This window comes from Gadus morhua, chromosome 12 (genome assembly GCF_902167405.1).
Source record: "Gadus morhua chromosome 12, gadMor3.0, whole genome shotgun sequence".
Taxonomy (NCBI): Eukaryota; Metazoa; Chordata; class Actinopteri; order Gadiformes; family Gadidae; genus Gadus; species Gadus morhua.
Window position 1 is genome coordinate 21,316,178 of NC_044059.1, and position 144,179 is coordinate 21,460,356.

A 144,179-nucleotide genomic window follows, 5' to 3' on the forward strand; every position below is an offset into this window, starting at 1 on the left:
TGTTTTGGTGTTGAAAGGCGTCCAATCTCTGCTCTGGATGACACACAGAGTGCCAGACATTACTTAGATGTGCTTTGGAAAAAAAATATATAGTGCATATATAGTCGAAAATATTTGACTCATATGCCCGTCATCCTCCTCAATCTGTCTCTTTTGTATTAGAAAGGTGTCCAGGAATAGATGGTTGTGTTACTTTCACTGTGAAATAACAATACACAAGAGCTCACAAGGGCTCACAAGGGCGATTTTTAAAATTTGTTTCCAAAGTTGGAAAGCCGACAAGCTCAGATCTGGGTGAATGGGGCGCTTCTGGGGAGGCGTGTATGATTGTTACTTTAAAAAAGGAACAACAATTAACAACACAATGAAGGAATATATATATATATATTTTCCTTTATTTAAAAGATCTCTGTTTTGTGTTCCAGAGATATTTGCTGGAGTAAGCTTCTAACCCAGGTTGTACCAGCCCGTAGCAACTCATAATACAACTTTAACCTCAGGAGGCGAGTGCCGTCGCTGCAACGTCAGCTCTGCCCCGCAGTCCAATATCGGAGGCTGAAGAAGTAGCACTGCCCAGAGAGATATGTAGTGACAGCTTATAAAGCGGGGTAATCTTACACTTTACACCTTAAGCACGTAATTGGCGAACACAAACTTTGCCAGCAGTCGTAAACCTGTAAAATGTGTCTGTGAAGATTTAAAATCAACACTGCGTGGATTGGCCGCTGGAGAAATACACTTAAAAATCCCCTTCTGAAGGCTTCATCCACTTGTGTGAATTTGTTTTTTAAGTAGAATATCACAGCTAAAACAGAAACCAAGGCCTAATTCCAGGCCAGGCTCGTTGGGGTCTCCCCCCAGAAGTTATGCTGTTACATAGTTTGACTGCTGGATCCAAGATTACATCATTCATAATCCTGACATGGCTTACTATTATATCTTCATCATGCACCACAAATCTAAATTGGTGTGCCTTGAATTTCTGATTGGGATCGGGGTGTGCCTTAGCCTCAAAACCTTTGTGCAAGTGGTGTGCAGAGAACAGGGGTTTAAGGCCAACTAGGAACTAGGGAAGACCACCTTGTCTACCATGGTATGAGGGAAATGGATTGACCAAAGTACACACACGAAAACCACCTGCTATTAATGTTGTTTTGCTATCAAGCCCCTACATGGGATCAATAGGCCTGATAAGAGCCCCATGCCAGCTGGAAGGGGATAATGCATTGGGAGGCGGAAAGCCTTTTCTCTGTGAGGTTGCAGAGGAACGGTCTGTGAGATGGGACAGTCTGAGAGATGAGACAGTAAGCAAGCAGCACCAAGAATGATAGTCTAAATTAAATGTTTTTTTACTAGTTGCACGTTAAATTCCCTTCCTGGGTTGACGAAGCAAAAAGTATTAATGTTTTCTTTCGGGAAAGCCTGAGCACTACCTCTGTAAAGAAATAAACAACACACCTGTTGTAAACAACAGACAATGTAGACGAGGAAGGCTTTTCTCCTTGACATTTTAAGCAACTAATTAATTCAAAGCGGCATCATTGATTTGGCCCTCCTATTGATCTGGTCTATTGTACACAGTGATTAGGGATTGAAGGTGTTGCTATAATTGAAACAGAGGGCAGCCTGTGTTCACCAGAAATACCTGTTATTAAAACAGGAGAAAAAACCGTCATGCACTTTTAGAGATTAGTGCGTGAAAAGCCTGTGTTCCTCAGGGGCTACAGTCATGTATCTATGCTCACAGCAACAAAGTTCCAGTGCTTGGACTGAAAAGCCATGGCATCGGATTTGGGTAACAAATGTGACCTCCTTTATCATGAAGAAGACATACGATGGGATATGAAGGGGTACCGGCTCATTTATTTGTACTCATCTCAGTACTTCACGCATGTTGCCCACCACACCTAGAAAAACACAGTCTGAATAACACAAATCGTGTCTTTACGCTCCACAGTCCTCCTTGATTACCACCTTTTTCATTGTAACGGTTTCATTCTTATTTTTACCCTTTTGGCATTCAAGCCCACTCATCTCCATTCACCGTATTCTTTCTGCCTGAGCTGAATTGTACTAATCCCCTTCTCCTCTTTTCTTCATCCACCATCTGTGTGTGTGTGTGTGTGTGTGTGTGTGTGTGTGTGTGTGTGTGTGTACTGTGTGTGTGTGTGTGTGTGCACGCGAGCGCAGGTGAAAAGAGGAGGGGGAGATGAGGACCTACTAATAAATTAAATATATGTTAATAATTCAGCTCATGAATGTGCTCCCACTCAGAGCGGCCATTAGTTTGTATGAAATCACAATAGGGATAATTATTCCTATCCCTGTCATTCTCAAGCCAGGGCGTCTCAGTGGCAAATTTGGCACACCGGTGACGATCACGGAGGGCAGACCCTGACCGGCGGGCTCAATTCCCAGATCAATGGGTACATTCTGTGAATACAAAATACTGTGAATGCACTTATATCCGGCACATTCCATTTAGCACTGAAGCCACAACTTAATGCATTGCCCTGGAATGAAGTTTGCATACAAAGTATGTTGCATTCTGGCGACGACTACAAGGGCTACTGGTTTGAAGGGCTGCCAATGAGACCAGACATTTGGTAGGTTGCCTCCAGACAAATTATCTCACTTCTTTTATCTCACTGCCATTTGTTTGCCAATTGTAAAGTGTCTTTAAAGCCACCCACAGTGCATTGACACACAGCCCTTTATTAGGGCATTCACGAGTCCCAGGGAATCAGCCGTCACATTGCACACACTGGCCTACTTTTAACGGGCGTAGAGCCCTTGACGCTTTAGAAGCAGGACATGAATTTAAACCCCCTAATGCAGTCCGCAACGTAATGCATACAAGGAATCCATCGTTTGTCAAGCTTTCCTCGGTTTTTCTTCTGTGATTTTCTAAAGTTCTTCTTTGACCATTTAACGGCTTACAGTTTTTTTTGGGGGGGGGGGGGAGCAATTATACTGTGTGAACCTGTGAAGCATTTTTGGAATGTAATGGTGACAAACTGGGACTGTATATATAAATCTGTTGCTGGAAATATTCAATTTGTTTGCCAAACCTGTGTGCCCGAGTTGAATGTGTCTTTTAGTGTTGATTTGAAGGAATTGGGTAAACAAGCATATCCGTCACACGGCTGTATTCAGCTGAGCTGCCATACCAGTCTGTTTGCTCACTGTGCCAACAAAACCTCACTGCCTCACGGAGATACATACTGTTGGTTTGGTTGAATGTTCAACAATCGGGAGCAGGAAGATACGCTACCATGGCTGGAAGGGACAGGAAATGAGAAACATTAGGAGAATTAGGGAAGCAAGCCAGGAAAGCATCATCGCATTGTCAGTGGTCAACCAATCAAAAAAGTCACGTAGCACACAGAATAAGGTGTAAAGATTCATTCATTATTTTTTGATATGTTTACAGCAGTTAATACAAACCCATTGAGCAAATCAGCATCAAGGAGATACTATATAAAAAAATACAATAACATCTGAATTGGACAAATACTTAAAATACATGTATCCCCATTCATTCAGCATTAGGTCTATTAGCTTTCAGAAAATCACTTTTCAGTAAAATATATATATTTTGCATTGAATTTGATAATCTAAAATTCTTATTGAATAATCACAGAAATGTCCAGTGTTTGTGTTTACAAGCTGGTGAGAAGCAATTCACTACATTCATTAATCAAATCTAATAAAATGTGATGATCCATTAACAAACAATAAAAAGCACAAAATATAATAAATCATATAAGTCAAATCCTCAAGTTAAAGATTTGATGGAAGTTAAACAGATAACGTGGAAACTATTCTACAAACATATAAATTCAAATTAAATCAAATTCCTTCATTTGTTAGAAAATATTTTTCTATTCACAAAATAACAAACAGTATAAAATATATTCGATGAAAAATGTACACCCTTCATATGATCAGATGTTAAAATACTGTAGTTCACTCATACAAGTATCTCTATTGATTCAGTAAAAAGTTAGTCATGCTCTTCCAAATGAATTGCTACCATACAAATATATGTCACATTGGTCCAAACATACAGATTCCTCGAGACAAAAGAAAATTGTATAAATTTTACTTCCAGAGTCAAAGTGTACGTGCATTTCGTTGGGTGTTCGTACGTCAACTGATAAAAACACTCAACACTTTCTTTAGTTAAAGATGAATGATGTTCACGTCAAAATCTCTCCATCCAGATATATGTCTGTATTGACAGCCATATCCTGGGGCATGTACCCCAAACATCCAATATTAAATAACAAGAAGATTTTGGCAGTTTCTTTTGTGTTTCTCATCTTGTATTGGCTTTGTGTTAGCCGTTTTTGTCTCGCAAAACATGAACAATAAATGAAAATAAGGTGAAAATACTCAAGGCTCAAAAGCAACCAAGTACTCAATGAAGAAAACACCTTGATTGTGAATGCCCTTTAGACCGGCTCATTCTTTCTCTCTCAATACCCTTTAATTTCCTTGAATTCACTTCTCTCCACCACGAAAACAAGCATTTCCTTGTGTACTATTACAGAAATAAGCAAATATTTACTGGCACACAAGGGCATGGGACAAAACGCTTGAATTTCCCCTCACCAACGTAGACGCTGCCCAAAACAACAGCTAGCAGCCAGGTACGAAAAACATGCTTCCACTAAAACCTCACAAGGATCCAGTTTTAGTGATCTTGAGATTATATAATAACAAGACCACACTTAATCCACACTTCCAACAGAATACATTATAATATTTACAAATGCATACAAATTTATAAACGATTATTAAAAAGAGTGTTAACTTTGGTACTTTGGCATTATATTTCATTATAAGCAATGTTTGAAAAGAGTGTGTGCCCATATAAAAGATTCAGTTGAATATATAGTCAAATTCATATGATCTATAATGCTTCTTTTTCCATAAAGATTGCTTATTAAAAATCCCCCCCCCCCCAAAAAAAAACTTTCCCATCTATGAAATTACCCTTTAATTTTTTTTTTGCTTTGGTCTTGTCATTCCCTACGCCCAAAATGAAACCCTACCTCCTTGGTATCTCTCCCCGTCTCCTGCTCGTCAACTCTCGTCCCCCCTCCCGTATACTACTAGCAATTTCAAGGCCAGTCCATTCCAGTAAACACTGTGTTCTCCGGCACTCTGGAAGCAAGCGGGAGATGTAATCCGGAAGATAGAGTCACATGAATGTATTGATTGCATTGTGCCTTGATTTGATTGCTAGCCAATGACCCACTGGTCCCCCCCCCCCCCCCCCCCCCCCCCCCCCCGAAGACCGGGCCTGTTGGTGGGGTGTGAGACGCCACTTCAGACAAGGGCGGCCGCCACGTACAAATCAGTGAATAATCACATCTCAGTGGCAGCGTGGCTCTTCAGGCCGGGGGGAGCAAAAGCTGTGTCCCTCACTACACCTGCGGGCTGACCCCATGATAAACATATCCACATGTTCTCTACTTCACGCACATCTTCTGCAGGCCTAGAAATACCAAGTTAAAACAATGTAATGTGCTTGTTAGATTGACAGCGAGTGCCTTATCAATAATGAAACAGCGGAAAACTTGGACATCTCGGGAATGAGGGCTGCATGGTTGAGACATAATATGATGAGAGAGAGGAGAGAGGAGAGAGAGAGAGAGAGAGAGAGAGAGAGAGAGAGAGAGAGAGAGAGAGAGAGAGAGAGAGAGAGAGAGAGAGAGAGAGAGAGAGAGAGAGAGAGAGAGAGAGAGAGAGAGAGCGAGAGAGAGAGAGAGAGAGAGAGAGAGAGAGAGAGAGAGAGAGAACGGATGGCAGGTCTCAACCATTCCCGCCTCCGCTCCGGAGGGCAAATTACATATTCAAGGATTATAAATATTTCAGTAACCTCGGGGTGGGTTGACTGCTCCTTAAAGCCGCTTAAGTGTAATAAAAACATAATAGTATCATCAGATATATATATAAAAAAACACAGCTAGCCCCAATCCTTTGTGCCGTTGTCCCCCCCCCCCCCCCCCCCCCCCTCTGGGGTCCCACTCCAGCTACTCAAAGGACAGCAGGTCCGGGTGGCGCTCTGCCTCGTCCGCGTTCCTCTCCACGCTCCTGCAGGGGGCGCCGCCCGCGCTCCCGTTCTCAAGCAGCAGCAGCTCCTCCCCCGTGCCGATCCGGTAGTGCCCTTTCCCGGGGCAGGGAGCGGACGCCTGCCTGGCCTCCTCCTGGGACCCACACGGGGGGTCCTTGTGGATGAGGTCCGGAACTGAGTGCTGAAGCTGGGTCGGCGTCGGAGGCCCCTGGTGCTTCTGGGCTTCGAGCCGGCCCTCCGACTCCAGGATGTCCTCCCAGTTGTTCTCCTGCCCCCTGCTGGTCAACCAGTTCACCTTCTGGTTCTGGTCGCTCCTCTCTGCCTCCCCCTCCCCCTCCCCCCCCCTCCTCCTCCTGATCACCCTGTCCCGGCCTCGGGCCCCCCCCCTCCTCCACCTCGGCCTCCTGACTGAGCAGGGGCGTCCGGTCGGGGGCGGTCAGGGGGGAGGAGGGGGACGGGGAAGGGTCCGGGTCCGGGGCATCGGGCGCTGGGACCACCGGGTCGGAAGAGATCATCATGTCCCGGGTGGTCTTGAGGGCACGCGGGAGTCGCTTCCTGCCGGTGGGCGGCGGGGGGTCTAGCCGGGGGAAGGCGTCGAAGGCCCGGGAAGAGGAGGAGTCGTGGCTGTGGCGGGAAGAGGGAGGGCGGGAAAGGGGGGGGGAAGAAGGGGTGAACCAAGGGAGAAAGGGCAGGGGAGACGGAGGGAGTGAGGAAGTGACAGCACGAGACGGTACCAGAGAGGGGAGATGAAGGGAGATCTTAGGTTGTCGCATCCTTTGCGTGGAGCACCGTCTTGAACCGCAGTTGCAAGCTAAAAGACAAATGTTCCTCTTCCACCAGCCCCCAGGAGGAACAGTGTTATTTCCATGGTGACTTTGTTCGCATCGCCCTAGCGATAGGGAACAACTTCTTGTTACCTCAGCAGGATCTGTCCCGTGAGCTGACGGATATAATGATGTAATCATCACTGGCTAACAAAACCGACATCTAGGCTAGCCAAACATGTCTGATGTTTGATGCAAGCACAGTTTTCCTTTTGGTGTTTTCCCTTCTATGACAGAAAAGCTTCCAGCCTGGGAAAAACTTCTCCTCACAGCTTATTTAAATATATATTTGAGATAGAGGACAGAAGATAAGGGTATACCCTGCAAAACAGATGATACTTAGAAATACAATTTCCCTTTTCATTGTGGTTTAAAGGTTAGGGTACACAATAAGAAACACGTTGACTTATGGTAATGCCTTTTGCTTTAAGGAGTTACTATGTCACTTTGCACAATCTGGGTCCAGAGCAAACACCGTAGAGCATTGGCTGACACAAAGAGACCTTAAAAACAAGCAAAGAAGCAATTATGTCTTTAAGCCAGGTAATAATGAGACAGGATTTTTTATTTTTTTATTTTATATTATGTTTGTTAATGTTTATGTCTAAGTTGTTTTTGCGACTGATTAAACAAAAAACGAATAGGTTTTCCATCTGACTAAATATTCGTTTTGACTTCAGGTCCTCCCTTTGTGATTTTGTCGGCATTGGTCTGCACAGAACTGACTGAATTAGAGAGCATGGTTCCATGATTCTATCAAGCTGTGAATGAATTGTTTCATTCTATAAACATTTGGTGACTCTCATTAATTTTCAACAAAAGCAAGAAGCTGCAGTGAAAAATAACCTAGCATTAAGCTTAGGTCAGACTAGACCCCATCTGCTTGCAAAATAATCACAAGTTAACGTTCTAAAAAGGAGCCTGTCATTGGGGTGCATATGTGGATATTGCAGCGGCTGAGACAGCTGGGGGCACTTACACTGACTTATGCCAGGCGTTGGCAGCTGGCAAGGCACCGGCTCATCGGAAAAAAAAAACGGAGAGAAAAAACTACAGGGAATGTATTTCACTCTGCGATTTGACACGGTGAATCTCTTGAGACACCGTGCAACAGCTTCAGATGCTCTGCAAGGAACCATTAGGCACCACCGCAGCTTTCTCTGAAGCCTTCTAAAACCATTACGTCTCGTCCACCGCCACGAATCTGTGATCGGAACGGGGCTTTAAGTAACAACAAATTGAGCAGCCCTGCAGCTGTGTATCGGGTTATATTGTAATGCAGTGGCCAGCTGCCTGCGGGACTGAATGGATTCCGCCATTCGATCTGGATTGGGTTGCTTCCCGTACCTGTTGACAGCCGACTGGTTGACCTGGTCCAAGCAGCTCCACACAGCTCCTACGTTCTTGTTGACCTCCGTGACGCCGATATCTCCCAGGTGGCTCTGCTCCTTCCTCCTCAGGAGGTCGTTCACCTGCGGTCAGGGACGGGAGAACAGCACGTCACGCGTCTGTGAGACGGAAGACTGGACTGGGCGGTGTTAGAGCAACCGCTTTACTGTGTGTACGCAGGCTTAACGTAGGCTCGCTGCTGGAGCGTCCTTGGAGACTGCTTCCATGACCGTCGTCAAGTCTGTGGTGCGGTGCTGTACCTTTGCCCCGACCGCCTTGCCCAAATTGATGGCGTTCTTCAGCCTCTGCTGGCCGCCGGAGGGCGACGAGTCCAAGTTGGGCTGCGGAGGGCCTGTGGCGCGGCGGGCCGAGGGCTGGCCCAGCCTGGGGCTCTGGGTAATCTGATGCTGGGCAACCGAGTTCTCAAACATGCTCTGATCAACTGCAGGGGAGAGAGGGTGGAGATGAAGAGATTGAGAGAGAGAGAGATTGGAGGACAGATGGAACAAGGAAGGGAGGAAGAGAGAAATTGGAGAGACAGAGGTTAGCACAAACATTTTGTCGACAGGGGAAATTGCCATATCATTGCATCAACATATCATCATAGAAACATTAAGGGAAAGGCAAACGGATCATTATCAAAAACGGTATGTGGAAATGAAAATGGATTAAAACTGGATAATGAAACAAACCCATATCATCTCCTCCATACATTAGAAAGGCATTGGTGCAGTGTTGACTACTATATTATAGGATGGTTCAATTGGAATTGATCACCATGGATTGGCAATATGGTACCAGATGGAGAGAGTAGGTTGGTGACTCTGTATTGAGCTCATACAAAGGGATATGTTTGCAGACAAAATGCAAACAAAACGAAAAAAATTACTCAACAAAGGCAGACAAACATAAAGTTGGCCACCAAATAATGTAGTGTTCAGAAATTGGACGAGGGGGAAAGGGATTTTGGACAAAAAGCAAGAAAACCATATCCAAATAATAAGAGGAGATACACACAATGAATGGAGCGGGTTCAGCAGAGGACAAGGAACATCAAGCCTTACCTTGCTGAAAGAAACGTCTCTCGGAAAGCGTTTGAGTAAAACACAAAATTGGCTTCAGTTTTGGTTAAAGTTAGGTGGAACTGAAGCAACAGACACCACTCACACCCGACACAAAGGAAAGGGACATGTCAATCTGTTGTTGGAGAACGACGACAATCTAAAAGTAGACGTCTATGAAGCACATATTCCTGATAAAACAAAACAATACCCGATCAGATGTCTTGCGGCGGTTCCATAATGGCTTTTTGTTTAAATGTCCCTAAAGCCAGAGGAGATAACCATAACACTGGGACGTTTCTACAACGCAGTGGAGTCTGTCAGACACAGATTAGTGTAGAGAAGGTAACCTTGGCCAGGGCCCATATGTGATCAACGAAGCAAAGTTATTATTCCAGCCGCCTCCCTGCTGTTAAGCCTTTGAAAATACATGAGCTGAGGAGGATTCTGGTTACATGGTGATCACTATGATTAGATAGAGGTTATTTAGAGGAGGACATGTTATTAGAGGAAACACAGAGTGATCGGTAAGAGATCGGATATAAGAGAGACAGAGATCGGATATGAGAGAGTGAGAGAGCGAGAGCGAGAGCGAGAGTGAGATTGAGAGAGAGAGAGAGAAAGTGAGAGTAAAAAAAAGGGAAAGGGATGGCTGGAACGAGAAAGGAATCCGAGAGGCAGAGATGAGCATATATCGTGTGTTGACCGGGGAACTTGGCAAGGGAGAGCGAAGATGGTAAAATTGAAATTGAATGAGTGAAAGTAAAAAGTGAATGAGACAGGGACAGGATGAGTGTACGCCTGCACTTTACCATATAAATACATATACAGTTCTCCGTGCAAAAAGCCACCAGACCTCAATGTTAATAACTGTCAGGGAAGAACCGCAGATCACAAAGCACCGCCAGGACATGCAGTGCATGGCATTATAGAGTCAATAACATTGCATGCTTGTGTGTGTGAGTGTGAGGGCTCGGAGTGAGACGTGCGGTATGGAGATGAGTCTATGTTTGGGGGCTTCGAGATAAAGACCCCGATGGCGGCATCCATTCAGGCCCTTCCAGACATGCCCCCCACTCCGCTGTCCCCCACGCCACCAGCTCATCTGCACTGATGTTTGCGAAACATAATGATGGCATCAATCATGGCTGAAGGACATTGAATATGAAATCCCTCAAGATCAATTCAGCTTTAATGAGCACGCTGTGAACTATTCCTATCGATTTGGTTCTGACAAAGGGGGTAACATTTTAACCCCGCAATTTGTCCTTTCTATAATACATATATATATATAAAATTTTATAATACATATTTACCCTAAAGACGTGATGGTTCTACTGATTACACACATCACCTCCATTAGTCCTGCTCTCATACAACCACACACTGATGTGATCCACCACCACCATTACTCACAACCCCAGTCCTACCTACCAAGAACAGCTTCCCGGACCCCTCAGAATGCGTGCGCGCACACGCACACGCACACACCCACACACACACACACACTTACTTCTCGGAAGGGCAGTGGACGGAGAATTTGATGTACCAATCCACCTGGCTCTATAAATGTTGACATTATAAACAACAAAATAAAGAACAAAAAGAAGAGAAACACCTGGCTCCTATCGGCATAGAATGTGTGTTCATTTAAAAAAAACAATGTTATATTGTACAGTGGCATAGCATGGATTGTAAAGCATAGCTTCGAAAAAATAGCGCTTTCATGTCTATCAACGATGAAGAAATAAACCTGGTTTCAAATCTGTCAATTCAAGTTGTAAATATGAACATTTTATGCAGCCAAATGTAGCATAAATCTGGGTGTGTGCAAGAGTGCATTCATTTGCGCGTGTGTGTGTATGTGTGTGTTACATACTTTCTCTTAATTACAAGAGTGCTTCAGGGATTCCATCTGTAATAATATGGGTTCATTAAAAAATAATTACATTTAATTCTCTCTCTGCCACAAAAAGTGTCAGAAAGTGGTCTTTACAAGTGAGCTGTTTCAAAGGGCAAAAACTGTGATATTTGACTCCGACCATTATACCATTATTAATATCCACTTCATGTACAATGACAATTTCTGAACCAGATGCCGAAATACGCCAAGGCTCCAACCTAACGGAAGCTGAACTTTCTTGATTCCTTGCTGTCCCCACCGGAAGTGTATTAAACCGCTTTCACACATGCGGTCTTACCCTGCAAAGGAACATGTCCTGCATGGGGTTCTGTATACATGGTAACAAGTATCTGCACTGTCAATTTGGCTGCTCAAGACCTAGTGACAGTCGGGCAGCAATGGGTCAGGAGGTAGAGCGGATTGGCTGGTAACCATGCAAGGTTGCAAGTTAGAGTGTCAAGGTTTCCCTGAGCAAGGCACCTACCCATTAGTGCTCCCGACGGGCTGGCTGTCACCTTGCAGGGCTGACGTAAGACACTTCACACATCTCCACCAGAACCTGCAGATGGTTTTGAATACACTACAGTTTCCCTTAATATGCCGATGCTTCTTCAGTTGATTCGATAATATCAACAGAGCTTAATTTGCTTACGATCAAGTATCCTTCTGTGAAGACTAGCTGTAAACTGGACTGATCCTGAAATAAGCAAGCTCCTCTCAGTCCGTGACTTTAATGGCGTCGAGCATCCATAACTGTCATGCAATGTGTGAAAGGACGCAAGACGGCAATGTTCCAGCACGTAGCCGCATGTGTGAATAGTAAAAATACGTTGTGGTGACTGAAAGGTTATCTCAGTAAGTACTCATTTATTGACATGGGAGCTGAACAAAAGTGGATGTGCATGACGCTTGTGTGCTTGTGCTATAGGCTTCGGTGTGTTTCAGCAATGTCAAAGTGTAATAGCACCAAAATGTAAGAATTTGTACTTTTCTGGTTGGATGCCCCTACAATTTGAGTGCAGTACAGTTTTACACCGCCCCTTTCATTTACATTTACATTTAGCAGACACTTTTATCCAAAGGGACTTACAATAAGTTAATTTGTCATAAGAAGTGAAACAATATATTGCTGTCAGTACAGTAAAGATGTTCATAGAACCAAGTGCAAGTACTAACAATTGCTAGGCTAAGCCATTCCCTTTGTACAGCAGTGATAGCAGCTACTGCAGATGCTACACAATTAAGTGCTATAAATAAGTGCGCACAATAAGTGCGTACATTAAGTGCCAGGACGTACAACATACAATGGTGGCCAGAAGGGGCTGGGTGGCTATGCAGAGTCGAGGTGAACCATACAGGTGAGTTTTGAGTCTTTTGCGGAAGCTGGTGAGCGACTCTGCGATCCTGACATCAGCAGGGAGCTCGTTCCACCACTGAGCTCCCAAAACAGAGAAAAGTTGTGACTTTGCTGACCGACCTTTGCTTGCTCTTAGCGATGGCGGTACCAGACATCCAGCTGAGGTAGTTAAGCGGGGGGATCGAGTTTGGTTGTGTGGCTTGACCAAAACTTGGAGGTAGGCAGGGGCAGTTCCATTGACTGCCTTGTATGCCAGTACCATCATCTTGAATCTGATGTGAGCTGATACAGGGAGCCAGTGGAGGTCCCGGAAGAGGGGGGTCACATGGGAGAACTAAGGTAGGTTGAACACGAGGCGCGCTGCCGCATTCTGGATGCTCTGCAAGGTTTAATCGCAGTGGCAGGGAGTCCAGCCAGGAGCGAGATGCAGTAGTCGAGGCGGGAGATGACCAGTGATTGGACTAGAAGCTGAGCTGCTTCCCTTGTGAGGAAGGGCCGGATCCTGCAGATGTTGTAAAGTGCAAATCTGCAGGATCGGGCCACCGCGGTGATGTTTGCGGTGCAGCATAACTGATTGTCCAGTACCACACCGAGGTTTCTAGCAGTTAAAGGAGATACAGTGATGTTCTCAACAGTGACCAGAAAGTCCATGTGTGGGAAATCTTTCCCTGACATTAGGAGGAGCACAGTCTTGTTGAGGTTAAGCCTCAGGTGATGGGCAGTTGTCATTCAGATATGCGTGTTGCAATCAGGGCTTTGTCAGGTGAGGGGAAAGAGAGAAATAGCTGAGTGTCATCAGCGTAGCAGTGATAGGAAAAGCTGTTTGATGTAATTACAGAACCCAGAGATATGGTATAGAGGGAGAACAGAAGAGGCCCCAGTACAGAGCCATGAGGGACACCAGTTTCAAGCGTGCAAGGTTTGGACAAGGAGCCATTTCATACTGTTATAGCCAGCTGTACCTGTGCATAAGGGAAAGCTCTTTTCCTCTTTGTACATTTTGCCTTCGCCGTGATATCTGTCCTAGGGATGCAAGAAATAACCAGAAACTTTGATCAAATACGCAGTATAAATGCCCCCATCTCCTCGACCGCTGGACACACCAGAATTTAGTTCCTTGCGTCGGATGTAATTCAGAGCTTGAATATCTTATGAATGTCCATTCATGCTACGAAAATCTAGCCTCACATTGGGAACAAAGGAACTAACCGTGATCATGTACGATACCTGGAACAAAAAGGGCATTTTGTCAAGCTTGTTAAGCTCCGAAAAACAAATTGGGAGAGAAGCTAACTGTACAACCGTTCAGAGCACGAGAGAAACTAGACCATGTTCCAAATTGCTGACAGATTCATTAATGCTTTATTGCTATACAAGTTTTTCAACCTTTTCACTGCCGCCATCACTTTTGTCAGAACCTATTTGTAACTCTTTCAGTGAAGTGATTATTTGTGTTTATTAAAAAGAAAAATATATATATATTATTTTTTTTTTTGTTTGAAACATGAACGCCACATTGAGAACATTTCCATCGATTTCTTCTCAAGATTTACAAGTAGCCTTGCCGTTTCCCTTTGCTTTTAAAATCTCCTCACATTTGAGAGAGAGCCTTGTTATCTGTACATCCTTTGGAACCGTACACAATTAGTCACTGACGATCACAGCTTCATATTTAATGTGGATCTCCCCACACTGCAATCCTGGTGCAGTTTGCTGCAATAAAGATCTGACTGACGAAGTGGCTGGAAGTGAGAGGATTAGTCTTTAACATCAGATCTGCTGTCACAGAGCCAAGCAGAGTGCCAGAAGCACCAGCCTCTTCTGGCTGTTAGTGGCTTATCCAAAGCCGTTTAGTATGCAGGCATGGCATGGCTTGCCGAGCACGAGCACACGTGCACACACACATGACCAAACACACGACCAAACGCATTGTTTGCTTACTGCTGCGATATCTTTTATTGATCATCTCCTCCTCTCATCTTTGTCTGTCTTCCACCGCATCTCCTTTGCACGCGCACACACACACACACACACACACACACACACTCCTGTCAGTTGTTTGAAATGAGAGCTAGGGCTTGAATTGTTCTTAATTTTTTACACATATGACCAGACAGGCGGGCAAACACAGCCATGCACAGTCAGAGAATGACAGCACAGACACAGAAACATGTCATCCAATGTTTAAACAGGAGCTCATTACTTTATGAATGAAGGAAAGAGGTGGGATTGAGATGGGGCCGAACGTGTGTGTGTATGTGTTTGTGTGTGAGCTGATGGACAGGCTGTCGTTTGAGTGACGGCAGACTATCCTTACTCCCTCGGTCTGAATCAAAACATTATTGACTCATCACATCAGTGGCAATGAGTGATTGACATTGACAGAGAGAGCGAAAATGAGACAGAGACAAAGACCAATAGAGAGACAGAGCAGAGAGAGAGTGTGTGTGTGTGTGTGTATCGGTGTCTTTGTGTGTGTGTGTGTGTATCGGTGTCTTTGTCTGTGTCTGTGTTTGTCTGCGTGCGTGCGCATGTCTGTCTCCATGCAAGGGTATGCAATGTGTTTTCTCTTAATTACAAGCGGGCCTCAAGAACAACATCTTTATGTTTGTCTTCAAGAATCAAAGAGGAGGTTCATGTGTCTTCTTGAAGGTAACCATAAATCACCCTCCTCCCTCCATCATGCCCTTCCTCTAGTTCCGCTGATGCTTACAACTATTCCCAGGCAGATTTGCTTTCAAACTTCATATTGATGCATGCTCTCTAAAAGTCAAACTAATAGCTACGCTTATTCGGCAAAGCCCTGCGGACATACTTATCAGTACGGACATTGCACTCATGAAAATCACAGGACAGACGTGGAATACAAGACATTTGAAAGATTCAGACAGCCAGTCTTTTCAACATTTAGTTATATTCTCATCTCAAACTGAAAGGACAGTTTGGGCATTCATCCCCCTTCTGAAAAACGTCCGTCACACACATAGGCAGGGGTGTCTTTGGGGATGTTAAAGAACAGCAGAGACGCAGGCACAGAAAGTATGGCAGCAAAAGCAGATGTAGAGGACGGATTGAGAAAACCACATTGAAGGACAGAGAGAGAGAGGAAGCGGCAAAGGAAAAATGAAGATACAAAATCCATATATTCACAGAAGGATGGGGGTGACAGAGGGAAAAGAAGCGGCCGCAGGTCAGGTATTTCATCTGTGTCTTCATTCATATCCTCATCAAAGGCCATGCCATGAAATGGTTATTCCATGAATAGTTTTTTTTTGCCGCATTGTGGTCCCATTCCACCACCAGTGACCTACAGTGGGACGCTGTGGTGATGGAATGTTGTTTTTTCCTGTTTTAATCATTTCAACTGTGTCTGTACTGTACGGGAAATGTGAAGCCCTGTGTATAACAGATAAAAAGTTGTACAATGTGATGGTGCAACAACTGCGAGTGACACCAGAAGAAAGGGGATTCAGGAAACCCAAGTCTCTGGAGTTTTTCTCCTTTAAGCAGGGGGAGAAGGTCGGGGTTCAGTGGCTGACCTATCAGTACACCAACCGACAGCAGGTCACGGACATGCGCACACACACATACACACACCAATAGTTATGGCTTAGTCAGCCGTGTGCAATCCGGTACTTGGTCGTCCAAGACACGATTCGCTCTCCTCATTTGGCCTAGCGCTTGGTTTTCAAAGGCGACTCCCCCCCCCCACCCCCAGGTCATCAATTTCCACATCAAAGTTTATTTTTGTGTGCATGTGTGATAACCTCCCACTCCTGAACTCATGAACTACACAGCCTCTGACAACCTCTACCCAGAGGCGCTGCATCCCATTAGGCATACCAGGCCATACCGGGCCCCGCAATTGCTTGGGGCCCCGGGCCACTACTAGGGGGCCCCCTAGAGCCAAAAATCGTTCCATACCCCCCCCCCCCCCCCCCCCCCCCCCCCCCCCCCCCGTCAACAATCGCTCCATACCCCCCCCCCCCCCCCCCCCCGTCAACAATCCTCTGCCTAGGGCCCCCACACTCCCTAGAATCGCCCCTGCCTCTACCCTCCTGAGAGGAGGTTCTGTGAATAGCTATGCATCTGTGGATGTTTTGACCATATTTAAAGTTTAAAATGGTATAACTCATTTTAGCTACCTCAGAAATCACTGTGTCAAACAGTGACACAGTGATTGCATCCATCGTAAGCAACCAGTTCAGTAAACTATCGATGCAGGGAGAACCATCTAATTTCCAAACCTTCCATAACCTGTATTACACATTTTGAATAAACCCATGATTGGTTTGAAAGGACTCAGAGCTACTTTGATTTACACTTTTTGCTTCACTCTGTAGGAGTAGTACCACAAGGTATATTGATACATATTTCAAGTGCGCACCATTCCACTCGGGTTGGCAGCCTGAACTCTTCCCCAGCCCAATCGATTGCTGCCTCTGCAGTCCAAACAGTTAACCCTTGGTCGCAGAGCTTCTGAGGGGTGACTAGTAAGGGGGGCCAGGGGATGGACGATCAATAGCAAGTGCCTAGTGGCGCCGTCAAAACACTGACCGTAGGAATGATGGGCCCCAGACAGCCCTCTTATGCAATTAATTGACTCTGGGAATTGAAAAAAAAAAATATATTCAATATATAAGAGAGAAAAAGAAAGAAAGAAAAGAAAGAAAGAAAGAAAAGAAAGAAAGAAAGAAAGAAAGAAAGAAAGAAAGAAAGAAAGAAAGAAAGAAAGAAAGAAAGAAAGAAAGAAAGAAAGAAAGAAAGAAAGAAAGAAAGAAAGAAAGAAAGAAAGAAAGAAAGAAACAAAGAAAGAAAGAAACAAAGAAAGAAAGAAACAAAGAGAGAGAGAGAGAGAGTCCTCTAAGCAGTGTTGCTTAGAGGATTATTAAATAAATAACATATCACAGCATTGATACGTATTCTACTCTGCTAATTTGCAACTCAATAGAAATGGGCCTGTCCCGAGGTTTGGGAAGGCTAGTCTAGATATATCAGTCTGGACAAGGTTAGATCATTAGATGTGAGAAGAGGCTATCCAGATATACAATTATTTGTACCGCTCCTTTACTTATAAAGGCTAGAACCCTTGCTGTGGACACAGGGTTCAGGCTTTCAAAGTCTGCCCCGTCTCAGGGGGTGAACTGTGGTACGGATCGGCTGCATCCAGTCATTGGAGAAGTCATGGTTTTGACTTTTGCAAAGTTCAAGGTTTGTTCAGATTTTTGAACATCACATTTTTGGTTGGAGATATTGGTCGATAACTAGAGTAATAGTTGAATCATTTTAGCTCCAAAACACATACCCTACCCTGGTAGAACCCTGCTATGTTTGTGTATCTCTGTCTAGCAGCCAACTGTCTAGGGTCAAGAGGGTTTGGGCTAGATGGGGCATTGCAAGTACAGGTAGAGCATGGGCTACCCAAAGCTCCATCTTCAAACTCATGCACTTTCCACTTATTTGATCCAACACTGGCAATCAAAGACATAGTGCCCTATATCCAGACTTGGATACACGACTACATTGGATCATCGATGTTCTTTTAAAAAAAAAAATAAAAAAAAATATATATATATATATATATATATATATATATATATAAAATATATATAAATATATAAAATATATATATAAAATAAATATATGCCTCTTTGCACCCATCAAGTATTGGGAGCCACTCTTATAGGATTTCCCCAAGCATAAAAATGGAAACTAACAACATGATTGAAGACTGAGGTGGTTGAGCCCATCAGCCCATTCATTCTCGGTCCATCCTGGCGAAACAAATCAAATTAATTTCAACAACACTGTGCTTTCTGCCCACGGAGACGACTGGGTGTATTTGTGTTTCCTCAAATCGCAGAGGACGCTGCTCCTCCCTGACTCTTGCTAGGAGTGAGTTTGTTTTATTAACTCGGCTGAATGAAAATATCCAAACAACTGTTTCAATAGGATGCATAGCCGACACATCTCCGGCTTAACATAAATTATCAGACCGTCTCTCTCTCACATACACACACACACACACAAAACACACACTCGCTTGTAACAAAAAATTCAGACGGGGACAACAGACAAGAGAGAGGAAAGAGGCTGCAGATAAAAGTGTACTTTGATGGGGAGTGGGGGGGATAAACAAAGCCACGTCGGCCTTGCAGAAAGGTGCACCGAAGCATTGCTGTGTTTGTGGTTGGATTGATATAGTGGTACGTGAGCATCGTGTCACTCCCCAAAAGAGTCCTTCGTTAATTTAAAATGTGAATTCTCTTGTAAAGAAACGCAGTCATAGACCTAGACAGGTTTTCTCTCTTTTATATATAAAAGATAGAAGAAACTTACAGTTTAACCATACAGGAAACATTAATCTACATCATTATGTACAAGTGTGTTTAGATAATCCTGTTTTTAAATGGGGAGCAAAATTCAGGTTGACAAAGGGTAAGATGAACACAGTAAACGGCTTCAGGAGAACTGTAAATACATGTAAGGAAAAAGTCTTGGATGAGTAAAGCCTGTGATAAAAAACACTGAGACAGAAATATAAGACAGTAAACCCCAATATACCGCCCTCCTCCCATACAGTTTGGAAAAGTGGGCGGAGTTATGACATCACATGCAAGGTCTATTGTTAGGCTGTAGGCTAGTGCATGCACACGCCAGTCAATTCAAAGAGACTTAACAGACAGAAAGGTAGTTGATTTAGCTTTTTTTCATACTACATAAAAGATGCACATATTTGATGTGGTATGGGGTAAAGAATAATTCCTTGAGTGAGGAGGAAAACAAATCCTAGCAGCATTGTTAGCATGAGCAGTTCAAGCGAATACAATGGCATGACAACTCTACGTTAATTAGGAATTCAAACAATGCTTACCCTCTGAATTGGGCGAGCTGAAAAAGCTCATCTAAAATGTGTTAAATGGTATACTGGTAAAGCAGAGTGACAGTTTTGTTCAGAAGAAAGTCTTGGGGAAAACAAGCGAAACAAATCGTTCATCACGATATCTCCAGTGTTCGCTTTTTCAAAATAATATTTGTGCATGCGTGGGCACAGTTGTACAGAACAGAATGAAAAGTCAACTATGTAAAAAGGAAGGAAGAAAAGAAAAACACCAGAAAGCTAGTCTGTATGTAGTAATTCCAAAAGATGCTGAAAGAAGCTGAAATTGTTCTCCTGAGAAACGTTCTCATGGTGAACGAACGTGTTTTTTATTCTTCTTCGTCCTAGTAGCTTAAACAGTGAGACAAAGACAAACAAATAGCTATCCGTGCTAAAATGCAGTGCTAAATGACAACCCAAGATTGCAGTCATTTGCACACCTGACCAAAAAAGTTGGCCAGACTATGGAAAACTCAATAGAGAACTTATGGCCAAATACTACATAAAATGCCGAAACTGCCTCATTGACCTGGATATTTGTAATTTGGAGTCGATAATAATACGTGACTAAAATAAATAAAGGCCATTAAATCAATTGCTAATATGCTCATCATTTCATGTCCTATGACAGCCGCCGTTTACGTTCTTGCTACAAGTCACTGATAGATAGTGGATAGAAAGCTAATAATGACTTCACCATGTGCTATATTCATTTTCTTGGCAATACATAAAAGGTTGAGGACATTGAGTTACGGAAAACCAACATACTACATCTATGTTTTTCCTGTGAGCGAAAATATTGATGGATCCGGTTGTGATGCAAACGTGATCAAGTGACAACAAGTGGGTGGTCTGTGTGTGTGTGTGTGTGTGTGTGTGTGTGTGTGTGTGTGTATGTGTATGTGTGTGTGTGTGTATGTGTGTGTGTGTGTGCGTGTTTGTGTGTGCGTGTGTATTATACGGCTATCTCTTCTCCCAGGCAGTCGGGGACGGCCTGCCTGTTGAGAACGTTCAGCAGCCTCAGTGTCTCCACGTCCGTGCCCCAACCGTAGACCTCCATCCCCTCCCCCCTCTCCTCCAACCCACCCCCCTCCCCCTCCTCCTCCTCCTGCTCCTCCTCCTCCTCCTCCTCCTCCTCACTGTCGTCCGTGTTCGAATCCTCGCACTCGGAGGCGATGCCCGACTCGCGGAAGCGGGCGACGTCCGGGTCGTCCCGGGACGTCGTGCGGGGGGCAGCCGGGGACTCGCCCCTGCCCTGTCGCGGAGGAGGGAGGGGCGGGGAGAAGAAGCCGCGCCACTCTTCACCTACCGCCCCGTTGAGCCAGGGCGGGGGGCTCAGGGGCGGCGGCCGGGGGGGCGGCGTGGGGCCCCCCGGGGGGCCCGGGAAAAAGCGAAAGCGCTCCAGCTTGAGGAGACGGGACGGGTCCCTACCTATGGGGCTCCCGAGAGCGGCGGCCGGCGGGGAGAAGACGTCGGGGCGGAGGGCCTCTCCGTTGGCGCGGCCCTCCGGCTTGGGCGTGGTGGGGTCGCAGAGCACCGGGACCCCGCTGGAGCGGAAGGTGATCTCCAATAGGCTGTCCTGGGACCCCACTGATGGGGGGACGGGGGTAGAGAGAGAGAGAGAAAGAGAGAAAGAGAGAGAGAAAGAGAAAGAAAGGAATGGACAGAAAAAAAGAAAATACATTGAGAGTATGAAAGAGAGAAAGAAATAAAGAGCAAGATGGACGGAAAGAAAGGACTGTCAGCATTATATATTCATATTACAGTGAAATGAAAATGGAAAAGGAATACCAAGTATACCAGGAGTATATTGGCATTCATAATATAATATAGACTGCTGAATATGAAAATGAACATATTGCCAGTTTCACCGTTGTAAGGTAAAGTGGATCAGAGCCAGAGAATACATAATGTATTGGACTACTTTAAAGTAATATGATGAAGTGAAAAATCTCTGGAAGCAAACCACCAGAGAGAAACACCTCCAACTAAATGCATGGGGGCAGGTGATACCCTACTCCTGACATTTACACTGTTCCTCCCCGGGTTGCTGATATAATGAGCTATTATTCAGCTTGTCACACCGCTTCTGTTGGGGACAACAAGTCCCGATGTGTTGATGTCAGCACCATCCGCGTGCACACACAGCATACAACGGTTTATGGTCAAACGGTGCTGTAAAAGTCACTGGGAGGAAAGCCTTTTCTTTTTTTCTCGCGTCATTTAACTTTAACTTGTTTATAATGCGGTGAACAAGATCGCCGACTGTCCATGAGTCAAATGAAGCAAGACCAGTCAATCGTGGCAGTCAGGCCGATCTAATTAAATGATCAGCATTTTTAATTAAGCTCTACCGGTTATCGATCAGAGCCTAATGCTGCTGCTGCATCCATTGACTGGAGATACAAGACCCTCAATCCCCATTCAGCCTTCTCTCTACAACTAATGGTCCTGACGGCGTAATGGCCTGTTATACCGCTGTACATTGAGAGAAAACACCAGCAGATTACACATTCAGTGATCATTCCGGAGGCACATCTTGTATTCCTTTTTAACTTTGTTGACTTTCTGCAACTTTGAAAGATATGGACAAAAAACAAATAATAACAGTGTTTGTCTCCAATAGCATCATTATATATCACCTTTTCAGCAACAGAGGGTCATCCTGTAACAACCTTGGCACTAATAAACCATCGTAAGGGCTGGCGTTACGAAATAAATATCTGTGTATTTAATTAAAACAGAGGTGGAAATCAGAGAGCATTGGGACGAGCACTCACTGCAGTGGGTTCCTGTGAAGTTGGCCTCCAGCTCCTGGATCTGCTTGACCAGCAGGGAGATGTGCTGCAGCAGGTCCTTGTTCTGGAGCAGCAGCTGGTGGACCCGGGCCTGGGCCTCCAGCCGCGCCGTGGCCTCTGCACTCAGCTGATCTTTCAGCAGGTGAACCTGGACAAGCAGGACGAGGAGGAGGAGGAGGAGGAGGTGGAGGGGGAGGACGAGCGGGAGGAGGAGGAGGAGGAGGAGGAGGAGGAGGAGGGGGTGGAGGAGGAGGAGCGGGAGGAGGAGCGGGAGGAGGAGCGGGAGGAGGAGCGGGAGGAGGAGCAGTAGGAGGAGGAGGAGAAGATGGAGGAGGAGGAGAAGGTGGAGGAGGAGGAGGAGCAGGAGCAGTAGGAGGAGGAGGAGCAGTAGATGAAGCAGTAGGGGAAGGAGGAGCAGAAGGAGGAGGAGTAACAGAAGGTAGAGGAGCAGAAGGAGGAGGAGCAGAAGCAGGAGGAGGAGAAGGAGCAGGAGGAGGAAGAGGAAGGGAAAAGAAGGGAGATAAGTGGTGTTTCACGTTATTACCATTGCATTCGCTTCCTGACTCAGTGTGGGACATACGGAACAAGTAAAGCTACATTTTTGTGTCACTGCACAGCTACAACGAAATCAGATCTCTGCATTGAACCCGTCAACAGCAGCACTAGAGCGGTGGGCAGTGACAGTTCAGTGCCTGGCGACTAACCCCGGGTCTACTGCCATAGGCAGTGACAAATCTTTGAGTCTAGTGTCTGTAAGAGAGATTGAACCAGACAAATAGACACAGAGAGGGAGGCAGAGGGGGAGTGAGAGAGAGTGAGAGAGCTCAGAGCGTGAAGAAGACAGGTAGGGCTGAGAAGACAACACAAGAGAGGGGGAACAGAGGCAGAGATAATAACTTAAGATGACAGCGGGAGACAATAGAGAGAAATGGGATGACAGAAGCAGTTTCTTCCCCAAAGCGTGTTGGTACCAATCTCTTATCTTAACCTCAATGCTGACTATAACTCTAGGCTAGGGGGCCGGGGGGATCAACATTGTTCACTTCTAAGTAAAAACAAGGATGAATGTCATGTCATGTCTATCACCTACCACAGGGGTGTTCATGATTAGAAATCTAGAAGGTTTCAGTGTGTGTGTGTGTGTGTGTGTGTGTGTGTGTGTGTGTGTGTGTGTGTGTGTGTGTGTGTGTGTGTGTGTGAATGAAACATGTGTAGGAGGAACAAAACTATACACACTCACAAAGACACGCACACACACAGACACAACTTTGTCACAAAAACACACGTAGCCAAATCGAATGCCGACACAAGCATAAATACGGTTTGCTCAAAACCAGACACAAGCGGATACACACACACACACACACACACACACACACACACTAGCATCAACACCATGTTACGTACAACCTCAGTGGAGGGGAATGTTTGTTTTATATCCTCCACCACCTTTAATTAACAGCGTGAGCGCGACCGTGCGTCTCACCCTGGTCCTCGTATAACGACGTGACCTACTGCTGTCTCAAGATTGAAGCTCAGCAGCGACGTGCCACTTAGCTTCAGCTCCTAGCCTATTCAACCCGGGGCGAGAGACACGCGCGCACGCGTTTCCCTGGTCGTCCCCGGCGACCCATGCAGCCATTCCATCTCAATCAGAGCGCATAACCCATCTACCATCTCATCATCAACGACAAGGAGGGCTTGAGAACTGAACACAATGACAAGGCAAACCTGTGTGTGTGTGTGTGTGCGCGCGTGCGTGCATTGAAAAGCTCCGGCGTCCAGTTCGACAGCCGAGGCCCAAAGATAAGGTCGGTAAGCGGGGAAAAAATAGTTACCCTGCTAACAAGATATTCTGGTACTTTGCCCTTCTCAGTCAGTCGATGTACTCTCTTGAACTTCTTCTGCTGGAGAGAAACCAGACCGAGTGCAGGGCAGGCTGATATTAGCCATGCACATTGAAGCGTAATGTATCAGGGTATTATAAGGGGATATCCAACCCGGTAATGAGCCCCAGGGTCCCCGGCTTCTCTCCTCATCCTCTGTTTTACGAAACCCCGTTTCCATGGCAGCCCGGAGGCCATTTGCTGGCCAAGTCAGTGAAGACGAAGATTAAAAAAAATGCTACGGTGCGAATACTAAAGCCTTTTCAACTGGTGGTTGCGATAAAACAGAAATATAGTTAATTCTAATAGTTCTGTCTTTTCTTCTTTTACACTATATTTGATACAGGGGCCTTTTTGTGGTCGAGCCTTAAATTAAATAAATAGAAAGCCACCAAATCAGCTTACATTCGACGAAGCCTTCTCTCGAAGCTCGTCACTTATCCACCTCTCGTTTTTGTTTTCCGCAGCATTACCGCCAAATGAGCAGGAGGCCGTGGGTTACGGCCCGATGCTTTTTGGCTGGAAGGAGTGAAGCTTCTCGGGAAACCTGATTCTCCCTGTGGGGCGTTGTGACGGAGCACAGACACACACTATGATCAAAAAGTTGTTTTGCGGGCTCCCCGATGGCTCACCAGGTAGATCGCGTACCATTAAGGCTCAGTCCTGAAATCAGCGACCCGGGTTTGATTCCTGCCCGCGGTCCTTTGCTGCATGTCCTCCCATCTATCTCCCATACTTTTCTATCTATCTCACTCTATTATAAAGCATAACAAATGGCAGTGTCAGGGCCTATAGGACTCACCCAGGTTTACATTTACGGCTCCCTCACACGGGAACAAGCTTCACATTGATTTTAGATGAAGGAATTTACGTCATTTGAATTAGACAAAAAGGAAGGAGGAACTTTTATGCTATAGAACTATGTTCTTATCTTCCAGTTCCTGTTATGTGTTATGTATAACCATTTGAAATTTGTATGCTTCGGCCTTGGCCAGGTCTCTCTCGCAAAATTGTTGCATCTGCATGAGACGTTTAAGAAAACCTGGTTAAAGAAAAGTTGGATTCGGGCGACCTCATGCTTTATAAATGAGATAGGACATTCTCACTACACCAGTCTGAACTGTACACAGTGTCTGTGAAGATAACGCTTAAACCAGCTCATGTAGATAAAAACACATCTGCTCGGCCACCAGTACCTGGTCGAGGCCAATACTAAGTGTGGTTGTTTTTTAAGTAAAGTATCAGTTTGATTGCTGCAGAGGAGCGAAAAAAATACATAGATAAGGAGAAATGTTTGTGACAGTTCTCTATGGAAAGCACTGGAATGTGAGGGAGGCTGTCTTAAGCAAGGTCATGGTTGGACAGTTTATACAATATTGAAACATTCACAATGCTACGTTCCCTCGAGATCGTCTCGGCGGTTCTATATTAAAGAAATGCAGGCTCAGCAACACCTCAGCCTAGAAAACATTCCCAACAAAAGTTGCCTCTGTCCAACTGTCAGAATGTCAACAGCCACCATCTCTATAAGTGGGGTAGGAGGAGGGACCGTGTGACAGAACACTAGGCAGCTTCAGGTCAGCAGACACAGCCCTGTCAGACACAGTCACAATGGATTAAATAGGAGGGTTGATACAAATGTGCCACAGCACTGTTGCCTGATGTTGATATATATGGTAGAACAAGCTTGGATGTAGTAGGCACCATTAAAGGCTATGAAACAATATGGAGAAATTACACCAAAAGTGTGAAGTGAGCTAAGAATGGCCATGATGGACGGCAATGCACCAGCAAGAAACAAACCCTTTCCATTTGTAAATCACCTCTAGCATAAAAATAATGAATCTTCTCCCAAAATATTTCTAACTCTCTGTTCTCATTGTTCATTTATTGTCTCTTTATTCAATAACTGTCTGGCCTTAACGATTAGAACTTAAATAAATCCATAGATACCTATATACATGTTCATCAGAGAGTAGAGACATATCTATGGAAGTAAATCTGTGCAATCGGATTTTGAAAATAAAAAGCCATACAATTCTATGCACTGAATATTTATGCATTGAAATAACGTGTCTGGATTTTTTGCCTCTGAATATAACTCTTTACATTTCTCAACAAATCATTTTCACCTTTATTTTTTTTAACGTTAAAAAACTCAAAATCAAATATTCAACGTTTAAAATAAAAATCAACTTAAATAATTTCAACGTCCCCAAATTCAACAAGCCAAAGTCACTTTCAAAATTGAATGTATGAAATTCAATGTTAACATCCGGGGACCCAAGGAAGAGCAATCCATCCTAGATGCTAGAACTCGGTCAAGCAAGAAGAATGGGAACAAGAGCGTCACTCGCTGGTTCTTCCTTTCTTGACACAAACGTTAATTCTAAACATCATTTTACACAGTAGCCTATAATAGGGAATGCTCCAAGGTAAATCAACGTCATTGAACACTGACTGTAGCTTTTTATGGGGAGAGAATCAACGGTGGTGGACCTTAGCCTACGCTGTATCGGTCTGTAAAATGCTAATCAAATAAAATACAATTTATTTATTAAGCACATTTAATATCAAGGTGAGGGGGGGGGGGGGGGAGATTATGTTTATTTTTTGTTATAATGCACACCGTTGTTTTTCTTTTTACTGCAGTATGAAATAAACAATGAACGAATAATGCCTGAATCATGTGAAGTGTGTGTGTGATTGCAGTGACTTGGCTGAATTTACATGCAGGTTAAGGGTAATTGTACTGGGTTAAGGAGCCCAATTTATTAGGGCACCAATTTGGGTGCCCTAATTACACCTACGTTTGGTGTGATGCTGGGGCATTCTGAAGCCCGCTGCCCACTGTGGAACGAGCGCAGAGCCGACGGTATTTGGCAACTGAAGCGCCAGCAGCTTGTAGTTCCAGTTGAAGCACGGCGTGCCTCGGGAAGAAGCGCCCGACAGCCACCTGCTTTTAATTTGTCATCCTCATATCTGTATCATGTCACTCGGTGCGGAATAGTGTTGGCTCCATGCTTGACCGCGATCTAGCATCTAGGATCGATTGCTCTTCCTTGGGTCCCCCGATGTTAATGGTGAATTTCACACATTGAATTTTGCAGCTGACTTTGGCATGTTGAATTTGGGGACGTTGAAAATATTTAAGTTGAAATTTTTAACGTTGAAAAATAAAGGTGAAAATGATTTATTGAAAATTGTAAGAGTTAAATTCAGAGGCAAAAAATTCAGATAATAGTGCTTGGAATTCAATGGCTTTTTATTTTCAAAATCCGATGGCACAGATTTACTTCCATACATATCGTACACATAGATTTGGTGATTTTAATTTTAGTGTTTGTAGGTCAACCTAGTATAGAAAACATACAAATGTGTCACTTATAATATCTATAATTAGTATTTATAGATTTCCCCTCATACTTACTGCAAAGCTCTCTTCCACCACATTTAAAAAGGCAATTATGTAATAAACTGCAATAGCATATATTAAACAGCCATTTAGCTTCAGACTGCACAGCCACTATAAAAAGATATCCACCACTCAATAATGCCAATTGCAATCCGTAACAATGCCAAAAAGCCACACAACAAATCTGAGACTTCAGTATACGCGCACATTATTTACTGGTAGTTGTTATTTGAATCTGCATGACAAAATCTTGCATATTCTATATGGATTTTTCATGACAACACGTATTGGGAATTTATTGAGGCACCATAAAATTTGTCAGTTTTCTGTAAGTCTCCACACACACACGCACACACACACACACGTTGATTAACTAGATATCCAGCATTGAAACTCACAAGCTTTTGTCCAAGTTTCCTGTATGCCTTCTCACACACACACACACACACACACACACACACACACACACACACACACACACACACACACACACACACACACACACACACACACACACACACACACAATACTGTATTTTCATTGATGCCCTGTAATATTTTTTTGCTGATGACATACCCCACCCTCCGTCATGCGGGCCTGCACTAGCCCATACCAGAGCTGTTACCAGGAGAGTTGCCAGCTCTTGTATCAGTAGGGAGCAGGGAAGATTGTGTACTGTGACTCAACAGATTGAGGTGTCCTTCCTCCCCGCCCCCCCCCCCTCCCTCCCATAGGATTACTGGAATCACTCACTCACACTTTAAACATCAGGGCTCTTTGAAGTACCACACACACACACACACACACACACACACACACACACACACACACACACACACACACACACACACACACACACACACACACACACACACACACACACACACACACCATAATTTCCTTCTCTCCTCCGAGTTCTGTTTTTTAAAACAGGAACAGGGAAAATTCCCCCTTCACAGATAATGGTGTGTGTCAGTGTGCGTGTGTGTGTGTGTGTGTGTGTCTGTGTTCAACCTATTGTTCATGTGCGAGATTGAGTGTGTAAAAAATGCTAATTGTAAATGTGAGTTGGCTTATGGAAGCAAGTGGGGGATAAAGAGGTGTGACAGAGAGCCAGAGAAAGAGAGAGAGAAACAAACGTCCATTATATCCTCCGATAGTCACCATTTTCTTTTTTATAGCTGTTTCTGTAGTAAACAAACATACACTGACTTATCCATTCCTTTAGCCTACAACCACAAACTAAACACATATTGTTTCCTTTTTCACAGTGTATCTGAGTATTACTTTTCTCTTCTTTCCAACCTTCCCTGCTGGCAGAAGCATCCCCTTTATATTCGAACGCATGTCAAAAGGAAACAATGCCTGCATGTTTCCGCAAAATGTGAAACTGCTGAATCTTTTCCAACTATCATCGAAAGATGCCTATTATTGATAAAACATTCATGACCATGGACAACTGCCGCCATAGAATCAATCCTCATATACCACAAAACATTTCAAACCTAAACCAGCCATTTGTTTTCAATATATTATATGCTGCATATTTAGTAAATAAACTATAATAAAAATAGCAATTCTACTATGTAGGCGACGTGTAACCTCGTTGGCAGCATAAATGTCCCAAACCACCTCCAATTAGTTTTAGGAAAGATCTGGCAGCAGCCCTACATTGGCAGCTTGGCTCCGAACAAAACATCCTCAGCCAATCAGCCAACCCCAGCCAGTGATTTGTAGATTTAGTAGATGATGATGACCTGGGAATGCCGTTTTGGACATTTACAACATTCTACAATGGATTAATTGCTATAGTAATATCCTTGCTGCATTGGAATTATTTGAATGCAAGTCGTTTTATCTTCAATTAAAATCCGCTAATGGTGTTTACTTTGAAAATACGGCACTCGCGATCCAACATGCTGAAACTCATCCAATCGGCTGCCGAGAACGGTTGATTCACGGGACCCGTAAACGCACATTGCCGACGGCAGACTTCCAAGACCTAATGAGCGGGAAGGGAATACGGTCTGGCTGTGCGCGGTTGGCTTGTTGTGTACACAGCTTGATAATGACGGCAGTACATCTGGTATAGCCAACCGCTTTCCCAGGCGAAGCACTCTGAGATGTCACCAGCCTCTCCAACCGCTTCGTCAACCGACGATGGTCCGCCCCCTTCAAAATCTAGTAACCGCAGCAACCCCGCAGGTTTGCGCAGCATCAACGAGATTTACAATAATTCAGTCGGTTATCATTATCTACTAATTTTCCATCTTAATCAGCAAAGACTTTGAGCTGATTGGAGACTGCAGTGTTAGCTGTAAGTGGCGAAGAGAGTGGGTGGATGCAAGACGATTAAGCGATTCAACTTTGCTGCAATCCTTGATTGGTATCGCCTGTGCGCATGCTTTAAATGGATTAAAGTCTCTGCATACAAGATTAATCAAATTAGCAGGTAGAAAACAAGAACATGTAATCCTTTGGAAACGGAGGAAAGAGATATTCTTGGAGTAGCAAAATATAGTTTTTAAAGCAGGATAAGGATGACAGCAATAGCGATAGACAGCAAAACATTTTCGCAAGAATGTATTGCTATATTTTATTAGCAGGTTGTACATGTTTACGTACATGTACATTTATGTGATCAAAACATGTTTGTCCAGTCAGCAAACTTTGTTTTTTTTGTGGAACATAGGAAGTTGGAACTGCCAATTCAAACCAAAAAAAAAAATGGTTTGAATAGAATAGAATTGTACCTTGAGTATCGTTGACATGAACGCATTTGTGTACGCAACGAAAATGTGGAGAGAGCGTCCTACCTGCGCTACGGCCACCTGCGTCTGCTGCTGCTGCTGCGCCAGCTGCTGCTGGAGAAGCTGGATCTGGTGGTGGATAGACAGGGGGGTGGTCGGCGACAGCGTGCCCGCCTCCGGGAGCAGCATCCTTGGGCTGGCCATCAGCAGAGAGCCCTCCTCTGGAGACTGTCACAGGGGGGGGGGGGGGGGGGGGGGGGGAGAAGACAAAGACACTTTAAGGGGGGATAGTGAGGACGGTGGGCGGGTCTTTCAGGTGAATGCCAAACAACGGTGGTCTTCAGCACGTTGCCATGGGGACCGGTTTTGTTTTCTTGACTTGCTTGTCAGAGACACACTGAAACTAAAAGCAAAAAACATCACTGCACTGACTACCAGGTGGGATTTTCAAATGTCTATATTTTTTTGTGTTGTGCTCTAAAAGTGTTTGCTGCCAAACTTCTCTCCATTCCTTCCTTCACTCATTTTGCTTCCTCTTGCCGTCCCTCCCTCGCTCTCTCCTCTTCCTCGGGGAGATGAGCGGAACGTGGCAGTGGTACACAATAGAATACAGAGGGAGTGGGAAGTGAGTCTTGACAGCTGTCCAAATAAAATAAAAAAAAAGGGAATGGAAAAGAGGAAAAAAATCCTGGTGCAGTGTCTTCCCCCCCGATGCCAAACGGAGCCAGTGGATATGAATGACCAAGAAGGGGGGGGGGGGGTTAGATAGAGAATAGGATAATAGAGAAGAGAGGGATTGACACAGGGAAAGACAAATGAATAAAAAGGGAGAGGTAGGGAAAAGGTGATTATGAAATGTACTAATGATTGCCTCATTTATTACACGAGCCTGCACCAGTTTTTGGTCTGCTACCGCAGAAACTTGTACTCGTCTCCTGAAACACGCTAAATCAGCAGTTGTCAAATGAAGGATCCACAAAGTTAATGCGAAGGAAAGTGTCTGGCACACGACATGAACCGCTAGATAATGATTCCGCTACAGGGCAAAACTCAAAGAAAAGGTAGTGCCACCTCTGCATCACTACAATGGTTTAATGGTCTGGTCAAAGACACAGCGCTTCACTGGAGATATGAATACAATGATATATGGACATTAAGCTCCTACTTTCATGCTATAAAAACATAATGAACATTCAATGAATGGGTTCGACACCTGCTTCATTACCTTCTGAAAAATAGCAGAATCTAAAATAAGGTGCTTTCTTTGCTACACACAAGTCTGCACGCACACACAAACTATCTGATGGTGGTCTTTTCTTTGGAATAGGAGCAAAAAAACACACACACACACACACAAACACACACAGGTAAGGGCAGTAAAGGAGTCACAGCCTGTCTTGGTTGAAGCTTGTGTGAATGAGAAGGGCTTAACAGAGAGCCATTAGCTCCAGGCAGTGAGTAGCCAGGCAAGAGTCACCGCCAGCCAGCTAGTCAGGGTGAGGTGTACGAGAGTGGACTGACCAAAAAGGTAATGTTTGTCATTGAGACAGAGAGAGAGGACGAGGAGACTGTGAAAGGAAGGCGAGGGAGAAAATGAGGACCAATCGATTCCCTTACTTTTACGATAATGTTCATAAATAAGAGTAAGAAAGGGATGCTTCAAGACTAAGTGGACAAGGGCCCTGCACGCCAAACATAAAAAGCATAGAAGCCACTCTTCTTTAGTCCTCCTTTCTCAAGACTCAGCAATGGAAGCTTTTGACAAAAGCAGTTTTTGCATTTTATTCAATTGGAGAAATAAGAATTTGTCTAGATTTCCTATGTTTGCAAGTGAGGATGCCAGCTAGGCTGCCAGTATACAGCTGCAACTCAATAGTAGCAGCTAAGTATTCATTAGCATATATCTAATAATTTGTAAACTAATAACAATGACCATCTCATATAAATATGTTGGCATATATTTAGCCATAAGACTTGGCGGAGTAATGGAAATCAAAAGTAAACCAAAGAAAAGAGAACAATGAAATAGCAAATATCTGGCTTATTGTTGTGTACCGTTGCACGTGCACACATAAGTAAATCAAACAAAAGTAAAACAAAGTCCTGGAATGGAAGTTAGTTAAGATTTTTCTAACTAGCTCAAAGGCTCCAAATTGAATATCCGTTTCTATGAAATCCCCTTGCGACTTTTGCTGACTGAATCAAAAACAAAACAACAACACAAACCACCACAGCAATATTTAACACTCATTTCTGTTATTTCCCAATATGCCCGCCGTTCGGAAGTTGAGAGGAGGAAGCGGTTTGGAATATTCAAAGTGGGGGAGATGCTGGCCGCAATTGGGCACAAGTTGATCTGTTTATTTTTCCCTTTGAACAGAGAGACTGGAGATGAAGGGAGGCAACTGTTGTCATGGTGCCGATTTGCAGCTTCATGCTGACAGTGCTTCAGGGTGATTAGATGTAAACAGACGCACACATGTCTGATTTGGGACGGATTAGCAATAGAAAGTTTACGCATGACTGCGTGGGAAAAAACAATCAGATTCTCATGTCAGAATATTAATGTTCACAAAGCTTAACTATCAACATATTCAAATAAGAATAATGCATACATGTTGTTGTGTGGACAGACGTCATTGGATGGATGGTAAATATTCCATCAATCCAGCCAACTCTACTGAGATTGAATGGGAATAGAACAGATCTAGAGAACAAATAGATAGTTAAAGAAAGGGACATCAATGCCAGGTTTTATTTATGAAGAGGGGGAGAGAAAGAGAGAGAAGGAGAGAGAGAGAGAGAGAGAGAGAGAGAGAGAGAGAGAGAGAGAGAGAGAGAGAGAGAGAGAGAGAGAGAGAGAGAGAGAGAGAGAGAAGGAACTGCTCCAGCTTTATGACATGGTTATATAATTCTAACTCGACTATATGGACACACTGTCTTTAATATATAGTATATATTAAATATATATATGCGAGAGAGACAGAGAGCAAAACCAAAACCATATTGAAATCAGGTCGACCTGGAGGTTGGGGTGAGAATGAGAGGATTGTCAAGACGAGCAGAGAAAGATAAACGAGGCAGGGTAAAAGAGATGTGATTACATTTTCCGCTCTCACCATCTTTCATTCAGATCAGAACAGACCAGCAGAATCACATTACCACAGAATCACACACGTACACTATATCTCGCACAAACACCCACGCACACAATTTTATGCACGGATCCCCCAACATGACACACACGCACACACACGAGAATATAAGCCGTACAAAAGGTCCAGTGGAAAGGACGGGCTTCCCTCACTGATCCCAGCATCAGTATTCTTCTCGTCACCCGCTGTGGCAGATTAACAGCTCCATCATGGTGCCTGCAAGACCCTCTACCCATCCCAGTCACCGTCATAAACGCCTCAGCTGACCATAAAGGTACTGTCTATGCCCACCTCGCAAGTAGCCATTACATGTCCCTCATTTGGCCATCAATTTGGCTCCCTCTTTCATTCAATAGATTGGCTGTTGTTTTGATCCACCATATCTTTTTGATTGCACACCACGCCCTGCTTGTCCCAAGCCACAGACACACACACTGAGCATGGCTTTGTGGCTTTGTGGCTTTGTGTGTGTGTGTGTGTGTGTGTGTGTGTGTGTGTGTGTGTGTGTGTGGGTGTGTGTGTGTGTGTGTGTGTGTGTGTGTGTGTGTGTGTGTGTGTGCCTCTTCCCTCTAAACAAACAGGTTTAATAATTCTCATTCTTATCAGGTTGAGCATAACTGAAATGCAAAAGAAAATTGCTAATCAACAGTGAAATTAACACACTTTTGGTGCTAGGTCACTATGCATTGTAAATGTTATAAAAAGTTTTCCATCAAAATATTTGTTCACGTGTGATTTGTGCCTGTGAGTGTTTTGGTGTGTGTGTTTGTGTGTGTGTGTGTGTGTGTGTGTGTGTGTGTGTGATAGAGAAAGAGAAAGACAAAAATAATAGAAAGAGACATAGGGAAAGATAAAGACAGAGAGAGTGTGGTAGAGAGCGAAAGAGATAGAGAAAGCGGAAGAGCAAGAGAAAGAGATGGAGAGTGAGGGAGCGGCAGAAAGGGTTTGTATGCGTTTCAGCGGTAAGATTATTTTACTACTGTTAAAACAATCAGTAGGTTTGTTTATGGTACATGTGTACACATTGGGATCTGTGGGATTCTAGGGATGTGTGTGTGTATGGGTGATTACGTGTGTGTGCGCGAGAGAGAATACTTGAGAAAAATGCAGTTTATTATCCATCTGTTTTCAGAGGGTCCGCCATGCGACCACCCCTATAATAATAACAAAATTGTTTTTATATAGCGCCGTTCAGGATACTCAAGGTCGCTCCACAAGAGTAGGGGATCTGCTGTCGCAGCCTTAGACCCCAGATTAAATGGAGACATTAAAGTGGTGGTCGGACATGGAAGTTGGCGACTTTCAGGGCTTTTAAATGTATCCCCCAGAGCTTTTCCCTTAATCAGATGGCCAACCGTACCACACCTCCAACCCAACTACACCCAAAGCAATTATTAAATACAAACAGAGCAACGTGACAGGGCAAAGTGTGTGTGTGTGTGTGTGTGTGTGTGTGTGTGTGTGTGTGTGTGTGTGTGTGTGTGTGTGTGTGTGTGTGTGTGTGTGTGTGTTAGTGTGTGTGTGTGTGTGTGTGTGCATACAGGAAACTACGAAAAAAGCTTGTGAGCGTCAACGCTGGATCTCTGGTAAATCAACTTGTGTGTGTGTGTGTGTGTGTGTGTGTGTGTGTGTGTGTGTGTGTGTGTGTGTGTGTGTGTGTGTGTGTGTGTGTGTGTGTGTGTGTGTGTATGTGTGGTAAGGTCATGTTTGTAAAGCACCCATGAGATTTGTAGCCCTCCAGACTGTTTACACACAGTCAGACAGTGCAGACATCAGAGGGCCGGAACAGGCAGGAGGCCAACAGCTTCTTGCACTGCTCACTGTACTCCGGCACTCAGCGAGATCTCTCTCTCTCACACACACACACACACAGGCACGCACGCACACATACATTTTTTAAAAAGAAAGAGGACTTGTGGTGCCTTTCATTTGAATTGTTTTCGGAGAACAATTGCCTTGACTAAATGACTAAATCAACAGGTTGGTTCTGGGACATGTATCTTTAATGTTGTTGCTTGTCTGTCGTTGACCATCAACTTACCTTAACAAGTTGTAAACACAAGGCAAGAGTAACTCGTCAGTATTGCAATCCCCCCCCCGCCTTATCCTCTGAAAACCTATAAATAATGATGGGCTGCCCCAGCTTTGACCTACAGAGACACCTAAATAAATTCACTCAGTAAATAGTTCTACACATTTCCACCCAAACAACTTCCACACTGGCTGAATTTAATGTTTCCTCTATTCGAATGCAGGACCATTTTTGTGTCTGCGTGTGTGTGCGTGTAGGAAGTCTAACAAGAGTTGACAAGGAGAATAACGTGCAACATTTATGCTTTCCATTCACACTTTCCCTGTATCTTTAGTTTTATCCGCAAATAGAAGACTCTGATTAACAAATAAACACGCACGCAAACACAGTTATTAATCCACTGCAGTACGCTGATTCAGAAAGACCTGTCACCATCAACAACGTGATATCATTCTAAGTAATACAAAGCCAATTAACAGTTTCTCCCTTTGGTTACGATCTGTCATAAGTTATTTAATTAAATATAATTAATTATAGCTCTGTATGGGCGTCATCTTCCGTAACATCCTCAGTCGCCGATGTCAACGAAGCTGTTTTTAAAGTTTAGGATACATACAGACTTCAAACAAATATGATGCTAGTTCACCTCAAACCAACACCCATGCGCTAGCACACACACACATGCACACACAGACACAAGCCCACCACTCCCCCTACCTCTCGGGGGTTGGTGCAGTGACCTGACTAAAGAGGTCAAAGAAGGGAGATGGTTGTTTCAGTGATTTCACATCTTGCTGACATCTTAACAAGGGCCATGTTGAAAGGCTGAGTAACTTACAATTGAATAAGGGCCCCAAGGACTGCTAAATATTAATCTCAGTTCCTTAATATCTGCATAGAGTTCTGTTGATCACAAAAACTATTCCAATAACTGCTTTCTCTCATCTTAATAACATTGCTTAAATCAGAACAGTGTTATCCATGGTGGATGAAGAGATGCTCAATGAGCATAATTCATTTCTGTAATCTAATCCAGACAATATGAATGTGTGGATGATCAACACATTCATATTGTCTGGAGTAGATTACGGTAATGAATTATTCTCTTGTTTACCCAACACCACTACGAAAAGCCTCCAAGCTTGTCATAACACCTCGTCCAGACTCCACATTTTCTGGAAATAGAAAATGTGATGCACTATTTCTCCTCTCTCCACTGGCTTCCAATTAACGCTGGCTCAGATTTCAAGGGGCTGATCTTACTTAGTAAATCCTACATGGAGAAGCATCTTCCAACCTGAAGGACCTTATTACTCCCTAATGTCCTTCCCAGCCCCTCTGTACTTCAGGAGCCAGCCTCCTAGTCAGTCGTGCGCACTATATGTGGGAAAGCCTGGCAGTTGTAATCAGGGTAGCTGACTGAAGATAAATTCAAATCCAAACCTAAAATCGATCTCTTTACACTCTCGGCGGGCTCATAGCGGTGTTCCTCAGCGACTCATTATAGCTAAATCGAAATGCGCTAGCCCAACTCTGCTGCTGATAGACCTTCTAGATCAGAGATTTCCTACAAGCTTCGTGTCCACCCCATTTTAGCATAATGCTGTCTCTGTTTGAGTGTGTTGCTTGGATCATGACTGGATGCTTGGGTACTTGCTTTCCCACCAGCCAGCACTGCATGGACACAAATTCAAATGTTCTAAGAATTTGAATGGACAAAAACTGTTTTGCTTGTTATGCTACCATTATATCTCTATAGTGGAAGGATTCCCAACTCTACTTTCCTCCTGCAGGTTTATCCATTGATTATTATGGGACTTTTTCCATAAGCTCTATGGGGGGCTAGGATTGAATGATACCATAACATGTGGCCTGTGAGACGGTTGAAGTGATTAAGGGCTAGACAAATAAAATTTAGAGGATTTCAATAATTTACCAAAACATGTATTTACAACCAAATTTTACCTCTCTGGATTATAGGCGAGCAATGCATAAGTAATAGTAATGTTATTATTTCACTATTGCTATGGCCATGGGGTCTGCATGTATGCACAGATGTCAGAAAACACACAAACCAAGTGTGTGTGTGTGTGTGTGTCATGTTTGTCATGTGTGTCATGTGTGTGAGTAACACAGGGGCACCACAAGGCGGTTTAAGGTTCAGGAGTAACACTGATCCAGGGATCAGACTGCAGGAATAGGGTGGGCCCACTGTAATTGGTCTGGGAGCTGTTCCAACGGACTGCAGAGCGGTATCAAATCTCTCACACTATTTTTAGACACCGGGTTCATGACATACATACACAAAGATGCACGCAGCACGAACAACAGATACACACCCATGGATACTTTGCTGTGTGTAGTTGTCTGCTGGTGCCATTGGAGCGCTGAGAGACAGAACACACACACACACACACACACACACACACACACACACACACACACACACACACACACACACACACACACACACACACACACACACACACACACACTCCTGTTCGGAATTGCAAAGATATGAAGATATGTTGTTGTATTTGTAGGCAGATTGCCACAGATACATTTAATAAGCCATCATCAGAAACCAACATGAAGCCTTACAGCCTCATCAGCCTGCAGGTATCAGCTCACTTTGTGATCCTAATGAAGGGGATGGTGGTGATGCATTGGGTTTCAATTTAGATTCCATTCCACTTTAGCACCATTTCCTGCTCCACTTTAATCAAGACTTTCTAATTCAAGTTTATTGAAACAATGGAGATGAAAATACAACTTTGGGCCCTATCTTGCATCCGGTGCAATTTACTTTCTCACTGGCACATGTGTCGTTGCTAGTTTGCAACTGGCGCAGAGCGTTCTTTTCCCTCCTGCACCACGCATCTGTAAATTACGGAATGATCTTGCGCCCCAAGGGGCGTTTCGGGCGAAAGGAGGAGGCGTGTTCTGGCGCAAACGTTCTCTGGTGCTATTTTGCAGTTTCAAAAATCACTTGCGCCACAAGCCAGGAAATACCTGGTTTAAAGTCAGTGGCGCGTTGTTCAGATGCTATTTTAAGGGCGCATGCATAATGTTGCTTGTGCAGCTCGCGCATACACTTTGCTTCTCTCATCTACCTAGCCACACTTTTATTTGGGAAATTATTTGGGAAAGAACAGCTGATGCAGCGGTAATAAGTTGTACTTTTAAATCAATGCATCAGCAAACACCGTACAGCAAACACATATTTTCTTGACACAGACATCGTGCACGTGCCCATAGCTATTAGGATTGATGAGGGTTTGATCGTGAGAAAACATTGCTCTACCGCGAGTGAGTGTTAAAAAGGATGAATGAATGCGGGCGCGCGTGTGTGCGTCCACCTGTTTAATCACATGCAAACTAAACACGTAACGCATAATACGGTCCCTGGCACTGTATATTAACGGGGGGACGCATGCATATTAGGAACACAAGTCGATAACGTTAATGCATACAATACTGATTACAAACGATGATTATAATGTATTGTGTACATCATTAAATAGAACCACAGTTACCTCATATCATATGTGTGTTAAGTTAAGGAGTCAGTATTTCTGAAGTTGTGGAAGAAAACCTTATTCCATGTGTGAATTAAGCCATATGATTTGGCCATAAACTGAGCCATTTTAAGTTTGAAATTCATGTGCATCTGTCTCATCGGAGACTGCAAACACGCTGTCAAAATATCAACTGGTAAGATTAAAATGCGCTCATGGCCCTTAAAGGGAATGGGAGCTGGCATTCTCATTGATTTATGGCACGTTACGCCCAAACCACACCTACAGGTAATTAGGCTACTTCAGACCAACCCTTTTTAGAATTGCGCCGGGCGCAAGAGTCATTTTTGCGCCGGTTAACTAGCGACATCGCCATAGAGCCGCCCACAAAGCTACTCACTTAGCTGTTCACCGAGGATCCATTCAGATTAGGTGGCAATAAAGTCAAAGAATCATCTAAATTGGCTTAACAAAGTCCGGAAATGACCAGTTGTTGTGTCTCCCCGCTCTCATCTAGCCACAAATCATCTGCTTGGCTGAGGCAGAGCCAGGGCAGCTTGTCATGCAAACAGCTACACTATTTAATGTGACCAGGGGGGCTAAGCACCCCAGCACGGCAGAAGCCCGTTCAGTTTACAAATGTACAGAGTACAAAAAAGAGAGGGAAACGCTGTTTATTCCTTAATTGCGATTAATCATGTTCTCACCCCCACACACACACACACACACACACACACACACACACACACACACACACACACACACACACACACACACACACACACACACACACACACACACACACACACACACACAGAGGAGAGCTTACCTTGGTGTCTGTGGGGCTGTGCTCGCTGGTCTTAGATGTGGCGTCCAGATCCGTGACTCCGCGGTTACTGTTGCTGAACTCGTCCACGGTGCTGTCGGCCGCCGCCACCGGGACGTCCTCTTCCTCCGCGTCGATGTCCGTTTCCTCGGCGGCGGCCGTCGTCGTCACGGCAACCGCCACGTCTGCCGCCTGCTCCAAGGCGTTCAGTTTTCCAGCTGGACCGAAAAGAGTACACACACACACGGGTGGATGAGCATGCACACCTGCACACACACAGACACATGCACACACACACGCGCACACACACACACACACACACACGCGCGCACACACACGCGCACACACACACACACACAAACACACACACACACACACACACACACCAACAAATACACGCATACATGGGTATGTTCACATGTACATAGACCAAAAAAAATATACGACAATGCATGGGTATGTACACAGGCACCCATGAGTGTGGGGGGGGGGGGGGGGGGGGGCAGATACACATGTGCATAATTAGAACAGATTATTACTTCCATAGAGAATCAGTGAAGGTACCAAATAGTGTGATGTTAAACATAACATGTAGCTTACATGATGGGCCGAAGCAAATTTAGCAGGGGCCTTTGTTCACAAAGATATAAGGCTCAAATCCATTCAAACCAAATATTGCACCATTAACAGCCAGCTAAACCTAACTGGATACAGCATATGTAAGACTGTGCAGTTTAGGGTGTGCATTGGTTTATGTTTATATTTTCATAGGGCAGTATTTCATGTCAAAACAATGGTGACGTGGCGTGTGAGTGAAGGTAAACACAAGAGCCTCTTTACGTTCATGCGTGCGTGTGTGATTGCGTATGCATAGGGGTATGTTTTTGTTTGCATGTGCGATTTGCATGTTTGCACACACAAAGCACCTCTGCTCTTGTTGTGGCTGCTGAAATAAATCAGCTCTGCACGATGCTCAATGATGGATAGTGTGGCCCAGCTGGTCTGCTGAACCTCGTAATGCTTGTGTTAATACACGACTATGATGCAGTGTAACACCCATTTAATACCACCACAGCTGTAAGAACTAACGGTTTGGTGGTTGCTGATCTTGGGAGAGCAGAGAAACCGTCGAAAATGTCTAGAATTTGGTCTACATTCAGAGAGGAGGCAGGCTGAGAACCCTGAGAGACAGAACACAAAGAACAGTTTTTTACTTTTAAACATAACCTCTGATTGACCACCGTTTTCCCATGGCCGAATAACATGAGACGAGAAAGGACCTGAGCACAGGCTGCGTTTAGGTCCTTTCGTGTGATGCGTCCGTTTTCGCTGCGTTTTTTTCAATAGCTAAAATGAAACGGCACCTTGGCACATGCAGCCCCACTCCACAGGCTCTGGCGGCGGTCATCGCAAAGCACTCTGCCACATCTGTTGCGACTTGGCTGTGTCATCAGCACCTAAGAGAAGCTAGGCCGAGGTCACGGCTTCCGCTGGTTTTATCAGAACATACTGTGTGCCCGAGTCTGCTCGTAGTCCATTTCATGTTCAAGATAAAATTAAGGCTGAGGTCGGAACATTGGAATTTCCCATCAAAATAAAGAGAATTGTTGTCGTCAAATAGTAAAGGTCTATACAAAAACATTTCTGCAAACTACGGAGAAACCTGCCGTGGATTAAGCTCATCTCTCCATATTCACTACTATACTAAGTTAGCGTGTGGTATTGGTATCTCCTAAGTAACATTTACTTGAGGGGAAATTAACATTCATTCATAATTCACCTGTGTTTTACAACTAGAACCAAAGATATGCAATTTCCTTTCTTCAGGTTAATTTACAAGCACTATCGTGTTGCTTGTTAGAAACTAGCCATGATATTATTTGCTCGACAGAATGGTTTGTTGCCTGGCAACGTAAGATATTGAGGGATCTGTTTTTTATTTTTATAATGAGCTCCGCTCTACCTGAAGAAACTACAACTTAAAGAGTCATTTTGAAACGAGATAGGTTTCATAATGGCTGTCCCCTGTGCCCTGGGCCACGATCAATCTGCTCAACTTAGTACCGACTGGCCCTCTCCTCCTCTTCTTTCATTTCTCTGCTTCAATATTCCTCCTCCAACGCTGCTCTCTTGTCATCACCTTTAGAGGTTAAAGAGGGTACATGCAATCTCTAGGACCTGCTATACGTGTGTATACACGTATAGTGTAAAAAGAGAGGACTCGTTCTCCATTTCAAAGGACTCCAGAAGCGATCAGGAAAACAATTGCATGTTTCATAAAATAGACCCCCATCCCTGCTATAAGGACGTTTCTTTTTTGCTGTTCTCAGTAGGTGGTAAATCTCATGCTGAAACGTATTCAGCTCAGCGCTTATTGTGAGCAGGAATGTTAGAAGCTCTTCAGAATAACCAGCTATTGGTCATCGCCTAAAACTACACCATGTCATATTTAGTTAAATGCAGGATGTACACACCTAATAATAATAATAATAATAACATAAATAAGCATCCACCAACCACCAATTCGTGTGACCGTCCACTTCCTCAAATAATTTTCATTTCCTAAGGAAGTTGGCACTTTGTGGTTCATCTCGAGTCCCAACCCACTCCACCCCTAATGCACCGCTCTGGGCCAGAGAGTGCCACGGTTCACCACGGACCAAATAGATTTGAAATAGCAATATCCCTGGGAGTATGGAGCCATGGGAGCTTGAGTTTGGCCATAATCCTATTTTTTACGCTCATATTTTTAAACTTTTTTAAGCAAAAGTGTAGCTGCAATGAAAAAATGATGAATAGTGTATTTTGTAACAAAGGTTATGGCTGCAGTGAGTAAGTGTCACTGTGCAGATTTAACCAATAATGCTAATTGAACCCCATATATATAACAAAGGACAGAGACAGCTCGTCTTTAATGTACTTTCCTGGGCAGACTATAGTGAACCAGTACTGAATGTTCCACTTTAAATCATAGCCGTCACTCCAGTGTTAAGCAGCATTGATGGCCATGGGTGTATGATACACTTGACCCATCTTCATACATGGAATTCTGTTTGCGTTTGGATGAGGATTCACTGGTTTACCGGATGGACAGGAAAGCAAAGAGACAACACCTGCCATCGCCCTCTCTTAAAAACTATTATTGATTGATAGTACAATGCCTTAAAATGAGAGGGGAAACAAAAGCAAGACGGAATTCACCGCTAAAAAAAACCTATCCCAGAAAACACACTGGACTCCATGTGGCGGGGTAATATTTCCTGAAACCCCCGAGCGAGACGGTGACTGTTCTTTCTCGCTCATCCTAACTCAGACACACACTGGCACATGTGTGCCTGTGGGCCAAATTGACACGTGGCAGTGGATATCAAGCAGCTCAGTCCGTCATTGTTCTGAAGCTCTGTCTTCTCTCCTCAGGTTGAATCAGGCGTGACATTCACTCCAGCCCCTCGCGGTATGCAGGCTGTTATTGTGTGTGTGTGTGTGTGTGTGTGTGTGTGTGTGTGTGTGTGTGTGTGTGTGTGTGTGTGTGTGTGTGTGTGTGTGTCTTTGATGACATTTTAAAGAGGCAAGAAACTACTTTGGGAGTCCTTTTGTGGCTGATGGTCTATGGCTGCTTGACATCATATCACCCAGGGGTCTACTAGCGTACCATCCAAACAAAGCTTTTCTCAAAACAACCACGTTTGTTTTTTTGTGGCTGGCAATGAATGGGCTGTGTCCGCAAATCATTATTTTTCTTAAACCCTCGTCCATGGCCCAAATGCAGGTGAGGGATTTTGCTTTGAAATATAACTGGCACCATTGTAATTCAAAATTGTGATAGCACTACTATAATAAACAATTGCCCAGTATACCTGTTCAGAACTGAGCCCAGTAAGTGGAACAAGCAATTGGGTCAGGGGAGGAACTGTTTGTAGCAGCCATGTCTGTCTGTTTGTACAGCTCATGTGGAAGAGACTAACACATACTTCCTCTAACAGCCCTTCATTTCATTCTCATAAATAATACAAAGCCAACAATCGGTATCTTTGTTCCATTAGGATCTCAGAGGCTAGTTCATCCTCATATGATATGTTCTCTAAGGTCCTGGTTGACAGTTGGATTTCATACAAAAGTTATAAAGGACTGCACATTAATGAGTCAAGTGCAAAGAGGCCTTTCAATTCCTGCCTCAATGTGCCAAATATGGATGTTTCCACTGCTGGTTGCAAAAACCTCAAACAATTTTGACGCACCATTGGGGGCAAATCTATACACCCGCGAAACGGTCATGTATAAACCAATGGGTCAATATCCCAGACGGTATGTCCACTTATGCCGTGTTTCCACCGCCGTTGTCGGCGGTGGAAACACGAGCCGAAACTGAGCTGCGACGAACCGCACCTTCACTACTCCACCAAGCCGCACCGAACCGATCCGCAACCTCAAGTGGAAATGAACCATTATTGCTTTATGGGCAGTACCTGTCTTGTCTCCATCCTCCGTCCCATCTGCGCTCTGCTGGGTGTGCAGAAGGCTGAGCTTGTGGCACACCTCAAAGGCCTGGCCCACCGTCCTCACGATGCGCATGGCCTGGCTCTGGGAGACACACACACAAACACACACACGCACAGACACACACAAATAAACAGAATAAGTAAGTGAAAGCACGTCAATATTTCTGGGAGATAGGAAGCAGTTCAGATCTACAGAATACAGAGTGATTCATCTCAATCTCCATCTCAGCAGCACTCGAAAGGTATCTCTTAAAAAGTGGTTCTCAGGATTCAGAAGCACTATCACACCAACTTAGCGCCTAACTCACTCACTTGACCTCAATCTACGCTAAGTTGAAACGGTCCGTGATGCATGAAGTAAGGGGTAATGTTTGTGAGTACAGATTTCTGGTAAATGTTTGCCGCCAATCAGTTACGTGATAAACACAGCTCACTTCTGGTGACAGTGTTGCAGCATTTCATTCCGATTACTTCAGGCTGTTCAGTAGATTGTGGGCTTTAAAGGAGGCTTAAAGTCGCACTGTGTATGATCAAGCCCCGCCAAGTGTGGCGGGGCTTGATCATCACCGTTAAAAAATTCAACGTAAATATTTTCAACGTCCCCAAATTCAACATGCCAAATTCAGCTGCAAAATTCAATGTCTGAAAATTGTGGGGACATCCGGGGACCAAAGGAAGAGCAGGAAAGAGCGGAAATAAGAGCGTCACTTGCTGCTTCTTTCTTTCTTGATACAAATGTTAATTCTAAACAGCATTTTACACAATAGCCCATAATAGGAAATGCTCAAAGGTAAATCAAGGTGGGGCGCCCCGGTGGCTCACCAGGTAGAGCGTGTACCATATAGGCTACGTCCTAAAAAGCAGCAACCTGGGTGCGAGTCCTGCCCGTGGTCATTTGCTGCATGTCCTCCCCTCCATCTCCCACACCTTCCTCTCTATCTCACTCTATAATAATGCATTAAAATGCAAAAATAAATCTTTAAAAGAAATAAATAAAAAGAAGGTAAATCAACGTCATTAAACACTGACTGTAGCTTTTTATGGGAAGAGAAAAAAAATAAAATAAAGCTGAATATGATTTGAGTTAAATTCAGAGGCAAAAAATCCAGACACGTTATTTCAATGCATAAATATTCAGTGCTTAGAATTCAATGGCTTTTTATTTTCAAAATCTGATGGCACAGATTTACTTCCATATTGTTTCCTCCTATCCTGCAACTGTCCCTTCATATTTCTGATTGAATCCGACAATGTCAGTGGCCTCATGCTCTCCCCAATTTCTCCTGTTACTTTTCTCTGGTTATTTGAAAAGCAGTGATTCCCCTGTACCTCATCCCCTGACCCACTCCAAACCTGACTAACACGAGTCGTTGCATATCACATTTCATTTTTCAGCCAGCGGTTGGGGTCAAGGCCCTAACCCCTAAAACACCGGGCAGACGGTCGGCCGTCTGACAATGTTGTGTCTGCCCGTCTGTGGGCATCGGTGGCCCTGGTTTCCTGGGTGTACGTCCGCACTCCTTCCGGTGTCCCTTTTTGAATGACAAATACAGACTACCGCCTACTGCTGGTAGGGAGAGTTATCCCTCTCACTCAGGCGCTGAAGGACCATGCTAGTTGGCTGTTGGCTGCAGTCTTCTTGGTGAGTTCAGTGCAACTTTTTGGCCAAGACGTGAACGACGTGAGGCAACTTCTGTGTCTTGGTGTCTGACTTGGCTGCGGCTTGAACTTTGACGTGGGTTTGGGGTGTCAGGGCCTTTAGGTAGGGGCTCCCACTCCTAAGGGTGCCTGGCAGGGGGGTGGACGGGCCTGGGGGATGTCTTGCAGGGAAGCCACTCTGTGACCTGGGGCTAATCTATCCCTTACACGCTCCATTCTCTTCCTTTTGCTTGCCCTCATTTCTTATCCCCGAATTATTTTCCCTTCAAAGTGAATATAAACTGGAGAAAAGCGTGGTTCTATTTATAGCATGCCGCATGCCACAAATTAAAACAATAATTTAAGAAATTTATGTTAAAATATGTTAAAATAAAGCACTAAAGATAATTGCAGCATCAATGCAGAAATCGTTATTGGCTTGAATTATCAAATGTGCTATGTTATGAAACTCTTGATTTTAGAACTTTCTGTTATGATATGATGATAGGGCATTAATAATAGTGTTGTGACACGATAAAGTTGAAAGAACCATGCTCAGCATATTGACTGGAGTGAAATTGTGTGCGTTTTTGTGTGCGTGTTTATGTGTGTGTGTGTTTGTGTTTTGAGCCCTAATTATTAGAGCAAAATGTTTGCTAGTAAATGCATCTACACTTTGTGTAAGTGTGTGTGTGTGTGTGTGTGTGTGTGTGTGTGTGTGTGTGTGTGTGTGTGTGTGTGTGTGTGTGTGTGTGTGTGTGTGTGCTTGGGTTTGTTTGTGATAAATGGGGTGTTATTAACTTAAGATGCCTCAGTGGCTTCTCAGAGCCAAACCGTTTGCTCCAGGCTATGCACAAAGGCCTCTTACTTTTACTTACCCATCCATCAATTCCACGCACAAGCGCGCGCACACACACACGCACGCACGCACGCACACGCACACGCAGCTCCCAATCAGGGTAGTTGACAATGGATGGCCATGGCATTTATAGTGGCCTATTTGCCCCAAAACTGTGGCAAAATATTCTGTTGCAGTAGACCCATGCCACACGCAACCTAGGCGGCTCCCACACTCTCGGGCTTTGCTGCGCTTTCGACAGAAGGACACAGTTTGATGATGCATAAACCGGTGAGAGACAGTGTGCTGCTTGAACAAGCTATCGACCACACACAATCCACAGCATCAGATAGTCTGAAGAACCGTGCAGCTGGGCCGTGATTAAATCATTTTTGGTTCATCCCGGCTACTGCAGTCATACACAACGACTATAAAGTTACTCATTTCTTAACAGCTCCTGTGTGCAATACATTTTCTAATTGTTCCGGTCCGCCTGTGCTTTTGTTTTAATCTGGGGTGCCTTTGAGCTTTCCCTTCACTCAAAAACATTAAATGATCCCTTCCATCCCATCTCCCTGTAGTAGTCCTGTGCCTCCCACTTTGAGACAGACCGTCCCGGACGTAGGTTGCGAATGGACACTTGTCGACAAAGAAAGTGACGGAGACAGTCAAAGTAGCAGTTTGGCTGACACGAGCGGCGCTATTAAGTGTCCTCCTTCTCTTCCCTTCTCTTCCCTCCTGTCACATCTGCTCCCTCGACCTATTCATGCCTGCCAATTAGTCAGCCATTACGGTCCCGGCAGCTATTCAAAGGCGGCCGTTAAGAGCGAAGACAAAAGTAGCCGTTGCACAGGGATTGTGTTGACCGCCAAGCCCCGTGGGGAAGGTAAAAACATGAAAGCCGAAATACGTTGAGGCTAACGGTTGCATGAAGGAGCTAGAACCATATAACCATCGCAACCTTCTGATACATTTAAATGATACAGGATTCTTTATAATTTAAACATATATCTATTCTATTGTTTTTTGTCTCACTTGTTTTTAGACATTTGTTTAAAGGTTGGGTATGGAATTCTCTTTTTTGGCCATTTTTGCCAAATTACTTGAAATCCTTATCATAACCCACTTAAAGCCACTGAGTTAGAAGTACTGACATGAAAATTAAACAAGTCAATCATCTGTGGAACGGGCAGGGCTCGAAAAACTCCAGCCAATGATTTCCAGAACCACCGAGTAGCATTTGACAGTAAGTACGTAAATTGTACTGCACTCCCCTCCCCCTCCCCCGCTCCCTGCGCGTGACCCCTTCGTGCACGTACTCAAAGCTCGTCACCCAGAGCAAGCTTCTGTTTGTTGTTATCCTGCGGTAGCTACTGGAGCTAGCTAACTAGCTAAAGGCTCGCTCTCGCGCATCTGTGTTCGCGCTCATGCAAGATTGCGCGTCCATCTACTTGGAATGGGTGGAGTCAGAGTCAGCGTTGAAGGGGGGGTTGAGAGGGGGTAGGACCATTTGAGTTGTGTGTTTTCAAAATCTGCTGGCATTTCGCAAATCCCATACCCAACCTTTATATACCGATATATTACACAAAGAAAATCCCACGTGGGCCAACCCTGGGCTTAGCTAAACTTTTCTAATTAAAAACCCCACGACGAATTATACCAAGGGTCCAGTCCATTACTTCTGAGTATAGACCAGGATCAATGTCTATGTTGGCTTTATATAGGCTTAATTGGCCAGAGCATCAGCACCCCATTAAAATTGAATTGACAGAATAGTGAGGCTCATTAGTAATCTAAGTAGAGGTGACATATTACCATTAAATAGCATAATTATAGGCAATGATTGCTTGAAATCGGACCTCAACACTGTTATTTCTTCGTCACATCATCATCTGCATAGGCCATATATCTGCATAGTAAAGCAGTCAGAAATAGATTCAGGACAGAAAAAGGCCTATGAAATCTTATACAGATCCACGTTCCACTTTACAATGTGATGACACTTGAGAAGCAGTTGATAAGAAACTTTCTGGTGCCATTCAAAGCATATTTTACTTTTGAAACATGAGCGAATTTTCAAGTAAACAGGGTAATTAGAGGGGACCGAGAACGCAAGAGAAATGCCGCGATTATTATCCTTTGGGATTTGCATGGCTCGTGTAAAATTGATGAAACGAGTGTGCCAGATCAGCCGGTCTGCCGTATTCATCATTTTGCGTGGAGCAGAAGCGTGTTTATAGGTGTTATTAATCAAAGTGATAAGCCTTTCAGCATAGACATTGTGGAGGAAGCTACAATGGTTAGACCTTTTATCAGAATTTTGAATAGGGAAATAATCTGGCAGTAAATGAAGACAATTCTCATTTCATGGTGTCTAGGTAACAGCAAACCTTGAACCACACTATTTTATGATGTACTGAACCCGATTTGTTTGAACGCTGAATTAATTTGTTGTGTGCACCGAGCAGCAGAAATAATTAACAAAGCGCAACAATTAATTGGATATATAAAACTATTATAAATCTATCTGAGATTCACATATTCATTCATAAAGGTCTTGTACAGCAGCCGGTCATAAAGATACAAAGCCTTACTCATGACCTTATTCTTTGATGTGTGTTGCACCATATACAAGGGCCTTGAGATGAGCTTGTCAGTTCCATGAAGATGCATAGCTTTGCCCATTCATTGTTTTCGGTCAACAGTGAATATAAAAGACACAAAGACACTCAAGTCCTTGGCCTCTGGCTGAGACGCACACACACGCACACGCACACACACACACACACACACACACACACACAGCATTGAGTGCACTACGATGGATATCTCTGGACGCCCTGCAATTGCCCCGACACAAGAGCGCTCATTAGTTGTCTTGCTTTTAAAGTGTTGGTTCTGGGAAGAAGAGGGAGGAAGGGAGGCAGGGAGGGAGAGAGAGCTAGGGAGAGACAGCGACAGAGAGGGAGAATATTTCTCCATGTTGGACAGAGGGAGGTAGTTACGTTTTTTATATGCTGATATCCTAAATCAAGATTGGTCATTATTTTGCTGCCAATAATAGACACTGAAAAAGTTCAGTATCAGATTTCTTGTAAGAAATCATCCTTTGCAAAGATGCTTTCATAGGAATACATTTAAATATCTGCGCTTGGTGTGCACATTCCAAGCTTTTTAGTTTTGCTCTACACCTCAAACTTTTCCTGCTATAATAACCCTCTCCCTCTTTTTTAAATGAGATGGATGCCAGACCAGTGCTTCACCACCACCACTGATCCTTGACATACACAGGGCCCAGACAGCAGCAGCACAAACTAGGTATCCAGGTAAACAAGAACACACACACGCTCAATAGCCCCAGGGTAAACGGTTCCCCCAGAGACCACTGGAGCTTCATAACTAACTCACCACCCATCTTATACAGTGGCTATACAGCATGTGTTAAATTAATTAGCTGTAGTGTGTGCGTCCGTTTCTTTGTATACCATAGACATACAATTAAAGTGGCCATTACGTAAATTTAAGTAAGTAACTAAGCATGTTACTAAAACAACACATTTGCCCATCCTGCCACTGCGACCATCTGTATATTTTAATACATTAAGATGAAGACTATGGCTGTTGTGCTCCGAGAAGAGAGAGAATTGTATTCTTGGGATAAACTAGATGGGGTCCACTCCCTGCTCGATTATTGTTTATTCAGGAGCTACTATAACTGTTCCGCATGAATAAATTCCCTCATAGATGATATAATAATAAAATAAAATAAAATAATAACACAAAAGGTACCACAGGGGATACTGCTCAATCAATGTTTGCCATTAGAATACATTTTGTTGAAAACAAACAGACACCCTTTATGAACTGTGTCTATGTAAAGCCGAACTATATTAGATAAAAACAGTGCTGTTTAATTTATTGCTATTCACTGAAGTCCTGCAGATCTTTTTTTGATGCCTTTGAATAGAGCTACCGAGGACGGCTTCCTGATACCGTTTGACGGGGCTGCCCCACTCTTTCACTGTTGTCTTTATCCTAGCCTTTTCATTTACTCAAGCAGGGATAAGGTCTGACAAGCCAGCGACAGTCGCTACGCACATTGCAATGTTCTTCACTTGAACTGTTGCCAAGGCTAGCTAGGGACACAGAATGTTGGTCCACGCATACACAGTTGGCCGCGGTTCGTCGAAACACAGACAGGGGTGTAGTTCTGACACAACTAGGCAACAATTATGTAGCATAAAAAGAGATTGAAATGTTAGTACCCATACCATGGGAAATTATGTAAATGGCTGATGAACTATGTTCTCTTCTCTAGCCCGCACAAACAGTGATGTGCGCGGGCTGATGCGAGGCTACTTGTTATTAGGGTACACCAATGAAGAAAAGGCGCTGTGCTCCGGGGCTCACCTTCTTCTTCGACTTGAAGACATTGCAGCGGAACACGTTGCTCTGTCCGTCCCGGGCGATGTAGCTGAAGATCTTCAGATCCTGAGAGTCGTGGGACACGTAGAATATTCTGGAGGACAAGTAAAGTAATATTCATGAAAAAGATATATAGATAGAAACATTTATAAATTGCCGTTAGCATTTTAATTGGAAAATTGCTTTTACAAATTGCACCATTGACGCAATGACAGTCTCCTGCTATTTTAATCGATTGAAATAGTTGTTGACATTTAGAAACGCAGCGATTGCACTATTGAAGTGGTTTGGAGCAACTCGGCTCTCGATTGTGATGTAACTGTCACGACCTAACTAGGGCCAATTCCACATCTCATCGAGGAGTCTGATGACAAACTGATGCCCATCTGCAGCTAATCGTTGCCCTTATCAGCCTCCCCCACCGGCTCCCGCCTCACACTGTTCTTCCCAAGATAGGTGATGTGCAAACAGCAGCTGCTCCCCCTTTGCCAAGGTCTAAAATGCGTAGGATTCAGCCAAATTACCTTTGACTTTGTCTTGAAGATTAGTAGTGTCAACTATTGTCTATGTCGCTGTGAGTTTTAAATGTTTTTAGCACTGTCATCGACAATAAGATACTTACATGATGGTTGCAAAAACATATTTTATCGACATTGTCTGGAATTTACACTCTTATGTTTGCCAATTAAGTTTGAAAAAAAACAATTGCTTAAGATTCTATAGGACCCTCCAGTAGAATTTTGCAGTGGGTGATCATCACACTGTATGGCTCCCTTTGAAATTAATGTTTTTACCTAAAATTAGAATAACATTATCATGTATATTCTTCTGAAAATTGGTGAGAGAGAAAAAGGGGGATCTTGAACAGACAAAGAGTGGAAAGAGACCATACCTTAAAATTCCTGTAAATATAAACCGCTTGTTTGCAGAAGCTCAAAAATAAACAAGGCTTTTAACAGAATGTCTTTACCCAGTAATACACAATGAATAAAAGGAAGAGAGTGCTTCTAATTGGGCTGTAATTGTGAGACATACAAAACGTTGACCTCTGGACAGCTGCCAATGCCATAGGTGAAAAGACGATGGTGGTAATGATCACACCACCTTCCGTACACGATTGTATAAATTGTTGACATTGCACTCATGTCGGTTTTAGCTTCTTTTTTTACTAAAAGTTTGACCGTTTTTGACACTGTTCCGCAGATGGTTGACAATACATGAGACAATGCTCGAAGCAATGACTCATTCGTCACCTCACAATGGTAGGAAGATTGTCAAACAAAACACGGTTGAAACCAAAACACAAGAGATAGGGTGACAGAAGCGGAGCTTAAAAGCGAGATTAAATGAAAAATCTGTAGTTCTTGTCAGAGAAACATTGTTCCTTCCAAACCAACTCAAACAAGCATTTTTCTCTGTAAGCCTTGCAACAGGAATGCAAGCCTGCACATCTAGAGATGGTTAACTTTAGATACAAAGTTAGACATAATAAAGGCGTGAGTTGGTTTAGGTTTTATATTGTTAAAGAACCCAGAATTGTGTTTTTTCATGTACGTCTTCCATGATCTGCAGCAGAGTAGAAGGGCCTTTTCGGAGGTACTTTGATGTCGCTGCTAGCCGAAGGGGAGTGCAGGCACCATGGTGGGGTGGAGCTACGTCTGGGCTGCGGCCAATGAGAGTGTTACGTCTCAAGGACGCGTACAGTCTAACCCCACAGTGTGTGGCACACTTCATATTCAACCATCTCGCTCATTAAAAGCACATTGGCTGTGTGGATAACACGTCCCCTTTCCTTCCTAGAACTCCTACGCTTTTTTTTTATATCATAGTGTTCGAGGTTCGAGCTGAAACAGGGGGTTTGCTTACACTTAAAAGCCAGAGGGAAGATAACAAACACATTATGACCAATAAAATCCATTAGCTTCAGGGAAGAAGGTCATGCTGTAGAAAATAACAATGAGGGATACACTGATGACGATGGCGGATTTATCTCAGTGTGCTAATGATGGTGTGATACAGGTGGTGTCATCATAGTGCACTGCAAGCAAATGACTTCTGCCCAAGCCCACAACGTTAGACTCATTAACACTGATTAGTGGGAGTAGTTATTCACCAGCTTTTTTTCCACAGAAGCAAATAAGCCAGACGTTTCACATTTTAATATCAGGGGGCTCCAGCGCCAGCCAAAACCTTTAATCCAACACATCAATCCAACACATCTAGCACTAAACACCGAAAACACTAATCATGATAGTCATTAAAGAACTATTGACTTATACTTCATGATAAATGAGAGAAAACAGTTTCAATGGATCCTTTACCCTAAATTGACCTAACGACTACAGGCTTAATGCAAATGTAACTCAATGCTGAGACTAAACGCCCGGATCAAACCGTTTAATGTCTCCTGCTGCAAACACTCAAACTAAATCTCACGTACCACTCACACGACGTGTGAGTGGTAAAGACGACAGCCATTATGTTCACAAAAGTCCAAAATGTACAAAAAGCTGCATTACCAAATATGTTTGTTGTGCGTTGTTCCACCTTGCTAGCGGTCCCACCTGACTTTTATCAATGGGAAGAAGCAGCGAGTGTAAGGGAGAGTTTTCCACAGCAGTTGTCAAAGTGTTGCGGCTGCCGCTATGTAGGTCAGATACCCTGTCTTCATACTTCCTTCAACCACTCGGCACTTTGATGTTTTAAGCACCTTGTGCGCTCTGCTGCGATTTATCCAATCCACTTACTTTTAACAAGCTCCACCTCCGAGAGGAAAATCACAGGTGAATGGACGCTGTGTCACAGGAGATCAAACGGTGCATTAATGAGCCCCGTTTTGAGAGTAAAACCGTTTGAAAGGGGCGTCGTGTCGAGTTAGCCGTGGTGCTGGAGGACGGGCCGGGGAGCCGAGCTGGGCAGCCGAGCGGTCTCATTGGGAGGAAAAAAATGAACAAGAAATAAATCCCACTGAGGGATAAAAAGGAAAGATAAATGGAGTTAAACAGAGAGTAAGACATAGAGAGGTGGTGTCGGTGACCCTGAAAAGGCAATGAAAGAAGGGGGGGCGGGGAGCTATTCTTCCAGGTAACGGTGGAAAAGAGAAGAAATAAGGCACGTTTTGAAAAGGCAAAGAGCAATTGAAGGCGAGGAAGTTTAAGTGAAGACAGAGGAAAGGCTTAACGTGTAAAGGGTACAAGATGGAAGCAGGGCGAAATAAATAATTATGCTGAGTGTATTGAGGGAGGAGAGGAGAGGAGAGAGAACGACAGCAGAGTTAAACGGACGATTCATGGGTACATGATTATTTTCTGTTTGGCGGAGCACTGCGATGCTGACAAACACATTCAGGGCTTTACTTGAGGTTAAGCAGTGGCTGACACCGACTGCGGTAGCTGACACCGAATGCGGTAGGTCTGTCACGAGACGGATTTCACACAATGAAGAAGATGGGCAGCGGTGTTGGATTCAGTCCAGGTCACATATTTAAGAACCTAGTCATGAACACACTGCCTTCCTTAAAGGAAAACCAAATGGATTGCGAATTTGTGCGCATGCCGGTCACATCTGCAACACAACTTTTGAAGGACCCAGACTTACGTTGAGGTCAACAGGCATGAGAGTCTTTGGTGACCTTAAGAGTTTGTGGTGTGCTGACCTAACATCATGAGATCACACACACACACACACACACACACACACACACACACACACACACACACACACACACACACACACACACACACACACACACACACACACACACACACACACACACACACAAACACACACACACACATTACAGAGAGCCAACAGCAGTGATCAATTAGACAGAAGGGTCAGACCCAATCCGACTGAGGGAGCGTATGAAAGTGTACAACGCTGTACGCCCACACCTCAACGAGTTGACAACTGAATCTACATTTATACCATTTCTCAGCGCCTCTCAATTACATTATCGGAAATCCATAGTGCTGGCAGCCCAGTAATAAGACCCGTGGAACAGGGTGGACGGTATAACGTGACCTTGTACAAAGAGTCTTCCAGAAGCAGATGCGTGGAGGACTGCTCGATACACAACGGGTGTTTACTAGTCGACCTCGTGGGATAACCGAGACGTGGCCTCGGCCCGGAAGGAAGTGAAGCGATGAGGTGCCCCTTTGGCTGAGCAGGCAGAGCATATTGGTTTCAAATCACGCTCTCGAAGCCGGCGTAATGCATCGCTCTCACTCATTCGCCAATTTCCGGGCTCCAGCCCCTTCTTTTTTTGTTAATCCTTTCGACAGTTGTTTAGTATTTTAAGTCGTCAAACACCATCTGAAAAACGGGGTGTAGATGCCTTTTTGTTTTTGAAATGGAGCTGTTAACAATATGTATTTGGTTAACAGCGAACAACAATGCAGAACACAATATAAATATTTGCATTCTGCAATTATTCAGTTAATTATGCAGCAATTCCAATCTTTCTGGTCGCAACAGCTGATTCCACATCAAAACACCATAGTTGGGAGTGTGTGTAAGCTGGCAGAACATTATTTGTCAAATAAGAGTGCGTGCGTGCAAGGTAATATTGACACACAGATTATCACAGGTAAATGCTGACCTTGAAGCAGTTTTATTTCCTTGATGCCAGGGAAGGCAAAAATACATAATCAACTAAACCACCTGACCTGTGTGTCGCAAGAGAAAGCTGATAGTGCCAAGAACCGATATGGAAATCACTCCATAAATGTAAATGGACTGCATTTATATAGCACTTTTCTAACCATTGTCCACCCAAAGCGATTTACAATATTGCCTCACATTCACCATTCTCAACCATGCAAGGCGACAGCCAGCTCGTCGGGAGAAGTTAGGGTTAGGTGCCTTGCTCAAGGACACCTCGACACTCGGAGGAGGAGCTAGGAGGAGCCGGGGATCGAACCAATAACCTTCAGGTTACCAGCCAACCCGCTCTACCTCCTGAGCTACTGCCACTCCAACAAATCCCATCTCTTTTCTGATCTTTCAGACACAACATAATTTACACTCGACTGGGGATTCAGCATATCACTCGATAGAAGTAGGAATATCGTCATTTAAAAAGTACTTTAGTCCTTGGAGGAGATAACTTGTTATGATTTTTTTGTACAAAACAATTTTTCCTTGTACTGGGATTTTTTGCTTGGTCTCCCGAATGTCTGTGTTGTTAAAAGTCCCTTGTGGCTTTTGCGAAAGTCTTTTGTGCATTTACCTCAACATTTTATGCTTGTTCCATTCCTGTAGTCTTTCTTTTCCTGTCAGTTGCCACTACGGCTTTGTCTGTTCAGTAGGGTTCTCAGGCGTTTTTTTTCTCCTTAAATGCGCCCCTCTACCTGCCAAATGTTCCGACCTTTGTTGTTGAATTCATTGTTTAAAGGACTAATATATATCAAATATACAACAATGCTATGGTCTGAAAGTTTGTTTTTGTTTTGGCCTGTGTTATGATTCACTATTCCCAGAGTACCCCAGGTTGCCAGATATGAAAGGAAGAAACGCAAACACAGCATGCTGCAACCATGGAAGCAAGCAAACAAACTGGATCAAAAGAATTTTACCCTATTTAAAAAACTTTATATCATAGCTTTTCGTTTAAATGTCCTCTTTTGAGCAGTGCTCAAAGATAGGTCAATCGTTGAGTTGCATTTGAAAGATGAAGAGGCCAGAGGTATTTCAAGCTGGATGCCACATGAGCTAGCTTAGAATTTGCACACAAATAATAGCAAACGTATACATTAGCTGATCATCAACTTATATTGTAGTACTTGTCATCACTTAAAAAAAGAAATATATATATAGTAATTGCGCGCTTCTAATTATAATTTTGCACTCAGCTTGTTAGTGCTCATGTTCGTTCATTCTCATCAACCTGGCATTCCGCGTTGGCTTCAATGTCTGTGGGTATGGGCCGACCAAGGCAATCCTCTCCAATCGTGTGAATTTGTAGTGCAGTACCCATTTTAATTGCCCTGGGTCAATGTTACACATTGTACCTTTAAAGCGGTGTCATTAAAAATAAGCTGAGGGAAGGCCAGGTGCTGCAAGGGTAATGTATAATGTCTGGCATACCCACCTACCAGAAGAAGAACAGGGGAGATCTACTCAGCCGAAGCAGAACACCTCCATAGAGCATGACTTAAAGGTTACTCCTACTCCAGGGGTTGCAAAATAACAAATTACGTCTACGCAACTTATTGTAATTGACAAGCTTTTGCATGTAAATCTACTTTCACTGAGAAGGCTTTCAGTTAAATAATACATTTCACTGCAGGAAAGTAATTTGTACAGAGTACACAGTACATAGGCTGTGGCAGAGGAAGAGCTTAAATGTAAGACAATACTCTTTACACCCATCCCAACTATCAAAAGGGCAATCGAACTGATTCAACCTGAAGGCTAGGTGACATATCAATATGAGTTATCAATCACTGGAGTCAGTCATCTCCACCCATCACTCTGCTAGTTTTGATATAAAATCAATAAAGGTCAAGTAATGCTTAAATGCATTGGTACAAGTCACGAAGAAAAACATACTCAAAGTTCTCTGACCTACCTTACTTTTTACTTTTACTTTCTGACTAGGTGTTTTTATATCAGTACTTTCACAGCTTGAATCAATGTTGGAATTAGAATAACAATAATTATAATTCTAACAGGAAGATTAAATCTAAATGTAGTTCTAAGAAGAAGGAGAAGAGACGTGTTATCCCCATGGTAACTGCTAACCGCAACTTTCTAGTGCTTTTTTTTGGTAGCTAATTCTGACCTAAAAAATCATTGGATTCATGCCTTTCTTGACTTCCTCTGCATTTTACTCGAGGGTTTTGGACCTTAGGCTGTATAACAGTGTGTTTGTGCATCGAAAACAAGACAAGGGCAGAGTCATCGAAAGAGACTGAGTAAGAGAGAGGGACAGAGAGACGAATAGATAGAGAGAAGCTGTAGAGTGCTCTTGGAGGTTACCATGGAGAGGGCATCCAGGGAGGCCACATGTACCTCATTATAAAGTTCCAATTATGACTCCAAAACTGTCTGTGCAATTCCCTATGCGCCATGTGTATGGCCGTTACTCGGGTGTACAGAGTAACTCGGGTGACGGCTAAATGCAGGACTTAACAGATTCCTCTGTTTACGCCCTGGTGGACTACATCTAAATGTGAGGATTGTTGAGTTATAATGTAATTTAGGAGGCGAACCTGATTAATCAGGAGTGTGTGTGCGTGCGTGCATGGTTGTGCGTGTGTGTTTGCAAGGGATGGCGGTTTTAATTAACACAACAGAAGGGCACCTCCAAAATGGTGTGTTTCAGATAGTTCTCATTCAACAGAGCAAGAGATGGAAGAAGTGGGGTGGATGGAGGGAGAGGGAGGGAGGGAGGGAGGGAGGGAGAGAGAGAGAGAGAGAGAGAGAGAGAGAGAGAGAGAGAGAGAGAGAGAGAGAGAGAGAGAGAGAGAGAGAGAGAGAGAGAGAGAGAGAGAGAGAGAGAGAGAGAGAGAGAGAGAGAGAGAGAGAGAGACTTCACAGCTGGACTTGCAAGGCAAAAAAGGCCATAAAAACATGCAGGTCAACACTGACATGCAATTAGGATTGAACAATAACACACACACAGACTTAGAGACCGATACAGAGAGAGAGAGAGAGAGAGAGAGAGAGAGAGAGAGAGAGAGAGAGAGAGAGAGAGAGAGAGAGAGAGAGAGAGAGAGAGAGAGAGAGAGAGAGAGAGAGAGAGAGAGAGAGAGAGAGAGAGAGAGAGAGAGAGAGAGAGAGAGAGAGAGAGAAAGAGAGATGTTTTTGCAATGTATTTGTTTGTTAGTTATTTGCTCCGGGGGGATTTTTATTCAGACTTAAAGTGGGTGGTGAAAACCGGAGAAAATAAGACATGCCGAGAGACAACTGTGGCTCAGACAGTGGTCCTTTTAGGTTTCTCTATGCATGCCTTAACCACTGATAACAGCAGTGTCAAACAGCTTGGGGGTTTGTATGCTAGTCACACAGGTGGAACAATCCCTGCAAACACTGCAGAACAAAAAACTAGCCAAGACTAAAATTGAATTTACATTTAACGCTTCATCCATATGTAGCATCGTCTCAGCCTACTGAGTACCAACCATTGAAATATATATTTATTGCAGTTCCACCTGTCTTGTCTCCCTATTTCCCTATTCATTGCTTTTAAATATTGTTCTTGTTTTTCTGCAGTTCAATAAGACCTTGAGATTCCTGAAAGACACCAAACTGAATCAATAAATTATTATTGTGATGCATGTCTGCAGAGAGCATATCGTGCATTCTGTAGCATTTGTCGAAGGCCATCATGTATTAATATTCTTCAGGTATTCAACTGATCTAGACCTACGGACTACACCTCTGGACTGATATGGAAAGGTTTTTCTTCTGGGTCATTAAGACATTTGATTATGCACTGGTCTTGAAGGAAGTGAGGATCCCAGACAAACAGACCTAAAAGTCTCACACTTCTTTTACAAAGGGAGTAGCTCGCAATTGTTATCGCTTTGTGAAAGCGCTTAAGGTTGGTGTGCGCCTATTAAAATGTCATTTTTGTGGATACGATTTGAGATGGCGCTCAGGCCAAGGTTAAGTGTAAGCATATGGCACGGTACTATCGGCAGTAATTACTGGAAGGAAGAAGCAGCTCTAAAAGACAACAACAATTACCGCAGTGGAGGGGGAGGTTAGAGGAGTTCTATTACCGGTCAGAAATATGAGCACACGTCCGCACGCGGTGGTGTCCTGGGAAGCGCACGTGGAGCCGGGCATTTGTTCGCTCAGGCATATCTCCCAACGAGCAGGAGGATGTGGAAGAACACGCCCGAGGGGCCAGCAACGCAAAGCACCACACACCTGCTCCATCTCTTCTCAATTAATATCCATTTCAGAGGGCTGCTATTCCTACTGCTAATATTTGCCCGCCAAGGGGATCAACTGTTTACATTGCTGATAAAAAGTTAATAACAACGACTATATCATTTGAATAATTGCAATAAAAATTAAAAACTGCCACAAAGTACCAAATAAGGAAAGTTTTGATGCATCATCGCTGTGAAGTAATAGCAAATAACTTTTTGTCATCCTAACAGGTTGACAATCTGTGGGTTACAGCTATATAAAAGATTGTGCAAGGCAATTTTCTGAATGATTTCCCAGGCACAGAGTCGTTCAAGCGATATTTTGTGTTTTTCTTTGGACTTGGACGATTGAACAGCGAAAGTTGTTAATGCTTATAAATGCATTTAACTTTGAAGTTCGTCCCATTTTTTCTGACCCAACCCAGCCCTAGCAACCATAGGTGGCAAATGGCTTTCATCACCAATTCCAATATCTCAAGCAAGAGTTAAATTAGAGCAGCCTAATAGGCCATGCAGTCCCTCGTTTCAGAGGTTGTTTACAGCTTTGTTGAACCTTCCTGTGATGTTGAGATATGTATGCAATTACCATTCCAGCACATCGACAATATGCACTATCGAAAAACCATTATTTTTTATTTATGATGGGCCACGTCTTTTCCTATAGACAAAAAATGCAGGCATGTCACAGTTAGTCACAGAAATATCTTTCATAAACAGCAACTGTCGCCCTCTCGCCTACTCTATAACTGTCCAACACAAAGGTGATGCATAGCTCCATAAGCACTTCAATAAACACAAACAATTTCCTGTGAACCACAGGCTGCATATCATGCATCTGAAACATAAAAATCTGCGTAAAGGGCTTAATCGCTTGCAGGCAACGGAGCAGGGATTACACATCCATGAATAAATTAAGACCTGTCCTCCGTGATGGATGCAAAGACAACCTTCTGCCATACCACTGGAGGTTTCAGTTTGTTGCCATTTCATCAAGCAAGCTAGGGCTACATGCCTGGAAACACAGTTTTTCAATCCAACCAAATCCGAAACTGAATATCTAAATTAGAATGCTCACGTAGAGGTCGTCCATGTGTCAGATCAATACAAGCCATTAATCATATTCCAGTACAATCCAAATGTTGATTAATCAAATGGTTTCAATATTCAGAATCAACTAAAAACCGATTTCCTTAACTATCTTAGTACACACAATATAATCTAAATCATAAGACTGGGCTAGAGTAAACATTTTCACAAGCTTTCTGAGTTTTAGAAATTTCTCAAAGCAAAGCTTTGGCAGTCATTGATGTAATCAACACACCAAATTGATATGGAGAGATCATTTCCTGGATTGATTGCGTCATAGGTAAATTGGCCTAAATCGTTAAACACTCATAATTGCCATCCTTTGAACATAAGGGAAAGCAGCAATGAAAGGTTTATCTGTGCAGTTTTAAGTGGGGTCGAGTGAACAAAGAGTGACTGCGCAGGGGGGAATACTCGGTAAAGGCTATGGCTGCAAATGCATAAAGCATGTTGTAAAAAAAATCATGCGGAAAATTGCTAGCAATAAAACAACATTTATTGTTCCTATAATGAGACTCGCTACAATGTCTCAGGTAATGATTAAAGCCCAATTGAAATGACAGTTTAATTGCGGCTTCTGGCTTTCTTTGATACTATAAATCTGGCACATTTAGCCTACAAAGGGTGTCATACACACCATTACTCTGATGTACTAAAACCGTCATGCTTGTATGATGATGGTTATTGAGATTGCCAATATTGCTAAGTGCTACCCGATCCAACAACCAAATGCTAATGAAGATGTTCTTAGAACTTCTTTTCATTACATGCTTCATCAGCCATTTATAAATGACGACTCATGTATACGTTTTACAGCAATTCATTTGAGCAATTCAAATAACTCAAGTCAGAAACAAGTTATACAAACGCTTCAAGGCTTTGATAGGAATTGGACACCACATTTAATAACAACAAAAAACATAATTTTTACCTCAAAATAAATTATTTTAAACAAACAATGCTGTATATAATGCATGTTCTCTGTGGTCTGAACATGGTCTAAAACATGGGCCAGGCCTCAATGTTTTGTGCGTGGATTTGTGTAGTATAGGCCTTGAGTCTAGCCCAAGACATCAGGAGAAGCAGTGCCTTCTACGGTTCTATTGCTGAAACAGCATAATGTGCAGGGCCATCTTTTTTCTCGCTCCAGACTGGTTAACTGCCCTATTCTGGTTCATGGAGCCAACGGATGACAAAATCTGATTTCTGATCTATGGCTGCGACTATTTGCCCTAGGAAAATGAATATATAACGTATATATTTTTGATTTGATTTCTTGCATCTGAATGTACTGAGAGGAAACACACTATCAAAGGAAACCAATTGGCTTGTTTCAGTTTGCTTCGAGTTAAAGAGTTATAACAACTGATTGAGGAAACCCGATAAATGATACATATATTTTCATTCAATTTAAAAGTAAACCTAGCAGCATTCGCTTGCTAACTAGCACTTCTTAACCGTTTTTTAAATAAGTGACACATCATGATCATATTGAGCGGTGAGTGTAGACTGGAGGAACATATCCTTTTTACTCAGCTTTGAATATAGACACACCGTCACATCACATAAACAACAAAACAAAGCCAAGAGCCAACCTCACAACAACCCCCTCGACTTAAGAGGAAATGGCAGACTTTCTGGGTAAAGAGACACTCGGGAAGAACAAGAATAGCATATCCATCTTCTTGAAACAATCATTTCCAAAGCCTGCACTTCTGCATGCGTTTGCCATAGCACATGAGTGCGTTATCAAGCTGGTGGAACAAAAACAATGTTCCACTAGCTTTCTCATCTTCAGTTTCTCAAGAAATCCTCTGTGATTTTCAAAAACCACTGTGTCCCTTTGTGTCGCGCATGGTGTGGGTGTCTCTCGCGCGAAGGCCGCACATTGTGCTTACGCAACATCAATGGAGGATCGTGGGTTTATCCGCCACCAGCCTATTCGGTTCAAGACATAATCCTTTGGTTCGAAACTCTCACCACCGTGCGTGGCTATCGGAGGCCGATGCAAACACATACCTCACGCACACACCCGCGACACTCTCATTGTTATTAAGGCAGGTTCGCCCCCCGTATCCCTGTACGGCATCTGGCAAGGAAAAGCGGTGAATAACACATCCATACACCAACGGGGAGATGATTTGCTGCACCATCTATCTCTTTGTGCAATAGCGCTGAGCACTGGAGGGTGACCGGGGGGGGGGGGGCGGTGGGCACATGAAGGATTTCAAACCAAGACACAATGAACCGCCGGAGCAGATGCCGACGATAACATCCTCCCACTCAGGTTGGAATGAAAAGCCTGCCGCCGAATGGTGGCCCTTCGGGGGCCCGGGCCGGGGGCCAGTTTCAGACGTGTCGGAAGCCACAATGGTCGTGACCGATGAATTGTGAAATTGATGCAGCGATCTTTTGCGTGTGCGCCTGTGTTTGTGTGGGTGGTGGGAGATAATAGGCAGTGGGGAGGTATCTCTCCGAGTGGGGGATGCAGGTTACGGTGACCGTTGGTGAGCAAACACCAGAGCTGGCGTCTGCTCTGTTCAGCAGCCTTTCTATTTCAGACATCCTGGTGCGTCTGGCCATGGAAATTAGGGGGATTTGTAGATCACATAATTCGTGGTTTCCAATCTTTTTCGATAACCAATTAAAACACTACCTTAATAAAGCCTTCTGGGCCTCTGGCCATGGCCAAACCTTAATCCCACTATTAAAGAAGTGACTTTTGAAAAAAATCCAACGATCATATCGTTGGAGAAATGCATTTGGCAGCATCCAAGGCTACCAGCCCGCTCACCTGTAAATGGGGTCCTGCATCACCATCATTTTGCTCTCGTCCCACGTCCACTCCTTCTTCTGAGAAAGGAAAACAAAAGGGAATACATAAAACACATGACTCACGCCGGGGGTGTCAATTTAGACTAGGAATATTATGTAAAACCAGTGTACAAGCAAACCCATGAGTACAAAAACAAACAAACACAGAAGATGGGAGCATTCTGGGTAGACCAGCTGTGTGTGTGTGGTGTGTGTGTATGTTTGTGTGTGTTTAGAAAGAAAAGGGAATTAATAAAACATATAAATCACACTAGGGGTGTTAAGTTAGGCTCTAGGAATATTATGTAAAACAAGTGTACAAGCAAAGACCCATGAGTACAAAAACAAACAAAAGCAGAAGATGGGAGAATTCTTGGTAGACCGGCTGTGTGTTTGTGCACATGTTTGCTTGCTTGTGTGCGTGCGTGCGTACACACACATGCGTTGGTACACACCCATATATGGGTCTGCTCGCATACATGTGTGTTCTCGTTACTATGTATGTGTGTGTGTGTGTGCGCGCGTGTGGCTGCTGGCCAAGACAACAACCAATTAAGAGATCCAAACTGCAAAGATGCCACTGTAATCACATCGATAGCAACAAATCCAGCCTTCGGAAGGTTGTCAGTAAATCCAGCTGTAACGAGATCGTCCCCATCCCCGTGTAAAATGATATCAGGGTTAAAAAAAAGGAAAATATCCATCACAATCTAATACATGACGGGATAAATGATCCTGTTCCACTACAGTCAACCTGTACAAATATAGCCTCGGCTCCGTTCCCCTCCCTCCCGTTAAACAATTGCGCTTCCGATTTCAATGTCACAATAAAACGAGGCTTGAGCGCACGCACACGCACACGCACGCGAGTAACACCGGCGCATAGATCACCGCATCGACCCGGCCCGATGTTCCTTCAATCACCCCCCATCTCCGGCGACTCCATCTCCCTCATTTCCGCCGGCCGGAGACGCAGGGGGAATGGCCTCCCCAATCGGTTGCGCTGACATTTCGAACAACAATGGGTAAAATAGAAGAAAGAAAGGAGGGAAAATAAGGGCCGAGGCCAGACGTCATTTCAGACAGTCAGACCTTTTCATCACCGAAGCTATTCGGGGGATCAAGCCAAGGGATTGTTCTCCTTATCGCCGTTGTGCGCCCTGGGTCGTGCACAGGTGAGCGCCCCTGGGCCCATCCATTAGTAACTCGTGGCTCGGTTGAAGGAGAGGAAGGCGATATGCTCGTCTTGGGGTCTCTGAGCTGTGCATGGTGCATGTGTAATGAAGACCTCCCCGCTCAGTTCCATTAGGACACTCTGGCCTGCAGGTAAAAGGTTTTAGCTTGGAAGCCGATCAAAACTATTGCATCTTCTTGGTTATGATCCTGATAAAATGTGTATAATTTATGTTTTATGAAAATTAGCGATAGTAGTTGATAAGGTCCGTCTGTTTACAGGCTGAAGCAGCTAAGGCTGTTTGTTCTGAATTGTATGTTTCACAATGAATGAAATGCTTCAAGGCCTACTGCGTGATCCTTGTTGAAAGCAACTCTTTGTTTTTGTGACAGTGGTGTAGTCTTCACTACACTGCTCATTCAATATCTCCACAGGTGACGGGGACAATGTCCAAGATGTTCGACAGGGGCTCAAGGCAGGCTGCTAAACTCCCTGCCAGCAGCCTTTTTCTTCTGAAACCGCCTTCGACACAGCAATTGATGAGCTGGCGTTAAGTAAAATGGGGCAAACCGATGTCTGTCTGACGGGGCAGTCCATCATCTTCAGTGGTCCAGTTAGGGGCTTGAGTCTAGACTGCTCTCTCTCTGGTTTGAAAATCTGGGAGCATCCAGGCACTAAGCTCATCTCTGCAGACTTATTTCCATCTCAACCCCTTAAAAGGAGGTTACAATTTCCTTGTGGTTTAATTTAACTTTTATTCTCTACTCAACTAATGCTCCATTCTCTTTCCCTCATCGACTAATTGATCTATTGTACTTTTCCCTTCTTCTTCCCTCTTTATTCACTCTTCTTAAACAGGTCCTGGCCCCTTCTCTTCCCATGTTATATTCTGGATCTTTGCCATGCTGCGTTCCGCATGTTTATTTTCGTTTGTTCAATTAATGATGTGGAACTTCAAGGGGCATCAATCTGCAAGCCTGGTATAGGAAATGAATCAGAATGTGTTTCATAAGATTAGGAGATTGCACAACTCCTGCCGATGATAAGAGAGAGTTCACTTAAAAGAGGATACACATGGAAGTACTCTGGTCAAAACCCATGAGTTTAGAAAATGAAATTACTTCTGATTTCATGTAACATATTCTGCTGGAACGTCACAACCAATTCCAGAATCGGTTGCAGGAAACCCTGAAAACCCTGTCACTGCTAAAGGGCTGAGCAGCAGGAGTTACAGGTTGAATGAAGCTCGAAATAGTTTTTAAAGTGTCCCACGCTCTGAAAAATCAAACATAAGGAGAGTGTCAATAGAATTGCTGAAACCATTTTGCTGAAACCAGTGTGTGTGCGTGTACGTGTGTGCGTGCAGAGAGAAAACACAGAGATATTCTGAAGAATCATAAAATTCTTACAATATGTACACTTTAATCCAAAAAGTTCCATCTGGTATTAATAATGTTTTGTTATTGATATGTGAAATATTTTAAGAACAAAAAAATATATAAGATGTTAAAATCGAAGACACATACAATGCCACTCACTTTTTTCTTTTTCCTCAGGTTCACCTTGACGCCCTCCACCGACACGATGATGTTAACCTTTTTCTTCTTGATGTTCTTCACCTTGAATTCGTACTACAGGAGTAGAGGACAGAGCTGGATGAGTACACATTCCTCTTTCAAACAGTTGGGATAAGGGTTGCAACTCACGATTATTTTCAAAGTGGATTACTCAAACGATTCGTTTTTGATTAATCGATTCGTCCTTTAGTCTATGTCTAAGTGTCATAAATAATAACAAATGCCATCACAAGCTACCAGGATCCAAAGTGACTTTATCTGACAAGCAGCCAAAAAACACTAAACTAGTTATCTGATAATGATTCATGAACTTTATATTTGATTTAAGTGCAACATTAACCAGCAAATGTTTGTTATTTGTACTTACTTATTTGTAATCACGATTAATCAATTATCTAAATTTGCATTCTCAGATTTCAGTTGATAGACGACAATCAAAATACATTTTAAACTCCATTCCAATATATATATATAGATATATTCTGCAAGGTTTTGTCTATAATGGATGAAAAAAAGGGTGACATCAATTAGGGCGATTGATCAATAAGGGAGCCTTCTCTACGAGCTCCATGACAACGGTCAAAGCGCTCTTAACTTCACACCAACAATAAAGACAGGAGTAACAAATGGTGCCGCTGAGCAAACTGTGTCACGGTCAGCACACCTCTGTCACAGTCGGTTTACACATTATAAATCAGTCTGTGTACTGTGTACTGTGTACACACACACACACACACACACACACACACACACACACACACACACACACACACACACACACACACACACACACACACACACACACACACACACACACACACACACACACGGTCTGATGACCACTGGGAAATGTCAATAACAGAGCAGATACCGGACAGTCAAGTTTTGATGAACACACACCATGATGACAGGTACACTTAGTGTATTCACTATGGTGTCTTTTAAATGTCAGAAGTGCGGGATGACCCAGTGTGAGTGAGTGAAGGCATCAGTATGTGCGCTTAAAGACTGAACAGTACACAAACACACACCCGCCCACACCATTAGAAGGTAATTACCCCCGTCTGTTTTCCCACTTGACGGTGATTATAGAGGAGAGCGTTCCACATAGACTTCAACTTAATCAACATTTGTTGAAAAGTCTTAACTTCAAGGTTTAAATCAAACACATAGGGTGTTGCACAAATTTCCATTCCAGCAGATCTATCTTAGAAGAAGAAATAAGATAAATCATTATTAATCCCTGGAGGAAAATGCTGGTGCCATAGCAGCAACAGCATATGCATATGAGTACTGAGCAGCATAGCATTGTCTAACTAGTCACATTCAACCATATAAATTATTTTAACGACTCTGCGTCGTTATGGGCTCACTTCAATGCCCTGCGGCGGCATAAGGTTACCCAGGCAAACCGTCACTCCCCGCAGGTAGTAAAATATATTGTACCGTCAACCTGTACAAATATAGCCTCGGCTCCAGACCAAACGGCTACACTCCGCTCCCCTCCCTCCCATTAAAAAGTGAGTGAGTGAGTGAGTGAGTGAGTGAGTGAGTGAGTGAGTGAGTGAGTGAGTGAGTGAGTGAGTGGGTGAGTGGGTGAGTGAGTCCTGGTGTTTGTGTGCCGGTGTGCGTGTGTGTGTGTGTGTGTGTGTGTGTGTGTGTGTGTGTGTGTGTGTGTGTGTGTGTGTGTGTGTGTGTGTGTGTGCCGGTGTGTGTGTGCCGGTGTGTGTGTGTGCCGGTGTGTGTGTGTGTGCCGGTGCATGCGTGGTGCGTGCGCGAGTGCGTTAGAAATGGGCCAGCTTGAACATAGGCCTATTATACTGTAACAATGTCAATGCTGTTACACCCCACCGAGGAGACAGTCTGATGATTGAAAAACCGTTGAAACCCAATTGATTGTAGAGGTTGAGTTTAATGATACAAACAGATGATGATCATCCATACTTCCATGTAGGAGATGTCTTTGAATGTGTGCGGTGATGACTGGTTTAACCTGTGTGCAGCCTCACCCAGCCCCAGAGACCAATAAGTCTGACTCGGGCCAGGTGAGGCTGCCTGAACCAGCCTCATCCATCCACACTCCACATATCAGTTTTAGGTAAAAGGGCTAATAGCATGGCTTTGAAAACATGTTTAAATGACACTCTGATGAGATGTACTATCAATTCAAAGGATCATTATTGGGGGCTGGGTTCAGGCATACCTGTGTGCATTTTTGTGCACATTACCTGATGTATGTGCTTTGTCTGTCTTTCTGTGCGAGTACACACACGCACGCGCGCGCACACGCACATGCACACGCACACACTTCAATGACGGCACCTGGGTAGATGAAGATGCATAGAGTAGCCTAAGGAAGCAGCCAAGATCCACTCAGCCACACTCTATTGGAGTGATGGAGGGAGGAAAGTAGGGAGTCAGTATATACCCAGACGAAAGTCAAGCCAGACAGGGATACTCTGAGCTCCTTAAGCCAGGCTTAAGATGTGATGCAGACTGCAAAGCAACCCTCCAGTGAGCTGCCTGATGCTGTCTTGTAGCCCCGTCTGCGCTCCTTCAGGGGAATATTGTATGCGAGACAGGCAATAAAGTAAAAATAATGAACGAAAGGAAAATAAAAGTTAGTGTTAAAAAGCATTTGTGTGTTTTGGGTTACACTAGGGCTGTGCGATTAATCGAATTCCGATCTCGATCTCGATGTCACTGTCAAACGTTTTCTTTTTCTTTTTTTCATTGAATGTTTTATAGAAAGAACAGCTGGATACATTTCTGGACAATAATTAGATTTGAACATTTTCTTTTTAAACATTTTGTGTATTTTTTTAAGACGAAATTTCATGTTCTCAGTTACAAAGTGATTTCGGGAGAGACATGCTGAATAAACACGTCATGTTTTCAAACTCAAAAATAATCGTTCGAATAATCGTGATTTCAATCCTCACCACAATAATTGTGATGATGATTTTTTCCATAATCGAGCAGCCCTAGATTAACACCATGTTTTTTTTTACGAAAGGGAGAGATTTTAATGGATGAAATTGAGGGACCATCATTTCAACAGCAATCAGATCCATTATTATTGCTTCAAGCCTTAACTGGCTGCTGGGATAGCTGGCCATCGGAATCTACACGTGGACGCGGGGGGAAAACAGAATCTAGTCTAAAATTTTGAAGCATTGTAGTGGTTTGAGGCCCCACCCGGTAAATTAACCCATGTGCAGTTTGGAGTGGGACCCTGAGGCAGCACAATCTTCTGGGAATCATTGTTTTACCTTAAGGTCTGAGGGGCTGCCAAACACTAGCTGGATGAGCAGTGCTTGCAAATGATTATTTGTCATGGCCAATTAGGGCTAATGAGCAGTCTGTGTTTATTTGTGTGTTTGTGTGCGTTTGTGTGCGCGCGTGTGTGTGTGTGTGTGTGTGTGTGTGTGTGTGTGTGTGTGTGTGTGTGTGTGTGTGTGTGTGTGTGTGTGTGTGTTTGTGTCAGAGAGATGTGGCTAAACAAATAAATTGGCACATATAGCTTACAGACTGGTGGACTTGCCAACATTAGCCAATGAAAAAAAATTGACATCAATAAAGATAACTGCAAAGACATACTTTTTTGCTCTGCTGTTAAAATAACATCCATCGTGATCTCGTAAATTATTCAGCTAGGGCTGGGCGATATCATACCGTGGACGATATGAAAGTGTCTACCGGGAGAGATTTGGCCATATCGTTTATACAGAGAGAGAAAAAATATATATATATATATTAGAGCTGTCAGTTAAACGCGTTATTAACGGCGTTAACGCAAACCAAATTTAACGGCGTTAAATTTTTTATCGCGCAATTAAGGCAATTATTTTATATTAAAAAAAAATATATATATATATTTTTTTTTTTTTCTTTGGCTCAAAACAAAGAAGCAGTAGCCTGACTGCTATGTTCAAATTACATTTGTTCAAAGCAGTCGTTTAATTGCACTATAGGCTCTTTTTTTGTATCGTCCTGTTTTGATCAGTGTATATGCCAATGTTGTTATCAATAAAAAATCATTTGCACAAGGCAAGCCGATGCACTTCACCATGTTGATAAGAGAATTAAAATGAGAAGAATTATGGGACAAAAAAATCAAGGGATATTTAGAATAGAAAAATAATTTGCAATTAATCGCGATTAATTAGAGTTAACTATGACATTAATGCGATTAATCACGATTAAATATTTTAATCGCTTGACAGCTCTAATATATATATATATATATGTTATTTGTATTGAAATAACAGTTCAATGTTTACAAGATGTTTGAACTATATGACACTGCAGTTAATGACAGATTGTTCGCTAGGATTTAAGACTTGCCCCAACTCTGAGCACCTTTAAAACAAGACTGAAGACTTTTATGTTTGCTATAGCTTTCTGCTAAAATCTTAAATACATTGCACTTTCTAAAAAGCTTTTTTAACTTTGCCTTTATTTTCTTTATTTTTAATACTAAAATGCCTTTTTCTATATTAACCATTTCTTTGCATATGTTTTTCTTTTACTTATCTATTATTTTATTTTATTTTATTGTATGACAATGTTTATATGTGAAGCACTTTGAGTCTGCCTTGTGTATGAAAAGTGCTATATAAATAAAGTTGCCTTGCCTTGCCTTGCCTACTTACTCCTTTGTAAACATGGAAATTCAAGTTCAAAATAAAATAAAAAACTATTCAAATGTGAAGTATGGTTATTTTAAGCCAATTATTATTTTAATTTACTTCAAAAATACCATATCGTGATATATATCCATATCGTGATATAAAATTACTCATATCGTGATAAGATTTTGTCCATATCGCCCAGCCCTATATTCAGCTATTCAGGGGATTCACAGCTAACAGTCTCATGGCTTGACAAATCTAATATTCCATGGCCTGGGACATTTTACTTAAAAACCGCCCATCTGCATCAATGAGTGCAGTCTGGCATCAACCCGAGATAAAACTAGCATTAATTGAGGGATGCAGTGTTTTCTTTTTGCACCGTTTTTTGTGTGCAGATAAACAGTAGTGATTCCCACCTAGTATTTTACTGTCTGAGGCGAAGGTCAGAATGAATTAGCTTGAACAGGATGTTTATGGAGCGTTTCTGCAATGTTGGCAGAACAATAGAATCATCCATCAATCTTTCCTCTAGTATATCACCTGATACAATTGGGGTTATTTTCCTTTCTACGCTACTAGAATCTATTATTTTGGCAAGCCACAGGCCAACCACACAAAAGCTGAATCTTGTCACCACTCACAATGAAAGGCCTTGATCCAGACACACGTTTAAACTTTCCACTGGGGACACACGACAACACACCAACAAAATCACACACACACACACCAAAACAACATCCTGTGCTACAAAATTGGATTTCACCAGCCTGATGGAGGAGGGACTAAAATAGAAAGTGGGTAAATTGCGCAAAAGTATGAATGTGTGTTCAATCACATAAACATTACTTTTGACAAACAGCAAATCAACCTCTGGAGAGAATTTTCCATTATAACCACCAGGTCCATGTGCTGGTCGAATTCTTATGCAAGTTAGAGGAACTTTTTACACTCTACCAGTCTGGTTTGGCCAGGGCCCCGTCACCATTGGAGACGGGGTCAGAGGGTGAAAATGTGGAGGGGGGGGGAAAGGACAAGTTATCGTCATAGAAACGAGCGGTAATTATAGGATTCCGGATTGCTGCTGATATTTCTGAAAACGCAGACTTTGAAAAGGAGCAAAGGTTCTTTTCCTTTTTGGTTCTTCACTCATCCATAACAGAAAGGGTTATTATGTGGTTAAGTGTGGTGAAAATGTCTGAACCTTAAGACACGCTAACATTTTAACACAACAATTAATGTGTGCATCTCTTTCCTCATTTTTCCCACTCAGCATCTTTCCCTCTCTAGTTACCACAATCCCCTCGTCATATCTCATCTGTTTCCCCCCCCTCCCTGCTGACTGCTGCCTGATTCAATCCCCAGCAATATTGTTTATAGGAAGAAAGGAAGAGTCGTTTCATTTCTCCATAAAATCCATTTGTGCTTAAAAGAAGCCGCTGGGCCCGGCACTGTGTGTGTGTGTGTGTGTGTGTGTGTGTGTGTGTATGTGTATGTGTATGTGTGTGTGTGTGTGTGTGTGTGTGTGTGTGTGTGTGTGTGTGGAAACACAAGAGCTTGCTCTACTCAGTAATGCTCTAACAGTGCTGCATAGCCAATGCACACACACATATGTGCATACACACAGGCTTACACACCGACACATAGACACACACTGTTCAAGAGGAGAGAGCCACACAACATCATATATCATATATTGTTAAACAATCGTTTTTAGTGGAGTATACTGGGGTTTCTCTTTTTTGGGAATGTATTAACACCACAACTGTCTGGTAAGACTTTTTTTAGCTCGGTGGGTCTGGTAGGCAGCCATATCTTTATAACCCATCTTGGGGTCTTCCAATTCCTGCCATGAGGATCCCGCCAATTCTTCAGCCGTTCAGTTAATTCAGTTCCAGTTTTCATTTCGTTTTAACATGTCGTACATCAGGACGCGCTGTGCAAAGTGAAATGTATTGTTATTATTTGGACATCTTCATCCGCCTCTCTGTTTGTATGCCTGATCAATGAGACGGTCCACGTCCATCTTCCATTGATTCTGATCCGCAGCGGGTGCTGCCCGCCGGCTTGTACTTGATCGCTGATGCCAATTTCTCGCCTTCGCTAATTAAGTTATTCTTCACTCACTCGGCAATCCAATCCAGAGCCTCCTCCATGTCCCCCGCTCGGTCTCTCTCTCTGCAACCTTCTGCCATTGTCTCTTATGGTTGTTCTACCGATTATAACCCTCCTCTGCTGGGAAAAGTTCGCTTTGACCGCCAGAGCATTATGATCAACAGTAAGATTGTCATGAACTAATCTCTTCCAATCTCTGTGAAAATAATTAACTACTACGTGCTCTAAGGCCAACGCAAAACACATTTACTGCATCTCGATTGCCTGAGCTGTCATCTCATCTCCCTCCCTCCATTTCAGAAATATGTGATTTTTTCCCCTATTCATTCGCTCTGCACAACCTGAGTAATGAAAAGCATTCACTTTTATTCTTCTTATCCAGCATTGACACTGGGAGGAATTTCAGCCTCTGCCAAAGCGGGGAGCCAAGCATTAATTCTGAGGCCATCAGTTTATTGGCATGTTGCCTCCATCCTCGGTGCTTGAGAGATGGTTGGAAAATAAACTGGTGTGGTGGATCTGGTAAACGTTGTAGATGTCATTCATTACTTTATAAAAAGTTACTCTGTTGTGTTGGATCTGTTATTTCATTCTTCAAAAGATTACATACCCCTACCTGTTTGTCAACAGGCTTTCAAAATTTGAATTTCGAAATTCCAGTGTCAATGGAGAAGCTTAGCTGGATAGGTGGCGTGAATAAGAGGGGTTTTAGGAGTGTCAACAGTTACATCAAATATTTTTGTAAATAAAGAGACATCTGCGCTGGCCGTCATTGACCTTATTGATAACATTATTTAAATCACTATCGATCAGCATTGACTACAGATATTTCCAGGTTATTTAAAGCTACAAGCTACGTGAAATGTTATGAAGGTTCAATTATAATCGGAGGTTTAAGATTTTAGGGCCTACTTATGAATTCCAGCATTTCCCATGGAATAAAGGATGCCATTTTGGTAAATGTCAGGCCCCTGATAGAGCAAAGATGTGCGTATGTGCGTATGCCCGTGTGGGTGTGAGTGTGTGACAAGAGCACATTTGAATATCACGTGGCCATTGAAACTGCTTTTTTCTAGTGTTTTATGTTTGTTCGTTTCTTTATGATTATTTGGGCCATTTTTTTATATAATTTATATCAGATCATTAATATCAGATATGCAACAACGAGGAGTTATAGGACCAGTTTTTCCCAATATATATATTTCCGTGCATAGCAATAACAAACAAAAATCCCCCACTTAGAGATACACGTACACATTCGCACCAATAGGCTTCCAAGCAACCAACTACACAGACAAACCCCTTCCTGATGACAAGGCGGTCTTGGGAATACAATTTATAATTGGACCAACAGAGGCGTTGCTAGGCTGACAGTTGTGGTAACCACCCCCTCCAGCCCGAACCCCATCCAAACCACAAGACAGCAGCAAATGAGCAGCACTTTCTGCAGCATTTGCTCTTTGATGAAGGAGCAATCATTGAGGTATAAGAAGAAATGTGCTACAGTGTTTTGGCCTCATGTTTTTTGGGATGGCTTATTTAGTTAATTAACTAATCCATGGGGAATAACTGTTGAATTATGATGACAAATATAGGCCAATATATAGCCTCGAAATATTGACATTGAAAGTGAAACAAAATGATGCGATGGGTGAAAACAATAGGCCTTTTTTATGCTGCACTTGTTCTACCTGGTATGTGGGAATGTGTTGAACTTACATACCAAACATTGCCACCTGTAAAAAAATAAAAAACTGCCCTCCAAGCCCATATTTAGTATGAGCAATACTTTGTATTGCAATGGTCGACTGCAGCCTTCTCTACACACCCAAGAGGTTTCACCTGTGCTTTTGGCAATGAACCACACAGGCACAACACACGCCGACCCAAGACACACTGTGCACAACACCGTCGAAACAACGCAGTTACTCAAATGGCCAGAGAGAAATAGAAACCAATCGAGGGAACAGAGCCTACCTTGCAGAGAACTTAAGAAACCCTTGCAGAGAAGCCAGTCACATCCATCACCGTTTTCCATCTCCTCTAATCTCCAGCTCCTTGCACTTTGGTTCAACTTTGATAAGACTACCCCAGGGGCAGACCAAGTAAAAGAAATTGCCCTCTATCCACCCTAGTACCTGTGGATCCTTATCCAAAGTGTATGGTGTGCTCTCCAATTCAACTCTTACCAGATTTGGGGGAGCCATGTTACCTCTAATCTAACGCCTCTGCAGCCGAGTCCTCTATCTATCACTGTTAACCTATTACGAGCAGAAGTTTGATAGTGTATGACTATTTTTTTCAAGTAGTGATTGGCTTTTTATCTCCATACATTTGAGAATTTCAGCACACTATTTTCTGTTGAAAAGTAGGCAGGGGATTCAGGCATCAAAATGTATCTTACAAACCTGTTGACCGTGCAACCAGTTGAAACCAGCCGACGGGATGAATCCAAAACTATTATTTTCTTCGATTCTACCATTCAATAGCCTTTTTCGAAAAAGGAAGAAAATAGATGATATCCCCAGAACTGCAAGGGCTATAATATGTAATGCAATGTTGGTACTGACAGAAAGATAACACCTCCGAGATCTTCACCTTGTGTTATTGAAGTTGGATACTACTACATGGTTGGTGAGTTAGAACACAGCATAAGTGGATGATTTCATTTCCGCCTGAAATAAAAAGGTCCTGTTTTGGATTGAATACCACCTAGTGCATTATCAGTTGGTAGCCCTATAGTACTATAGGGCCATTGATTGTAATGATTAGGTGCAAAGACACATGGTGGTTTTATGCAATCAAACACAGCAACGGTCAGAGAGAATTTTTGGTTGTAAAAAGAAAAAGTGTTTCTTCTTGAAAGTTATTTGCTTCCAGTCTGGCAAGTTGTCACAGAGTAAAATGGTTTGGACTGTTGGAATCAGTGGATGATGTATAGTTTTTGTAGCTCAAATGATGAGGAAAAGATTGCAATTGCTCTGCATAATACAGTGACGAAAAAATAAATAAAAAGTTATATTATTATTAGTTTCGGGTTGGAAGTGTCTTTTGTTTAGCTAACAATGGTCTTAAAGTTGCAAATCGGTTATGTCTTATCTTAGGCTGGCAAAAATCAGACTCTCAGTGAACACCAATGCTTAAAAGTTTTCAAGAGTGGGATTCTTTAAAAGAGTACTTCAACACCCTACAAACCTTGCGCAGTAGTATTGCGATCTGTTCAAAGACAGGTCTCGCCGGTGTTCGGTTGTGGGGGGGGGGGGGGGGGGGGGCACAGGCCCGGACACAGGCCATTTCAGTAAAAATAGGTTATGGTAATGCCTAATTACAATTCACCAGTCAATAAAGGAATGACAACTCATCAGAACAATATAGACAATGCAATTTCAATCATGTATTGTGTCACATTGAAACAGAAAGAAAGAACAGAACTGACGAGGAAGACCATTTTTGCAGTATTGATGATGCAAGAGCAGCTAATTGGCTAATTCCTATTTGAAACCACAAAGCAAAAAGGGCAACAAAATAAAAAAGTAATCGAGTAATCAATGCATTTTTTTATGTGCTAGTACTCAATGATATTTGGAGAACAGACACATTCTTGGGAGACACCAAACGGAATATTAACGCTGGTATACTTTTCTGAAGGGAATGTTTTGAAGTATTCTTTAATTATTTTGACAGTTCATTAAATGGTATTCATTCTTTGCAAGACTCAGGATTTCAAAAGGTTGAATTCTCTTCGAAAATCAAAAAGCAGCATTGCAGCAGCTATGCTGAAAAAGGGGTTAGAAGTATTTTCCATGCACCATTAAGTGAATCGCTCCTAATACTCAGCATACTCAAGCTATTGAAGGCCAATGCTAAAAAGATTTATGGAATGCAGTGTGTTGTGTCCCAGAGGGCTAGCAGCAATAGCCTTTGGCATCCTGTCCATGACATTAGGCCCTGAAGTATCGTAATTTAATATTCATTAGTTATATTCAGTTTATACTGTGAGAAGGGTCTTTTCAATGCCGAGTGTGTTTCAAGAGGGTGAAATAACAAGCATGAGGAAAACCCACCAAATACCTACATTTACAAGATAAATCATGCTCCACTGCTGTAAAAGCTCTAACTAGTCGTTAAAAGGTTTCGGTTCGGCTCCAAGGAAAAACGAAAGAAAATAAACCCATACTCCGAGGACCTTCAATCACCGAAGTTTCCATGGCCATATCTTGGGCTGGGGTTTACAATCGTTGCATTTCATAGAGAAAAACATGCTGAAAACCTTGTACATACAAATTGAGAATGGCAATGGCAAAAACAAAGTGATGAGAAAAACATTTTTTGATACCATAGTAAGTTTTTAAAACAGAAAGTGGAATTTGAAATGACACACTTTCCTTAGTAGTTGATATATTTCCAGGCAGGGGGGAGACAAGCCAAAGCACTCGACACAAACACATGCTGGGACAGCGGCAGGAAGCATAAGGACGCCGAAACAAACACACGGATGAAACCAGAGAAAGACAAAAAGGCAAACATCACTGGAGGCCGAGACAGGATGCGCCACCAACCCCTCCTCAGGGGAAAACACTGAAACAACCTGACAAGAAGTGGAGGAAGCGAAGAGGGAAAATGAAAATCGGCAGTAGGCCAGGGATGTTACACAGTACTCCAACAAGACAGACATGCAAAAAATGGAAAGGCATGTGCATGTGACATGTTATTCCCAGAGATAGTGGGGCGGCCCAAGGGCACTCCTGTTTTATCGCCTGGGGCACAATCTCTTTTTGTCGCCACAGTACAGGGCAAAATACTGAAAGTAATGATTACCAGGGTAAAGGCTTGGGATGTGACTGCCTACACTGCGTACAGCGATTATGACAAGTTGTGGCAGCCAATGGCCTGCAGGGAGGCGTCACTGTGTTGGGGTGGTTAACAGCCGTATCAAGCTGAAAAGCTTGTTTGTCAAAAAGAGAAGTGACAGAGACGATGGATGAGAAACAGGGGGAACACTGCATGGGATAGTGAGAGTTAGGGCTGTGCGATATGGGAGAAAATGAATATCCCAATACATTTTCTCCATTTCACGATATACGATATATCTCGATATTTTGAAATCGTCTAGGACCCCATGAAATCACACTTTTACCCTTTACTGTTTTCACTACAATCCCAACAGACCATACCATTCTTGGTTAACTTCCCAGTTGGTTTCCATCAAAAAAATTGATATTTTCATGGTAGTGATTAATCACAATTGAGTTGAAATAAGACATTTTTTATTCAAACAAAGTACAAATTGCAAAAACAATCTTCAAAATTACAAAAAAGGTGCAATATAAAACTGAGCAGCTCAGAACAAAGAGAGAGAGAGGGAGAGCGAGAGAGGCTCATAAACATTAAGGCTGAATCTTCTAAAGATATTTTACACAAATATCTAATTTAGGCAGCATTTTCTTTATATGTAGGCCATTGCAATGAATTAAACTAAAATATTATAAACTCATTTTATTTACACATTACAATGTGTTCGAAATTTTTGAGCCCATTGAATTCATTTATTTAGGAATTGAAGGTGTGCTACCCTCTAATCCCAGCACCTTGCAGGGGTCGACAGATAGATAACTCCTAGAAAAACCCAGATGACTGTAAAATATTCAATACTTACGATATAATAATTTTATGCATCTCACACAGCTATTTCGGAGATATAGAGAGTATATTCGATATATCGCACAGCCCTAATGAGAGTGAGAGGGGGGAAAAAACCTGTTTTAATTTTGTGAGTCCAAACATCCTTTAAGATGGAAAAATGAAAAGGTGTAAGGAAAGGACAAGAAAACATCCACGTGTGGACCGATGGAACAATAGTAAGGAAGTGGAAGCTGTAACCCACCACACAGGCACTGCCTTTACAAAGTCGTCACTCGAAACCCCAACTAGAAGTGACCAAACCAGAAGTAGACTATAGAGGGAGTAATCACTTTGTAGGAGCTACTGCGAAGGGCATGGATGTGCCAGATTCCCCCCTATCAAGAGCACTGTATACAACCGGTCTCTGAGGGAGGAAGGCCACAATCCATAACTCAAGCAGAATCGAATCACAGCACGTAAAAGTTAAACTTGAAAGCGTATAACTAAGTGGGAGATACAGATATGTGGTGAGATTCAACAAGATGGAGATCGTTAATGTGTGCTTCAAGTGTAATATTGCCAAGAGCTCCAAAAACAGCCTTGGTTCCACCACTCAAACATGTGGTTGGTAGCGACATGCTTTAAGATGCCGCTCATCAGCAGGATCAGTAGGCATCATGTTAAAAACTGAAAGGAGAAGAAGCTAAATACAGCCAGACACTGCAAGAGAACCTGCTTCAGTTCACAAAAGAAAAAAAAGTTCACCTTTCAGCAGTACAATGATCCCAGACCCAGGCAACACGGGAGTGAGCTGTTTTAATTTGCTCTTTACTACTAGACGACATACACGGGTCTATGAGTACTTCATTAAACGTCAGCCCTGTCTATTTTATTATCCAAATGGGATAAATCAAAAGGCCTCTCGGTCTAAGTACGCCAACTTTCCCTTATACAATTTGAAAGGTGGAGAAAAAAAATATGGAACATGCTCCCTTTTTATCTAACTCTTAAGGCTGTGGGGCAAAATTGGATTTCCTCGCTGTGGCATTCAAATGCGATTGGAGGGAGACTAAGCGTGGCCGAATGAGTTAATATGATCCTCTGACTGGGAGGCAAACTGAGAAAGAGAGAAGAGACAGATCATCACGCGGCCAACGGGAGAGGGACAGACGGACTGGAGAGAGAGGAGAAGGATGGGAAATGGGAAGAAAGCCAGGCGAGCCATTTCATAAAACCAAGGAGAGAAACGTATGAAATAGGAACTGAGGATACCCCGCCTTCCCTCTTCAATGTTGAAACAGGCTGAAAGATGACTCAGAGATGAATGGAGGCTATGATATTATTTTCCGGGTTTAGGTAGAGGTGGCAAATAGCATATATAATGAGAAAGATTGGAGGAATGAAAGGAAGAACGATTATAAGAGAAATGGACCCAGTGAGACAAAAATACGCAGCAGTACAAATAAATTAATAAAAGTTATAAACTCAAGCGAGAACTGACATGTTGGGGGAATGGGCTTGGGAAAATTGCACAGTAAGTAGCCGAGTTGGAAAATCTGTCATTCCTCTCTTTCCTGTTGTCCACTCAGGGCTGACAGGTGATATTACATGTGGAGCAGAGCTCCCCTCAGTGTCAGTTCCGCTGGACACAGCATCCTATTGGATTGGAAAGCAGCATGCCACACAAAACAGAGGTATCTCTATGGTCTTTATTCATCAATGTTTATTCTGAAGCCATAACGGAGGAAAAATATAGCAAAACCTAACTTGTTGACCATACTAACCGAAAGACCATCATCTATTACAAAATTAACTTATTAGTAATTATTAACTATTTTTTATAAGCCTTGCTTTAGAACCAACTAATACAACTAGCTCAATGGCAATGCTGAACATATATCACACAAGTCGACCTACATATTCAATATATTTTAGGATTTCAGATTCAGTAGCTCAAATGTATTGGCATGCATACAGTTTTAATTCATAAAGGGCAACGGCTTCTTACTGAAACCTCTTCGTAGCTGGTACGAGCTCCAGAATGTTTCTCATATTGCCAACATGATTCTGCTTTTTGATCGGAGGCCAAATCCGCCTCCTTCTGCCTTCTCTTTCCATGCCTGTGTTTCCTCTGCTCTTCCTCCTGCCACCTCAACCCACTTCAGCAACCATCAGAAACACTCCCCCCCCCCCCCCCAAGCAGCCCTGTTTATTTCAGTCAGTGCTCCGACATAACCTCAGACTAACACTTAATTTATACTTCTGCGTCGAATGGCCGGCACATGAGTAACGCTCACACATTCGAAACCTACAAAAAGTAAAGATACACAAAACTCTTACTTCAAAACCTGATCTCGGTTTGAAATGAGGCAGGCCGAGAGGGTGGGGGAGAGAGAAAGAGAGTGAGTGAAACCCAGAGCAAATGAGATAAGAGTCAAGAGACATGGTGGGAGGATGGGATGTGGGTGCATGGAATAGAGGAGCAGGCATGCAGGCCGACACAGTGATGTATGCTTTCTTTGCCAGGAGAAGAAACTGTAATTAGAGTGCATTTCAAAGACCTCTCTAGGGAAGGGAGGAGTATCAAAGCTGACAGCGCTCTCCCTGCTTCAACTCAAAGACCAAGGCGACCCTCTCAGCCGTGCGAGAGACAGGTCCTTTTGCCTTTGGTAGATGCAACAGAAAATCGTTTGGGTTGGTAGTCTTGGGTAGACCAACCAACAAAGTGAGCCGGGCTGCAATTATAAGCTTGCCCTCAAACAAGTAGATGTCGCTTGTTTAACTGCGGCTGCCACTCTGACCGCCACCCCGATGTCTACCAAACACTGCCAGACATCACGCCTCCCAGAATGCAACGAAGACTCTCACTCTTCACTTCGATCAGCCAACCATCACAGTTGCACACGGTGATGTCTGACTCTGCCCTGGAGATGTTAGTTGGACTGAAACGTATTTCACATGAAAACTTAACGAATTTCACGTGAAAACTTCAAGTCCATAAAACACACAACCCTCTTCCTCACTTTTTCCCAGCATGAGCAGCAACCTCAAACCTCAAAGCCCATATCGACTCTGCTTGTAAAAGATAATTCATTCTTCAAAGCAGTAGTGATTATGAACCGATAAAGGGTGACCATTATAGTCATTTTGTCTTTCATATACCATGGAAACGTCTTCCCTTTCATTAAGGCTCCATGCTGCAGCACCACCCAGGTGCATCTTTAATGGCCCGCCAGCCTTATGATGATGTTCATGCATCTAACTCTGAGAGGGAGAGGCGTGTGTCTGCAGTGCTTCGTCCTCTCGTCTCCTAAGAGGCTGCCGAGAGTGAGGAGTGGGTCCTTAGCCGCTCTTTCTCTCTGGGGCTGTACGGAGACTATGTGTGAGATATGGGTGTGATGGGCAAAGAAATAAGAGCAAATGCCTGTCAAATCTCAAAGATATATCCATGATACGTGATCCATAATGCATAAACAGAAAGACGTATGTGGACACACCCTTCATCAGCACCAGTCAAGCACTTCCAAAGTAGCAGTTTCCTAGATAAACGCATTTCATTTTACATTTATTATTTCCTGTTCTGGGAAGGGGTAACAACTTTAAAGGCAAAAGGAATGAACTGCATAGTTTACACTGAATTTATGGTAGGGGCGTTGTAATCGAAAACAAGCATTAACAAAATAATAAGCACTTCATGTTTATGTTTTCGAACAATGATTTAAGATGTAATCTATCACAAGAACATTAGAAAGGATTCCATTGTTTTGCAGAGTTACAGTAGCCGAGCTCATGTTCATTGGAGGGGAATTCACCAATAATGACCTGCCAAAGATTTTCAATCCGTTCCGAATAGTCGCTTATTCAAAACGAGTACCAGTCACAACAAAACAATACTGTAAACTTAAACTAACCCTAACACCCGGATTATCACTGGTCGACTACAAATAACAGTGCCGAAAATTGTGCAGGATTATCTGTGTGTTTAAATATACCTCAGCGTATCCCTTTAAACGAACATCAGCATTAGGCTGGTGTCGCCATTGTAGAAATCCTCCTTCATGATGGTTAATTGAAGTCCCAGACACCTCAATAGATTCCGAAAGATTAGCTATCTGCCAAATTGAGAGTACGACATCCAAAGCCTGTGCAGCATTTAAAATAACTATGGCCGGTGGCCAGGAACAGAGACTATGATAGATGAACTAGGTGAACACTCGGACCTGTGAAAGTAATAACGGCTGCTCTATTATTAAAGGCCAGGTTATCGCCAGTACCGGAGTCTGGCTGACGCTGATGGATGTACTGGGGAGGGGGCTGCACATCACCGGGGATCTGGCAGGGAAGCAAGGGTAGTGGGCGGCACCTTAGGTTTACCGTGGGAACAGCACTTGGCGCCGGGTGTGTGTGCAGTTGTGTGCAGATGGTCCCTGTGTGTTCCGCCTCCACATCCGTCATCATCCATCGCTTCGGAAAACGTTCATGGATTCTGTCCCCCTTGTGTAGATCGCGCCAAAACCACTCAGCCGTGCATCAAAAGCACCTTTTAAAAAGGTGTAAAATGGATCCAACATGTCATGGATCAAACTAACAACATAATAAAATAACACATGAAACATTATTTAGATGAACCATGCTTGTGAACTTCACAGAGTGGGAAAAGCAGACAGTTCATAATAAAAGGTTTGCTTGGAAGGTAAGGGCCAACGCTCTCACGCTCTCAAGTCCTCTGGGATGATAAATCATAAAAACAAAATGCCTTTTTCGTCTCATCTGTGTCTCCGTGCGGTACAGTGCTAATTAGTTAAATGTTTGTTAGCATTGTTTTCATTGAGAAATGGTGAATAAGCCCACATTACCACTTCCAAACCACTGCTTTACATAGCAGATGCTGGGGACAAAACAGATGGTGGAAACTAAACTCTTTCACCCTCTAAGAAAAGATGTTCTGTAATCAGAGCACGACAGAGCTGCAGCCAATGGAAATGAAAAGAGTCCAATAGTCAAAAGAATATAGAAACAATTGTGAAAATGGTGTCTATATCCACAGCTTTATCATGTTTCATCTTTTAAGAGATACAATCTAAATTGAGAACGATAAATCTAAAGAAAGCGAACGGGTACATATACCAGCAGGAAGGTGATGAGGCACAGAGAGAACAAAGTGTACGAGACAAAGAATGAGAAAGAAAGGGAAATGGAGATGGAGTTCAGATGGAGTGGAGGAGGACAGACACAATGGGCAAGCCATTACTCGGCTTATATCCTATGAACCACTTAAGTGGGAACACTTTCCCTGGCTATTAGTTCCTAGAAATAATATATGGCATCTAATGGCCGTCGCTTACGGACTCTATGGATAGATCCACAAGACTTGTATGAGAGAGAGAAAGAGATAACAATCAACACAGCACAGGCTAAACATCTCCTGCCCGCGATTTAATAGAAGTCTAACCTCTGTTTAGCTCCAGGTCTAATAAAAACATTGAGGGGTGAACTGTTGTATTTTTTGCAGGGCCCGTTCAAAACGGGCCTTTTCAAAATGGGCCCGTTGGGAACAGGACCGATTGCTTGGGCTCTGGTATTGCTTTCTCAAGATACGCTCATCCAGACAACTTCACAATCACCACCCTGCTCCCTCGGGTCCTCAGGAATACGCCCGCCAAGTGCAAAGTCGATCGGATGAACGGCTGTCCAGGGAATCCAAGAGCAGGCCGACATAAAGAGACTCCTCTAATTAAAGTGAGATACAACACATTGTGCTTTTCCCTTTTTGTGCCTTGATTAAGATCAACAGAGATTCAGCCTACATGGCAGCTTCTCATGGCTGGAAACCCTCCACCAATTCAGCCGGGCTGGAAAGAGAAAAGGTCAAGAGTCCAATGTGACTGAATAGATTAACTCGTTTTACATGACGGCTAAATGGACAGGGCCTTATTATAACCTTATCTTGTTCCTATAAAAAAAAAAAAGGCCTACCTGCCTGGCAGTTTCTCTTTCTATTGCTGTGCAAACACAGCGTATATGAATGTTATGAGAGCGAGGTGTTGCCATGCATGGCTAAAACACAGCTGTCTTGTGTGCTGCTGAACTGTCTGTGAATGTGTGGAACCCTGGCAGCCCGCCATGTTTGTTTGAACTGACACAGGAGAATTACTGTTGACCCAACCCTTTACAGCAGGGGTGCCCAACCTTTTTTGAGATCTACTTTTGAAGTAGCCAACCTCCCGAGATCTACCGGCCTATTGTCAATATTGCAAACCTACCTTCAAGCGGGGGGGGGGGGGGGGGGACTTCAGTTGACGGCTTTCAACTGCTGTTGACAGCGCATGCGCTACCGCGCGTATATGAAAAAAAATATATATTTATTTTTTTTCTTCACCCCTCGCGGTCGACTTGGGATCTGTCGGCGGTCTACTGGTAGACCGCGATCGACTGGTTGGGCACCCCTGCTTTACAGCCACCGACAGGGAATAGATGCCTTAACAGTCTCCTCACAATTGTAGTAGACTAATGCTAGATTTCATCCATTTCATCTGGTGGTGCATTTTTACTTTACACCACACTGCACTGCATAGCATGTGACATTTTAAAGAATACGCCCCTCTGATCTTTTTAGACTGCTCAGTAAAGAGCAAAGGACAAAGATTAAAAAAACACATTACACAAACACTCTTCTCCAACAACAGGGATGGTGACCAAAACATAGGGACAAGCAATTGCTATTTCCGGCTGGGGTTGATGTCAGGTGACATTACATAATAAGCTAAGGTTAACCGCTACTATAATCCCCTATTTATCACTTTGGATCGTGTTGTGGCTGATTTCAGTGGTTGGTATCTCTACCAGGACAAGAGTGGAGCACCAATATGTATTCACCATATTATATTTCAAATAGTTATGCAAATGCACTCTGCTCAAGGGGTGCTGTGCATGCGGTAATTTATCATCATTCAGGGGCCGGTTCAGGACCACTGCCTGCAATATCCATTTTATTAGCACATAGTCAATGTTCATTAGCAGCACCATAATATACATTGGGCTCTTGAAGTCAAAAATTAACCTTGAAACTATCCTTCCATAACACATTGCCACAATGCATTAGGACAATACCAGGATGCTGCTATGTTACGGTAGTACCAGTATGCCCCAGTACAGTTATATAGTGGTGAACCAAAAGGAAAAGGTTAATGTGTAAGCAGTGCGCTTGTGTGAATGCTAATAAGCAAAACAGCTTGAATGTGCTACATGAGGTTTTAGAGACGCTGAACAAAGGAACAAGATGCTGGTGTTAATCTGGCCCAGAACACTGGCCACTGAACATTGTTCAGAGTTGAACCAAACAGGCCCCTTCCTGTTGTGGGGGAGAAAGAGGGGAGGAGGTGGTGGTGGGGGGGGGGGGTTCTGCTGCTGGCAGAGCAGGCAAAGAAAAGGACAATACCCCCCTGAGAAGTTGGCCATATAAATGTCAGCCAAACAAAAAGAGAGAAAGAACAGCAGAAAGTTAGCTGCGCTGCAATCTAAATTCTAGTCATCCTCGCCACAGACGTTGGAGAGGAACGTTTTATGTGGCCGCCATTAAAAAAGAAAGGTCCTTGGCCAATGTTTGTATCAATCTGGTGCCGGCCGAGAGTTTTATTGGACAGCACACAGACTCATATCAGACCGGCGCAGCATTAATTAAATAGCCCTGCGATCCCCGCCACTCTAGGGAACGGTGCCTTCGTGTTGCACCGGGCTGCTGCACGGTGACAAAGTGTGTTTGTGTCTGAACGTAGGTCTATTGGTACGCCACAGGTGCTGTGAACTTCAAGGCTTTGCGGCGACAGAGGGTGTTTATATTCGTGGAAACATTAGAGCGATCACTGCTTGCTCTAATTCAATTAATGAAGCCACATTAATCATTTGACATTAAAATATAAATCACGTAATAAGTCATTACGGTTGGCTGTGGTCTAATTTAATTTGCATGCTGTGGAAATGAATCCAAGCAGGGTTTTTAACTCCAAGGGCTGAATTATTTTTTAAATCTTAGTGTGATTTCTTGAAGATGGATAAAAGTACATGATTTATTTCACGGTTTTAGCAAACCATTGCTCGAGTATCACGTCTTTATTCTCAATGTGGTCCATCAACTCATCGAGTTTGGCAATTACATGGATTTTTTTGATTATTTATTCTACTTCAGCTGCACAAATAAAAAATTTTTTTGACGATTTGGTAAATGGCAGTGAAATATAGTTTGAAAAGATTGAATAAATAAAGTTCTGTATGTTAAAATATATAAGCTGTTTGATTGATATTTTACCGGCAAAATACCAATGCCATAGAATCAGATACACATCTCTCACATAAATAAAAGAAAATAAATCCAAGAATGTTGCCAGCTGTCCATAGCTGTACAAGAATCAAGAACTGGAGTGTACCATTCAGCTTGTCACCTAACCAGACAAAGGTAAAAATCACAAATCCAATTATCCAGAATCAGTCATCCAGAAATCCCAGCCAGAAAGTCAGGGAGTTTCACCCTCACATCTCTGGAGTTTGAGGTCAGTCGGGGCAGCCGTTTGGCACCCGAAGAGATGAATGACCACGGCCAGAAACTAATCCCTCATTGGGAGCAATTATCTTGAATCTCCTAAAATGGCAAATTAAAAAGGACTCCAAAAGGGCATAGCAACATTGCACGCACAGACACACACAGGCTCCGAAAGGCTGGGCTCTGTGAAGTTCATAAGGGCTTTTTCACAATTCCAAAATGTTCTGGGGAAAAGGGTCACCTTGGTTCTCAGTAATAAAAGTTAAAGTGTAAAATCAAAGCCGAGGGCCGGGCAAGTCGTCCTTATCCATCGGAAACTTGTTTTAGACAACAAGGTCAGAGCTTGTCATCCCCTTCCTCCTTTTTTTCCATTTTAAAGCATACGTGGACTTCCAGAGTGGACTTCCTTCCTTAGTGCCGTTTGATTTCCTTCCAGATAAAGCCAAGAGAATAGGGCAGCCTTAAAACGGGCTTGGTTCCTGCATTTTGATTCAATCTTTTAACATTGAATTAAGTTATTCTTTAATGATTTTAAATTATACGATTTAATCAGAACTTGTATGTTGTTGTATGTAGCTCTCACAAATTAACCGAGAAAGTGGAATTACATTTAAAATGTAGCCAAATAAGAGTGAATGTGTGGGAAGACTTTTGGGTGAACGGTTCAGCTTGGCTAAGGGGAATAAGTAGGTATTGTTCTCCCACTTCAAAAACTCCTCTTACTTCCTGAAAGACACACACAAGCACCGGAGGGAGGAGGTTTTAACGGAAATGTTGACTTTGCACACATCCTGGACATTCAACACTGCACCTATGCTCCCATGCACAAAACTTACACCATGAAGACATGATTCCCATGAGCAGTTTTTTCAACTTTGTGTGCCCTTAATGGAGAAGGCACATCTCATGAACTCTTGCTGCATTCAAGAAATGCCCCCCCCCCCCCCCCCACACACACACACACACACACACGCGCGCACGACCACATTTCAGCATCATTTTCTAGCAGTAGCCGCTGCGTAAACTTGCCACGGAGAACATTAAGGGCCCTCCCTCAGAATTTTGTATAAATAATTGCACTCACATCCTAGATCTACAGCACTTCCTCAGCACTTCCGCTATTAGCCGGGGACTAGCTAATGCCGTGTCGGCCATCATGGGAATGTTTTAAATGAGATAACATGATAAACATCCTCTTATCTCAGCCGAGCTGATGTTAGGATAAGCATGCCGTAGTGGCTATCAGGAGAAGACGTTTTCTCCAGATTATACATCCTGTTTTCCTTCAGCTCTCCTTGTTATGGGTCATGTCCTTCAGTCCTTGCCATCTCCCCCCCTACCTCGCACTCTTGTGTAAAGCTTGTGCAAGGTGGTTATCTGGGTTTGACATTTAACACGATGGTGAATCAGCCCATATGAATGCAAAGTAAATACCATAAGTAAAAAGCTAATAACACTGCTTTGAGTGCATGGGGAAATAAGAGAATATCAAGCAAAGGCGCGCGGATAACATCTTCTGCTGTGTGATTGATCCTGTGGGTGATTCCAACACAAAACTGGATTTCATGAGATTTATGAACACGCTCAAGAACCAGTTATTCCCATTAATAAATGATCATCTCTTCCTTCAGTGAATGTATTCATGTAGCGCAATACGAGACACCAGAGTAACTGCAGTTTCGGCACTAGGCTATATCCAGAGTGTTTTTGGTATTCAATTTAAATGGGAGAAAAACAATTCCAAGGGAAAAGCGGTGGCCTATAATGACATTTGCCTTAATTCATGCATGGCCTTAAACCAAAAACCACACACAGAGGAATACTGATAAGGCATTTAACTCGGAAATAAAAGATGGCCTCTGATTGAGAAAAAACTAGAATAAGTAAAAAAGGGGAGCCAGGAAAAGTAACGTTCCTCAACTTCACTGATTCAACAACGATGAACAGAGGTGCTGACTGCTGTGTTTTATAGCCTCTCCGAGTCAATATATTCTATTAAGTGATTTTAGTGGCAGGTCTTTGCAGGGTATTCACCTTAAATTAGCGCTGGGGGACACTTCCAACTCATTATAAAGAAATGTTACCCCCTGTTTTTCTCACTAGGCAAGCTATAATCCACCGGAACCTGGGAAGACATGGAAGCATTCATTATGTACGTAAAAAGGAAATCCCAATACAATGTATGCAGCTAATGATACACAGGGTTTGACCAAGGAAAAGTGTTTTTTATTTGTTGTTTTTTGTCTGTTGATTTTTAATCATGGGTTTCAAATTCCCTCATTACAATAAAAATATATTCAGTAAATAAATGCCTCCCACAGAAATGAGTGTCGATGAAATAACTCCCTGCAGAGATTTGCATTATGCTTAAAGTGTGTGAAAGGGATGCAACTTTGCAATGACTGAACAAATTTGTTTAAAATATGTAGCCCTAGTTAAACTCTAGAGGCTTTGCAAAGCTAAAAATAAAATGACCCTCAAATACTGAAGTTTAAAACATGAATAAATCTGTCCCTGGCTTCGATGGTAACAAAGCCCTTTGCTTTGTGGAGAGTTTTGAAGAGGTCAGCCAACACGTTTTAAAAAACGCAGTCCGTCATGTGATGACATTCACTATATCTTAGCATAGCGTAGGGGGCCAGCAGTTCTGCCAATCGGTCGTGTTGTTATAACCAATCTACCCATATGCAGTAGATGAGTGAGTTAATAAAACATTTGAATACATTTCGTTTACCAGTCCGGGAAGCAGATTATTGAGCTGCAACAGAACAGTTTATACACACTGTTGTACAATTCTATGGATAGAAAATACGCAGATTAATGTAAAATGATAGCATAAATACAAATCGTCTTACTAATGTTGATGGCTGGATAATGGACGTGATCCTATACAACATTATTTGGGGGCCTGGAGCTGAGCACTCATTCTACATTTAAACTTTAGATGGTACATTGTAAAAATACTTCTTGATTAACCAGGGCCAACCCATTTATCAATGCAGTCTGGCCTGGCCAAAATGACACACTCTTTTGGGGCTAATGTGTTCTCTGGCACAGAAAAACAAGGGTGAGTTGGAGGCAAGCGTGCACGCATACACACACACACACATTACACACACGTTTGAATGGAGAAGTTCATGTCAAAGACGTCAATTGCATTTGTAACACCTTAACAAGAATCAGCATTATTTCAAAGAAGAGGGGCAGGGGTAACATTGAGGGGATGTTTATTCAGGGGCATTGAAGAGAGAGAGAGTGTGTGTGTGTGTGTGTGTGTGTGTGTGTGTGTGTGTGTGTGTGTGTGTGTGTGTGTGTGTGTGTGTGTGTGTGTGTGTGTGTGTGTGTGTGTGTGTGTGTGTGTGTGTGTGTGTGTGTGCGTGTGTGTGTGGGCACTATTTGCGGGTATGGCAGTTTTGTGTGCAGGTGTCAACAATTCTGTGTGTGATGGGCGATGTAGCCCTCCAGCCCATCTTTCATCACCGGGATGGCGGGGATGGTTTATTAGCATGTTACTGAACAGCCTCCGCTTAACTCTAGCCGTGATATCTTAACTCGACCCAATTATGCGCCGGTGGGCCCTCCCCAGCGCTGTTAAAACGCTTCAATCAGCCAGGAGCAGATCAAGCGGAAACCCCACGCCCACTGCCGCCGAGTGGTGGGATGAAGGAACGCCGAGTCACAGACAGGGGGAAAAATAGCAGAGCAGGAGACGCTGTGGGATGGAGAATGAGGCCCAAAGCTGCCCCAGGTGGACTGAGTGTGAATCAAAGAGCCACGTCGAGGGGATGTTCCTATCGCTCCAAATTAACAGAAAACTGTTTTAAAAGGCCAATAATACAGGCTGACATAAGGCAAGGCAAGGCAAGGCAACTTTATTTATATAGCACTTTTCATACACAAGGCAGACTCAAAGTGCTAATGGAACAGGAGAGAGCGGAAATGGAGATCTCAGATCAAACTACAAACTGGAAGCATAAAAGTTAAAAATGTAAGTTTGCTAGATACAGGCATGAAAGAGAAAAGATTGCTGGGATAGGATGGAGAGAGATGCAGTGATGCAAATTAAGATAATTTTACACTATAATCTATCTTTGAAATGTCATTAATAGCAAATTACCCAACGCAGGTAAACAGGGTCCGAAGTGACATCATAAATGCCATTGCTTCATCAGAAAAGCAGCAAAGAAAAATGTAAGTATTAATTTTAGAATGAGCGAGGGAACAAATAATACATTTACAAAGCATTAAGCAGCAAATGTGTGGTATATGTATTTGATAAATTACCCAAATGATAAATAAATTATCAACATTATAGCGCTGATTAATCTGCTGTCGACTGATCGTTGCAGCTGTAATGAGTCAGTTCACTGCCACCGTGGGAGGGTGTACCATGGGGAGGAGGGGTGGCTAAAACCTGCTGCACCGAGTAAAGCCTTGTTGTTGACACTACAGGACGATAGATGATCCTATACTGTCATTACGACAGTATAGGAGTGTGACTGAGCGAGTGCATCATCTCCTTCTAAAAACGCAAGCGCACGCACACGCACGCACTCATGCACGCACGCACGCACGGCAAAAAGCAACACCTCCTCCTTCCTGCAGCTTTTCCTTTTGTTCAGCAGCACACATCTATTAACAGAGACACATTCATTTGAGGTAATGGCAGTTGAAAACCATCTGATATTATCCAATTACTTCTCCACGCCTCTGCATGGAGAGCCGACGACGGATCGGAGACACAGCCGGGCAGGGCTATTGGAGTGATAAAAACCCAACAATGGCCGGTTTCAAAGGAGCCTTTTAACAATTGTCTACGTGTGTGGGTGTGTGCATGTGTTTGTGTGGGTGTCGGCGCGCATGTATGTGTGCGTGTTTGTCCACACAAATAGACAAGAACTCAATCTGAGGATTTGGGGAGAAGGGCTAGCTGTAGTATAACGACACCTCGCCGAATGTGCAGAGAGGATGCAGGAGAGATGCAGGTGGAAGATAGCAGGGATGGGAGGGTGGGAGATAGCGGGTGATAAGGACGATGGCGGGAGGGAGAGAGGGAGGATGCGCTGAGATAAAGTAGAGTTTCAGGGCTGATGGATGAGCGGCGCTGCTCCAAGGTCGGCCCGGGAGCAGCAGATGACTGCATCACATTATTGCTCACCCCTGCCTGCCTGCCTGCCTGCCTGCCTGCCTTGCCTGCCTGCCTGCCTGCCTGCCTGCCTGCCTGCCTGCCTGCCTGCCTGCCTGCCTGCATGCCAACGAAAATACCTTCACAGACAGATGTTTCATTTCAAGTAGGCTTATAGATACCAACCTATAAGTGCTGGTATCTCTGCAGTGTGCACGCCTGCCCCTCTTCACCGCAGCTGTCCATATGCTTCGTAGGGTATGCGGTGAGCCGGGAATGGGAATGCATCTGTGGAAATGTGGAAGTGAACGTTTCCCTAATGCATTCATTCATCACTTGCGTTGCGTCGCCATGCAGCACCAAGGTTTGTGTCTGTGTGCGCCCGTGTATGTGTATGCGTGTGCGCTTGTGCATGTGTGCTTGCGATCCCACCTCTTAGGAGTCTGAATTGAATGGCATTATCCCAGTCCGACTTGTTATGCAGGTATGGGACAACACTGGAAAAGGAGACAAGCTTAGGGAGCTTAGGGAGACCTAAGCTTGTGTAAACACAGGATGAACTTTAGTTTTATTCTGCACTGCACATTTTTCTGCCGTTGATACTCCTCTGGTCAAAGCTATACAATATGTACAATTTTGCCTCTGTGGTCATTAGGCTAGTTGAGATTCACCCCTGACAGGTTACCTTCCACTTAGACCAACAAGCCGGAAGCAGCTGATTATATTATTGTACCAGTGGTGCATGACAGGCATGGCATAATGACCACTGTGGTCAGAATAGTGCCAAATTATCTGTGTGTTAGACAAGACTAAAATCTTGATGCTGTGTTGTAACTGCCACTCATATTGAATAGGCGACTATTCAAAACACATTAAATGATTGGAAAGTATTTGATATAATATTTTCATGAACAAGAACTAGGGCCACTGTAACTATGCAAGTCAACAGAAGCGATGAACGAAAAAGCAAATGTTAACCCAGCGAACACCCTTTCTGTACACACAATGAGGAATTTGGAATTAAACAACTCCTCTGCATCTGTGTGAGACTATAAAGGCCGATTCATACCTCAGGATCCGGTCCGTACCAAACGTTGTCTCCGGGAATACCCTTCATACCTCCGTCCGGTTTCAGCGTTGTTATGGATGTTGCACGATACATCCTCTAGAGCGATTGTCACAAATTACTGGCATCGACAATCGCAAACATGGCATATGTAGAGGAGATGGTCTTGCTTTGTGTCATCCGAAATCGGCAAAAAGTGTAGACCTACACGGCATTAGCTTGTAATGTGACACCCCTCACCAACCCGCAGATTCTCACCTCAAAATTTTACGCCATTTTTAAATGACCAGTTACAACTCATTGCCAAAGCAGGTGAACAATAAAATTAAAATGTCAGGCGTATAGTATAATATAAGTATAAAATGTTAAATACGATAGATATATATATATATATATATATATATATATATATATATATATATATACACACATATCAGATATACTACTCTCTATATTTTCGCGAATGGTTGGACTTCTGACTCTATACTGCCGCCTCCATATCCGTTGGAATTGCTCCGATTCTCCCAGAGCACTCCAGATTCGTAACCTCAGAGGCGACGGACCCACTGACGGACGAAACGACCTCCGGGACCGGACGATAGGGTTCCTATCCGTATTTACCGTAGTGTGTGAATGGGCCTTTAGACTGGCAAACTGCCATTTACAGATATCTCGGTGCATGCCTTTAAAATGAGATGAGACGGAATGGGATTAGGATGGGACGTCGGGGATCGACATAAAGAGGGTGGGAATAATGTGGAGGATGGTTAAGTGGTCACGAGGAGCGTACCGACGTACAGTAAGTAAGTGAACTTCGCGCCAAGATAAAGCAGAAAAGATGTCAATGCAACAGGGAACTCCTGAACTTGTCAGCACCAGGCATCGTGGGAAGTGTGTGTGGGCCGATATAATGACCTCCCCGAAGGAGACAAGGCTCCATGTATTCTCGATGCGCAATCGCCCTATTCAATTGTTGCGTCTTCTCCCCTCTGGTCCCTCGCTCTCATTCCTGCCAGTTACACTCAAACACAGACGGACAGATACACGGACACCTCGGATGTGGGAGAGAACATATGAGCTGGGCTGACTGACGGGGAAAGACGCGCGAGACTCATGGTTTTTGAAGTGTGCAAAAAAAATAAATGCAAACAGATTTGTTGGAAGTGGGATAGCAGCCACACCCCAATCCCACCCGTCCTCAAACAAACAGATCAGACTGAACATTCAGAGCAGCTACAAGGCTGTCTGAGAGGCTGTAAGACAGACTGACTAATAGTAAGTCACGTTATTACATCAGCATATGTCGAACGGACCGGAAGCTTCAAATGAGCACCCAATTGGTCACCAAATTAAGTTGCTGCAAGTATGTCTGTGGCTTATTAAGCAAACAAACTAATAGCAGGATTTTTTGTTTCCCTCAACATAGATTATAATGGAGTATGACAAAGTTCACATGCTGAAGTTTGATGTTAATCAGTGTATCAACATAACATAACTTGAAAGGTCACATTGCTGAGACACATATGATAAGGAGAAAAAAGTAGTCTTTGAGTCCCTTACAGAGACTGGGGAGAGATACTGGGAGGATCCTGGAAAATGATGTAAAAGATTTAAACACCATTCCTGTAACTTAATGATGTAAAGTTGTTCAGTTCCACAAAAAAGTTGATTGAAGGAAGACCTATGATAACAGACAACTTATGAAAAGAGCAAGAACAAAATATCAACAGTCACTGAGCGAAGAGCATCAACATGTTTCCCCTGTAAATCCAAAGTGCTGAATTAAAAATATGTTATGATATGCTACAATAGAAGATGACCTATATTTAGATAAGCATGCAACCCCACAAACCCTCGGTATAGGGGTTCATTTGTGAAATTCTGTCTTGACTACAAGAGAATTTGTAGCTCGAAAGTATGAGCAAATCAACCTGATAGGGCACTCAGTGTATGATCATTAAAAGCCAGAAAAAGCTAATGGCACCAAAGTCTTGTGGGGTATTTTCTTATGAACACAATTGCCGTTGGCTGGCATTGTGATTGTGAAGGGAAACTTGCTTTTCCTTCACAATTAGCACTCCTTGCATTTCTATGGAGTTCTCAATAGAAATACCTTCAATGCCTGTTAAGGGTCATTGTCCTACTGAGTGGTGAATGAGTCATCTTCCATGCAACTTTTAGAGCGAAAGGATTGCATGCCTCTGCACATAGAGCCAGTATCTTCACATACAAGTCTCTAAAATACAACCTCAAGTCTGGGTTTTAACTCCAACTAAAACCAGTACTTTCACAAGTCTTGGTGGAACAGTGGAAATTGTTTGATATTGTCTGTCGCTTACAGATCCGTAACACATTTGAATATATGTTGTTGCAGAAGATGTGGTTGGAAACTCCTATTCATTCCATTAACTTTCCACAGATATCTGTAATTTTATTGAGTCGGTAGGATGTCCAAGGCGTAGATCATTTAAAGCTCATGGAATGGAAGCAGATGTTTTGCCTCATAATGATGTAGGTTTGTTTTGAAGCTGTATGAATAGTCTGGTAGCTCTGGGTCTGTTACCATATGTTACATCTGGGTTTGTGAACATCACTTCTATGAGCTGTGAAGATAGAAAGAACCGCTCCATTTACCTGGAGGACATTCTGAAATGGCCTAGAAAAGTATTTTCAAGCTTTCAAAAGTTAAAATGACAAGAGTATACTCTAGAGTCCAGAACACTCCAGAATCAAGGTACCCGACACATATTTGAATGGATTTATAGTGTTGCAGATGTTGAACCACTTATTAAGTAAATTCTTGGCTACACAGGCAGGCACATCAAAATGTTTCATGACACCCCAACAGTAAGACATTGGGGGGGAGGTGGGGAGGGTCTGGGGGGGTGGTGGATTTATGGTTGTTTTGAAGTTCTCTTCTGGATTAGAACTCCTCATGAAGAGAGTAACCAGAGAAAAAAAGAGAAAGTGTGAAAATGAGTTATACAGCGTCGGTGCAGGATGTTAATTAAAAGTGGAGCAAAATGGTATTAACGCAGCATTCTCAATTTGTCAACCCCCACACCAACAAACCGCCCACGCCCGCCTCTCAGAGAAAGGAACTCGTGAATCAGCCGAAAGTCTCGCTGGCGCTCTGAAGAAGAGAAGGGCAATATGACCGGTCCGATAGAATGCTGGAAGGTGATCGGCCGTTAGCAGGAAGTTTTGGTGCGAGAAAGGGGGAGGGGGGTGTCAAGTGAGAGACAGACAAGAGAACAGGGGTGAAAAACAGACAGATGGACGTTATACAAAGAGAAGAAAACGGCAGAAAAGGAGACAGTCGAAGGAAGAAGGAAGCGGGTCAGGAGGTGATATATAGAGGGCATTGAGGGCGCCATAGTTTCTCCAAGGAAACCAAACCAAATATTTTTGGCAATCGTACAAGAGAATGCTGAGCGGTTTACACACAGATTTACACACAAGCAATAGGATTGGAGATGCTGCAGAAAAGCCACTGATCTGATAAACTGCTGACCTGGACTATCATCAAATCAAACCTTTTTTATATAGTGAAGCCACCTAACCCAGTCCATTAACACAATTGCAAGATATGGGATTGAAAGGAAATGAGAATTATGGCGATGCGTTTGCGCAACCAGAACAATAAATCATCAAAATTACACAATAAGTGATTAGGGGAAAGCTAAACCAAAAGGTGTGTTGTAAAAATATTGATGGATTTTGATATAGCCGAACATCCAAGAGGCGTACCCTACACTAGAAACTTCCTCCCTGAAGGTCTTATTGCATGCTTCACCTTTTTTTGCAACCAGTGATATTGTTTCATATGGTTCTATATTCTACATTTGACAAGATGCATTCAGAAAGCAGAATAACTAACTCCCTTAAACATATAATTTCTTCAGAGAAAGATAAGAAGTATCTGGTAAACAGGTTCTTAAAATTATGCTGCAAAATAGTTTCGCCCTCGGCCTTCTGTGTATGAAGAGAGGCCATAATGTGTTCTCCACTTTTTATCTGCAAATGCTTTTTTTCAAGCTAAAACTGCAGTTTGGAAAAGTAAGCCAGAGGATGTAACAATTGTAACTTTGGCATAAAGGGACTCCCCAAAGGCTTTCATGATCATTTTATTTGTCATCGCCCCCTCTGATGATTAACTTTTATTTTTCTTATTTTACTGGATGGCAAAGGGACTCATGTTTGGAACTGAACAGCAGCAAAGGGCAGTGATGGAAGTTAGGGATTACAAGTCCCTATTAACACAATCCATATTCGACACGCAGCCCATTTAATGGACTGGTGCAGAGCCTTCTTTATGTAGTTAACGTCAATCACACAGCAGCAGGTAAAACCTAGCAGCTTCTAATTAAAACAAATAACACAATGGTTGAAATGAGAAAGCAGAAGCTGCATAGAAAAAAGCTTTTTTCTTATCCAGTTCTTTCTCTTGTCTCTAAGGGGGTGTTAGATCTCAATGATGTTTCATTGAACAACATTGAACAATGTTGTTCAATGTTGGTACACTAATCTTTCACTTTTTCTTCCCTAATATAGGATTTACAAGTCATTTACAGTACTTCTTTACAACTCTTGCTGCACTCATACCTATTTTTGGCCTTTGCCTGCTCCCAGGAAGGCAATTTTTATGTGATGATGAAATATATATCTCACGCACACACATACACGCAGACATATACACACTAGCGACACCAATAACTAGAATGTATTGGCTGGCTCATTCTACAGTAAATAGTTAACTGCCATATATTACCATTCCACTTCTTGGCTGTCTATTTATAGTCTCATATTTTCCTGTTATCGCATAATTTGGCATCTATTACACTCTCATGCAAGGTAAATGGTTTATATTGAAATGAATTGTTTTCACTTCAAGGAGACAGAAAAAAACAAACTCCTACATTTAAGGGTGGATAACAAATTGCCCTTTGTGAGTGTAACAGTGATGAAAGGGCCATTCACACACACAGCGAAAACCGGCCCGGAAATAGAGGCCGGATGGCACCAGGTTAAGACCAGAGGTGGACACCAAACAGCTGTCCTGCCACCTTCCCCACCTTGCAAAAGACGGGTGCGTAATCTTCCACCCATCCCGTGCCGCTCTACCGTCCCCACTTCCAATTAACTTGCCCCCAGAGGGAAGATTAACGACATATTAATCCCCTAGTGATTCACCATGGACAGGCTCCCGCATTCCACCCACCTGATAAGCAGCTGCTGTACTTTGGCAGTAGGGTGTTATGACGTTCAAGTTGTACAGCTCCTTTCATTACCGAGGCCATCGTGACACAGCCCCCTCCTAACAGGTGACGTGATGAAATGTGGGGCGCGCCGAAAGGTAAGCGACAGGGGGTCAAATGCCACCTCTCTATTATGATTACTTTGTCGTACCCCATCATCAACTCTGAATACGTTTCTGACCAACAGGTATTAGAGATAATCAAATTTACATTTTCCTTTGTTTCCTTGCATTTTTATGTTATACTTAAGAAATAGGAAGGAAAACTGAAGGATATTGTAGAAGCTATACCAGTGGACATAATATTTTTCCAGGAATAGGACTTGCCATGATAAGGAGGGCTTGGCCTTCTCTGGAGTCATTTGTTTATCGCTGTGGAAAAAGGATGATTGGTGCACACAACGGAGAGCAGCATCTCACAGCCCCCCGGGGCTAATTAACCTGTCTGACTCCGACTCGGACAGAAATTCTATAAAGAGTTCATGTTGCATAACAGCCAGTAGAAGTGATTTATTCTCAATTCATGTAAACTGAAAAAATTTGAAGTCCATATTTTTTTTACTTTCAGCAGGGTATTTCGAGGTCAGCGAGGCTGTGGTGAGGTTTGGGTTTCATCTCTGCTCTGTGAAAATAACTGATGAGGACAAGATTATAGATTACTGACCAATTAGTTAATTGATTCACTCGCTGAAACAGTTTGACTGATTGTTTAGTTTAATTAACCTTTCTCACCGTTTTACCAAAGGAATCCCCAAAACCAGATGCAGAGTGCGAGGAATCATGAAGTCAGGGACAAGGAGTCTCAGGTAAGCTTAAGAAATATTGGTTGTATTCACCTTTAAAATCCTCATACAAACCAAAGGAATAGAAAAACCCAAATTAGGGCCGGATGATAAACCAATGTGAATATCTATGGCGATACTATCTGCCGCGATATTTTTGATTGACATTTCACAGCATCAATCACTTACTCAGCGCCCTGAATAAATGCCATGCGTTCATACAGAATACAACAGGCTACTTCAGTGAGTGAGGACTTACATGCATACAGTGTTCCAATCATTTGGTTGTGCCCCACAACCCGTACAATAAAGAGTACAAGTGTTGCATGAAACAAAGTCAATGTGGAAATTATTTGAATTGGTTTATGTATGTGCAATTTAGATGTTGGATGTATAAAAGATAACGAAAACAGTCCGGTATACAGTATATGTGCGGCTTTGCAATAGAACCCCATCACCAGCCTAAAACATCAAATAAAAACAGTTGACATCAAAGCTCTTCCGTTCTGTTGTTACTGCTGGCCTTTCGGTGAATTCTCAAGGTGTCCCATTCCTCAAGGAAAGTTGGCTATAACAGGAGCCAAACTATGGCCTGCGTCCCTGACGACAACTACAAGCACAACAGCTGCCACAGGAACACAGTGGGAGGGCGCCTTTAATGTGTGTGCGCGCGCGTGCGTGTGCGTGTGTGTGTGTGTTTCCTTCCTAGAAAACACTGTACAACGAGAACAAATCCACTTTTTCTTTTACTTCTGTGTGTCATGTCATGTGTTCACTTGTCATTTGGTCTTGCAGACTAAAGTATTAACAGGGCTGAGCATCATGTTTTTGTGCAACCTCTGCAAGAACGGAATGGGAGCCAGCCTCAGTAAATCAAGAGTTAATCTGCCCAGGCAGCACTACACATACTGTCATAACTTCAGTCAGGCTGCCTAGTGACTTCCAGGCATACTACTGCCTGTCTGGCTGACAGTATTTATCGGACCATCATTCATAAGGCTAAACATTCATGCTTAAACTTGAGTAGGCCGTATAAAGCGGTGCTGCTCAACTTAAAAGGGGTGCGGATCCAGGGTTTTACACAGCTGTAAAGAGTAACTAGTTTCAAAGAATACAACAGCCAGAGGGGAGGAGGACAGGGAGAGACCTAGCGCCAATTCCTGCCTTTCACTTCCACTTGAGGGGATTGCTTCAAAGGCCTAGTCCAAATCACTGATGGAGCAAATGGGGACACCAAGTCTGTGGTTCAAATAATGGTCTAACCTTTGCATTCCAGGCAGTTTAGCCAACCCTGCTGCTACACAATGTGATACCAACTTCTGGGGGAGGAAAGCCCGACCTTTGTATAAACAGTTTCAAATTTGAAATCAGCTTCTGGGTGGGAGTAGCCTACTTGTGAGTGGACCCATTAGAAGAACTTAACTCACCCTTATTCTCCTCATCGCAGCGACAATCTCCACCCGATTGTTTGGCCGGGTCACATCAAGGCTGCCGATGTACTGTTTGCACACACAGAAAATGATGAGTCCATCCTTTAGTTTAGTATTCTCAATAAGGCATAAATAGCTTTGAGGCTGATTAATAAATCGTTAGCCTGATGGAGTATTAATCCATGATAATGAGATTCGTTCATCAGGCCATGATGCACAAGAATGCGCACCAAGCAATAGTAATTGCTGTAAAATCCCATGTAATTAAATGACTGGAAATCATACATTGGTAGATAGTCTAACACTGAACAGTGCAGCCATGTAAACATGACGCTTCCCATTGTCGGACCCAAGTCAGCTCTTCAAGCTGTCTACTCGACTACATAATATTATACTAATAACAACAACTATACAGATTTTAGTTTCTTTGTCAGTTTCACAGCATTAACCAGATTGCATGAGGGTTCTAACGCGATTACATGCAGCTGATCTAACAATGTTCACCTTTGCCTCAAAGTTGATCCCATGTTGAAAGGCTTCCTCGTTGTGTAAGGGAATTCTCAAATCATGGCCATCATCCACCAGGTTATACTTGGTTTTTCCAGGCATGATTGCAGTGATAATCCACAACAAGAAAAAATATAAAGGAAGGAACAACGCTTCCGTTAAAAAATAAATATATATCCAGGAAAAGAAAGTCACGGATCCAACGCTATTGCTCCATCGCTGCGCTGGGTCCCATCGATCGCTGCACCGCAAGTCGACATCGGACAAGTGCTAACTTTAAATTTCACTCACTGTCTCCACTTCACGCTGTAATAAAACGTCACTTTCTGACGATAACTATTCGCTGTACGCGTGTGACCCGCTTGTTTACTTTCCGATCCACCCTGGAATGAGAACACCAGCACAACATGAAAGAATACGCAGTTTTCCTGGCTACTTTTCCTCCCGTGTGGAAGTTGTGAGCTCGGAGCCCCTCCTCCTCCACAATCCCGAAGGGCTCCACGGCAGGAGGTCACCTGATTGGAGGAATCCGGGGGATTCCACCTGTTCTCATTGGAACAGAGTCACGTCTTAACACCGGAGGAGGAGTAACGCGTTTCATTCCACCAGCCCCCGGGAAAAGGGGAACGTTGACCACAGTGCGGAGCGAAAAATAATAATGCGTTCAATATGTGTGTGGGTCGGATGTAACAGCAGTCGAGAAACCTGCTCTGAATTAAACTGGCTCTTGTTTGAAGCCTTTAGCCTATGTAATAAACATTATATAGGTATACTTGTAGGTCGACCCATAGCCAACCTCTTGGAAACAAATGCAGTTTGTGAACACATTAAGTAATGTAGACCTTTCCATATATGGGAGGAATTTGTTGATTTTTTAACATTTGGAAGAACAAGGAACTTGAACCAATTTAAATGCGTGGTACCTGTCGCCATGCCAGTGTATAAATGCTGGTGTATGAGTGGTAAATTAATTCTATCTCAAGTTGCTGTGGGCAGTCACTATATGGACATACAAAAAAGACACGACTGCCCACTAGCGGCAGCAATGACCCGGCAAAAATATATCAATGAGATGTCATTTGGATTTGGCGTATTTTCTAGGATCACTGTGTATATAAAAAAAAGAAGACTCAATTCATAATCTTTATTTTCATGGTTTTTAATCAACTTGTTCAAATAAAGTTCTTGTATTGAGGATGTTATATTATGTACAATGAATTATGTACACATTTAAAGCCTTTTAATAAAGGCTTTAACTGAGGAATGTGCAGACACACAATGTAGTCTTGCATGAGATATGTCTTCGCTTATGTATAATGCAGGCGGCCGGCTGTATAATGCACCCCTGACTCACTAGCACCCCCCTCTCCCCTAGGTGGTTTGGGCCAGGGAAGGAAGAAGCTGGGAGGAAGGGTGAGTTTTCTGGGGCAGCAGTAATTCTCTCTTACCATCACCTCGATTAACAAGGCGATAAAGCACTGTCTGTAACAAACAAGCATTGTCTCCGCTTGAGTAAATAAAGGCCTAGCCGTGGATAAGCTTGCTTGTTTTGTGGGTCAGGATCCTATAATGATGTGGAGCCGTTTTGTAGACCACTTCTGACAACATAACACCATTTGATTAATTAAAGCTATCCTGGACCCATTATGAACACCACTTTGATGAATGGTGTTCCCAAGATGATGAACTCTGCTATTCGTTTTTTGGCTTTGGAATTGATTGGAGGGAAATGTTATGGAATATATGCTAAAGAAAAATGATTCATGTGAATCAGAACCAAAAAATAATAATAGTATAGAATGGAGTCAAGAAGAATAGAATATAATATAATTTATACCATGGTCATTAATTCCTGCATAAGAACGACACACATCCCAAAAAATATGTTCATGACCAATAGGAATTGTAAATAATGTGTTATGTCATTATATAAAAGGCCAATGGTCATGATCCTACTGCTATCCATCAAGAGAGACCCACATACAGATTCAGGAGAAAACTTTGTACCCATGCATGAGACGTGGATCCTCTTGCATTCCTTCCTACAGCTTCCTTAAAAGCATATAGAGCCCATCCTGATCACATACAGCAGGCGATGAATCTTTGATCCTATGTCTAGGACATGGGCTGTGCAGAGCAGATGCTCATGGACAATAAGTAGATTTACGAGGATTGGTGCACGAAACAGCATGGTCCTGCAATCCAGCTGAGCAGGCAGTCTGTCTGGCCGTTAGCAGGTGTTTGCATAGTAACTCATTGATCATAAAAAATGGGAGAAAACAACACCCGAATCAGAATCAGAATTACGTTTATTGCAATCTTATTGTACAAGTACACAGGAGTAAAATTATTATGCTTGGTACCTCAACATACACATAGCGGCAACACTGGACATTATACCTAAGGCTCAAAGCAGGTAACAGCACTATTCTTAGAGGAGAGTATACTCAACACATTTAGCTACAGAAACACAGAATGATGACGAGGGAAAGAAACAGGGGAAGTTAAATAAAAGGAGACACAGTTAATTTAATAATAAATGTCAACAGACACAAGATGAATTGAATGAGCACATGTTTTCACCCCTACTATTACAGACACTATAACAGAATGGGACAATTATGGCTTAGTTTCAATCCATAAAGACCTAGTTGAATTCGATTTTCATATAGTTCATTGTCAACATCCCAAAGACTTTGTCAAAAACATCCATGCTTATCGTGTCCATGACCAAGTATACAAAAATGTAGCCAACTGAAGAAACACCAACCATCATATTTTTATGAGATGCTATCGACATTCACCTCTTCAAACTAATTCATTTACTTTGACCTGCTACTGCTAGTTCTGCCTACACAGCAGAGAGGGAGCATTGTGTGGAGCCAGCTCCAGAGAGCTTTAAGTGGTGTTCATGCCAGTCGCTTGCGGGTCAGTGTGTCAGTGAACTAAACTGTATCTGGAGATTTTTTCCCCTTGAACAAAGATTCTGCCTTGAGCTTTTACTTGGGTGGCAGGCTGGCAGCTACAACGCACAGCCAGACCATAAGATAGTCCTACACGCACCAACAGAGGCTGAGATGTATTATTCATGGAGAATTGGTGTGCACCATGAAGAGAATTGGATCCACTCCTCCCAAGAGACAATAAGAGCATCAGACAAGGAAGAGGCGAGCACAAGAGATGGATGTTGGATCATGTCGTACTTCACTGGAAAAAGTACTTTCTGGGCTATTCCTTCCACATGCTTGCTCACACTACATCTCTGTGTGTTAGCCTGACACCATGTGGACACATGTTGAATTAAATAGATTTCCCCTTGGGCCCCATTTGCCCATAGCAAATATTTTGGCCGGGCAAAAAGAAAATGACCAGAAAACGGTCTCATTGGAATCCATTTCGCCATGAGAATTTAAAATGATTTGGACCCACCATTGCTGATTGTCAAGGAAATCTAAGACAGTGCATTTCTGTCTGCATCATACATGTGTTAGATTTCAGCTTATTTCTAAACTGTTCGTATATGTTCGTATGTGTATTTTCCGTCGTAGTAGTAATTCTTGAAGTCGAAATCAAAGCAACTTGACAGGTTGGCTAAGAGGGTTGAATAGATGGTTTATTCCAGGATGTAATACAGTGAGATACAGGTTGAATAATCTATAGTGGACGCGGTTGAGGAGCATTTTGAGACGTGTTCCTTGGCTGTCGAACCCTCTTCTCACCGAACCAAAGGGTTGGGGCGAGTATTATATTGAAGAAAACATGAAGAACAAGAAAACAGAAGCACTCTCACCCTTGATAAGGTATATGGCCCTGGCTTTGTCCCAGGCAACCAGGTTGGTTCATCCTTGTTGAGACATAACAAATGGCGGAATGTTGGAAATAACACCTTGGATCAGTGTGAGAGGCACTGGCCTGTTCCTAGACTAGAAATGTGCGTTTTACGCGACATGTTAATTGTACGGGGGGGGAGGACTTCTCCGACCTGGCCAGCCCCTTGACCGACCTCACCCGGAAGAGGGCCCCTGATACAGTCCAGTGGTCGGAGCCACGCCAGGAGCAGGGCCGAGCTCTCTGAGTGGCCAACGACGTGCGTCGCGACCTAGGTCGCATTGGTCGCGACGTAGGTCGCATTGGTCGCGACGTAGGTCGCTTTGGTCGCTGTGTTGGTCGCACGTCTGGCTGCCGTTTTCTCGTCTGGCTGCCGTTTTGGTCGCTGGCTGGCTCGGTCGCTCAAAGTCTATGGGCGGTCCTTAATCAGTTAATTTGCATGTGATTAACGGTTTTTTTGCGACAGTTGAAGTACCAGAAAGGGCGAAAGCTACCTACAGCTCTTTATTGCTAATATTGTTTTAATATTTCTATATTGAAGTAGGCCTACAGTTTAAAATGATAAAATCGTTGGGCTATCAGTCTATCAGTCAAATAATGAATTGTATATCTTATATATAGCCTATATATTTGTTTTGTTAAATGTCATTAAGCCTAATAAGGTATATTATGCACAAAGCACTTCGTTATAGAGTGATCTATTAGTTGTAATTTGGGGCATATTGAAATAATGTATTTTCGAAATTATACATAGCCTATTTGTTTTGTTAAATATCATTAAGCCTGATAAAGTATAGGTACAAAGTTCTTCGTTATAGAGTTATATAGTTTAATAAAAGTACAACGACAAAATGTCAATGGCAAAGTGGTACAAGTGGTAGTGGCCCTAGGTAGGTAATCATCACATTGGCTGTTCGATACTCATCACGATCAGGTATATATTTACCATTTTACTCAAACTCGTAATCGTAATCGTTCTCTTTCATTTGAACATTTTTGTATGATTTAGTACGATGGTATGATAATCATACGACGTAATGACGGGCAGCAACGCCTGGCTGGTATCGGCTGGCTAGCTGCGACGACAGGCCAGCCGCGCTGGCTGCCACTGGCCGCGCTGGCTGCCACTGGCCGCGCTGGCTGCCACTGGCCGCGCTGGCTGCCACTGGCCGCGCTGGCTGCCACTGGCCGCGCTGGCTGCCACTTGCCGGCCGCGCTGGCTGCCACTGGCTCTGGCAGGCTGACCGACTAGGTCGCGACCATAAAAGCGTCGCGACCCTTTTGGCGGCAAATAGGTCGCGTATGGCTGAATGAGCGACCTGTGGCAGCCAGCCATTGTCACCATGGCTGCTACCACAACAAAAAGCCTATGTTATCAGTTAACATCTCATTGAACAGAATAAATATAGATAACGTGCGTCAGTGTAATAAAAACGTACATGCAATAATATATAGCTTAGATATTGATAGACCAATATGCCTTTTTATAATATAAAAATAAATAGGCCTTTTGGTCTATCCATCTATAATTAATTTTAAATTAACTTTGTAATACAGTGATGCGTATGAATTTGTATTGATTATATTGTAGCCTATAGCCTTTTCTTTTTTAAATGTCAAAGACTAATAAAATATCCCATGAAGCAAATTATAGTGTAATATAGTTCTATAAAAAGTGTAACGGTGTCTATCATAAAAGCCACAGTGGTGTCATTGATTATAAGTGTAACGATGTTTCACTTGATAGCCACAGTGGTGTAAGTGGTAGCGATGCTAGGTTGGTAATCAAGGGTTCGTGCGTTCGAATTTATCCACAATCAGATTGAATTTTGCTCTTTTAGTCAAACTTATTGACGCTGGCTATGGCTGGCTGCCACAGGTCGCTCCTTCAGCCATACCTCTGGTTGGTTGCGACCTATTTGACGCCAAAAGGGTCGTACGCTTTTATGGTCGCGACCTAGTCGGTCAGCCTGCCAGAGCCAGTGGCAGCCAGCGCGGCCGGCAAGTGGCAGCCAGCGCGGCCGGCAAGTGGCAGCCAGCGCGGACAGTGGCAGCCAGCGCGGACAGTGGCAGCCAGCGCGGCTGGCCTGTCGTCGCAGCTAGCCAGCCGATACCAGCCAGCGTCGCAGCCCGTCATATAATTATCATACCATACCATCCTACTAAATCATTTGAATACGCCCCAAATTACAACTTATGTATTTTATTGATACTGATAGACCAACGATTTCATCATTTTAAACTGTACTTCAATATAAAAATATTAAAACAATATTAGCAATAAAGAGCTGTAGGTAGCTTTCGCCAGAGAGCATGGCCTTCTGGCAGAGGCGTCGTCAGCCCCTTTTTACTGGGGCACGTGCCCCAGTAAAAGTCTCCAGTGCCCCAGTAAAATTCCATTGATCATTATTAAATTCATCTGCAGAAGCGCCGCTCTCGCTATGGAATCGGCAGGATTCATCAAGTGCATCTCCTGCTGCCTCTGGAGTCTTCAGTCGAGCCTGCCTCTTACCAGCCAATCAAAAAACGAAAGGGGCTACATAAAAGCCAATCAGAAAATACCCCTACTGTATCTGGGTAAGATTTAACGCAACAACCAATGAAAAAAAACAGTTATTTACGGATTCGTCCACGTGACTCTTCTGAATGTTTCAGTGGTAAAGTGTGTCAAGTATGACCAAGTGTTTCTTTCTGTTCAATAGTCTAGATAGAACTTTATCAATCCCCTGTAGGAGAAATTTGTTAATAAAACAATAATGGTAAAAAAAATAAGGAATCTCCCACTTCCGGCTTCCATGAAAGAGAACCATACTAATTCACACAATAGCGTTGATGCAAATCTAGCATTAAAGGTTAATTTAAGGAAGTTCTCTCCAGTCACGCTGAAACTAGTTTGCTAGTAGTAGCGCTTTAATTTGCAGCGTAAGAGAATTCTGAGAAATCTGAATGCTGACAAAATTCTCAGAATTCTGACACTGCAATTTATTTGCACGCTACGACTAGTGAACTACTTTAAAAAAAAAACTCGACACTGCGACCAGGCGACAAATGACTGGGGAGAACCTTCTTAAATGAACCTTTAATGCTGGATTTAATTATCAGAATTCGGATTTTATCCAAGTATTCTGACTTTATTATCAGAATGCTGAATTTTATCTCACAATTCAGAGTTAATTAGCCTATTCGATTTCTGAATTAAAATTCTTGTGATGAAAAATCTACATTTGTACAGTCGATGAGCAGCACTTTAATTCCCGTCAACTTTATTTTCTAACACCAGCATTTCCACAACTATGCTCATGTTCGTGACTGCTATACAAAACCATTTATAGTGCATCTATTTTTCTGCTGGGTAGTGATAGTCGCCCTAAATGCAGCTTTAATTTGGGCTCTGATTCTGAATAAATGCCGCTGCTGAACTGTGTGAATAAATAAAGGGAACTGAAATCTAAAGAAGACGTGTGGTTTTGATGTACCGTGAATTCCAGCTGAAAGTGGAACATTGCTGCCATCAGGGGAAATTAATGTAACCTAGGCATATTGTAAGTAGCTTTCAATTCCTTGTTTTTTTGTTGATCATGTTTCGTTGGAAACCACGGGAGCTGGAAACAGCCCAGAGTAAGTCATCTCCTTTTTTAACGTTACAACAAATTCACAACTTGTTTGACACAAACAATGACAACTTGATTGCTGTTAAAGAATGTTGCCCATATAATTAGCACCAGTTTTTCAATACTGAGCGTCTGTAGCCTGTAGTTTTATAGCACACACACACACACACACACACACACACACACACACACACACACACACACACACACACCACACACACACACACACACACACACACACACACACACACACACACACACACACACACACACACACACACACACAGACACACCATGCGTGCACGCACACACGCGGAAAATGAATAATGAATGAAAAATTGTCTGTATTCAAAACTTGAAGTTTTAGTGGACAAAAACTTCCTTAACACAAAAAAGGAAATGATGGATATACAGGGTGTTTTTAACATACTGGATCCAACAATGTTCCCAACACTGACACAGATAATTCAGATCATTGCACTCACAATTCCTGTAAACAGTTGTAGTTGTGAGCGATCTTTCAGTTTGTCGAGAAGGCTCCACACCTGGCTTAGGTCCACCATGGGGCAAGGAAGGCTTCACCAACTTTCTCTTTTGTCCATTGAAAAGGAGCAACTATGCAAAGTGAGTCAAAGCCACGTTATTGACCGCTTTGCCACCATGAAGGCGCGGCGATACAGCTTAATAGTGAAAAAATTATCATTTAAAAAGGCTCTATGCAGTAGTGTATGGCCTTATTTAGTTTAATTTAAGAGCTTTGATGGTTCTATAACATTTTCCAGGTTGATTGGTGGCAATGAGCCACCTCAGCTTAAGTCAAAAATTCTATTAGTTTTAAACCTTGTTTCTTGCCTTTTTAGTACATGTCGTTCTGGCAAAATTATGCTGTTTCCACACAGCTTCTAAATAAATATAGATGTGTAGACTTCTCCTGATAAAGAGGTGAAGGTCATAAAGAGACTTTTTGTTTATTTGTCAGTTACCTTATTTGTAAATCTTTGAGATGTGTATGTGTTTAAATAAATATAACTGTACGGTACTCATGAATCCATCTTTGCGTCTTTACCTTTACCAGTGCTTTAATATAGCCTACAGTATGACAGTGACAATGATTTTGAAGCTCGTACATAACCTTCTGTATCCATCTATTTCATATAGTGCACACGTAAAAAAAAAAATGTTGGCAGTTGGGGGCCTGTGCCCCAGTAAAACTCTAGGTCTAGCAACGCCCCTGCCTTCTGGTACTTCAACTGTCGCAAAAAACCCGTTAATAACATGCAAATTAACTGATTAAGGACCGCCCATAGACTTTGAGCGACCGAGCCAGACGAGAAAACGGCAGCCAGACGAGCGACCAACACAGCGACCAATGCGACCTACGTCGCGACCAATGCGACCTAGGTCGCGACGCACGTCGTTGGCCACTCGAAGAGCTCGGCCCTACTGCATGCCAGGTGTCGTTTGAGGCTATTAAAACAGCCCTCTGTGGGGAAGCAGTCCTGTGTGCTCCTAATTTCGCTCTCCCTTTCTCCGTCCAGGCAGACGCGTCGGATAGGGGGTTGGGCGCGGTCCTGACCCAGCAGGTGGAGGGGACCGACCGTCCAGTGCTGTACCTGAGCCGCAAGCTGTCGGACCGCGAGGGTCGGTACAGCACGGTAGAGAATCTCGCCATCCGGTGGGCGGTCGGTGCCCTTCGCTACTACCTGCTGGGTCGCCAGTTCACCCTCTACTCCGACCACGCCCCCCTCCAGTGGCTCCACCGGATGAAGGATGCCAACGCGAGGATCACCCGGTGGTACCTCGCGTTGCAGCCTTTCAATTTCCGGGTGGCCCACAGGCCGGGGGCGCAGATGGTCGTGGCAGACTTCCTCTCCTGTCCCGGGGGGGGGGGGGGGGGAGTAGGTTTACGGCCGGATGGGTCCCCGGCCTGTGTCGGGTGGTGGGGGTATGTGGAGGTGGGGCGGTGTCTGGCCTGCAGGGGGAGTATGGAGCGCCGGGTCTGCTGGGGTGATGGGGTCTGATTGCTGACAGGTGTCTGCAATCTGACCCAATCAGGAAGTGTGTATTTATGTGCCTGCTTGTCTTTCAGTCAGGGTTTGAGAGAGTGAGAGGGAAGACGCTCTCTGCGAGCCAGGGAGAGCGTCATAAGAGCTTGAGACGGACGGAATGCACACGGAACGTTGTCCTTTTGTTCCATGACTTTGTGTTTGTTGACCCGAAGGGGAAATAAACGGGAGTTCGCTCCTTTTTCTTCAAAGAACTGTGTCCTGACTCCTCTGAACCCGTTACACCCACTTTTGGTGGTGGAAACGCAACCCGTGCCGCACCTTTGCGAACCGATCCGTTCCGCACCCTGAAGTGGAAACGCGGCATTAGCTAACCCATGGGCAGTTTGTAAAAAGGTGTTATCTTTGTGGATTAGATTATGGCTGTCAAATGAACAATTTCCCCATTTAAAAAAATGGCGCAACAACATCACAAAAAATACTGGTAACATCATGACTCAGTTGGTTTTGAGTAGCAGTTGCAACAGAGTTCTTCGCCAGTTGATGGCCACCACAGGTGCGATGGGGGATGAGGATGAAAGTTCGTAGTATGGCGTCAGGACAAACACTGAGACACAGTTCAGTTCAAGAACGGATAGCCGCCTCTGCTATCCCAAGGACTCAACAAGTGTCCGTGTCTCCTGGATTTTCCAGGTACGATGAAACATGAAACAAAGAAAAAGTGCAGTATCAGTCATGGGGGAGGCATTGTCACAGCCTCCAACAGTAATAATAATCAATCATGGTTTGTAATTGTCTTAATGATTCGATAAACAATGAAAAAATGATCATGCAAAAAAAATCGCTTGATTCGAAAATGGTTATATCATTAATCAGTAATCAGTCATCATGGTTCTCAATAAACCTTGTGTGAATGAATGAATGAATGAGTGAACCTTTCATTAAAAATAAAACAAAACAAACATAAATGTTCAAAAGCTGAGCAGTTGTGTCAAGAAGGAACCAACATGAATTCTCACTTAGATAGAGGGTGACAAAAGTCCTTGCATCTTTCGAAGACTAACCTCTCGTGAAAATAAAGCAATGAAAATAACAAACACTCCCTACTCTTCACCCCGTATCAGTTAGTTTGCATGCCAAATCTAACGAGTGTCATTCCAAGTTCGTGAATCAACTAATTTGCAGTGGCTTGCATGTATCCACTTTGTCTTCTTAGCTACACGAACAGCAGATCGAGTAACTAATAGAATTTGGTATGGCCCCTCATATTTGGCCTCTAATGCTAGTCGTTGTGGTTTGTGGATCATAACCCATTGCCCTGGCACTAACGAGTGTCCTCCCTCTGGGGGCTCTGCCCAAGCTTCCTTGACCTGGTTTGATGTCACCTGGAGAGTTTCGGAGAGTTGGATGCAGTAGTTCATCAGTGCGTCCGATGTCAGGTGGACGTCTGCAGTCCGCAAGTCAACAGAGCCTGGGCAACTGAAGCATCGGCCAAACACGACCTCGTAGGGGGACAGTCCCATGTCTTTGTTGTATGTAGCTCTCATGCTGCACAGGGCGATGGGCATCGCATCCACCCATCGAGTCCCTTCTTGGTGCATCTTTGCCAATCGCTCCTTCAGTGTCCTGTTGGCTCGTTCCACCTGCCCTGACGATTGGGGGTAATACGGACAATGGAAGGACCATGTTATGTTCAGCATACGGCTCACCTCGGCACAGACTGCTCCGGTGAAATGGGTTCCATTGTCTGAGCAGATCTGATCAGGCAGCCCGTAGTGTGGAATGAAATCTTTGACTAGCACTTTAGCTGTGTTTGCAGCTGTTGCACGTCGGACTGGGTATGCTGCGATCCAGCGGGAGAATTTGTCAATGACCACGAGGACTTCTCGATATCCTTTACATGGAGGTAGTGTGATGTAGTCCACCTGTAAGCATCGGAAAGGACCCGGGGGTGCGGGGACTTTCAACATCGGTAGTTTCACGTGGTTGTTCTTGAGACATGTAGCACATCTCCTCACAATGTCTTTTGCCGCAGCGTTGAATTTGGGTCACTACTAGACTTGCCCAAACCTGTGACGCACCTTTTCCACACCCTCATGCCCGAGTGAATGAAGCTGTGTCGCCAGATAGGGCAGTAGGCTCTGTGGTGCATCTGTCCTGTTCCCGTGTCTCCATAAGTTGTCGTCGTGGAGTTTTGCAGCGTTCTCAATCCATGTACATTTTTCCATGTCCATTCTATTCGTTATTAAGCACCTCATAAAAAGCAACCTTTCAATAAGGGCCATGGTAACGGGACAGCTTTTCAAATTACAGTTTTATTGATTACACATAATTTATGCGGCACTTCTTTGGGTTGGCTGTGAGGCCGGCGGTCCGGAGTGCTCCCAGGACGGCTCGGAGGTGGTGTAGATGCAGGGCCCAGGTACTGCTACAGCGAATGCCGTCTTCTCCCGGGCCTGCTGGGTGAGGGGGACCTGCCAGTATCCCTTTGTCAGATCTAGGGTGGATATGAACCGGTCCGGCCCCAGCCGCTCTATCAATTCATCTACCCGGGGCATGGGGTAGGCGTCGAAGGCCGATACCTTGTTCAACTTACAGAAGTCGTTGCAGAACCGGAATGTCCCGTCCTGTTTGGGGACCAGAACAACAGGGCTGGACCAGATGCTGTGGGACTCCTCTATGACCCCCATCTGCAGCATGCTAGCGACCCCTGCCCTGATGGCGGCGCGCCGTGCTTCCGGGATACGGTAGGGGCGGAGGCGGACTCTGGCTCCCGGTACCGTCCGGATTTCGTGGCTGGCGGTTGTGGTCCTCCCGGGTCGCTCTGAGAAGACATTGAGGTGCTGGAGCACCATCTCCCTCATGTCCTGGGACAGGCTCGGGCTCACCAACTCCCCCACTGGAACCTGGGGAATGGGTAGACGAGCGGCCACTGTCAGGAGGGGCGGTCAGTGGTTGCGACCGCTACAGCAGGTTGATGTGATATATCTGGATGGCCTTGCATCTTCCCGGTGGCCGCACCCGGTAATTGACGTTGCCGACCCGGTCGATGATGTCATATGGCCCCTGCCACTTGGCCAGGAACTTGAACTCAGTGGGCGGGACGAGGATGAGTACCTGGTCCCCTGGGTTTAAGGTTCACTGTTGGGCTCCTCGGTTGTACACGCGGGCTTGGGCTTGTTGGGCTGTGCCCGCACCTGCTCAAGGGGCTCGATGACGGTGCGGTGGGGGGAAGGTTGGCTCTCCGAGGCGTCCCGGTCGATGTCGAGCAGCCCTCTCGGTCGTCTGCCGTAGACTGTGGAAGCAGCAGGTCCCAGTTATTCTCGTCTACTTCCATGACTTTCTTCAGCATGGTTTTCAATGTCTTATTGAACCTCTCCACCAGTCCGTTGGTCTGGGGGTGGTAGACGGAGGTCCAGAGGTGGAGGTTCTGTAACAACCTGAGTAGGTCTTTCAACAACCGGGACATAAAACAAAAGCCTTGATCTGTCAGTATCTCTTTGACTATCCCCACCCTGCTTAATAAAAACAGGAATTCCTTCGCCACCGCATTGGCTGTGGCGGCTTGGAGAGGAATAGCCTCTGGGCAACGGGTCGGGTAGTCTACCATAACTAGAATCTAGCGGTTGTCTCGGCTAGTTCTGGGAAGGGGGCCTACAATGTCTAACCCAAGTCTATCGAACGGGACTTCCATCAGTGGCATAGGTATGAGGGGATTCTGTACTGAGGGCCTCGGGGCGGTGCGTTGGCATTCGGGGCAAGCTCGGCAGTAGTCCTCCACGTCCTTATTCACCCGAGGCCAGTAAAACCTGTTCAATATTCTTTCCCTAGTCTTATCCATCCCCAAATGAGCCCCCAGGAGGTGGGTGTGGGCCATATATAGTACCTTGCTCACGTATGTCCTTGGAACGATCAATTGTTCTGTCTCCTCTCCCCCCCTCTGTACTACCCAATACAATAACCTGCCCCATGTGCTAAAATGTGAGTACTGCCGGCCACTCACTGAGTCCTGTGATATACCCTCGTGGACCCGCACGTGTCGGCAGGCATTTCTGAGGGCGTCGTCCTCCAGCTGGGCAGTGGCGAACTGACCGCCCCTGTCCGCGCCCCCCTCAACGGCCAGGGGGAAGTCGGAGAACTCGTTGAGGGATGGGCTCTCGCTCTCATCTGGCGAGGGTCTCTGCTCGGAGGCGGTCATCATGTCCGGCGTCCCGGGTGAAGGGAGTCCGTGGACGGGGCGTGTAGCTGGCGTACCGCCTCCCTCGTACCGCCTGGGTCTATCAGGAGACTCGTCGCCGTTGGAGTCGGACCAGGATGGCAGGGGATGGGCTGCCGTATAGGTGGGCCGGATACGGGATGCCGGGGTCGGGGGGGCCGAAGCTCTGCCCCTAATGTCTTTCAAAAATGGGGCAGTTCCGTCCAATTAAAAGTGGCACGGGAAGGTTCGATACCACCCTGGACCGTGAAGGTCCCCTTCGGGGTCTGTACGGTGATACGGTCCGTGGGATATGTCTCTGTTTGGCCGTGGATGCAGCCCACCTCGATATTCCGTCCAGGAGTTCCGTCTGTCAGACCGGGTCGGATCAAGGTGACCACGCTCCCTGAGTCGAGGAGGGCGCGGGTGTCTTGCCGCCCAAGCCGTACGGGCAGGCTTGGGGATACGGTTCTCTCGTGAGACCAGCAAGTGGTACGGAGACAAGCTCCTCCTCTCCGGTCCGACGGACTGGCCGTGGGCATAGACACGTCCCCTGCTCCGGAACAATGGCGTGCAAGGTGGCCCTTCTGGCCGCAGATGTAGCACCTCCACTCCTCTCTCGGGGTCTGAGGGGCGGGGCCTCTGCAGGCCACTGTGGTCTGAGTCAGGTGGGCTGGGGCACGGAAGGGCGGGGTCTGGGAGCCTTGGGTCTCCGTCGTCCGTCCGCGTCGCTCGGTCTGTCTGTTCCTCCGCACAGCCGCTGGGTGACATGGTTGTTTTCCAGGAGTTTGACAAGGTCGTTCACCGACCCAGGTTGGTTCCCGGAGGCCCAGCGTTTGGCACCAGGGGGCAGAGATCGGATGCAGAGGTCTATCACAAGCCGGTCCAGACACTTGGGTCCATCTTCTTCTACGAGCCACCGCTCGGCTAGGTGGACGAGGTGTGAAATCTGGCTTCTTATTGGGCCGAGGGGGTCGTAAGTCCAGTCATGGTAACGCTGCGCCCGGGCTGGGAGGCTGTGTCCATAATTGGCGAGGAGATGGCCCGCTTCAGCGTTGGATAATGCCCCGCCTGAAGGGGGGTGGGATCCCGGTAGGCTCATTGGGCTTCCCCGGTCAGGGAGGGCTCTAGGATGCGGCCCCACTGGTCTGCTGGCCACCGTTCATGAACCGCGGTCCACTCGAAGATCTCTAGGAACGCCTCAACGTCCGGTCCCATCTTGGTTAGCCGCTTCGTGGGGGCGGCTTAAGCAGGCTCCCGACCCAGCTGCTCGGCCATCCGGATCATACATCTCCAAAGGATGTCGATCTCCTCTTCGCTCGTTGTGGGTTGTTCTGCTGGCTGCATCCTGGTCCGGTTCGGTGTTAGCCAAGGGATCGCGTTGCCTGCATTCTCCACCACTGTGGTAACCCCGGTCGGCGGCGGCTGGGATTCTCGAATCAAACGCTCAAGCAGGGTTGCGGTGCAACTGTTTTATTACGTGCAGCTCACAAAAAAAAAGGGAAATCATAAAGTAACTTAGGTTTCTTCCCCCGGGGCGAAAGGGTGAGGCGTCTCCGGACACGGTCCACCGTTGAGGTCGCCGTGGATATCGCTCCCAGCCTCTCCCGCTCAGTCCTGTGGGGGACTGTTCCGGCGTTAATGTGATATGGTGCATTCGTCCCTTACCGCGACAGTCCCCAACTCGGATTCCTCCTCGTCTGCCGCGTGCCTGGTCCTTATGACTCCTTACCCGTCTCCCTCTCCAAAGTGATCCTAATGCCCATGATTGCCCGGGTCTGCTTGGCGAGCGATCTAGCGCAGCCGCGCTGAACGGTATGTTTCTCCCTCGGACTACCTGTGCAGGGAGAGGGCGCTGTTCAGGGTGCTGGCACGGTTCGTCCAAGCCCGACGGCGGGGGGTTGCCACACTACATAAATGGCAAAAAACCTAGAAAAATGTGTTTTCACTGCAAAGGTAGAATGAGGCTTTCAGGGGTTGAAAATTGTAACAAATGTTTATGTAAAAGGGGACATATTATGAAAACAACACTTTTCCTGGGATTTGGGGTGTTGTTTTGGGTCTCTGGTGCTCCCACACAAATACAAAATTTGAAAAAAGTCTGTACATGATTTTTGAGAGAGATAAGCATTTCTGTGAGTACCCTGCCTACAGTTACCAAACGAGCTAGTCAGTTTCGGCACCTCCTCCTACGTAGGAAGGGGGCACACTTGAATATTACTTCCCACTTCTCCCAACTCCCCCACTCCCCTTCAATTAATCAGCATAGCTACGATTTTGTGGACCAGCGGACGAGCAGCTCCGGCGGGGGTAGCCCTTTGGCGGCAGTCCGGCCTCCGTTGAAGCCTTCCGGCCGCCGCCAGCGGCAGTCCGGCAGCTCCGGCGGTTGTACTTCGGGAGCAGAACTGCTGCCGAGGCTTGCAGCTCTGGCGCGGGGAGCTCGGCGGCAGTCCGGCAGCTCAGCTCCCGGAGTTCAATCCCTTCGTCCTCCATGTCGCGGTTCATGGACTTCAGAGAGTCAAAGCCAAAGTTCCTTTCCCCCAATTCTTCTCAACAATGGCCGAGATATCCCCCACTACGAGTCTTTACTTGTTTTGGAAGTACCGGAGACGTCAGTCGCAGTCTTTATGATTCATAATATCATCCGAGGCACACATAGCTTTCGGCCGTGATATTAAATGTATTAGACATGTATAATATTATTATTATTTTATTATACATATATAGAACTCAAGGAGTCCGCAAACGGCAACAATCCCTTCTCCTCCATGCTGTGGTTCAATCTGATAGCTCATTGGTCAATGGGCAGCAGCTCATTTGCATTAAACCTAGATACCTCAGAAACAGCGTATTCTGAAGGGACTGAAACAGAGGGGTAGACGAGATTTTCTTTCCTAAAAGATATTTCCAGCAAACAACTTCTAAAACATGTTTTCGGGAGCTCAAATGCTATGTTTACTAGTTGGGAAAACACCATAATATGTCTCCTTTAACTACAGGATTTAAAAAATAAAGTTTGTCAATATGTTTGAACTTCTTTGCAATTCCATGGAGGCCATGAAACTGACTGTGGTGTTGTTACACATACTAACCACTAGAGTTCAGTAATGGTCCGTATTGCTCTGACTGATTCGAGAAAAAAAGTTAGTATTCGCTTTCGTATAAACTACATAGAAAGATCGAAGCTGCCTCTCGTTAAATGACATTGGTGAACTTTTTTTAATCACTTTGCCGTTAATGCAATACAAGGCATGATATTTGTTTGATATCATGATGAAGTACCTGGGACGGAGAGGGTCGAGGGATACAGACTCTAAATTCATAGATCGTTTTCATTCGCTTTCGGTTACGGTGTAAAATGTAAGAGCATATATATATATATATATATTTTTTTTTTAATGAAATTAAAAATGAAACAAACTCGAAGCGGAACATTAATCCCGTGTCAACGCTGTTTTCAAACCGGATGAAGCACCCGGAAAGGGAAACGTCAGCTAAATGAAATGAAGTTGTGTTTATGAACATCTGGGGGGATAAACCGCTGCATACGTTTTGTGAGCCGCAGGATCGTGAGGCATCAACCTTTGAATGTGCATATTTCTTTAAAAAAGCTAAACAGTAAGTGTTTCATTTTTATATTTTACTTCAGCAGGAAAGTTGACCGATCGTGCACAGATTTGCATTGGTTCGCAGGCAACCGACGACCATGCAGGCTATTAGACTCAGCATGTCAAGTGTGTTTTATCGTTTATGTATGGATCGCAGAAGGCATGTAAGTTCATTCATTCATCCACTTCATAACATTAACCTGCGGCGTGGACGCGTAAATATAAACTACATTTGTAATCGTTATCAAAGAGTTATGTTCATTTATTCACTGAGGTTATATATGACAGGAGTATGATTGGTTTAATGTATTTTTATTTGATCTCTCACATAATGTCTATGCTAATTTTGTATAACCGATATATAACCAAATTTGCTAAATAGATAAAGCATAGTTCGCCTTTAGTGAGGTAAGGGTTAGGATATTCTGCTGTCATGTGATGACTCTGCTGACGGAGACAGATTTCGCAATACATTCCCCATGGTTTTATTTGTATTTAAAACCTTGTTAAAGTAAACCAAATAAGAATTATTTTGCAATGCTTTCCATCCACCAAAAAAAAGGTTATCTCCTTCTATAGTTTTTATGAAAATCCAACATTTCCCAAGAGCATTTGATTGTGAAACATAAGCCAATATATTATATAATAATTAACCTATGACTCAGATGCACTTGACTATATAAACGACTTAACATCCGGTATTCCCAAGGATACTTCACAGTATTTAGGTGTTTTAAAAATATGTTACATGACTTGGCTCAGGAGGTGGAGCAGTTGTCTTGTAACCGAAAGGCTGCTAGTTCGATCCCCACTTCCTCCTGTGTTGATGTGAGCAAGGCACTTAACCCTAACTGCTCCTGACGAGCTTGCTGTCACCTTGCATGGTTGACTCTGCCTACACTCTCTGGTGTGTCAATGTGTGTATTAACCGATGTAAGTCACTTTGGAAAAAAGCGTCTGCTAAATGCCCTAATTGTAATCCTGACAAGTGTCTGTAAGGTTGGACGAAGGGAAATTAAGAAGTGGTACACCCATTGTCATTATAGGTATTCCAAAGAAACATGAATGACTTTGCAGTTCTCAACACGGGCCGGAAGATGCCGCTCCTAGGACTGGGAACATGGAAAAGTGAAACAGGAAAGGTATGTTTATGCACAGTAGTAAAGCAAACAATGTATACAATGAAACTGTCTTGAATGGCTATTCATTCTGTCCATTCGTCTAGGTAAAGCAAGCAGTGATTTGGGCCTTGCAGGCGGGCTATCGCCACATTGACTGCGCTGTCATCTATGGCAATGAGGTGGAGATCGGAGAAGCTCTGCAGGAGACGCTAGGCTCTGGCAAGGTGAACACTATTATGAAAACAACACTTTTGCTGGGTGTTGTTTTTGGGTCTCTGGTGCTCCCACACAAATACAAACGTTGAAAAAAGTCTGAACATGATTTTTCGAGTGAGATGCATTTCTGAAAGTCCCCCGCCTACAGTTACCAAATGAGCGAGTCAGTTTCGGCGCCCCCTCCTACGTAGGAAGGGGGCACACTTGAATATTACCTCCCACTTCCCCACTCCCCTCCAATCAGAGCATAGCTAAGATTTTGTGGACCAGCTGACGAGCAGCTCTGGTGGGGGGAACTCGGCGGCAGCCCTGCAGCTAAGCTCTGGGAGTACAATCCCTGCCGCCGAAGCTTCGGCAGCAGTCCGGAGGAGGAGACATGGAGGAGAAAAGGATTGTACTCTCGGAGCTGAGCTGCCGGACTGCCGCCGAGCTACTCCCGCCGGACTGCCGCCGAAGCTTCGTCTGGCCGCCGTCAAAGACGTCTGAAGCTTCGGCGGCAGCTCCGGCGGTATACTCCGGGAGCTGAACTGCGGCCGAAGCTTTCTGGCTGCTCCGGCGGGTTTACTCCGGGAGTTGAACTGCTGCCGAAGCTGGCAGGTCCGGCGGGGGTAGGTCTCGGCGGCAGTCCGGCAGCTCCGGCGCGGGGAGTTCGGCAGCAAGTCCGGCAGCTCAGCTCCCGGAGTACAATCCCCTTCTCCTCCATGTCGGGGTTCATGGACTTCAGAGAGTCAAGGCCAAAGTTCCCCCAATTCCTCACAACAATGGCCAAGATATCCCCCACTACGGGTCTTTACTTGTTGTGGAGGTGCCAGAGACATCAGACGCAGTCTTTATGATTCATAATATCATCCGGGGCGCACATAGCTTTTGGCAGTGATATTAGATATAATATTATATAAATACCCATACATAATATTATGATTATATTATACGATATAGATATAGAGCTCTAGGAGTTCGCAAATGGCAACTATCCCTTCTCCTCCATGCTGTGGTTCAGTCTGTCAATTCATTGGTCAATGGGCAGCAGCTCATTTGCATTAAAGCTACAGACACCAGAAACGGCACATTCTGAAAGGACTGAAACAGAGGGGAATAGTGGTAGGCGAGATATTTTTTCCTAAAAGCTATTTCCAGCAAACAGCTTAAAAAACATGTTTTCTAGAACTGAAATACTATGTTTACTTGTTGGGATAACACTATAATATGTCTCCTTTAAAAAAAAAAAAAAATACTATTTTCGGTTTTGACTTTGATATAAGACCATTTGCATGCGGCAGGCCCTGAGACGAGAGGACGTGTTTGTGACATCCAAGCTGTGGAACACTCGACACCACCCAGAGGATGTGGAGCCCTCACTGCTGAAGACTCTCAAGGACCTGAAGCTGGAGTACCTGGACCTCTACCTCATCCACTGGCCCTACGGCTTCCAGTAAGCACCCATCTCTGTGTACGTCAGCTAATGCAGTGGACAAATACTGCCAACCAAATTGAAGTGAAACATCCATTGATAAGGGACTGGCCTGAAAGTCCCGACACCCTAGACACAGCTAGACTCTGCTGTTTTAAGGGTCCCATAAAACGGACCCTGCATACTTATCCAATCTTTAGTAAAGTAAAACAGGAAACTGTACTGTTTATCATCCTTGAACTGCACACGAATGCAGCTGTATGACATGTACTTCATGATGAGGATGCTCAGTGCTATTGTTTTGCATGGATCCCTAGCTTCTTTCTATCTGTTCTCCAAGACGGGGAGACGCTCCATTCCCTAGAAGCGAGGATGGCACCCTGCTGTATGACAACATTGACTATAAGCTGACCTGGGCTGCCATGGAGAAACTGGTGGAGAAGGGTCTGGTCCGCGCCATCGGCTTGTCCAACTTCAACAGCCGCCAGATAGATGACGTCCTTTCCATCGCCAACATCAAACCCACAGTCCTTCAGGTGTGTGGATGTGGGTGGCTGTGTGTGTGGGGGGGAGAGGTTAAAGGGTAATTCCGGTGTCAAATGGATTTGGACGCCATTTTGTTGTTAAGACTCGATAAGTAGATTGACGAACACAGAGATTGTGACATCCGTCAGCAACACGCAAACTCTGTGTTCGCCAATCTACTTATCGAGTCTTTAAAACAAAATGGCGTCGACGGGTGATCTACTGATGGTATTGTGTGTATAAAATGTCCTTTTTAATAAACAATCTGTATACTTACAAAGTTCTCAATGCCTCGTTTTATATTTTAAGACCCTTATTATACTGCCAAAGAAGTGTCGGCCTACTTTTAGCCTTCTAAGTGGTTTAAAATAGCGATTTAGTTTTTACCATAACCAGTGCCCCCATCGTTCCAAAGTTATAGTGTTTTGATAGAATCTGATTAAAACAGCCAACTGAAGAAAGCGTCTATATTTTTGTGCTCCAAAACGAACCTTTCAACTCGTTATAACTCGTTCATCATACAAAACATAACCCAAATCCATTTTACACCGGAATTGCACTTTAAGTCAATTGCACTATTTTAACAGAGCTACCACAGTATGGCTTAGATAAGGTGAGTAAGTAGTATTAATTACCGGCTTGTTTCATTCGGCGTTGTTTTTGTTTTTGCCTAAATTCAATTGATTTATAACTTTATTACATGTTTAAAGCTTGGTTTACACCTTGTGTCACTTTTGACTTTTGTAATATATTAAAGTTGTGCAAGAAGTTTTTGAGCTCCTCCCAGTTTTTCCCAGTTGTAGTTCAGTCCAATGCGAGTTCATTTTATTTTTTAGAGCTGTTGCCATTCTGAAGTTTGTTGAGTTGTCTGCCTACTTTTACTTGTGTATGACAGGTGGAGAGCCACCCGTACCTGAACCAGGTGGAGCTTCTGGCCCACTGTCGGGAGCGAGGACTGGTGCTGACGGCCTACAGCCCCCTGGGCTCCCCGGACCGGGCGTGGAAACACCCGGACGAACCCGTGCTGCTAGAAGAGCCGGTCATAGCTGCTCTGGCCCAGAAGTACAGCAAGTCCCATGCTCAGATCATCCTGAGGTGGGTTGTCTGTCTGTCTGTCTGTCTGTCTGTCTGTCTGTCTGTCTGTCTGTCTGTCTGTCTCTGTCTCTGTCTCTGTCTCTGTCTCTGTCTCTCCATTAAACTAGTGATTTTGTTTTTATCTATAAGGTGGCAAACACAGAGAGGAGTGGTGACGATCCCCAAGAGTGTGACAGAGTCTCGCATCAAAGAAAACATCGAGGTAATGCCGACCTATCATTGGAGATGAGCGCATTCAGGCAGGAAATCATCATGACCATTGTCCCAGTGGCAAACTATAAAAATGTAGTAAATCTAAATGTTTTTTCTATGTGGATCAGATATTTGACTTCAGCCTCGAAGTAGAAGAGATTAAGAGCATAACCGACCTGCACCGGGACTGGCGATACATTGTACCAACTATCACAGTAAGCAACATGGGCTCATAGACGCTGATTGTTTATTTGCCTTATTTTAACTGTAATGTGTTTATGAATTTACTGCACAATCTGTTTGCAGGCGATTTAGGTTTTATTTGGACAAACAATGCATCTATCTAGAACAGGCTGATGGACACAAACAAGGCAAACTATCTGAACCAATGGTGTAAAATATTTGAAAAGGATGATGTTTAGGCATGCCAATATATCTTCTTCATGGACATGTCTGCAGTATTCCACAAATATACTTTCAATACTCTATAGATGTGACCTAGGGAATCCAGAGTTTGGGCAAATGGTCAGATTTAGGGTTGAGGTTCACGAATAAAACGGTTCGTTTTTGAGCTTTCAATTTGTTTAGTTACGAATAAGGCCAGCAAGCCAGAACAATCCAAAGTTTGCGGGTGTTGCGCCTCGTGCCCACTACCTCCGTCCGTTGATTGATCCCTATTGACTTTGAATGGGGACGGACGCGCAATGCATTGTGGATCCATGCGCTGAAGGCTCCGTCAAAAAGTTGAAAAATGTTCAACTTTTTCGGCAGCGACGGATCCGTCATCCAATAAGAACACGTATGCAAATTAAAGCACTGTGACACTACTCGGGCTCTGACGACCCTGGAAACCTCCCCCATCCGTCAGCCACGCCTTCCCAGTCCTTTGAACGACGGTGCAGTGGGCACGAGGCGTCAGAATTGTAACAATTAGTTAAGTAGCTTTTCTTTAATAGTGTGTGGGTGTGTGTGTGTGACTATTGTGTTTTGTCGTCTTCTAGGTGGATGGGAAGAGTGTGCCCCGGGATGCAAAGCACCCCCACTACCCTTTCAACGATCCCTACTGAACACACTCATCACCCCGCCAACCGCTTCTGTGCCTTGGAAACCATGGAACTGCAATCCCATCATGCAACACTTTCTATCTAATCAATTAGCTGCGCCGCCACCACCACTACAAGTTAACCACATTTGGGATTTAACTAGGCATTTTTTAAAAGCTGTCTTATCTGAGTAGTGTCTTATGCATTGCACTTATAATCAATTGAAAGTACTCAGTAAAGTGTATATGTCTTATGAGTGTCGACATGTTATTTTGTAATAAAGTTTTTTGTTACCTCCCTCAGGAATGTCTTGTTATTGGACATGTTGCACAGTAATAAGGTCTAAATAAGGCGATGTGATAGGTGTAATCAACTCCTTGAATGGAATGAATATTATTCTACATAGCAGATAGATATGTAGAAATTGAACAAGAAATTCAATGAAACTTCAACACAGTATATTGTAAACATTAGATGGCACAATATCAGAATTTTATTTTAATAGCAGCATTCCTGGTGAAAAACATTGTACATCCATTTCAACATTATAAGTTACATGATTTCAATAATCACTCTCAAACAATGTAATTTGATTTATATACACTTTATGTCACGTTAATTTTAGCGCTTGATGTAAAAAAATCTCCTGGTGATATGCAATGCATCCCAGGTGCTACATTATATAAATAACTTGATAATCAGACCTAAAAATGTCCAGTCTCATTAGAATACTTAAAACTCTAGAAAAAAGGCTTTATATCACCCAACTAATAACCATCACATGATTTGATAGAATTGTATCATACTTTCATTCTCGTTTTGTGTGGGTATGTCAAAACAGGAGCAGTACATGGCATAATCACATTGAATGTGGAAGTTTAATTACGCAATTAATTCAATATAGATAAAAATGATAATGAGCACCGTGTGAGACAGGACATTGGGTTTAATGATCATGAAAAATAATTTATAATATGGCTGAAGATTTTAATAAATTATTTATTTTTTAAAGTCTCACATCGCCCCCTAGTAGACGTCAGTGGTAGCAGCAAACTTTTTCATTGATGGAGCGTGGGTGAAATGTTGGTGAGATACTGAGATAGTATCAATAATGATAATGAACGCCGTGTGACGCATGACATTTGGTAAAAATAATCTTTTGATATGGCTTAAGATTTTAATACATTATTATTCTTTTAAGGATGTTCTCGCCATCCCCTATCGGACATCAGCTAGCAGTAAACGTTTTCTATTGATGATGTGTTGGGGTGATTTTGGTCAGATATAGTGATAGTCTCTCATCTCCTGCAGTACCTCCTCCAATGCTTGCTCCACAGTCAATTTGGGTGGCCTGTGCTTGCGGATGAACTATATTTGGAGAAAGAATGGTTGTTGTTAAAATATTCTGTTCTCTGCTTTTTTCACTGGTTGTTTGGTGCAAAACAATCACACCTTTTTTTCAAAGGCTCTTTGTCATGGACATGCACAACAATGTTTATCAATTAAAAAAAGTATTGGTGGGTATATTTTCCTAGCTTCTGAGAAGGCGCAGTGCCTTCTCAGAAACTCATTAAGAGGCAGAAGCATTAGTGTCACATCAGCCCTATTGTCTGTGGGATTTAAAAAAATCCTGTCAAACAAGTCACACCCAATCCTCAATCATCACTGCGTTTGTTCAATCAACCACCAGCAACATCATTCCTCTAAGCCTTGAGAGCTGAGAATACACAAAGACCTATGAACATGTGAATTACATGTGAAAAAATTTGGGTATTTTAAATATTACATAACATTTAATTTATTTTATTTGCAGAGTTCCTTGTGTGCTTAGTTCAGTTAGCTGAAATTGACGATAGCTTTTCAGCCAAATGTATTTAAATGAGTAAATGAACAATATGAGCTGGGCATACTTGTTTGGTGTCTTCCAGAGTTGTGTAGGTGTAATCTGCCGGACCCAGGCCCTGCACCACACTGTTGTGGAGATGTCTGCTGGCTTGGGCAAACTGTCGGGTCATGGCTAGCTGCTGCCTTAGCATGTTGTTGAGGGCAAACACTGCCGGGCTGTAGGAGGTTAAAGCTGGAGGACGGACACACACACACACACACACACACACACACACACACACACACACACACACCTTTAGGAATGGCTTGAATATAACCAGTTAAACCTGTCAAGTGGCTTACTCTCTGAAACTATTAACTGTAATACTTACCGTAAACCAAGGCAACATTCTGACACCCAAAGACAACATAGAGTATCAAATCATCCTTTGTTTTAATGATACGAAACGTTTAAACAACTTCTTAATGGCCTAGAGAAAAAAGCTTTAAACTATTCATTACATGTTTCCTGTGTGTCAAACCTCACAGGCAAACACCTTTCTAGAGAGACAAGTGTGAAGTCAAAAATCCTATTTCCACATAATATGCAATGATCGTTGTTCTACAGTACCCAGTACTAAGGTACGCTTGGATAACCCACAATGCATTTCAGCATGGGTAGGAAAATCGTATCCTTTGTTAAAGCATTTACATATATAGTACACACCAGCTTTTTTTTCGTATCATTATTGCAATCATATATATCACAATATATATCATATATTTATACAAATATCATTTTTCAGGTCAAGTAAAAGGAGGACACAGACTTTCTGTGAACAATGGAATTCAACACATCAACATGCATCAACAGACCTCCCGTCTGCTTTGGGTCAAACTGTGAAACGAAACCTTTGTTTCTGACAGGTTTTTCTAGGTTCCTTTGTCTACAGCAGCTTGCGTCCTTTTCTGTTTCACCAGGCCTTGAGGAGGAAGCCACTTGTGATTGACAAACATTGGGGGTGGGTTACTGTAGTCCTCAACTCACCCTCAAGGGCCTCTGCACCGACTGTATGACTGGCCACGGGGGTTGGGTCCACGGAACCCATGCCTACCGCAGGGCCCAGAACAGCCATACCTGGAGGACAGGAAGTCAGAGCAACACAGGATGGTAGAGGGAAAGAAGCAGTAGCTGTATCATGACAGGAACATACTGGACCACTATGATTATCTAACATACAGCGTTTACGCATTTAGAAGTACTGCAACAAATAATACTTTTGTTGTACGTTTGACCATAGAGGCATCATGTGTATAGGCGTCTATTTTATTACACTTGCTGTTTAGTTCCTCTAATGTGGTGCTACGTTTCACCTAGCAGGGTGGCAGATGATGGGGTGGTTGTGCAGTGTGATAGGTTAGCCTAGCAGAGTGCTAGGTTGCAATAGTAGGGTCTACTTTAGCATGTAGGGGAGTATGGTTACCTGCGGACCAGTTGTAGGACAGCGGGTCGGGTCGTGTTTGCGTGGCTGCTTCTCTCCCAGGCCGCCCCTGGACGGTGGAGCGTCTGGAGCTGGGCGTCAAGGTGCGAGACGAGGACTGCGCGGAGCAGCCAGAGGTGTAGCTGCTCGCCGCACTCGGACTGCGGTCGGAGAAACTACTGGCGTAGGGGTCGTCGTAGGGGTCGTCGCCTCCCTCCCGACGCGAGCCGTCTCCGTCACCCGAGATCTCAGAGAGGTCATCTCCTTTCTGCGTCTTTTTCTTCCTCTTCGCCTCGTCTTCGGGACTTGCCCCAAGGTGCTCTGAGATCTCGCTGGGGCTTCGGTCGTGCTCCGTCCTAATGCTTAGGCTCTCGAAGTCACTGTGGTAGTCTGCCCCGGTTACCTCTTCCTCTCCCGGCTGCTCTTCTTTACCCTCCGGTGGTTGTGTTGTCCACGTACGGTCCTCTGCTTTGTGCTGCTTGGATGGTCGATGGTCTTTCTGGTCGGGAAGGAGAGAGTGAGAGGCGAATTGCGTGAATTAGAGTGGCATTAAACAACATTGTTGTTAGGTTTTGACTTAAAGATGAATAACACCGGTATTTGTATTGATCATCCTTACCTGCTTCGTTTCCACAGTAAAATCAGGTACAAAGTCATCCAAAGACATGATGTTGAACTTGAAATCTACTGGGAGAAGAAGGATCATAGAGTTTGACAAAACCAATGCAAGACCTCATAATATAGGTCTCTCAAAATATACAGTATATTATAATTAATATAATGGATACTAACGCATACAAAACATTAAAAAGGCTTTTACCTGGTTCTCCTACTAGAACGGATGCATACGGTAAAGAAGTTATTGAATTAATTAATAATTAAAAAACAGTTTTTGTATCTTGTGTTGTATCATAAATCATACATTTATCATATATTCTAACTAGCTACTACTACCAACTACGGTACTATAATTATCTTTATGTATGACACCTTACTTATAAAGCTGTTTGCGTGTGATGCTTATGACAGATGTGGCAGACAAATCCTTTGTCTCAACAGATAAGGCACAGCTATGTCAATATTGTGTCGGCATCGCCTGTGTTGACACTTTATTTCCCCTCACCCTCTGAGGAGATGCTGCTGCTCCTGCCACTGCGTGGCCCCTCCTCTTCAGTCGAACCCCCGGGCCCCGGGGGGAAGAGCTCCTCCAGGGAGTGCACCTCCCCACGCCCCCACGATGACGGGGTGGACAGGGAGCGCTGCAGGGGGCTATGTGCAGAAGACAAGGAGGCCCCCCCCAGGGCAGAAAGGGGAGCGGGGCCAGGCTTCTCCCTAGAATCCTGAAGGAAGGAGGACAATGCAAACATTGTTATTGGAAAGGGTTTAGGTGTGTCATTGCCAGACCAATTCCCAAATGTGTATTCTAGTTCATTTTCGATCAACATTAACGGGCCCAGACCAAAATGCCTCCGGAGTCAATTGCATAGACCTGCAACCATCAGAATAATAAAACGTCTGACACCTTACTGACAGCCATCTTGATTGTTTATGCAAATACATCAATGGCGCACCCACTGGCCGCTCCTCTGTACATTATCGTGAAATACCCGCCCAATATCAGATTAGCGGTGTGCCAGAGCAAAAAAGATAAAGCATGCCGATTTGTCTGGTTCCAAGGCTAGTTCAAATATGATCAAGACTATATGAGTCAGAGCGTGCTTTTAATCCATTCCTGACGGAAACAGTATTAGACATCACCTTAATTTTGTAGTTGCTCCGATATCAATTGTATGCCTTGATTGTTCAACCTCAATTTGTTAGATTCTGGTCACAAAAGTCTGACCAGCAGAATTCATGTAAACTTCTCCATCTAACTACCTTTGCCACCGTCTTCATTGGTAATCCCCTATGTCTGTCCTCCATCGAGTCTAGCGAGTCCCCCAACAGTTTCCTCATACTCTCCTCATCACTGTCCAGGCTAACTCCGCGGCCATCTCCTGCCGCCGGCTCAGCCTTCACCACGCTGGGCTTCACAGCACTGCCACTTCTGTACTTGCCAACCGACAAGCCGGCGTCAGCAGCAGCAGGGATTTCAACATTGACTTTAGCCCCTTGGGAATAGTTGAGATTGGTGCCGGCCGTAGCAAGCACTGACGTCTTTTTTAGGAAGCGCTTCCCGGGACTTCCAGGGTCGTTGCTCGACAACTGGGGCGACAGGGGGGCAGAGGGGAGCTCCGGCGGCGAGTGTCCATGGGGGGGAGAGGGGCCTGGGTTGGGGGCTGTTGGAGGTACAGTGTGATTGGGGTTCCCCTCCATGGCACGCCCCTGGGTTGTGCTCTGCTGGGCTTGCTGGCGGGCCCGGATGCGCTCCTCAATGGTGGCCAACCTGCTCAGGGCGGCGCTCTGGGAGCCCTGCTGGGAAGAAGCCACAAACCTAGAAGCAGGAAATAAGAAGCACAGACTTGCATTAAGTCCTTTATCATGTTTAAGGTGTCACCGGTCCAAATGAGTGTAAATCTGATGAGAGCAGGATGGTAAAAAAATAATAAAAAGGTTCAGGAAAACTCCCCATGCTCTGCATTAGCTCAGGTTGCAATAGATGCTGGACAGGCAGACATACAATGCAGACATAATATAGATACATTTGCAACAAGATGTCCCTGTTGCCCCACTATTAAATCAGCATTGTTCAAATATTGTGAAATGATACCATTCATGTTATAATCGTATTTACCTCTGTGTTATGATCATGTGATTGGATCATGTGTCGTATTACGTTACCTTCCTTCTGGGGGATGCTGTGTTTGATTTTTTCTAAATTGAGGAGACTGGGTGCTAGCCATGGCCTTTGGTATAGCTTTCTTCAGAAACCTTTGCCCTCCCCCTCCTTCGCCCAGTGAGGTTGAAGCTCTGAAATCCTAGAAATTTTAAACATACGGATGCATAGTTATTTCCTAAGTTTCCTTTCCTTATAACCAAATGGATAAAATCACGGAACAACTATGGCAGTTTGATCGTTTTATTCAGTACCTGAGGTGAAAGCACTTCTCTGCCCTGCTTATTTGTATTGGTTTTCTCCCCATGCTCTGTGACTGAGCTGACAGAGGACAGGTCACTCAGGTCCAGTGATAAGATGTGTGTATTCGAGGGAAAGCGGCTCTTTTGGACTGATCCTCCTCCAGGACCCTGAGAAAAAGAAATCCCCCGTAAACACAGTCTCTGTACAAGTAATCTTCGCAATAAATAACAAAAACAGTAAAAACCAAATGCTCACTGTATGTCCATATGCCTGAGCTTCAGGTCCATGGGGTTGGGACCGATTCGTTAGCTCGGCGGCGTTTGGGTCGTTTCTCTTCGCAGAGAGCAGCGCCTGGGCTCGGACCAACGCTGAATTTCGACCGTCACGGTTCCACATTATTGTAACGAGCAAAATCACTCTATGTACATATATCCATCAGCATACTTATTAGCAAATATTGGCTCTAATACTAGTAAGAAATACTGGGGTCTCGAGTCATCCGGTGAAATAGTAAAAAACATTTTAGTGTTGGCAATGTGAAATGGGATGTGAACGCAAATCGTAAATAAAAATGGAGCCAAACAATGGATCAAAACATTAGTGAATATAAAAGAATACTGATGTTATTATTAAGCGCCCATAGTTTCCATGGCGAGAAAATGTGTTCTGTTGTTTACAAATGACATCATTACGACGCGTCTACGGAAAGCGGGGAGGACATACAGTGTTCGCGGACCTCGTCGTATACATTATAGCCGTTAAAAAGGGAGTTTCAACTCAATAACAATAAGAACAAACAATTACTTAAACAACAATAATGACAACAACAACAGCCAAACCATAATCAAGGCAACAACAATCGGCAAACTTATAAGTGACGAACAAAAAAAAAATTGCACATCGGTCACTGCATGGTACTTTGCTTTCTTGCGAATGCTATTTGAAAGGTTTTCTCAGCCTACGTGATAAGGTATTGTGAAGGCAATTGTCTTCTTACTTTAACTCATACCCACTTGGTTCACTGTGCACATGACCTATCATAATATACTTAATGCAAATTGATGTTGTGGGAAAGAATCGGTATGCATGTCATAAAAATACATGGCTATGTAGAACGCTTATTCAAGTTCCTGCCTCTGATTATGAGTTTTGATTTGAATAACGGGATGGTTTTTGTTTTGTCCCTTTCTACATTGTATGTTGTAAAAATTAATATATTTCAACGCTAGTCTGGGTTTAAAAGCTTATTTTTTTCATGAGGTGACATGAGGTACATCGTAGATATACATCAAAAACAGCAGCGTCTGTATAAACTTGTGAAGTTGTGGCTGGTACGGGGTATGGGAGCTACGACGGGAAAAGGAGGGGGGTGAAGTCCTGCGATTTTCCGAGAGGCCCTCGATGTAATCCGAGTACTTCCGAAAAATAACTCGTGGTCTCATTTCATTGGCGAAGCTCTAGTCCAATCACCTGCGGCCATCTGTGCAGGAATAGATAGTAAAGCCTTTCTTGTGCTGCGTTTCCTTGAAGGTGTATTGCTTTATTAAGACCGGAGCTGCTCGATTTACCTGTCATTCGTTGGAGAAGATTCAAACCATGAAGCTCGCCGTCGCAGCAGTCGTCCTTCTGGCAACGTTAGCCATCACTATCGAGGCTACTGTGCACTTCAAGGAACAGTTTCTGGACGGAGGTACAGTACCAATTCATTATGTAGTGGGTTGAATGTTTTTAAAGTGCACACAACTAAAACATTTGACGATTTTCCTTTTCAATTTGGTAGAAGAAACATGATAAACATGTTTGATAAGTTGATCACACCTTACGGAACTAAGCTAACACATTGAAGGGCGTATAGAGTACGTGTAGACCTGTGGTTCGAGAATAGGTCATTAACCTTATTACAAAATATGAGTGAATGCAAACTGTCACAAATGTATTCAACTGTAATGTAACTTATACACTTCCGTGTGGCGTTGTTCAAGCAACATTACACAATTATAACCTGATGTTAACTCATTACCTTCTATGCCTTCACTTTTGGTTTCAGTTACAAGTCAAAGGCTCTGTCAGGAGTTTAGTGTCCTTAGAAGATGTAACCCACTTAACTACTATTACAAGACCATGTCGAAGAACAGTAAACATGTCGTTATTAAATGGGGCGGAATGTTACGTTTCAGATGCCTGGAAGAGCCGGTGGGTTGAGTCCAAGCAAAAGTCGGATTATGGTGTGTGGAAGCTGACTGCTGGCAAGTTTTTTGGCGATGCCGAGGCAGATAAAGGTAATTTGCATATTGCATTTACAAGTGTCCTTCTGTTGAGCAGCACACTGACTCCAAGAAAGACAACACCATTGGGTGCAGCAGGGGTGAAACCCTTTTGAATGGTTGATAACCACATGCAAATGAATAAAGATGCAACCAGAAAGTGGTTGTTTATACATGTACTATGAATGTCGGTAAGAATAAAACAAAACGCTTTACTCCTTTTGTGTTAAGGTGTCCAGACGAGCCAGGACGCTCGTTTCTATGCAGTGTCCAGCCGCTTCGAGCCGTTTAGCAATGAGGGCAAGCCCCTGGTGGTCCAGTTCACGGTGAAGCATGAGCAAAAGATAGACTGTGGGGGTGGCTACGTCAAGATTTTCCCCGCTGACCTAGACCAGACCAACATGCATGGAGACTCTCAGTATTACATCATGTTCGGTGAGTGTGGGTGTGCGGGTACGCTTTTGACGCTCTGTGCATATTTGTGTGCTTTGAGTCAGGTTCCTGTTTGAGAAAAAAGGGACTTTGAATCATTGATCTTTTTTGTGCATGTTTTCTTTTCCTTTTACACTCACAATTTATTTTGAATCATTTTAACTGGTTTGTGTGTTGCTCTTCTTGCAGGACCTGACATCTGTGGGTACAGCACAAAGAAGGTGCATGTGATCTTCAACTACAAAGGAAAGAACCACCTCATTAAGAAGGACATCAAATGCAAGGTATCTATTTTTATGTGTTGTTTATTTTGTTAAAGGGGATGCCTCATGAAACTATCAATTTCTTCAAGAAACATTTCGAAAGTTGGTCTCCAAAAACATCAATACCATGCATAGAATAGAATATTCTCATCCATTATTGATTTATTACACATTATTGAACTTGAGACAACAAATGGAACCCTCTCTTCACACCTTTTCACCCATTTATTAAAGTGATAGACAACAGAATGTACTATTTTGGTCCATCAAATCTCAAGTAGAATCACTCCATATATTTCCTCCTATTCAAGCAGCTTAAATGGGTGGAGTCTATTTACCCTCTTGGCTACATACCCAAGCGCCGTCAACTCAAAAGGCTGTGACAGTTTGAGGAAGTACCAACTGCACAAAACTGCAAGGAGGGGGGCGGGGATTCAGACCACGCCCATTATAGTCTTTCCACGAAAGAGTGTGTAGGCTAACGTTGAGATGTCTATTAACACACTTTTCTACATTTTTCTTGACAAGATAAATGGAAGGTGTGCAGTGGATTCATCCCTCTGTGATATTCAGATTCTTATTTTGGGTTTTTAGTTCAATCCTACTAAATATCTTGTTTTCTCGACTCCTCTCTCTGTCTCTCTCTCACCTGTCTCTCTTGCCCTCTCTCTCTCCATCCATCCAGGATGACGAGCTCACTCACCTGTACACGTTGATCCTGAACCCGGACCAGACATACGAAGTGAAGATCGACAACGAGAAGGTGGAGTCCGGCAGCATGGAGGAGGACTGGGACATGCTGCCCGCCAAGAAGATCAAGGACCCAGAGGCCAAGAAACCAGAGAACTGGGATGACCGTGAGAAGATGGACGACCCCACCGACGCCAAGCCCGAGGTAGGAAGACACGCAGCACTCACTCACGGGTTGTATGGGAGTACAGGAAATAGTAGTATAATAATAATAGTAGTAAAATTAGGCCTAAAAAGAGATCAACATTTTAAAACGACAATAAACTCCCAAAAACTATACTGAAGTATATACAGAATATAAGTCGTAATATTATACAGTACAGACAACAGATTTAATTTTATTGAAAATATATGCTTTTACTATGAATCCTACATTATTAAGTATCTAAAGTGTCTAATTGATGTAAGTTTCAAGTAGGCCAAAGGGCTGCATTATATAATTTTAGTGTCTAATATCTATTATTAAATGTTATATGAAATCAGTCACGCTAGTCACAAGTAGAATGTTATAGTTCACCAATTCTTGGGGTTGACCGAGCCTCTTTGAACCAATTCAGGAGAAAAACAGAATAACCTATGCCAGAAGTATGAGGCCATGATGTGATTGGTGCATCAGGGTTCACTGTGTCAATATGTTGCAGGACTGGGAGAAGCCTGAGACTATCCCCGACCCTGATGCGACCAAGCCCAGCGACTGGGACGAGGATATGGATGGAGAGTGGGAGCCGGCCATGATCGCCAACCCAGAGTACCAGGTACACCCGTCTGCCCCAATTGTATGGGAAGTGACTTAATCAACTTGTGACGGTTGCCACGTAAAGATTTATTTTTCGAATAAAAAAGTAAACTGAGGCTGCTCTACAACTGTAGTCCATCAAATATGAATTATTAGTTGGAGTAAGGTAGGGAGGTGTTTCAAAATAAAATGCTCCCCAGATCCTGCTTTATTTTTAGAATAAGTAAGCCGATTTCCTCTGGGGTGGAAAAGGGAGGACCTTGACTTTCCACCTCCTGTCAAAATAAATCTTAGGGCAATCAGGGATAGTGTTTCAGAGTCTAAGGTGTAGCTAAGCTATACTGTAGATGATAACAAAAGTCCCCCCTCCCCCACACCAACACTTGAGCCAGTTTGTATCTTTTATTTTCCAAATGATGGTCGTCAGCGGTTACCATGCTTGCACCTGCCTCCTGTTTCCTGTCCAGTTGCTTAGTTACTGGCATAAGGAAGTTTGGTGGAGGGTGTCAATTTGTGCAAGTTATGTTGTCATCGTAGACATGGGTCCACATTTGCAGGGGCTTGATATGCTGTTCGCTGCAACCCGCTGTGTTTCCCTTTCCCCCTTGATTCATGTTCTTGTTTTTAAGAGGTGCTTCATCATTCTGCTTAGCACTATAAAAAAAGCAATGCAGAGATTTCTCAAATACATTCCCAGCAGGTGTAATTGAAAGAATGGGTTAGTTGAAACACACAGAAAAAAAAATTGTGGGGCTATAGAGCTGCAGCCCACTTCCAGTATTAACTGTAGTGTTTCTCTTTTTCCCCAAGGGCGAGTGGCAACCCAAGCAGATCGACAACCCTGACTTCAAGGGATCCTGGGTTCACCCAGAGATCGACAACCCAGAGTACTCTGCTGACGACACCATGTACAAGTTTGACAGCATTTCCGTTTTGGGCCTTGACTTGTGGCAGGTAAAGATGCTCCTGAAACCATCCGGATCTGTGTGGAGTAGCAATTGTTATTCGATCACTATCCCAATTTATCAAGTTATTATTAAGTGTTGTCTACCAATGGTCATTTGTTTCCAAGGCAATTCATGTACCTTAAAAATATTATTGTATTCATTTTTGAATAGGTAAAATCTGGCACCATCTTCGACAACTTCCTGATTGCCGATGACGTCAAAGAAGCCGAGGAGTTTGGGGAAGAAACCTGGGGCAAAACTAAGGTAGCCCAGCTTGATAATACTGATGCTAAGTGGCTTTTACAGATGAAGCTCCCTCATTTAATTTGCATTCGGATCCAGGGATGCAGCAAGCCACTAGACCACAGAGCTGTCCGTTCTCCCCCCTCGACACAGCCAATCTCTCTAGAAACCGCTCAAGGGCCAACCAATTGGCCTAGCAAACGGGTTAGGGTCTCTTTTGCAATGAGTGTCTCAAGAGTGTCTGCAAATCGAGGCCACGTGACACGTTGCATGGAATGCGTGTTTGGTCCTTAAGTGACGGTTAGCAGCCTAATGCTTTCACTTGAGATACACTTAAACCCTCTTTGACCGCCGAAAGCTATTATTTTATTGCCTTGGACATTCATTTGCCCAAACAGCCAATCAATTTGCATGGAGCACTCATATTACCACACGCCATCGAAGAGCTCACTCAAAATGTATTCTACACATGCCACAGTTTTTGCATAAAACTGGCTGTGACATTTCCTGCCATTGAATGAAGTGCCACTTAGAATACTGATGTACATAGTACAGCAGGGTTGGTTATGTAGTGAATTGCTGCGGCCAAATAGGCTGCATGGCTATAAAGATACATTTGAAATATTGTGCATAGATATTTTGGTTGAAGGTGAACATGATAGACTTTAAGGACTAAATAATGACTGTTTCACTGGGCCCAGTAGAACTCTTGAAGCTTCATGGATGCCAAGCCCTCAAAGACACCCTTCAAGATTCCACAATAGAGTACAAACACTTTGAAGTCAAGGGGCCAGGACAGAAGGAAGCATTGGGCCAGAAACATTTTTAACTTGCCATGCAACGCTGCTCCTGTCCCATGAATGGTTTTGACTAGAGAAGACGATGTTCCTGTGTTTAAAAAATTTGGAAGCTCCTCAAAAGGACCACAACACGCGCTGTTGTGAGTTTCCATTTCCTTACAGTGGCTTATTTTCTCCCCCAACAGGAACCAGAGAAGAAGATGAGGGATGATCTGGAGGAGGCGGACAGGAAGTCGAGGGAAGAGGAGGAGAAGAACAAGAAGGATACGGATGGTGCCAATGAGGAAGACGAGAACGAAGATGACGAGGAGGAAGGGGATGAGGAGCAGGGAGACGACGAAGGGGAGGAACCCACTGAAGAGGAGGAGGAGGAAGAGGAGGAAGCCGTGAAGAAGGACGAGTTGTAGAGGTGGACATTTTGTCAACATGGGAGGGACTGCTGGGCATCTCCTCCCAGCAGGGAAACAACAACGCCACCATCAACATCAAAATGGCAGAACCTCATGGACACTGGCAGCAGCCTTAGCCTCACAGTGGTAGCAGTTGAGGAGTTAAATAGTTTTATTTTTTAATTTGACTTCATTTTTTTCCCTGAGGTTGAAAAAAAAGTTTTCACAATTCGTTGTCTGCCCTTGAGGATTTTTGTTTATAAAGTTTAAGATAGCTTTACTTGAAGCCATTTAGGTTGGTTTACTGTGTCAGCTCCATGCTCTTTTTCATAATGCTGGTTGATTTAGGTGTTGTTTTCGTAAATGGCCCAATCGACTTAAGTAAACGGGAGTGTGTAAGATGAACTAAACAGATTTTATTAATATTATTTGCATTCAATGAGCCTTTTTAGCCCAACGTATTGACCTTCCTTTGGTCAACTCAAGTCATGACAACCTGACCAACAGATGAAGATATAGTACTAAAGTAAATGGGGAAATGACCTCATCAAAGATTTTCACACGGTCTTTCGCTTGATACTTTGATTTTGTTTACCTTATCGTCACCTACTCAGCGGAATGCCTTTACGTATTGTACTTTATTTGTTTTAAACCACTGTCAACAGCTGTATGTTATTCCCTTCAAACCTTAATTGAAATTATATCGATCCACTCATCAATCAACTCAGCATTGCTCATAATGTTCACTTTTTGGGGAAATATAGCGTTATTCATCCATATAGTTGTAGTTTTCTGCAACTTGACATTGATGTAAAGCACAGACAATTGTAATTGGTGCATTCATAAATTATTTTTTAATTCATGGTTGTGTGTGTGTGTGTGTGTGTGTGTGTGTGTGTGTGTGTGTGTGTGTGTGTGTGTGTGTGTGTGTGTGTGTGTGTGTGTGTGTGTGTGTGTGTGTGTCTCTCGAGGGACTGTAGTGGGCAATCTGTGATTCACGTCTCTTCTTTAATGGATCTTTACGCAAAATGCCAACTGTCTCTTAATTCGGTTTCAGTCAATAAAATAACGCCTTTCTCGATTCTGTGACATCTGCTGTCTTTGCATGTTTCCAAATTTCCAATAGGCTTAAATAGATCCTCAGGATGGGTTCACAGTGATGATTTGTATGCATGTATATATATATATATATATATATATATATATATACACATATATTATATACGTTTCATTCCGGTGGTGAGATGCGCTTGTTACGAGCGCACGCAGGCATCAACCACCGCACGACGGACGCGCATAACGGAACCCTATTTTCCGCCCCCAGTGTGCCTTGTCTCAAGCAGCAAGTAGATGGCGTCTGAGCCCACTTCCACTGCCCAGCGAGACAGCTGAGTCACACGCACACGCATACAAACCACACAGTCGGAAGGGGAAGGGAACACTAAAGATATTCCTGCCCTAGCACGCCGTGTTATTGGGGTTCCTGACAGCCATTCTTTCAACGAATAGTGTTGGAAAGATGCAGACGATAACGCTGAAGACCCTTCAGCAGCAAACGTTCAAGATTCAGATAGATCCAGAATGGACGGTGAGTAGAAGTTAGGGGGGGGGCTGAAGTAAACACGAGCAGGTCAGGGGGGACGGAGTCTCACCCAGCCGGAGGAGGAGGGCCTAGCTGAGGGCGATTTCATGATCAACACAGGCGTGCTGGTTACTTTGTTGTATTTTGTTCAAAGGATCCTATGCTCATTGTTAAAAATGTGGCAGTGCGATTTATGAATCGTGTTTTCTGGTAGCGTTTTGTAATCCTGACCTCAACAGCTCTGTGTCCCAACGCGAATGACTGTGCAATATTTTTTTTTCTCAATGGATGTAGAAGTATTGTATTAGGCATTGCTGCAGACTGAACAGAGGGCATAGGCTATAGTATGGCACTTTGAATTTTCTTCTATAGAATGGGTTATTAGAAAAGGGGCTCAGCCCATGCACCCTTTAGTTAGGCCTACTTCAAATAGACCTGTATACATGGTTAACATTGGGAGTTAGATGTAGATGACAGTTTCGATTATGTGTTATCTCTTATTATGTAGCCTGTGTTGGACATGCTACAAAATGAGAACATTAAATGTCCTTTGTTGACTGAATTTATTTGACAGAGTTTGCTAAATTATAATTGTGGGGTTTACCTGGCAGGTGTGTGTGTCTGTGTGTATATACTTTATGTATTTATGTATAAATGTGTGTGTGTGTGTGTGTGTGTGTGTATATAAATATATATATATATGTTTTATCTGTCATTGTATTTCAGGTGAAGTCTCTAAAGGAGAAGGTAGAAAAGGAGAAAGGCAAAGAAACCTTCCCGGTGACGGGGCAGAAACTAATCTATGCAGGTGAGCCAGATAATCTATTTTACAGTGGTGACAGTGGCACTAACCAAAAATGTGATTTATAATTGAGCTGGATTAGACTAATTAAAGCCCATGAATAATCCATCAGTTTTATATTAACCTTTGAATGGAAGTAATTTGGCCGGTGTTTGCTGATATGATGAGTGATATGATACTATGTGATATGATATGATACTCAATACACAATATAACAAGATTATGTCACTGAATGCTATTACACAGATGTTTGACTTTCAGCATAAATTGGTTGTTGTTGTAGATATTCAATTTGATTGTAGGCTTAACTTTCAAGAGACAAAACAGTCTTTGAATCAAATGCCATACTTAAAAGGCAAAATTACAATTGTGGCTGACATTTTGGAGTAATGATTTGACACAGTACAGTTTTTGTTTGTCCACTTTATATATTGTTGTATTAGATTATAGTTTTGCTGATATACATTTTGAAAAGAGTTGAAGCGTGATTTATCTTCTTTCTCTGGCACAGGTAAAATTTTGAATGATGACGTTCCCTTGAAAGAATACAAAATCGATGAGAAAAACTTTGTAGTGGTCATGGTGACAAAGGTAAGGGCTTTTCAGTGTAATACCCTTCCTGCTTTCACCTTCTCTGATCCTGTTTAATTGCTGGGTTATACATAATGCCCATTCTGGTTCTGCCTTAATTTGATCAAATATTTGTTATGATACAAATATTACTAGAAATATATCATCATAAGTTCTACATTTGAAAAGTATTTGCGAAAGTATTACGCAGTGTTGTAATAGTTTGAAGAACGTTAAATTGATATGCTTTTATAAACTTGATAGGTTTGTAATGTAATGGGGAACCAAATAAATTCCCTATAATGTTTTTATTGAGTGAGACATCCCAACAAACTCTTTTCTAGATCAATTTTTAACATTCTTTGTACAGGTCTATACTTCTAATGCACATCACAGAAGATTATCGTCCCATAGAGAAGTTTTTGTTGAGGTTTTCTCAAATCGTTAAGCCCCAATGTGTTCAGGGTCACATTCAGCCATTTTAATGGAGAGTGTCCATTTCAACCTTGACCTTGACAAAGTCCATTCGGCCATTTTTATTTTATTTTCCCAGCCCAAACCGTCAAATTCATCAAAAAACGCCCCTCAAGCTTCCCAAACGGCTCAGCACATCCCAGCCCCGTCTCCAACCCCGACAGCAGCAGAGGCCCCTGGCCCGAGACGAGTGCCCCCGGCAGCAGTACCAGCACCAATGACTCCGGTGCCTGCCCCTTCCGTCGCCCCGCTCCCAGGCACCACAAACTCAGCGGCCCTATCTGAAACCCAGACTTCAGCCAGCCCGGCGGGTTCTCTGCCTCCGGGAGCAACGCCAGACAGGGAGGCCCCTCGGAATGGGACCTTGGCTACAGCTCCAGCTCCTCCTCCTGCCACTGCAGTCTCTACCTCCTCAGCCTCCTCAGCCTCCTCAGCCTCCTCAGCCTCCCCAGCCGCCACGCAAGGCTTAGTTTCCAATGAACAGGAAGATGTTAAAGTCACGGAGCAGGCCGTAACGTCGGCCGCTGGTCCGGAGGAGTCCCCTAACACGGGCGAATGCCCCGTCGCGGGTGAACAGCAAGAGGAGAAGCCCCGGGAAGAGACTGAGACTGAAGCATCTGACCCGCCGCCAGTCCACGCTGGGGCTTTTGGGTCGGTGAACAATACAGGCTTCATTCTACGTGACATTCGATTGCGTACTCTTTTAGTAGCACCATATCAAAATAAGACTGGAAATCTGTTTAGTATTTTTGAGTGCAGTTCCCATTGAAAACGTCCCCATTGGGAACGGGCTGATTGCTCTACTCTGGTATTGCTGCTTGCAGCTTCCTTGTGGAGCGCCTATACAAACAACTATACGAACACACTCAACACTGTGTTTCCAAGTTTGAATTCGATCGGATGAACGGTTGCGGACAGACATGCATACATACAAAGAGACGCCTCTAATTATAGTTGGATTGCTTTAGTCTGTATTGACGCAATCAATCAGTATTATCTGTAAACATTGCGGTCATAATTCAGCTATGATTAAATATGCTTTTCAATATAGTATTAATATAATAAGCTATGTCTATGACAGCTATTAGCTGTCATAGTAGATAAGCAGATTGGATTGCAGATTGAAAAGAACGTTGTTTCTATTTTTATTCATTAACTGTTTATTTGTCTTCACATTTCTCTCAAAGGCTTGTGGACGATCTGGATCTTCTAGAGGAGGCTGCTTCAATACTCGGTAATGAATGTGTATCAACTCCTTCCTTCGTACTTCCGTCCTCCATCGCCCTCTTCTGTCTAAGCGTTGGTGTTCCCCTCCCTCCGTCCTTCCTCTCTGCATCTTTGTTCTCCTCGAATCTCTTCCAACCCAATAACCTTCTATTGGTCTACCGTTTTTTGACGGCCTCCTGATATTCTCTAACTCCCCCACAGTGACGGGCCAGGCCTATGAGAACCTGGTGTCGGAGATCATGTCCATGGGCTATGAGAGGCAGCTGGTGGTGTCTGCCCTGAGGGCCAGTTTCAACAACCCGGACCGCGCGGTGGAGTATCTTCTCATGGTGAGGGTGACGCATAAGCACTGCAGTGTTGTGTGTCTCCCGATGGCACACCACAAGTTTGCGGAGTGTCGTAGAGCGTTGAGAGTCAATGTAAGATGCCTAGCCTTGCAAGCTACCCAAACAAACAGCCACAAATCCAAAAAAAGCCAACAAATGCAAACAAACCAACAAATGACAGAAAATAAGGGCCAGTGTGCCATACCGGTGGTCTTTTGCTGTTGAAGGTACTTGTAGGTTGTATTTGTTTGGCTAACATGTTAAATTGGTTTTGGCCAACTTTGGCTACATTCTGTAGGTGGGTGCTGTTGGGGCAGTGAGCAAGCACTTTCTAGAGGGTGAGCTACACTTACTATTTACTATTTAGCAGACACTTTAGCTTATCTAAAGGCAGGCTGCGGACATTGGGGGTTTGAACCCCGAACGTTTCAGCTGGGAGTCAAAAACCCCGGACCAATAGACTATCCTGCACCTCCCCCCCGCTGTCTGGTAATATAAAGAAAAGGATCATCGTTGTTGTTTGCAGGGTATGCCAGCAGATCCTACTGGTCTAGCCGAACAAGAGCCACTGACGCTCAGTGCTCCATCCAACCCCCCCGCTTCCACACCTGCCCCCCCGGATCAACCCCTACAGGCATCAGCACCCCCCAACAGTAAGCACCAACACATCCACGCACGCATACATACTGCTGCACACATCAACACACCCACTCACCCACATAAACACCCGTTTATCAAAGGACAACTTTCTCAACGTGGACCCTGTTCTCCCATCATTTTGGGTCTAGCTGCCGGCAACAAACGGACGGCAAACAAGCATTCAAGGCGGACAACAAACAAGCATTGAGCCCAATCATGGCTCCAACGGCTGGGAATATAGAGTCCACGTTGAAAAAACTTTAAGCAATCCTTTTATAAGGGATGCACATGGTTTAACATGAAATGCATAATGTTAAACCATAATCACACCAGATGGTCTGAGATGTGTCCGGGTAGTGTAACAGGTTAGAGTATCTGTTATAACACATGAGTCGCTTTCTGATAACGTAACAATTGTATCAGAATGTGACCGCCTCGCTGGTGATCGGCAGGAAACGGTATACGAACAACCCCTCCTACCAATTATAATGTATCCTTTCCATGCGCACATTTGTATTATTACACGGTATGCAGGAATATGTTCATGTGCCAATATGTCTTTACTCCAGGCTACTTTTGTCTTCAATATTCACTTCTAGGGACCTGTATAGGAAGACATTTGCCCAATCCCAATTCACCCCTCAACACCCAGACAAAACCCTTTGAACTGG

At 43.8% G+C, this 144,179-nt stretch overlaps 5 protein-coding genes across 13 annotated transcripts in view; 3 read left to right on the forward strand and 2 right to left on the reverse strand.

The window, feature by feature from the left end:
• Positions 1–5,277: 5,277 nt before the first annotated feature.
• nos1apa (nitric oxide synthase 1 (neuronal) adaptor protein a) lies at positions 5,278–102,360 on the reverse strand. 4 transcript variants are annotated; one of them, XM_030372636.1, is made up of 13 exons: positions 101,887–102,360; positions 101,380–101,451; positions 66,777–66,869; positions 64,045–64,103; positions 51,265–51,373; positions 44,346–44,460; positions 39,883–40,097; positions 30,415–30,576; positions 22,280–22,445; positions 20,931–21,089; positions 8,559–8,740; positions 8,257–8,381; positions 5,278–6,709 (listed from the first exon to the last, which is right to left on the reverse strand). In XM_030372636.1, exons 1-13 carry the CDS (start codon positions 101,989–101,991, stop codon positions 6,136–6,138), a joined length of 2,136 nt encoding a protein of 711 aa, XP_030228496.1. In that variant the 5' UTR covers positions 101,992–102,360; the 3' UTR covers positions 5,278–6,135. The 4 variants fall into 4 exon arrangements, with proteins under 4 accessions (XP_030228496.1, XP_030228495.1, XP_030228498.1 ...); XM_030372635.1 differs by having other exon boundaries at positions 66,765–66,869; XM_030372638.1 differs by lacking the exons at positions 5,278–6,709; positions 8,257–8,381; positions 8,559–8,740 and having other exon boundaries at positions 18,916–21,089.
• Positions 102,361–118,992: 16,632 nt separating this feature from the next.
• On the forward strand, positions 118,993–125,042 carry akr1a1b (aldo-keto reductase family 1, member A1b (aldehyde reductase)). 4 transcript variants are annotated; one of them, XM_030372013.1, is made up of 9 exons: positions 118,993–119,147; positions 120,184–120,279; positions 120,363–120,482; positions 121,737–121,906; positions 122,226–122,421; positions 123,306–123,505; positions 123,635–123,707; positions 123,826–123,912; positions 124,699–125,042. In XM_030372013.1, the coding sequence occupies exons 2-9, from the start codon at positions 120,199–120,201 to the stop codon at positions 124,762–124,764; spliced, it is 993 nt and encodes a 330-aa protein (XP_030227873.1). In that variant the 5' UTR covers positions 118,993–119,147; positions 120,184–120,198; the 3' UTR covers positions 124,765–125,042. The 4 variants fall into 4 exon arrangements, with proteins under 4 accessions (XP_030227873.1, XP_030227874.1, XP_030227871.1 ...); XM_030372014.1 differs by having other exon boundaries at positions 121,755–121,906; XM_030372011.1 differs by lacking the exon at positions 118,993–119,147 and adding an exon at positions 119,186–119,301.
• A 155-nt stretch (positions 125,043–125,197) lies between these two features.
• c12h19orf44 (chromosome 12 C19orf44 homolog) lies at positions 125,198–131,880 on the reverse strand. 3 transcript variants are annotated; one of them, XM_030372007.1, is made up of 11 exons: positions 131,320–131,880; positions 131,076–131,231; positions 130,827–130,963; positions 129,924–130,479; positions 129,169–129,385; positions 128,866–128,874; positions 128,665–128,732; positions 128,049–128,544; positions 127,613–127,702; positions 126,651–126,817; positions 125,198–126,108 (listed from the first exon to the last, which is right to left on the reverse strand). In XM_030372007.1, the coding sequence occupies exons 1-11, from the start codon at positions 131,458–131,460 to the stop codon at positions 126,019–126,021; spliced, it is 2,127 nt and encodes a 708-aa protein (XP_030227867.1). In that variant the 5' UTR covers positions 131,461–131,880; the 3' UTR covers positions 125,198–126,018. The 3 variants fall into 3 exon arrangements, with proteins under 3 accessions (XP_030227867.1, XP_030227869.1, XP_030227868.1); XM_030372009.1 differs by lacking the exon at positions 128,866–128,874 and having other exon boundaries at positions 128,665–128,729; positions 131,320–131,879; XM_030372008.1 differs by lacking the exon at positions 128,866–128,874 and having other exon boundaries at positions 131,320–131,879.
• Positions 131,881–132,486: 606 nt separating this feature from the next.
• On the forward strand, positions 132,487–138,977 carry calr3a (calreticulin 3a). Its single transcript, XM_030372010.1, has 9 exons — positions 132,487–132,754; positions 133,242–133,343; positions 133,560–133,763; positions 133,950–134,044; positions 134,709–134,918; positions 135,415–135,528; positions 136,320–136,463; positions 136,628–136,720; positions 137,685–138,977. Exons 1-9 carry the CDS (start codon positions 132,661–132,663, stop codon positions 137,904–137,906), a joined length of 1,278 nt encoding a protein of 425 aa, XP_030227870.1. The 5' UTR covers positions 132,487–132,660; the 3' UTR covers positions 137,907–138,977.
• A 255-nt stretch (positions 138,978–139,232) lies between these two features.
• rad23ab (RAD23 homolog A, nucleotide excision repair protein b) overlaps positions 139,233–144,179 on the forward strand; it is a 9,406-nt gene continuing 4,459 nt past the window's right edge. The window contains exons 1-7 of the mRNA XM_030373089.1: positions 139,233–139,476; positions 140,197–140,278; positions 140,784–140,863; positions 141,396–141,967; positions 142,504–142,550; positions 142,745–142,872; positions 143,396–143,522. Coding sequence (XP_030228949.1) covers positions 139,408–139,476; positions 140,197–140,278; positions 140,784–140,863; positions 141,396–141,967; positions 142,504–142,550; positions 142,745–142,872; positions 143,396–143,522 — 1,105 coding nt within the window. The 5' untranslated portion in view covers positions 139,233–139,407. The remainder of the gene's footprint in view (positions 139,477–140,196; positions 140,279–140,783; positions 140,864–141,395; positions 141,968–142,503; positions 142,551–142,744; positions 142,873–143,395; positions 143,523–144,179) is intronic.

Excerpts from the sequence above, each read along its gene's own strand:
- nos1apa (XM_030372635.1), bottom strand. The coding sequence starts at position 101,991 with ATGCCTGGAAAAACCAAGTATAACCTGGTGGATGATGGCCATGATTTG. Across the intron at positions 101,452-101,886 it reads GGATCAACTTTGAGGCAAAG|TACATCGGCAGCCTTGATGT; the intron begins GTGAACATTGTT and ends GTGTGCAAACAG. Across the intron at positions 66,870-101,379 it reads CTGCGATGAGGAGAATAAGG|TACGAATTCAAGGTGAAGAA; the intron begins GTGAGTTAAGTT and ends CTACTCCTGTAG.
- akr1a1b (XM_030372011.1), top strand. The coding sequence starts at position 119,236 with ATGCAGGCTATTAGACTCAGCATGTCAAGTGTGTTTTATCGTTTATGT. Across the intron at positions 119,302-120,183 it reads GTATGGATCGCAGAAGGCAT|GTATTCCAAAGAAACATGAA; the intron begins GTAAGTTCATTC and ends TTGTCATTATAG. Across the intron at positions 123,506-123,634 it reads CATGCTCAGATCATCCTGAG|GTGGCAAACACAGAGAGGAG; the intron begins GTGGGTTGTCTG and ends TTTATCTATAAG.
- c12h19orf44 (XM_030372007.1), bottom strand. The coding sequence starts at position 131,460 with ATGTGGAACCGTGACGGTCGAAATTCAGCGTTGGTCCGAGCCCAGGCG. Across the intron at positions 131,232-131,319 it reads CTCAGGCATATGGACATACA|GGTCCTGGAGGAGGATCAGT; the intron begins GTGAGCATTTGG and ends TCTTTTTCTCAG. Across the intron at positions 129,386-129,923 it reads CAATGAAGACGGTGGCAAAG|GATTCTAGGGAGAAGCCTGG; the intron begins GTAGTTAGATGG and ends TCCTTCCTTCAG.
- calr3a (XM_030372010.1), top strand. The coding sequence starts at position 132,661 with ATGAAGCTCGCCGTCGCAGCAGTCGTCCTTCTGGCAACGTTAGCCATC. Across the intron at positions 133,764-133,949 it reads TCAGTATTACATCATGTTCG|GACCTGACATCTGTGGGTAC; the intron begins GTGAGTGTGGGT and ends CTCTTCTTGCAG. Across the intron at positions 136,464-136,627 it reads TGGGCCTTGACTTGTGGCAG|GTAAAATCTGGCACCATCTT; the intron begins GTAAAGATGCTC and ends ATTTTTGAATAG.